Here is a 115,144-nt window from a genome sequence, read left to right on the forward strand (position 1 = left end):
TTAGACAGTTCTGGAAAGATGCATTCAGATGCAAGAACTCTTGCGCATAACTCTTTTCCTGACCCCTCTGCCGCTGCCGCCCAGTACCCGCAGGTGTACTAGAGGTGGCAGGGGCAGAAGGGTGGGGTAAAGGGAAAGCGATCTCCTCACCAGCAGCTTCATGTAATGTAGGCGGCCACGATGCTCCTGTGCTGGTGGATGGGACAGATGGGTCGAATGTGTGGGAAGGCTGGGAAGGTGCAGATGTACCGGGGCGGTCGAAGTGTCCCTCGGTGCCGGTCTCCTCAGGGATCGCCTCAGAAGGGTCCAATCGTGCAGGCTCCCGAGTGCTGCTCACCGTGCTGTGGAATAAAGAGAAAAAAAAACAATTAAAATACTGACATGGTATGGCCCTGGCTGAAAAAAAAAAGTTACATCTAACATTTTTTTTCACATGTGGTGTGTAATATTTACCTTCTGGTGACCATTGTTTCCCGGAGGAACGACAGGGCTTCTGCGTACTTGTACTTGCTCCTGCGTCCTCCAGATCCACTCGGGGCCCGCATCTCTTTATTGAACTCCTTCTTGAAACGATCCCTCACAGACCGCCACCGATTCACAATTCTGTTCCCTGAAACGAGAAAGGAGTGGTTAGTATACAACATCAGTGTTTCCCAAACTCCAGTCCTCATGGTCCCCAGGGGTCATGTTTTCAGGATTTCCATAGTAAATAGAAATCCTGAACACATGATCCGTGGGGACCACGAGGACTGGAGTTCGGGAAACACTGGTTTACATCAACCGGTACTGTATATACTTACGCTCTTTAATCTGGGCCCGAACATCGAGGTCCTCCCAGCGGCCCACAAGGAGCGAACAGATTTCCTCCCAGAGTCGTCGGGTAACGATCAGGTCAGCGTGGCGGCGGTCAGCCATATTCCAGAGCGGCTCCCTTTCTCTGACGAGATCGATGAGGTGGTCCACATCGAGTCCTCCATCCTCACCGTCAGAGTCGGGAGCACGCTGTGAAGGCTGTTAAAGAAAAAGACAAAAATAACATAATTAGCCTCCACAAAAGAAATGAAATAAAAAGTGCAAAAAAACAAACCAAAAATATTTATACTTACACGCTGGTGACCGCCGCGTTGCTGTCGCCGACGACCCTGGGAGGCACTGCGAGGACCTCTTGGCCGAGCACCAGATTGGGAAGACTAGAGAAGAAAACAAAAAAAGTTATGTCTTTGGATGTAGGCATTTGTTTGCTGTGTGTGGTCTGCAGAACATTGTTTTCTATGTGTTGTGTGTAGTGTGATGTTGTGTTTCTGCGTTTGATGCAAAAAACTTACCAATTGTGAGCCCACTCCAGGTGTCTGTCCACCCCTTCCTTCTTCTTCTGGGAGCTCCTCTTCATCTTGTGAATCCTGTTTTGAAATAAAAGGCAATGAATAGACATATATTACAGAGATGATGGATTTTGGAAATAAAAACTTACCGTCAAACGCTGACGATGCGAGGGAGGGCTCCCAGAAGATGATGTGCTGTCTTCCTGGTGGCCACACTCCATGCCTGTGGGTGGTGTTCCAGCTGCTGCCATTGCTGCTGCTGCATCTATTGGGCGGCTGTTGAATAAAGAGAAACAAAGGGCCAATGAATATCTTGATATTCCATGGCCCTAGTTTGGAGGAATGGGGGATTTGATAATTACCGTCTCTCATCTGCTGCTGGCCTCCCCTCCTCAGCATGTTCCATTTGCTGCTCCATTTGGGGTGGTGGTGGTGCTGATGGTGCTGCAGTGGTCTCCTGCCTTCTCCTGCTGCGCTTGGTTGCTTTCTTGGGTGGCATGTTGGGTGTGGCTGTGGGTCCCACTGTCTTGCTTTTATATGTCTTGTGGGCAGAGCTACTGAGCATGCTCAGACCAAAAAACCGGATCCGGCCACCGGATCCGGCTTTCGCCGGATCAGGCGCATTGCGGCGCTCATAGGCTTTCATTGTGTGAAAAAGCCGGACGCGCCGGATCCGGCGTGTCCGGCTTTTTCGCCGGAGACAAAAAACGTTACAGTAGCCGTTTTTTCCAGACGCCGGATCGCGACACATTGCCGGATCCGGCGAAAACCGGATGAAACGCATGGCCATCCGGCGCGATCCGGCGCAAATGCAAGTCAATGGGGGGGAAACCGGATCCGGCATTGCATTTCGCCGGATCCGGTTTCTGTCAAAAGCGCTGGATCGCGCCTGACGGCGAAAACCTGATGTGTGAAAGAGGCCTTATTGGGACCCTTAAGGCCAAAACAAAATGAGGTGTCCATACATCTACAATATCTGGTTCCTCAGATCCCTTCATACACATGCAGACTCAGTTCAGCCAATCATGCATGTGTCTTCAATGAGGAGAGGAGAGCAACCGCTGGAGGTGACTGATCTCCTTTGGGAACAAAAAGATTGGGATTGGAAATTTATCATCTCCAACCCTTTTTTCCACACCTAAATCATCTGTCAATGGAGAGTCAGGACACATCATACGGCATTCCTGGGTTTGGCCAAACTTGCTCTAGTAGGAATGGACACCTTAAGAGCCGCTTCCACGCTGGAGGACTTGGCATGACCAAGAATGAGTCCAAAGGAGTCTCAGCGTGAAGCCTAGAAGGGATGTTCACACTTTTAACATAAAAGTGAAGGGATTATGAGCCTGAGGGTAAGTCTGCTCTCCTATTAAAATATGAAGAAGTTGTGGAGCAGATACTGGGCCTTCATTACATGGGACAAAAGGGCTGGGGATGATATGACCCAGTGCCACAAACGGGTTATTCCCTCTCTTCTATAGATGACCCTGACATATAAAGAAGGGGAAAAAGGGCCTAAGAGTAATTCTGCTCTTCTGTTCTGCAATGATCAAAAAGATGGGAAGCAAGTGCTAGGCCCTCGTCCCCTCGGGTTAAGCGTGGCATGACCAGCACCATAATGGGCTATTATTCCATTTCTTCTACATGCAACCATGACATATATGGGGTGGCACAACAAGCCTGACTATAATTTTGCTCTTCTGTTCTTCAAGGATCAGGAAACTAGAGTTCAAGTGCTGGCGCCTCCTTATCCAGCGTTGAGAGTGACATGACCCAGCTTCACAATGAGGCCTTATTCCATCTCTTCTACATGCAACCATGACATATATGGGGTGGGACAAGGGCTCCGGGGGTTAATTTTGCTATTCTGTTCGTCAAGGATCAAGAAACTAGAGTTCAAGTGCTGGGCCCTCCTTATCCAGCGTTTAGGGTGGCATGACCCAGCACCACAGTGAGGCCTTATTCCATCTCTTCTACATGCAACCATGACATATATGGGGTGGGACAAGGGCCCTGAGGTTAATTTTGCTCTTCCGTTCTTCAAAGGTCAAGAAGATGGGAAACAAGTGCTGGGCCCTCATTACCTGAGGTTGAGGGTGGCATGACCCATTATGGAGCCTCATGTCCTTCCCTTTGACATATAAATCTCATATCTTTACTGCAGCTGAATGTTGACTCCTTACCTATATTTTTATCCGTTTGAGACTATGTAAAGCTTCGCACTTTATCTAACTTCATTAATAAATTGTTCAAGCATTGTCCAGGTTGTGAAGGCATCAGAAGATGACACACAGCAGATTTTTTTCACATCTAGGTTTGCTGAGGACACTTCCCATGTAGGACTACATGTGGTGGATAAGAGGTTCATCCTTTTCTTCAGGATTCTAGAACCTCGGGACCTACAGTATTTGTTTTTTCTTCATCTAGTCAAGGGCGTCTTTCTTTATTTCTGATCCTTTCGGAATTCCCTTACGGAACATTACCTCAAGCCAATAAACCTTTACTTAATCACATTTTCTGCTCGTACTAACTCAGGTTTTTTGATCTTTTCTCACGTGTTGTTTACTTTGGTTTAATGTGGTTTGATCTTACATGGTTTGGCGGCATCTTTTGGATGTAAAATGTAGATGTAAACCCTATTTAGATAGATTTGCTTTATCTAAAGGCCTAGTCCTGATGAAGAGACGTGTAAGTTGTGATGTCCATCATGCCTTGTTCCCGTCATTTGTAAGTTCTTCCTGCGTTGGTCGAGGTTATGAAGACATCAGAAGACATATGGTGGATATCAGTCACATCTAGGTATGCTTAGGGCTCTTTATTTTATGAAGGATTACCTGCGTTTTTGGCTTACGGTGGATAAAAGAGATTTTATAACCTTGGGTCTTATTTGATTTTCGTGCTGTTTTTTATTTTATCTCGTCTTTCTTCGGCTCTGATCCTTTAGGAAATCCCTTACGGTACATTGCCTAAATCCAATAAACCATTGCTTTCTCGAATTGTTCTCTTGGGACTTTGAGACGCAGATATTTTTTTTTTACGACGGTCTAATGTGGTTTTATTTTGTATGGTTTGGCGGTGTGAACCATAAGATGTAAAATCATTTGTTTCCACAAACAAAACTATAATCTGTAGCTGTGGCTCCAAAGTTTGGCCCTACAGCCGAAGAAAAACCACATCAACCAGCATATATTGAAAGTCACAGGCAGAGGACCAGGGGAGGTGGGTGTCATAGAAAATATTAAAAATTTGTGAGGTCCCTCATATCCCCCTTCACTTTTTTCTTTCATCTACCATTTGTGCTGAGGACTTTGGTGCTAATACACCATGCTGCCTTTATGTAAAATGGCAGTGACAGAGATGTGAAGCAGATTAATTAAAAGGCGAAGATTCCTCTTTATGTCCAGGTGACTGAAGAGGAAGTGTATTGTCCACAGAGACAGAGACAGGAAAAGGTAATAGGATCTGAGTGGATCAAAGAAGATCTGACGCCCTTTACAAATAGCCATGGTCACTGCAGTACAGTGAGAGGGCAGACAGTATGTCTCCAGGAGTAGAGGAATTTCTATCCATCCAATATTAATGAGACGCACATTTTCACCACCGGGATAACTAGGAAAAGATACACATATTTTCTCAAAATTATAACCCCCACCAAAAGGCCCCAAATCCGAAGGGGCCATATAATCGCCAGCAGCTAGGTCATGTTTGGTCTCAAAGCGTAGATAAAATCCCGATACAGAAGATGACGTCAGTCTCGAACTTCTGTGATCGCACTATGAAGAGTTATTACATAAATTGGGATTTCCTAAAATCATGAAGGACTGAGACCAGCCCACAACCAGGCCCATGTGAGGTCATCACAGGGGATGTGTGGGTGGGACTCAGGGTCTGATAAAAGATCAATCCCAATTATCATCAGTGTTCATGCAGGGTGGTAGTGGTGGTGACGGCGAGTAGTCTGGGGTTATCTGAGAGTTGACTGTGACCGTACCGGGGTGTATACACATATTCATTGTGTTGGAATCCAGACGTGTACATGCCATACGCTCACCGCTAATTTTCCGGTAGCCGGCCTAGTGGTGAGAACAGGATCCATTGATCATCGGCCAATCGTGTAATTGTCTGGACGATAGGAGGCGGTTTGCTCCAAAGATCACAGCTGGTGGTACTCGTGACCTTCCCGGCCTGTAATATCAGGGATTTGTGAGATTAAGAAAGTCCTGACAAATTAATATATCCCTGACAGTGGGTATATCATACTTGCCAACCTTTCCAGATGATGTTCCGCGAGACATAGGCTTGTGGACATGTGTGCCCACAGCTATGCCATCATAACACTTATTCCCCATCCCCTTCTATGCCACATTCCCCACCCTCCCAAATGGGAAATAGGATGATGTTACCCACAAAGAACCTTTCGAAGCTCCAGTTTCTGGAAGGCTTTGGCTTCTCTCTTATATTTGACAGCTGCTTCTGGTGTTCTGGAGATGTCCATTTTCTTTACCGAGACTGTTCTCATTGCTCTGAAACAATTCTCAAAAATTTCCAGGAACCAAAAAGGGACGGGTTTTAACATATATAAACCGACCCACTAATGGGCAGTTCCGGACAGGACTGAGGCAGATCTAGGACTCAAACCAAAACCTTCCTAAGTGACTGACACGACTATAGGTAACTATGAAGTATGGAACTTAGTGGGTTTTTTTATTTTCTTCTAGACTCCCGTCTCAGTTCTCCAATGAAAATCTGGAAAAAAAAACCTATATGGACCAAAATTTTGCACAATTTGATGTGGATTTATCCTGTGGATTTCAATTTGCTGCTAAAATTTTCAGCATATTTCCTTCTTCAAGGGAAATAATCCTTGAAGACTGAGATGAGCGTGAATATTTTTGTTAGGAAAATTACTGCTGGCCATATGGGCTTCCTGATGATGCTCCTGTTCCAAAGGAAAATTTGTAGTCCAGGGGCATCTCTGGCCTCTGTCCCTCCATCCAATCTTTTGTTTTTGGCAACCCTTCATATTCCGAAACCTAAGACCTGTGTAGTTTCATCTTCATATTAAAAAAGCATCAATGTCCCAGAATAACCTCCTCATCTCCGGACTGGTCTAGGACCATAGACACTCCATCCACCATAAGAGCACTACAATATCAGTCTCAGTAAGGACAATCACCCGATCAAAGAAAACATCTATTAAAGTGTTAATACCTCCAAAGTCGCTTATTTGCGCTCAGTTGAAACTTTACGAGTTAATTAACGTAAGTGACCGTCTCACTCCGGGGAATAGACGAGAGGCTGCCGGCTTAAGCTTGCAAGCTACAGTATATGATCGGCGATGTAATTCTGCTAATTAAATGGTGTCTGTGTGTAAGTAGAAATCCTTGAATTACCCGGATACTGCCGTAATAATCTACTCTATGCAACAGCATGATGTCTCGGGGTAGCGTCGCCTATTTATTTATGTATTTTCCTTATGTCCCACCCATATACACGCAAACAATATTAACATGCATTAGGCACACACCGGAGTAAATTCACTCATACACACTATTGCAGTCTGTGGCTCACTGTTAGAGTTTCTGCCTACCATTCTACTAAGTAAATAGCGTGTTCTATTCTATTATGTATTCTACATAATAATATGTTGCAAACACATCCATTCCAGGGATGTAATTACTCTGGGCTCCACCTCCTTTCTATTATGCCCCACCTACATATATATTATATTTATATATATATATATATATATATATATATATATATATACAATATTTAATTGAATCAACAATATTCACATTAGGTACACAAAATAAGATACATGCATGCATATATATTAATCACGCATTACAAACACCGGAGTAAACTCACATACATAGTAGTATAGCCTGTAGCTCACTGTTAGAGTTTCTGCCTACCATTCTACTAATTAATTAGCGTCTTCCATTCTATTATATATTCTACATAATAATATGTTGCAAGCACATCCATTTCAGGGTTCAATTACTCTGGGCTCCACCTCCTTTCTATTTTGCCCCAGCTATATATATATATATATATACACACACACACACAATATTTAATTGAATTAACAATATTCACATTAGGTACACAAAACAAGTTACATGCATATATATTAATCACGCATTATAACCGCCGGAGTAAACTCTCTCATACATAGTAGTACAGCCTGTAGCTCACTGTTAGGCTGGAGTCACACACAAGGTAAAAAAATACGGACCGTATTGTACGGCCGTAATACGCATAAATGGTCCCTAAATAGTGCTCCGTATGTCATCCGTTGTCAGGGTGTGGCCGCGTATTTTTCTCATGTCAGCATCCGTATGCCGTTTTTTTCTCGCAGGCTTGCAAAACGGACATATAATGGAGCCCAATGACAGGGTTTCAAATCCAAACGAAAAAATAGATATAGACACATAGAATACATATATATACATACATGTCATTGAGACACACACACATATATATATTTATATGTCACAGGGTTCTTTATAGCAGAATAGCTGCTAATTCAATTGCCGGCTTCTGTCAAATCATTCCCCATGGTTACATACAGTAAACCATTTCATTTCATGTTTTTTTATATGTCCCTGACTAATAATTAGATGAGGGTTTGTGTGCAAAATTTGGGAGGTGTAAGTGTCAATTTTAGGGGTTAATTCGTTGTAAAAAAATGCGTGGGCTCCCGCTGTAATTTGTCAACCAGAGAGGTTAAGCAGGTGAGTGAGGGCAGATTTTAATAGCCTTGAGAGGGACCATTGTTTTTGCTCCCCCCCCCCGGCAACAAAAATCTGCCCCCAGACACCCCAGAAATGGCGCATCTGTAAGATGTGTCTATTCTGGCACTTATCCTCTCTATTCCCATTGCCCTGTAGCGGTGGCGAATGGGTTAATATAACAAAGGGTTAATGTCGCCATTCGATTGTAAGGTGACATTAATGGAGAGGTGTCAATAAGACACCGATCCATTATTAACCCTATACTAAGAAAGGGTTAAAAACCACACACAGACATTAATTAAAAAGTCTTTAAATGAAAGAAAGACACCAAGTTTTTGACAAATTTTTATTCCTCTGGTAATCCAAAATAAAACCATGACCTGCAACAAAAATAACATAAAAAATCACCAATATCCTTACCTCTCCGCCGTTCAGTCATGTCCCACGCTGCAATCCATCAGAAGGGGTTAAATAGTTTACAATGAGGAGCGGTGTTAATGCGACCAGCCCCACTGTAATCTACTACAAAATGAATTGATTCAGCTCTGCGCAGCCTCAATGGCTGCCTGTAGATGAACTAATTACCGTGGGAAAGTTTCTGACTTTTTTCCCACGGTCATTAGTTCATTCACAGATCAGCCGGGGGACACCCCACAGCCTCAGTGACGTCAGAGGGAGTCCCCGACTGATCTGTGAATGAACTAATGACCGTGGGAATAAAGAACTCTGTGAAATATAAATATATATATGTGTGTCTCAATGACATGTGTGTATATATATATATATATATATATGTATTCTATGTGTCTAGATCTATTCTTTCGTTCCTTTATTAAACCTGTCAGTGTGAGTTTACTGTATCGCGCACTGAATTGCCGGCTTTGCTAAAAGACACCTGGTGCGCATTTCTTGCAAGTCACATGTGTGGTCCGTGTGTAATCTGTATTTTTAGCGCACCCATAGACTTGCATTGGCGTACCACGGCCGTAGTACGCTGACAATTGCAGCATGCTGCGATTGGCACGGACCGTAAAATATACGCAAGAAAAATACGGCTGACGGGAGCTGCCCCATAGAGAATCATTGGTCCGTGGGTAATGCGTTATTTTATCGCCTCTCACTCGTCCGTATTCCTTTCTAGTGTGACGCCGGCCTTAGAGTTTCTGCCTACCTACCATGATTCTAAGTTTTAATCTTCACATTAGGCGCACAAAATAAAATACAAGTGAGCATATACGTATTACACACACTTGAGTAAACTTGTTAACACATAGCAATGCAGCCTGCGGCTCACTGTAAGAGTTTCCGCCTCCCATGCCAATGTTCTAAATTTTAATCCTGGCAAAGATGACTTCTTATGAAAAGCAAAGATTAATTAATTAATTTAATATATAAAGGCATCCAAATAGTCAGATTCCAAAGAAACGACTTTCTCCAACCACAATTATGTTTAATTGAAATTAGCTTTCCGTAGGGGTTAATGGCGTTTGAAGTTTGTTTCCATACAATCACAAAGGGTCTAGATTTTTTAATTATAGATAGAATTATTGAAGCAGAAATATATTAAAATATATTATTGTCACCAACTAAAATCTAATTAACTTAGAAAAATAGTAATAATAATAATAAAACGGAAAGTAAACAAAATATGTAAATAAAATATTAATTAATGGTGTTTTTCTAAGAATTACAAGCTTGGCGGAGCGAGTCGGACGACTGACGGTTGTGTATTTTCCACCTTCCATTTGCTAATTAATACATCCTTTCATCTAGTAGATCTTTGTGTATGCGATAAATGCATTATTTTCAATGGAAAATGAACAATAAAATGGCAAAAAAATAAAAGGTGTTTAATTAAATTGTACATTTTTTTTCAAATATAACGTGTAAATTAGAGGATATTAGCGGAAAAACAAGCAGCAAAATATAAAGAAATGAGAAAATACATAAAGATATTAATTGTCACTGGTTGTAATGTTTCCAGATACCTTTTTACATAAAAGAAAATTAAATTTAAATTATAGGTTGTGCTCTAGCAAGAGATTACTGGTAAACTGAAGGTTTTTTATGAAATGTCGCACTTCCGTCCTTCTATTTCTATGTTCTCTCCAAAATGGAATAATTAGATAATTATTACTTAACATTTTTATTGGATTAAGGTCAGGACTGTGCAGAGTTTTTCTTTCTCTACACATAAAGCTTTTCAACTAACCCAAAAAAGTTTTATTTGGTGATGTGAAGTGGTGGAATCAACGCCATTATTATTAGTTAATGTGAGAGAGGCCTTTAGTTGCTTAGAGGTGACCTTGAGTCCCTTTGTAACCTGTTGTGAATTCTCTTGCTCGGAGTTCTGAGCCAAAGCTCCCTCTGCTCCCTCTGGTGGCTGCTGAGAGTAGTGGAGCTGGCCAGGTGGATGGAAGTTCTCCACCTGACGACGATAATTGGAAACCTGGGATTACTGGCTGGGAGCATATAATTGAGCTGGCTGCTCTTGGAGGTTGCAGGTGATTTCCTCAGTATGCATTTGGAGCTCTTTTGTCCCCTGCCTGATCTGCATGGTTCAGCTAAGTGATTCTTTTGCTAATCCTTTGCATCTAATCTGGTTGTGTCTTTTTTTTGCTTTCTGTTTTGCTGCTAGGGTTCAGCGTGCTCCCTGCTGGGGGCAGCGCTGGTCCCTGCTTCATATGTTGCAGCTTGTTCAGTCCTCTGTTATGTTAGTATCTTTTTGCTTTGCTGCCAGTTTATATCAGAGTGCTGATCTAGCGGAGGTGAGATTGTGTGATCTCAGGTTTTTTTTGTATATCAGTAGTGTTGGACTTTTTCAGGGTTTTGTGGGTGATTGCAGACAGTATCTTTTCTATCCTGTCCTGTCTAGACAGCTTGGGCCCCACCGTTTGCTCAGTCTTTTCTCTGCCTGTGTTTGAGTCTCATCTTGTCTCACCGACAATATATGTTTGGGGGCTGTCTGTTCCTTTGGGAATCTGCTCCGGGGCACTTTAAATTTCATCTTTCTGTCTTTAGGCTGAGTTAGTCCTCCAGCTGTGACGAAGCGTCTAGGGCATCGTAGGCACGCTCCACGGCTACTGCTAGTTGTGCGGATAGGATCAGGGGTCTGCAATCCGCTTAAGGTACTGTCACACTAAGCAATATTGCTAGCAATATCGCTATAACTTTTGACGTTATAGCGATATTGCTAGCGATATCGCTGTGTGTGATACTTACCTATAACCCGCTCCCCCGCTGGTTATCGCTGATCGTGCGAGAACGTCCAGGACTGTTTCTCGTCGTCAGCTTCCTGTGGAGAGGCGAGCGTGGAGCCGGGCGGGAGGACGCAGGATCGCCTCGTCTGACAGGTAAGTAGCGATCCCCGTCCCCAGCGATGTCGCTGGTGAGATCTGCCTGTGTGGCAGCTCACTAGCGACCACTTAGGGATGTACCAGCGATCCTGACTGTGTCATATCGCTGGTCGGGATCGCTGGTACATCGCTAAGTGTGACAGTACGTTTAGTTACCAACCTCTCTGGTTTCCTGGTGGCTTAACCTGTTCCTGCCATCCTCCTCGGTGACCCATTCATAACAGTAACCTCCTTGACTATTATGCGCCTTGTCCTTGGAGTACTGGATAAAGTAGATGGTTAGCACTCGGCCTGAGAGTTAGAGTTCGCAGGGCCAGTGAAAAGGAACGGATAGTCCCCAAATTGCATAGACAATATAGAGTCACTGCACACGCTGGTTATGCTTAATGTGAAATAAATGTATTGCTTGACGGTGAGGAAGCGACATCTATCGACGTTTCGGCCACATCGGCCTTTATCACAAAAGTCGCTGTAATAAAATACATACGTAAAAATATCAAAAAATGTACACTTTATACAAAATATATACTGTACATATAGTATCGAGAGAGAATGGAATACATGCATTAGAATCACTTGGGAGGATATAGAGACATTAAAAAACGTAAGAGTGAGAGATAATGCGGTAGATAAGACAATGTATGAAACAAGAAGAAGGAACGCGATCATACCCCTTTGAATTGAATGTAGGGTCTATTTTCACCAAAACGATAATGTCACTGCTAGGCATAAATTAATTGATTGCTTATTCTGTAAGTAAGGATAAACGGACATGTTGTTAGGGTGACATATAATAAACAAAGTACTGAACTGGGTGTCTAGAGGCACAACGAATAGATCAGATTAACCAGCGTAAATGATGTAGCCACAGAACTAGTTATGCACACAAAAGATTGTAAAGGACTACAAAGGTCTGCCTAGGCATATAGCCGGGGTATGTCCAGGAAAGAGGTATTTTGGGGAAAAAAGGAGAAAAGGAATATACCAAAATTGCCGATGATCCTATTCCTTGAGGAGGTGGTGGACTGGTAAATATTCCAGAGCTAAATAAAGAAGAAGGGGTACATCAGGTATAGAACAGGATTGGGGGTCCTGAATTGGGACTATATTCTAGTTGGTGGTTCAGCGGTGGTCCCTATATGGGACGGTACTTACAGTTATTGGTGGCGCAGTGGGTGAAGTATGCACAGTGGTGCCAAAGCAGTGAGTGGATGCTGAGTAGCAAGTTGCGCTTTTTACACTGTCCGGTCTGGTCACGTGACCGGAAGTGAGGTCAGACGCCGGCGCGTGCGCATTGGAGCACGGCCGTGTCGTCTCACAGGAGTACCCACCAAAAAGATGGCGCTGGCTGCCGACACATGCGCAGTAAGGCGCAGTCAGGGAAAATCTAATGAAGACACGCAGAGGCTGCTGAGGCTTTGAAGGGAAAGCCTCAGCAGCCTCTGCGTGTCTTCATTAGATTTTCCCTATGATATTCACATTTCATGGCGCTCGGCTGCTCAGTCACCAGCGTCCCTCGCTCTCGATGGCTGATCCTTTGTGTGCAGGACTCTTGCACTGATTTTTGCGAGTGTCACAATGACATTACAGAGGAAAGCGGCAGGAATTCTTAGACTGATGACAACATGACCCAGATTTTCCTCTGCAGCTATATTCTCCAGAATGCTCAAGACCCGTCTCTGCACGACGGTGGAAATGGATAATGTCTCATGGATATTATCTGGTGTGAAAATGGAGCTGTGAGAGCGTCCCGAGACCGTGCTGCTTCCCAGCCTGTGCCACACATTACAGAGAGCGAAATCCACAAGTCTTTCTGTCCTGTGTCTGCAGCAGATGGCAAACTAATAACCAGTCCAGACACATCTATTATCTATCTATCTATCTATCTATCTATCTATCTCTATATCTATCTATCATCTATCTATCTATGATCTATCCATATATTATCTATCTATCTATTATCTATCTATCTATTATCTATCTATCTATTATCTATCTATTCTCTATTGTGAGGCAGTGACAGGTGTCATATGCAAGGATCGCTACGTGTCCCCCAGGATGCACACAGAAGCGTATTGAGGCTGCGGGAGTGCACTGCAGTCACAGGCATAGCTGTGATTGTAATGCAAAATAAAAGTAAGTGTTGGTTTTGGCAAGCTCTTTGTGCAAGGCATATTTAGCGTTAACCTGCTATGGGCTTTTGTTTTTGAAACAGAGGACAGGATGGTAGTGGGGCGGTCCGCTTCCTCCCGGACATGTCTTCCATCAGACCTACAGCCACAAGTTCCTTGTAAAAACCCTGCAGCATAGGTTTGGGCGTGTCAGTTTTGGTTTTGCAAGCATGCAGAGCAGGAGGCTCTGCAGAGCTCAACTTGTGTGAAGCAACACAGAGCCAAGCGGAGCCAAAAGGCCTGGCACCCCTCAGCGTACACGACGTTGCAGTCGCCCAGGGCGAGAAGTCCCGGTTACGGACTATCTTGTTTCCCGGCTGTGATCCGAGGAATACTATTTGCTTTCTGTTTGTGAGTATGCAGACCATTAAAAGAGACTTTGTGTCTGAACTTTCCTGGGTCACCTCTTGTCTGTCACACTGCACCAACCTTGCTGCACTGCACTATCTATCTATCTATCTATCTATCTATCTATCTATCTATCTATCTATCTATCTATCTATTATCTATCTATTAGCTATCATCTATCTATTATATTTCTAGCTATTATCTATCTGTCTATGTCTGTCTCTCTCTATAAAGGATGCAGTAGTTAGTTATCTTCTTCTTTTTCCCCTCGGTGAAGCAGTGAGGACGGGGAAAGGAGCGGAGACCGCAGTAACCGCCACTTATCGGACTGGATAAATGAGTCCTCCTGGGGGCAGAGGAGTCAGTGAAGTGATTGCAGATCTGGAGACTTTACACTGTAAGTTCACCTTCTACTCTTCTACTCTCAAACTAATGTAGTCCCTGCTTCGCATAGGGTACCGTCACATTTAGCGATGCACAAGGCACCAGCGATCCCGACAATGATACGACCCGGTCAGGATCGCGGGTACATCGCTAAATGGTCGCTAGTGAGCTGCCAAACAGGCAGATCTCACCAGCGACATAGCAGCGGTCGGCAGTCGTTACTTACCTGTCAGACGCGACGATGAAGACGTCCTCCCGCGTCCACGCGTCGCTCATCGGCGCCAGCAGGAAGCGGCCGACGAGAAACAGCCCAGGACGTTCTTGCGCGATCAGCAATAGCCAGCGGGGGAGCCAGTGCTGTGCTGCATCACAAAATCGGTGATGCTTTAGCGATATCGCTAGCAATCTCGCTTAGTGTGACGGGCCCTTTACACATGGAGCAGCAGTATAGGGGGTGAATCACAAGTCAGGATCCAGTCGATTGTGTTTAAAACACTTCAAGGAGTGTAAAAAAAACCCTTTCAAATGTTATTAGGAAAATGTAAGTTTATAAAAGGGGGGTGGAGGCCGGAGCAACTAAACAACAGTCTGTGACCCTGGAGGACCTGGTTTAGGATAGTCTATGATGAAATATGTAATACTTCACTTTTCCTGCGGGGTTGCTGTTTCCACAAAGAGCAGAGCACCACTAGAAAGACCGTTGCAGCATTATTTTCTGTGTTATCTATTTTTTATCCACAGATGTTCACCCTTTTTTGCCAGCACCAGTTGCCCCTTTAGTGCCCACCACATATGGGTATGGATACGCATGCTCCAAGTGACCACTTTAGTGATTTCCACGGCTATTCCTCACACCCCTGAGAAAATCTCTTTAAAAAAGGATTGATTTTACTCTAGCATGCTGTGGTCAGCTTGGTATTAATCAAGTCCATAGGCAACTGCCTGAACTGTGCAGCTGGCGGTGGGTATACCTGCCTCCAGCGTCGGACTGGCCCACCGGAGAACCGGTGGATTCTCCGGTGGGCCCTGGCATCTGGTGGGCCCTGGCACCTGCTGGCATACAGGGCCAGCAGTTGCCTAGGGCCCCGCTGCTCCAGGGGCCCCCAGCCAGTGGTGTGTCGCACACCATGCAGCTGCTATGGGGGCCCCTGCCAGCGGAGCAGCAGCGGGTGTCAGGAGGCAGGAGCCCCTGTCCCGCTGCTAAAGAGAAATGAATATTCACTGCGAAGCAGGTCTCCACCCCCAGAGGCCCCGCCCCCAGCCCAGTAAGCCGCTCTGCATCAGGGCCGGCGCCGCCCTCAGTCCCCTCTGCTCCTGGCTCACAGCCAGTGCGCGATGACGTCACTACATCGCGCACCCGCTGTGTGTCTGGCAGAGGGGGCAGCTCCTGACACTGAGGCCGGGATCAGCGTGGGAGCGAGGAGGAGAGGTGAGTATTGTGTTTTGTTTTTTTTTTATATCTCTCTCTCTATCTATCTATCTCTATATCTCTATATATCTCTCTCTATCTCTCTTATATCTATCTTTCTATCTCTATCTATATCTATATCTATCTATTTCTATATCTATCTCTATCGCTCTATCTTTATATCTATCTTTCTATCTCTACATCTATCTATCTATCCATCTCTATATCTATCTATCTTACTCTATCTATCTCTATATCTATTATCTCTATATTTATTATCTATCTAGCTACCATCTATATCTATCTATCTTTATCTATATATATCTCTATCTAATATCTATATCTATCTATCTCTATACCTATCTATCTATTTATCTATCCGTTATCTATCTCTATATCTTTTCTCTGTATCTATCTATCTCTATATCTATTTCTCTCGCTATCTATCGCTCTATCTCTATATCTATCTCTATATCTATCTTTATATATCTATCTCTATATATCTATATCTATTTCTCTCTATATCTATCTCTATAGCTATCTATCTATCTATATATCTCTATCTATCTCTATATCTATCTCTCTGTATATCTATCTATCGCTCTATCTCTATATCTATCTATCTATCTATCTTTCTCTATCTATTTATCTCTATATCTTTTCTCTGTATCTATCTCTCTATATATCTATATCTATCTATCTCTATATATATCTATTATCTCTATATCTATTTCTCTCTATATCTCTCTCTATATCTATCTATCTATTTATCTCTATCTCTATATCTATCTATCTGTATATCTATCTTTCTATCTCTATATCTATCTTTCTCTATCTATCTATATATCTCTATCTATCTCTATATCTATCTCTATCTATCTATTTATCGCTCTATCTCTATATCTATCTTTCTATCTCTACATCTATCTCTATATCTGTCTTTCTATCTATCTCTATATCTATATCTATCTATTATGTCTATCTATCTAGCTATCTCTGTTATCTATATCTACCTATCTCTATATCTTTCTGTTATCTCTATATTTATTATCTATCTTTATCTATCTATCTCTATCTATTATCTATATCTATATCTATCTCTCTATTTATCGATCTCTGTATCTATCTCTCTCTATATCTATCTCTCTCTATATCTACCGCTCTCTCTATCTCTATCTATCTTTATATCTATATCTATCTATCTCTATATCTATCTATTATCTCTATATCTATCTACCTATCTATCTCTATATCTATCTCTATATCTCTCTCTATAGCTATCTATATATTATCTCTATATCTATCTATCTATCTATATATTATCTCTATATCTATCTATCTCTATATCTATCTATCTCTATATCTATCTTTCTATCTAACACCATATCTCTATATCTATCTCTATATCTCATTATCTATCTATCTCTATCTCTCTCTCTTTATCTATCTATCTATTGATCTATCCATCTATCTCTATATCTATCTCTATATCTATCTATTATATCTATCTATTATCTCTATTATCTATATCTATCTATCCATCTATCTATCTAGCTATCTCTATCTCTATATCTCTCTATATCTATCTATCTTTCTAACTACAGTGGGGAAAAAAAGTATTTAGTCAGTCAGCAATAGTGCAAGTTCCACCACTTAAAAAGATGAGAGGCGTCTGTAATTTACATCATAGGTAGACCTCAACTATGGGAGACAAACTGAGAAAAAAAAATCCAGAAAATCACTTTGTCTGTTTTTTTTTCATTTTATTTGCATATTATGGTGGAAAATAAGTATTTGGTCAGAAACAAAATTTCATCTCAATACTTTGTGATATATCCTTTGTTGGCAATGACAGAGGTCAAACGTTTTCTGTAAGTCTTCACAAGGTTGCCACACACTGTTGTTGGTATGTTGGCCCATTCCTCCATGCAGATCTCCTCTAGAGCAGTGATGTTTTTGGCTTTTCGCTTGGCAACACGGACTTTCAACTCCCTCCAAAGGTTTTCTATAGGGTTGAGATCTGGAGACTGGCTAGGCCACTCCAGGACCTTGAAATGCTTCTTACGAAGCCACTCCTTCGTTGCCCTGTCGGTGTGCTTTGGATCATTGTCATGTTGAAAGACCCAGCCACGTTTCATCATCAATGCCCTTGCTGATGGAAGGAGGTTTGCACTCAAAATCTCACGATACATGGCCCCATTCATTCTTTCATGTACCCGGATCAGTCGTCCTGGCCCCTTTGCAGAGAAACAGCCCCAAAGCATGATGTTTCCACCACCATGCTTTACAGTAGGTATGGTGTTTGATGGATGCAACTCAGTATTCTTTTTCCTCCAAACACGACAGGTTGTGTTTCTACCAAACAGTTCCAGTTTGGTTTCATCAGACCATAGGACATTCTCCCAAAACTCCTCTGGATCATCCAAATGCTCTCTAACAAACTTCAGACGGGCCCGGACATGTACAGGCTTAAGCAGTGGGACACGTCTGGCACTGCAGGATCTGAGTCCATGGTGGCGTAGTGTGTTACTTATGGTAGGCCTTGTTACATTGGTCCCAGCTCTCTGCAGTTCATTCACTAGGTCCCCCCGCGTGGTTCTGGGATTTTTGCTCACCGTTCTTGTGATCATTCTGACCCCACGGGGTGGGATTTTGCGTGGAGCACCAGATCGAGGGAGATTATCAGTGGTCTTGTATGTCTTCCACTTTCTAATTATTGCTCCCACAGTTGATTTCTTCACTCCAAGCTGGTTGGCTATTGCAGATTCAGTCTTCCCAGCCTGGTGCAGGGCTACAATTTTGTTTCTGGTGTCCTTTGACAGCTCTTTGGTCTTCACCATAGTGGAGTTTGGAGTCAGACTGTTTGAGGGTGTGCACAGGTGTCTTTTTATACTGATAACAAGTTTAAACAGGTGCCATTACTACAGGTAATGAGTGGAGGAAAGAGGAGACTCTTAAAGAAGAAGTTACAGGTCTGTGAGAGCCAGAAATCTTGATTGCTTGTTTCTGACCAAATACTTATTTTCCACCATAATATGCAAATAAAATGAAAAAAAAACAGACAATGTGATTTTCTGGATTTTTTTTTCTCAGTTTGTCTCCCATAGTTGAGGTCTACCTATGATGTAAATTACAGACGCCTCTCATCTTTTTAAGTGGTGGAACTTGCACTATTGCTGACTGACTAAATACTTTTTTTCCCCACTGTATATCTATCTATCTCTATACATATCTCTATATCTAGCTATTATCTCTATATATATCTCTATATCTATCTTTCTATATCTATCTGTCTCTATATCTATCTATCTATCTCTATATCTATTATCTCTATATCTATCTATCTCTATATATATCTCTATATCTATTTTTATTTATAGCCATCTATCTATATATATTTATCTCTATATCTATCTATATATGTCTATATTATTATTATTATTATTATTATATCTGTATATCTCTGTCTATTATCTATCTCTATCTATTATCTATCTCTATCTATATATCTCTATATCTTTCTATCTATAGCTATCTATCTATCTATCTATCTATCTATCTATCTATCTATCTATCTATCCATTATCTATTTTCTATCTATCTCTATATCTATCTACCTATCTATCTATCTATCTATCTATCTATCTATCTATCTATATTTCTTTCTATATCTATCTTTATATCTATCTCTATCTATCTCTATGAATCTTTCTATCTATATCTATCCATTATCTACTTTCTATCCATTATCTACTATCTATCTCTATATCTATCTATTTCTACATCTATCTTTCTATATCTATCTAACTCTATATATCTATATAGCATTATACCCTATGAGGAGGGCAGCATTATTCCCTATGACGGGGTGCATTATACCCTATGAGGGGGGCAGCATTATTCCCTATGAGGGGGTGCATTATTCCCTATGAGGGGGTGCATAATTCCCTATGAGGGGGGCAGTATTATACCCTATGAGGGGGGCAGTATTATTCCCTATGAGGGGGGCAGTATTATACCCTATGAGGGGGTGCATTATACCTTATGAGGGGGTGCATTATACCCTATCATTATACCCTATGAGGGGGGCAGTATTATACCCTATGAGGGGGTGCATTATACCCTATGAGGGGGTGCATTATACCCTATCATTATACCCTATGAGGGGGGCAGTATTATACCCTATGAGGGGGTGCATTATACCCTATGAGGGGGTGCATTATACCCTATCATTATACCCTATGAGGGGGGCAGTATTATACCCTATGAGGGGGTGCATTATACCCTATGAGGGGGTGCATTATACACTATCATTATACCCTATGTTGGGGGCAGTATTATATTCTATGAGATGGCTGCATTATATTCTATGAGATGGCTGCATTATATTCTATGAGGGGTCTACATTATATTCTATGAGGGGGCTGCTTTATAGTCTATGAGGGGGCTACCCCAACTCCTGCTACATAATTAAGACATGTACAACCTTATATTATACCCGGATATTAGCGTGTTTTACCGCACAATTGGTGGTCTGGTATTTAACTCTATGCAGCTACATAGTGGGCCCCAAGAATGATTTTCTCTGGTGGGCCCAAGGTGTTCCAGTCCGACGCTGCCTGCCTCAGTGGTGGACTTCCAAGGACTTTATGTGTTACCTCCTCCCAATCAGAGGTTTTCTTATCCGAAACATCATAGGAAAACCATCCCCCGCTTTACATGAATCCTTCCATGATAGCCGCACTGCCGTAATGTAATTACTGCCCATTTCATCTTGATAGCATAGATAAAAATGTAAATGTAATTTGGGGAGTGGGACGGGGAGTCGGGGGCGATGTCTCTGATTGCATCTTGTTTATTACTTTCCTATAGAAAACCGAAGAGAAGATTCTCATTTCTGTGAATTGCTATAATCCGCACAGAAACTAGACACCAGGACCGGATCACATCGTGTACCCCCTACATTCACTCCTGCGCAGTTATTTGTGAAGGTAATGGTAGGTGCATCAGACATCTGCTGAGCAGACAGGGTAAACACGGCCGTAGCTGGGGGCTTTTTTTCTTTTACATTATTGTATGGCGGAGGTTTAGATTTTTTTACGAGCAAAATGTATCATAAAAGATGTCATGTGGAAATAAAGAGGAAAAGCTAAAAAGAATGAACTCCTGATACTTTGAGTACTAGGATAATACATACTGAGATGTCACAGTACAGGGATAATGCACACAGTGACGTCACAGTACAGAGATAATACACACAGTGATGTCACAGTACAGGGATAATACACACAGTGATGTAACAGTACAGGGATAATAAACACAGTGATGTCACAGTACAGAGATAATACACATAGTGATGTCACAGTACAGGAATAATACACAAAGTGATATCACAGTACAGGGATAGTACACACAGTGATATCACAGTACAGGTATAATACACACACACAGTGATGTCACAGTACAGGGATAATACACACAGTGATGTCACAGTACAGGGATAATACACACAGTGATATCACAGTACAGGGATAATACACACAGTGATATCACAGTACAGGGATAATACACACAGTGATGTCACAGTACAGGGATAATACACACAATGATGGCATAGTACAGGGATAATACACACGGTGATGTCACAGTACAGGGATAATACACACGGTGATATCACAGTACAGGGATAATACACACAGTGATATCACAGTACAGGGATAATACACACAGCGATATCACAGTACAGGGATAATACACACATTGATATCACAGTACAGGGATAATACACACAGTGATGTCACAGTACAGAGATAATACACACAGTGATGTCACAGTACAGGGATAATACACAGTGATTTCACAGTACAGGGATGATACACACAGTGATGTCACAGTACAGAGATAATACACACAGTGATGTCACAGTACAGAGATATTACGCACAATGATGTCACAGTACAGGGATAATACACGCAGTGATGTCACAGTACAGAGATAATACACAGAGCGATGTCACAGTACAGGGATAATACACGCAGTGATGTCACAGTACAGAGATAATACACACAGTGATATCACAGTACAGGGATAATACACACATGGATGTCACAGTACAGAGGTTATACACAGTGATGTCACAGTACAGAGGTAATACACAATGATGTCACAGTACAGGGATAATACACAGTGATGTCACAGTACAGGGATAATACACACAGTGATGTCACAGTACAGGGATAATACACACAGTGATGTCACAGTACAGAGATAATGCACACAGTGATGTCACAGTACAGGGATAATACTCACAAAGATGTCACAGTACAGGGATCGTACACACAGTGATGTCACAGTACAGGGATAATACACACAGTGATGTCACAGTACAGGGATAATACACACAGTGATGTCACAGTACAGGGATAATGCACACAGTGATGTCACAGTACAGGGAAAATACTCACAAAGATGTCACAGTACGGGGATAGTACACACAGTGATGTCACAGTACAGGGATAATACACACAGTGATATCACAGTACAGGGATAATACACACAGTGAAGTCACAGTACAGGGATAATACACAGTGATGTCACAGTACAGGGATAATGCACAGTGATGTCACAGTACAGAGGTAATACACAGGGATGTCACAGTACAGGGATAATACACAGTGATGTTACAGTACAGAGATGATAAACACAGTGATGTCACAGTACAGGGATAATACACACATGGATGTCACAGTACAGAGGTAATACACAGTGATGTCACAGTACAGAGGTAATACACAATGATGTCTCAGTTCAGGGATGATACACACAGTGATGTCACAGTAGAGGGATGATACACACAGTGATGTCACAGTACAGGAATAATACACAAAGTGATGTCACAGTACAGGAAAAATAAACACAGTGATGTCACAGTACAGAGATAATACACACAGCGATGTCACAGTACAGCGATGATACACACAGCGATGTCACATTACAGGGATGATACACACAGTGATGTCACAGTACAGGGATAATGCACACAGTGATGTCACAGTACAGGGATGATACACACAGTGATGTCACAGTACAGGGATAATACACACAGTGATGTCACAGTACAGGGATAATACACAGTGATGTCACAGTACAGGGATAATACACACAGGGATGTCATAGTACAGGGATAATACACACAGTGATGTCACAGTACAGGAATAATACACACAGGGATGTCACAGTACAGGGATAATACACACAGTGATGTTACTGTACAGGGATAATACACACAGTGATGTCACAGTACAGGGATAATACACACAGTGATGTCACAGTACAGGGATAATACACAGTGATGTCACAGTTCAGAGATAATACACACAGTGATGTCACAGTACAGGGATACTACACACATGGATGTCACAGTACAGAGGTAATACACAGTGATGTCACAGTACAGAGGTAATACACAATGATGTCACAGTACAGGGATAATACACAGTGATGTCACAGTACAGGGATAATACACACAGTGATGTCAAAGTACAGGGATAATACACACAGTGATGTCACAGTACAGAGATAATGCACACAGTGATATCACAGTACAGGGATAAAACTCACAAAGATGTCACAGTACAGGGATATAACACACAGTGATGTCACAGTACAGGGATAATACACACAGTGATGTCACATTACAGGGATGATACACACAGTGATGTCACAGTACAGGGATAATACACACAATGATGTCACAGTACAGAGATAATACACACAGTGATGTCACAGTACAGGGATAATACACACAGTGATGTTACTGTACAGGGATAATACACACAGTGATGTCACAGTACAGGGATAATACACAGTGATGTCACAGTACAGAGATAATACACACAGTGATGTCACAGTACAGGGATAATACACACATGGATATCACAGTACAGAGGTTATACACAGTGATGTCACAGTACAGAGGTAATACAAAATGATGTCACAGTACAGGGATAATACACAGTGATGTCACAGTACAGGGATAATACACACAGTGATGTCACAGTACAGGGATAATACACACAGTGATGTCACAGTACAGAGATAATGCACACAGTGATGTCACAGTACAGGGATAATACTCACAAAGATGTCACAGTATAGGGATCGTACACACAGTGATGTCACAGTACAGGGATAATACACACAGTGATGTCACAGTACAGGGATGATACACACAGTGATGTCACAGTACAGGGATAATACACACAGTGATGTCACAGTACAGGGATAATACACACAGTGATGTCACAGTACAGAGATAATGCACACAGTGATGTCACAGTACAGGGAAAATACTCACAAAGATGTCACAGTACAGGGATAATACACACAGTGATATCACAGTACAGGGATAATACACACAGTGAAGTCACAGTACAGGGATAATACACAGTGATGTCACAGTACAGGGATAATGCGCAGTGATGTCACGGTACAGGGATAATGCACAGTGATGTCACAGTACAGAGGTAATACACAGGGATGTCACAGTACAGGGATAATACACATTGATGTTACAGTACAGAGATAATAAACACAGTGATGTCACAGTACAGAGGTAATACACAATGATGTCACAGTACAGGGATAATACATACAGTGATGTCACAGTACAGGGATAATACACACAGTGATGTCACAGTACAGAGATAATGCACACAGTGATATCACAGTACAGGGATAAAACTCACAAAGATGTCACAGTACAGGGATAGTACACACAGTGATGTCAAAGTACAGGGATAATACACACAGTGATGTCACAGTACAGGGATAATACACACAGTGATGTCACAGTACAGGGATAATACACAGTGATGTCACAGTACAGAGATAATACACACAGTGATGTCACAGTACAGGGATAATACACACATGGATGTCACAGTACAGAGGTTATACACAGTGATGTCACAGTACAGAGGTAATACACAATGATGTCACAGTACAGGGATAATACACAGTGATGTCACAGTACAGGGATAATACACACAGTGATGTCACAGTACAGGGATAATACACACAGTGATGTCACAGTACAGAGATAATGCACACAGTGATGTCACAGTACAGGGATAATACTCACAAAGATGTCACAGTACAGGGATCGTACACACAGTGATGTCACAGTACAGGGATAATACACACAGTGATGTCACAGTACAGGGATGATACACACAGTGATGTCACAGTACAGGGATAATACACACAGTGATGTCACAGTACAGGGATAATACACACAGTGATGTCACAGTACAGAGATAAAGCACACAGTGATGTCACAGTACAGGGAAAATACTCACAAAGATGTCACAGTACGGGGATAGTACACACAGTGATGTCACAGTACAGGGATAATACACACAGTGATATCACAGTACAGGGATAATACACACAGTGAAGTCACAGTACAGGGATAATACACAGTGATGTCACGGTACAGGGATAATGCACAGTGATGTCACAGTACAGAGGTAATACACAGTGATGTTACAGTACAGAGATGATAAACACAGTGATGTCACATTACAGAGATAATACACACATGGATGTCACAGTACAGAGGTAATACACAGTGATGTCACAGTACAGGGATAATACGCAGTGATGTCACAGTACAGGGATAATACACACAGTGATGTCACAGTATAGGGATAATACACACAATGATGTCACAGTACAGAGGTAATACACAGTGATGTCACAGTACAGGGATAATACGCAGTGATGTCACAGTACAGGGATAATACACACAGTGATGTTACTGTACAGGGATAATACACACAGTGATGTCACAGTACAGGAATAATACACACAGGGATGTCACAGTACAGGGATATTACTCACAGTGATAATTATGCAAATTGTCTCTTCAGAGAGGAAGAGGACTAGAGCTCTAGTGCCACCTATTGGAGGTAGCAATCCTAAAAGTCAATGTTGACCCTTTAACGAGCCTAGTTATGTCACAGTACAGAGATAATACACACAGTGATGTCACAGTACAGGGATAATACACACAGGAATGTCACAGTACAGGGATGATACACACAGCGATGTCACAGTACAGGGATGATACACACTGATGTCACAGTACAGGGATAATACACACAGTGATGTTACTGTACAGGGATAATACACACAGTGTTGTTACTCTACAGGGATAATACACAGTGATGTTACTGTACAGGGATAATACACACAGTGATGTTACTGTACAAGGATAATACACACAGTGATGTCCCAGTACAGGGATGATGCACACAGCGATGTCACAGTACAGGGATAATACACACTGATGTCACAGTACAGGGATAATACACACAGTGATGTAACTGTACAGGGATAATACACACAGCGATGTCACAGTACAGGGATAATACACAGAGATGTCACAGTACAGGGATAATACACACAGAGATGTCACAGTACAGGGATAATACACACTGATGTCACAGTACAGGGATAATACACACAGTGATGTTACTGTACAGGGATAATACAGCGATGTCACAGTACAGGGATAATACACACAGAGATGTCACAGTGCAGGGATAATATACACTGATATCACAGTACAGGGATAATACACACAGTGATGTTACTGTACAGGGATAATACACACAGCGATGTCACAGTACAGGGATAATACACACAGAGATGTCACAGTACAGGGATAATACACACAGAGATGTCACAGTACAGGGATAATGCACACTGATGTCACAGTACAGGGATAATACACAAAGTGATGTTACTGTACAGGGATAATACACACAGCGATGTCAGAGTACAGGGATAATACACACAGAGATATCACAGTACAGGGATAATACACACAGAGACGTCACAGTACAGGGATAATACACACTGATGTCACAGTACAGGGATAATACACACAGTGATGTTACTGTACAGGGATAATACACACAGAGATGTCACAGTACAGGGATAATACACACAGTGATGTTACTGTGCAGGGATAATACACACAGTGATGTCACAGTACAGGGATAATACACACGGTGATGTCACAGTACAGGGATAATACACAGTGATGTCACAGTACAGGGATAATACACACAGGGATGTCATAGTACAGGGATAATACACACAGGGATGTCACAGTACAGGAATAATACACACAGGGATGTCACAGTACAGGGATAATACACACAGTGATGTTACTGTACAGGGATAATACACACAGTGATGTCACAGTACAGGGATAATACACACAGTGATGTCACAGTACAGGAATAATACACAGTGATGTCACAGTTCAGAGATAATACACACAGTGATGTCACAGTACAGGGATAATACACACAGTGATGTCACATTACAGGGATGATACACACAGTGATGTCACAGTACAGGGATAATACACACAATGATGTCACAGTACAGAGATAATACACACAGTGATGTCACAGTACAGGGATAATACACACAGTGATGTTACTGTACAGGGATAATACACAAAGTGATGTCACAGTACAGGGATAATACACAGTGATGTCACAGTACAGAGATAATACACACAGTGATGTCACAGTACAGGGATAATACACACATGGATGTCACAGTACAGAGGTTATACACAGTGATGTCACAGTACAGAGGTAATACAAAATGATGTCACAGTACAGGGATAATACACAGTGATGTCACAGTACAGGGATAATACACACAGTGATGTCACAGTACAGGGATAATACACACAGTGATGTCACAGTACAGAGATAATGCACACAGTGATGTCACAGTACAGGGAAAATACTCACAAAGATGTCACAGTATAGGGATCGTACACACAGTGATGTCACAGTACAGGGATAATACACACAGTGATGTCACAGTACAGGGATGATACACACAGTGATGTCACAGTACAGGGATAATACACACAGTGATGTCACAGTACAGGGATAATACACACAGTGATGTCACAGTACAGAGATAATGCACACAGTGATGTCACAGTACAGGGAAAATACTCACAAAGATGTCACAGTACAGGGATAATACACACAGTGATATCACAGTACAGGGATAATACACACAGTGAAGTCACAGTACAGGGATAATACACAGTGATGTCACAGTACAGGGATAATGCGCAGTGATGTCACGGTACAGGGATAATGCACAGTGATGTCACAGTACAGAGGTAATACACAGGGATGTCACAGTACAGGGATAATACACATTGATGTTACAGTACAGAGATAATAAACACAGTGATGTCACAGTACAGAGGTAATACACAATGATGTCACAGTACAGGGATAATACATACAGTGATGTCACAGTACAGGGATAATACACACAGTGATGTCACAGTACAGGGATAATACACACAGTGATGTCACAGTACAGGGATAATACACAGTGATGTCACAGTACAGAGATAATACACACAGTGATGTCACAGTACAGGGATAATACACACATGGATGTCACAGTACAGAGGTTATACACAGTGATGTCACAGTACAGAGGTAATACACAATGATGTCACAGTACAGGGATAATACACAGTGATGTCACAGTACAGGGATAATACACACAGTGATGTCACAGTACAGGGATAATACACAGTGATGTCACAGTACAGGGATAATACACACAGTGATGTCACAGTACAGGGATAATACACACAGTGATGTCACAGTACAGGGATAATACTCACAAAGATGTCACAGTACAGGGATCGTACACACAGTGATGTCACAGTACAGGGATAATACACACAGTGATGTCACAGTACAGGGATGATACACACAGTGATGTCACAGTACAGGGATAATACACACAGTGATGTCACAGTACAGGGATAATACACACAGTGATGTCTCAGTACAGAGATAAAGCACACAGTGATGTCACAGTACAGGGAAAATACTCACAAAGATGTCACAGTACGGGGATAGTACACACAGTGATGTCACAGTACAGGGATAATACACACAGTGATATCACAGTACAGGGATAATACACACAGTGAAGTCACAGTACAGGGATAATACACAGTGATGTCACGGTACAGGGATAATGCACAGTGATGTCACAGTACAGAGGTAATACACAGGGATGTCACAGTACAGGGATAATACACAGTGATGTTACAGTACAGAGATGATAAACACAGTGATGTCACATTACAGAGATAATACACACATGGATGTCACAGTACAGAGGTAATACACAGTGATGTCACAGTACAGGGATAATACGCAGTGATGTCACAGTACAGGGATAATACACACAGTGATGTCACAGTATAGGGATAATACACACAATGATGTCACAGTACAGAGGTAATACACAGTGATGTCACAGTACAGGGATAATACGCAGTGATGTCACAGTACAGGGATAATACACACAGTGATGTCACAGTATAGGGATAATACACACAATGATGTCACAGTACAGGGATAATACACACAGTGATGTTACTGTACAGGGATAATACACACAGTGATGTCACAGTACAGGAATAATACACACAGGGATGTCACAGTACAGGGATATTACTCACAGTGATAATTATGCAAATTGTCTCTTCAGAGAGGAAGAGGACTAGAGCTCTAGTGCCACCTATTGGAGGTAGCAATCCTAAAAGTCAATGTTGACCCTTTAACGAGCCTAGTTATGTCACAGTACAGAGATAATACAGTGATGTCACAGTACAGGGATAATACACACAGCGATGTCACAGTACAGGGATGATACACACTGATGTCACAGTACAGGGATAATACACACAGTGATGTTACTGTACAGGGATAATACACACAGTGTTGTTACTCTACAGGGATAATACACAGTGATGTTACTGTACAGGGATAATACACACAGTGATGTTACTGTACAAGGATAATACACACAGTGATGTCCCAGTACAGGGATGATGCACACAGCGATGTCACAGTACAGGGATAATACACACTGATGTCACAGTACAGGGATAATACACACAGTGATGTAACTGTACAGGGATAATACACACAGCGATGTCACAGTACAGGGATAATACACAGAGATGTCACAGTACAGGGATAATACACACAGAGATGTCACAGTACAGGGATAATACACACTGATGTCACAGTACAGGGATAATACACACAGTGATGTTACTGTACAGGGATAATACAGCAATGTCACAGTACAGGGATAATACACACAGAGATGTCACAGTGCAGGGATAATATACACTGATATCACAGTACAGGGATAATACACACAGTGATGTTACTGTACAGGGATAATACACACAGCGATGTCACAGTACAGGGATAATACACACAGAGATGTCACAGTACAGGGATAATACACACAGAGATGTCACAGTACAGGGATAATGCACACTGATGTCACAGTACAGGGATAATACACAAAGTGATGTTACTGTACAGGGATAATACACACAGCGATGTCACAGTACAGGGATAATACACACAGAGATATCACAGTACAGGGATAATACACACAGAGACGTCACAGTACAGGGATAATACACACTGATGTCACAGTACAGGGATAATACACACAGTGATGTTACTGTACAGGGATAATACACACAGAGATGTCACAGTACAGGGATAATACACACAGTGATGTTACTGTGCAGGGATAATACACACAGTGATGTCACAGTACAGGGATAATACACACGGTGATGTCACAGTACAGGGATAATACACAGTGATGTCACAGTACAGGGATAATACACACAGGGATGTCATAGTACAGGGATAATACACACAGGGATGTCACAGTACAGGAATAATACACACAGGGATGTCACAGTACAGGGATAATACACACAGTGATGTTACTGTACAGGGATAATACACACAGTGATGTCACAGTACAGGGATAATACACACAGTGATGTCACAGTACAGGGATAATACACAGTGATGTCACAGTTCAGAGATAATACACACAGTGATGTCACAGTACAGGGATACTACACACATGGATGTCACAGTACAGAGGTAATACACAGTGATGTCACAGTACAGAGGTAATACACAATGATGTCACAGTACAGGGATAATACACAGTGATGTCACAGTACAGGGATAATACGCACAGTGATGTCAAAGTACAGGGATAATACACACAGTGATGTCACAGTACAGAGATAATGCACACAGTGATATCACAGTACAGGGATAAAACTCACAAAGATGTCACAGTACAGGGATAGTACACACAGTGATGTCACAGTACAGGGATAATACACACAGTGATGTCACATTACAGGGATGATACACACAGGGATGTCACAGTACAGGGATAATACACACAATGATGTCACAGTACAGAGATAATACACACAGTGATGTCACAGTACAGGGATAATACACACAGTGATGTTACTGTACAGGGATAATACACACAGTGATGTCACAGTACAGGGATAATACACAGTGATGTCACAGTACAGAGATAATACACACAGTGATGTCACAGTACAGGGATAATACACACATGGATGTCACAGTACAGAGGTTATACACAGTGATGTCACAGTACAGAGGTAATACACAATGATGTCACAGTACAGGGATAATACACAGTGATGTCACAGTACAGGGATAATACACACAGTGATGTCACAGTACAGGGATAATACACACAGTGATGTCACAGTACAGAGATAATGCACACAGTGATGTCACAGTACAGGGATAATACTCACAAAGATGTCACAGTACAGGGATCGTACACACAGTGATGTCACAGTACAGGGATAATACACACAGTGATGTCACAGTACAGGGATAATACACACAGTGATGTCACAGTACAGGGATAATGCACACAGTGATGTCACAGTACAGGGAAAATACTCACAAAGATGTCACAGTACGGGGATAGTACACACAGTGATGTCACAGTACAGGGATAATACACACAGTGATATCACAGTACAGGGATAATACACACAGTGAAGTCACAGTACAGGGATAATACACAGTGATGTCACAGTACAGGGATAATGCACAGTGATGTCACAGTACAGAGGTAATACACAGGGATGTCACAGTACAGGGATAATACACAGTGATGTTACAGTACAGAGATGATAAACACAGTGATGTCACAGTACAGGGATAATACACACATGGATGTCACAGTACAGAGGTAATACACAGTGATGTCACAGTACAGAGGTAATACACAATGATGTCTCAGTTCAGGGATGATACACACAGTGATGTCACAGTAGAGGGATGATACACACAGTGATGTCACAGTACAGGAATAATACACAAAGTGATGTCACAGTACAGGAAAAATAAACACAGTGATGTCACAGTACAGAGATAATACACACAGCGATGTCACAGTACAGCGATGATACACACAGCGATGTCACATTACAGGGATGATACACACAGTGATGTCACAGTACAGGGATAATGCACACAGTGATGTCACAGTACAGGGATGATACACACAGTGATGTCACAGTACAGGGATAATACACACAGTGATGTCACAGTACAGGGATAATACACAGTGATGTCACAGTACAGGGATAATACACACAGGGATGTCATAGTACAGGGATAATACACACAGTGATGTCACAGTACAGGAATAATACACACAGGGATGTCACAGTACAGGGATAATACACACAGTGATGTTACTGTACAGGGATAATACACACAGTGATGTCACAGTACAGGGATAATACACACAGTGATGTCACAGTACAGGGATAATACACAGTGATGTCACAGTTCAGAGATAATACACACAGTGATGTCACAGTACAGGGATACTACACACATGGATGTCACAGTACAGAGGTAATACACAGTGATGTCACAGTACAGAGGTAATACACAATGATGTCACAGTACAGGGATAATACACAGTGATGTCACAGTACAGGGATAATACACACAGTGATGTCAAAGTACAGGGATAATACACACAGTGATGTCACAGTACAGAGATAATGCACACAGTGATATCACAGTACAGGGATAAAACTCACAAAGATGTCACAGTACAGGGATATAACACACAGTGATGTTACAGTACAGGGATAATACACACAGTGATGTCACATTACAGGGATGATACACACAGTGATGTCACAGTACAGGGATAATACACACAATGATGTCACAGTACAGAGATAATACACACAGTGATGTCACAGTACAGGGATAATACACACAGTGATGTTACTGTACAGGGATAATACACACAGTGATGTCACAGTACAGGGATAATACACAGTGATGTCACAGTACAGAGATAATACACACAGTGATGTCACAGTACAGGGATAATACACACATGGATATCACAGTACAGAGGTTATACACAGTGATGTCACAGTACAGAGGTAATACAAAATGATGTCACAGTACAGGGATAATACACAGTGATGTCACAGTACAGGGATAATACACACAGTGATGTCACAGTACAGGGATAATACACACAGTGATGTCACAGTACAGAGATAATGCACACAGTGATGTCACAGTACAGGGATAATACTCACAAAGATGTCACAGTATAGGGATCGTACACACAGTGATGTCACAGTACAGGGATAATACACACAGTGATGTCACAGTACAGGGATGATACACACAGTGATGTCACAGTACAGGGATAATACACACAGTGATGTCACAGTACAGGGATAATACACACAGTGATGTCACAGTACAGAGATAATGCACACAGTGATGTCACAGTACAGGGAAAATACTCACAAAGATGTCACAGTACAGGGATAATACACACAGTGATATCACAGTACAGGGATAATACACACAGTGAAGTCACAGTACAGGGATAATACACAGTGATGTCACAGTACAGGGATAATGCGCAGTGATGTCACGGTACAGGGATAATGCACAGTGATGTCACAGTACAGAGGTAATACACAGGGATGTCACAGTACAGGGATAATACACATTGATGTTACAGTACAGAGATAATAAACACAGTGATGTCACAGTACAGAGGTAATACACAATGATGTCACAGTACAGGGATAATACATACAGTGATGTCACAGTACAGGGATAATACACACAGTGATGTCACAGTACAGAGATAATGCACACAGTGATATCACAGTACAGGGATAAAACTCACAAAGATGTCACAGTACAGGGATAGTACACACAGTGATGTCAAAGTACAGGGATAATACACACAGTGATGTCACAGTACAGGGATAATACACACAGTGATGTCACAGTACAGGGATAATACACAGTGATGTCACAGTACAGAGATAATACACACAGTGATGTCACAGTACAGGGATAATACACACATGGATGTCACAGTACAGAGGTTATACACAGTGATGTCACAGTACAGAGGTAATACACAATGATGTCACAGTACAGGGATAATACACAGTGATGTCACAGTACAGGGATAATACACACAGTGATGTCACAGTACAGGGATAATACACACAGTGATGTCACAGTACAGAGATAATGCACACAGTGATGTCACAGTACAGGGATAAAACTCACAAAGATGTCACAGTACAGGGATAATACACACAGTGATGTCACATTACAGGGATGATACACACAGGGATGTCACAGTACAGGGATAATACACACAATGATGTCACAGTACAGAGATAATACACACAGTGATGTCACAGTACAGGGATAATACACACAGTGATGTTACTGTACAGGGATAATACACACAGTGATGTCACAGTACAGGGATAATACACAGTGATGTCACAGTACAGAGATAATACACACAGTGATGTCACAGTACAGGGATAATACACACATGGATGTCACAGTACAGAGGTTATACACAGTGATGTCACAGTACAGAGGTAATACACAATGATGTCACAGTACAGGGATAATACACAGTGATGTCACAGTACAGGGATAATACACACAGTGATGTCACAGTACAGGGATAATACACACAGTGATGTCACAGTACAGAGATAATGCACACAGTGATGTCACAGTACAGGGATAATACTCACAAAGATGTCACAGTACAGGGATCGTACACACAGTGATGTCACAGTACAGGGATAATACACACAGTGATGTCACAGTACAGGGATAATACACACAGTGATGTCACAGTACAGGGATAATGCACACAGTGATGTCACAGTACAGGGAAAATACTCACAAAGATGTCACAGTACGGGGATAGTACACACAGTGATGTCACAGTACAGGGATAATACACACAGTGATATCACAGTACAGGGATAATACACACAGTGAAGTCACAGTACAGGGATAATACACAGTGATGTCACAGTACAGGGATAATGCACAGTGATGTCACAGTACAGAGGTAATACACAGGGATGTCACAGTACAGGGATAATACACAGTGATGTTACAGTACAGAGATGATAAACACAGTGATGTCACAGTACAGGGATAATACACACATGGATGTCACAGTACAGAGGTAATACACAGTGATGTCACAGTACAGAGGTAATACACAATGATGTCTCAGTTCAGGGATGATACACACAGTGATGTCACAGTAGAGGGATGATACACACAGTGATGTCACAGTACAGGAATAATACACAAAGTGATGTCACAGTACAGGAAAAATAAACACAGTGATGTCACAGTACAGAGATAATACACACAGCGATGTCACAGTACAGCGATGATACACACAGCGATGTCACATTACAGGGATGATACACACAGTGATGTCACAGTACAGGGATAATGCACACAGTGATGTCACAGTACAGGGATGATACACACAGTGATGTCACAGTACAGGGATAATACACACAGTGATGTCACAGTACAGGGATAATACACAGTGATGTCACAGTACAGGGATAATACACACAGGGATGTCATAGTACAGGGATAATACACACAGTGATGTCACAGTACAGGAATAATACACACAGGGATGTCACAGTACAGGGATAATACACACAGTGATGTTACTGTACAGGGATAATACACACAGTGATGTCACAGTACAGGGATAATACACACAGTGATGTCACAGTACAGGGATAATACACAGTGATGTCACAGTTCAGAGATAATACACACAGTGATGTCACAGTACAGGGATACTACACACATGGATGTCACAGTACAGAGGTAATACACAGTGATGTCACAGTACAGAGGTAATACACAATGATGTCACAGTACAGGGATAATACACAGTGATGTCACAGTACAGGGATAATACACACAGTGATGTCAAAGTACAGGGATAATACACACAGTGATGTCACAGTACAGAGATAATGCACACAGTGATATCACAGTACAGGGATAAAACTCACAAAGATGTCACAGTACAGGGATATAACACACAGTGATGTCACAGTACAGGGATAATACACACAGTGATGTCACATTACAGGGATGATACACACAGTGATGTCACAGTACAGGGATAATACACACAATGATGTCACAGTACAGAGATAATACACACAGTGATGTCACAGTACAGGGATAATACACACAGTGATGTTACTGTACAGGGATAATACACACAGTGATGTCACAGTACAGGGATAATACACAGTGATGTCACAGTACAGAGATAATACACACAGTGATGTCACAGTACAGGGATAATACACACATGGATATCACAGTACAGAGGTTATACACAGTGATGTCACAGTACAGAGGTAATACAAAATGATGTCACAGTACAGGGATAATACACAGTGATGTCACAGTACAGGGATAATACACACAGTGATGTCACAGTACAGGGATAATACACACAGTGATGTCACTGTACAGAGATAATGCACACAGTGATGTCACAGTACAGGGATAATACTCACAAAGATGTCACAGTATAGGGATCGTACACACAGTGATGTCACAGTACAGGGATAATACACACAGTGATGTCACAGTACAGGGATGATACACACAGTGATGTCACAGTACAGGGATAATACACACAGTGATGTCACAGTACAGGGATAATACACACAGTGATGTCACAGTACAGAGATAATGCACACAGTGATGTCACAGTACAGGGAAAATACTCACAAAGATGTCACAGTACAGGGATAATACACACAGTGATATCACAGTACAGGGATAATACACACAGTGAAGTCACAGTACAGGGATAATACACAGTGATGTCACAGTACAGGGATAATGCGCAGTGATGTCACGGTACAGGGATAATGCACAGTGATGTCACAGTACAGAGGTAATACACAGGGATGTCACAGTACAGGGATAATACACATTGATGTTACAGTACAGAGATAATAAACACAGTGATGTCACAGTACAGAGGTAATACACAATGATGTCACAGTACAGGGATAATACATACAGTGATGTCACAGTACAGGGATAATACACACAGTGATGTCACAGTACAGAGATAATGCACACAGTGATATCACAGTACAGGGATAAAACTCACAAAGATGTCACAGTACAGGGATAGTACACACAGTGATGTCAAAGTACAGGGATAATACACACAGTGATGTCACAGTACAGGGATAATACACACAGTGATGTCACAGTACAGGGATAATACACAGTGATGTCACAGTACAGAGATAATACACACAGTGATGTCACAGTACAGGGATAATACACACATGGATGTCACAGTACAGAGGTTATACACAGTGATGTCACAGTACAGAGGTAATACACAATGATGTCACAGTACAGGGATAATACACAGTGATGTCACAGTACAGGGATAATACACACAGTGATGTCACAGTACAGAGATAATGCACACAGTGATGTCACAGTACAGGGATAATACTCACAAAGATGTCACAGTACAGGGATCGTACACACAGTGATGTCACAGTACAGGGATAATACACACAGTGATGTCACAGTACAGGGATGATACACACAGTGATGTCACAGTACAGGGATAATACACACAGTGATGTCACAGTACAGGGATAATACACACAGTGATGTCACAGTACAGAGATAAAGCACACAGTGATGTCACAGTACAGGGAAAATACTCACAAAGATGTCACAGTACGGGGATAGTACACACAGTGATGTCACAGTACAGGGATAATACACACAGTGATATCACAGTACAGGGATAATACACACAGTGAAGTCACAGTACAGGGATAATACACAGTGATGTCACGGTACAGGGATAATGCACAGTGATGTCACAGTACAGAGGTAATACACAGGGATGTCACAGTACAGGGATAATACACAGTGATGTTACAGTACAGAGATGATAAACACAGTGATGTCACATTACAGAGATAATACACACATGGATGTCACAGTACAGAGGTAATACACAGTGATGTCACAGTACAGGGATAATACGCAGTGATGTCACAGTACAGGGATAATACACACAGTGATGTCACAGTATAGGGATAATACACACAATGATGTCACAGTACAGAGGTAATACACAGTGATGTCACAGTACAGGGATAATACGCAGTGATGTCACAGTACAGGGATAATACACACAGTGATGTTACTGTACAGGGATAATACACACAGTGATGTCACAGTACAGGAATAATACACACAGGGATGTCACAGTACAGGGATATTACTCACAGTGATAATTATGCAAATTGTCTCTTCAGAGAGGAAGAGGACTAGAGCTCTAGTGCCACCTATTGGAGGTAGCAATCCTAAAAGTCAATGTTGACCCTTTAACGAGCCTAGTTATGTCACAGTACAGAGATAATACACACAGTGATGTCACAGTACAGGGATAATACACACAGGAATGTCACAGTACAGGGATGATACACACAGCGATGTCACAGTACAGGGATGATACACACTGATGTCACAGTACAGGGATAATACACACAGTGATGTTACTGTACAGGGATAATACACACAGTGTTGTTACTCTACAGGGATAATACACAGTGATGTTACTGTACAGGGATAATACACACAGTGATGTTACTGTACAAGGATAATACACACAGTGATGTCCCAGTACAGGGATGATGCACACAGCGATGTCACAGTACAGGGATAATACACACTGATGTCACAGTACAGGGATAATACACACAGTGATGTAACTGTACAGGGATAATACACACAGCGATGTCACAGTACAGGGATAATACACAGAGATGTCACAGTACAGGGATAATACACACAGAGATGTCACAGTACAGGGATAATACACACTGATGTCACAGTACAGGGATAATACACACAGTGATGTTACTGTACAGGGATAATACAGCAATGTCACAGTACAGGGATAATACACACAGAGATGTCACAGTGCAGGGATAATATACACTGATATCACAGTACAGGGATAATACACACAGTGATGTTACTGTACAGGGATAATACACACAGCGATGTCACAGTACAGGGATAATACACACAGAGATGTCACAGTACAGGGATAATACACACAGAGATGTCACAGTACAGGGATAATGCACACTGATGTCACAGTACAGGGATAATACACAAAGTGATGTTACTGTACAGGGATAATACACACAGCGATGTCACAGTACAGGGATAATACACACAGAGATATCACAGTACAGGGATAATACACACAGAGACGTCACAGTACAGGGATAATACACACTGATGTCACAGTACAGGGATAATACACACAGTGATGTTACTGTACAGGGATAATACACACAGAGATGTCACAGTACAGGGATAATACACACAGTGATGTTACTGTGCAGGGATAATACACACAGTGATGTCACAGTACAGGGATAATACACACGGTGATGTCACAGTACAGGGATAATACACAGTGATGTCACAGTACAGGGATAATACACACAGGGATGTCATAGTACAGGGATAATACACACAGGGATGTCACAGTACAGGAATAATACACACAGGGATGTCACAGTACAGGGATAATACACACAGTGATGTTACTGTACAGGGATAATACACACAGTGATGTCACAGTACAGGGATAATACACACAGTGATGTCACAGTACAGGGATAATACACAGTGATGTCACAGTTCAGAGATAATACACACAGTGATGTCACAGTACAGGGATACTACACACATGGATGTCACAGTACAGAGGTAATACACAGTGATGTCACAGTACAGAGGTAATACACAATGATGTCACAGTACAGGGATAATACACAGTGATGTCACAGTACAGGGATAATACGCACAGTGATGTCAAAGTACAGGGATAATACACACAGTGATGTCACAGTACAGAGATAATGCACACAGTGATATCACAGTACAGGGATAAAACTCACAAAGATGTCACAGTACAGGGATAGTACACACAGTGATGTCACAGTACAGGGATAATACACACAGTGATGTCACATTACAGGGATGATACACACAGGGATGTCACAGTACAGGGATAATACACACAATGATGTCACAGTACAGAGATAATACACACAGTGATGTCACAGTACAGGGATAATACACACAGTGATGTTACTGTACAGGGATAATACACACAGTGATGTCACAGTACAGGGATAATACACAGTGATGTCACAGTACAGAGATAATACACACAGTGATGTCACAGTACAGGGATAATACACACATGGATGTCACAGTACAGAGGTTATACACAGTGATGTCACAGTACAGAGGTAATACACAATGATGTCACAGTACAGGGATAATACACAGTGATGTCACAGTACAGGGATAATACACACAGTGATGTCACAGTACAGGGATAATACACACAGTGATGTCACAGTACAGAGATAATGCACACAGTGATGTCACAGTACAGGGATAATACTCACAAAGATGTCACAGTACAGGGATCGTACACACAGTGATGTCACAGTACAGGGATAATACACACAGTGATGTCACAGTACAGGGATAATACACACAGTGATGTCACAGTACAGGGATAATGCACACAGTGATGTCACAGTACAGGGAAAATACTCACAAAGATGTCACAGTACGGGGATAGTACACACAGTGATGTCACAGTACAGGGATAATACACACAGTGATATCACAGTACAGGGATAATACACACAGTGAAGTCACAGTACAGGGATAATACACAGTGATGTCACAGTACAGGGATAATGCACAGTGATGTCACAGTACAGAGGTAATACACAGGGATGTCACAGTACAGGGATAATACACAGTGATGTTACAGTACAGAGATGATAAACACAGTGATGTCACAGTACAGGGATAATACACACATGGATGTCACAGTACAGAGGTAATACACAGTGATGTCACAGTACAGAGGTAATACACAATGATGTCTCAGTTCAGGGATGATACACACAGTGATGTCACAGTAGAGGGATGATACACACAGTGATGTCACAGTACAGGAATAATACACAAAGTGATGTCACAGTACAGGAAAAATAAACACAGTGATGTCACAGTACAGAGATAATACACACAGCGATGTCACAGTACAGCGATGATACACACAGCGATGTCACATTACAGGGATGATACACACAGTGATGTCACAGTACAGGGATAATGCACACAGTGATGTCACAGTACAGGGATGATACACACAGTGATGTCACAGTACAGGGATAATACACACAGTGATGTCACAGTACAGGGATAATACACAGTGATGTCACAGTACAGGGATAATACACACAGGGATGTCATAGTACAGGGATAATACACACAGTGATGTCACAGTACAGGAATAATACACACAGGGATGTCACAGTACAGGGATAATACACACAGTGATGTTACTGTACAGGGATAATACACACAGTGATGTCACAGTACAGGGATAATACACACAGTGATGTCACAGTACAGGGATAATACACAGTGATGTCACAGTTCAGAGATAATACACACAGTGATGTCACAGTACAGGGATACTACACACATGGATGTCACAGTACAGAGGTAATACACAGTGATGTCACAGTACAGAGGTAATACACAATGATGTCACAGTACAGGGATAATACACAGTGATGTCACAGTACAGGGATAATACACACAGTGATGTCAAAGTACAGGGATAATACACACAGTGATGTCACAGTACAGAGATAATGCACACAGTGATATCACAGTACAGGGATAAAACTCACAAAGATGTCACAGTACAGGGATATAACACACAGTGATGTTACAGTACAGGGATAATACACACAGTGATGTCACATTACAGGGATGATACACACAGTGATGTCACAGTACAGGGATAATACACACAATGATGTCACAGTACAGAGATAATACACACAGTGATGTCACAGTACAGGGATAATACACACAGTGATGTTACTGTACAGGGATAATACACACAGTGATGTCACAGTACAGGGATAATACACAGTGATGTCACAGTACAGAGATAATACACACAGTGATGTCACAGTACAGGGATAATACACACATGGATATCACAGTACAGAGGTTATACACAGTGATGTCACAGTACAGAGGTAATACAAAATGATGTCACAGTACAGGGATAATACACAGTGATGTCACAGTACTGGGATAATACACACAGTGATGTCACAGTACAGGGATAATACACACAGTGATGTCACAGTACAGAGATAATGCACACAGTGATGTCACAGTACAGGGATAATACTCACAAAGATGTCACAGTATAGGGATCGTACACACAGTGATGTCACAGTACAGGGATAATACACACAGTGATGTCACAGTACAGGGATGATACACACAGTGATGTCACAGTACAGGGATAATACACACAGTGATGTCACAGTACAGGGATAATACACACAGTGATGTCACAGTACAGAGATAATGCACACAGTGATGTCACAGTACAGGGAAAATACTCACAAAGATGTCACAGTACAGGGATAATACACACAGTGATATCACAGTACAGGGATAATACACACAGTGAAGTCACAGTACAGGGATAATACACAGTGATGTCACAGTACAGGGATAATGCGCAGTGATGTCACGGTACAGGGATAATGCACAGTGATGTCACAGTACAGAGGTAATACACAGGGATGTCACAGTACAGGGATAATACACATTGATGTTACAGTACAGAGATAATAAACACAGTGATGTCACAGTACAGAGGTAATACACAATGATGTCACAGTACAGGGATAATACATACAGTGATGTCACAGTACAGGGATAATACACACAGTGATGTCACAGTACAGAGATAATGCACACAGTGATATCACAGTACAGGGATAAAACTCACAAAGATGTCACAGTACAGGGATAGTACACACAGTGATGTCAAAGTACAGGGATAATACACACAGTGATGTCACAGTACAGGGATAATACACACAGTGATGTCACAGTACAGGGATAATACACAGTGATGTCACAGTACAGAGATAATACACACAGTGATGTCACAGTACAGGGATAATACACACATGGATGTCACAGTACAGAGGTTATACACAGTGATGTCACAGTACAGAGGTAATACACAATGATGTCACAGTACAGGGATAATACACAGTGATGTCACAGTACAGGGATAATACACACAGTGATGTCACAGTACAGGGATAATACACACAGTGATGTCACAGTACAGAGATAATGCACACAGTGATGTCACAGTACAGGGATAAAACTCACAAAGATGTCACAGTACAGGGATAATACACACAGTGATGTCACATTACAGGGATGATACACACAGGGATGTCACAGTACAGGGATAATACACACAATGATGTCACAGTACAGAGATAATACACACAGTGATGTCACAGTACAGGGATAATACACACAGTGATGTTACTGTACAGGGATAATACACACAGTGATGTCACAGTACAGGGATAATACACAGTGATGTCACAGTACAGAGATAATACACACAGTGATGTCACAGTACAGGGATAATACACACATGGATGTCACAGTACAGAGGTTATACACAGTGATGTCACAGTACAGAGGTAATACACAATGATGTCACAGTACAGGGATAATACACAGTGATGTCACAGTACAGGGATAATACACACAGTGATGTCACAGTACAGGGATAATACACACAGTGATGTCACAGTACAGAGATAATGCACACAGTGATGTCACAGTACAGGGATAATACTCACAAAGATGTCACAGTACAGGGATCGTACACACAGTGATGTCACAGTACAGGGATAATACACACAGTGATGTCACAGTACAGGGATAATACACACAGTGATGTCACAGTACAGGGATAATGCACACAGTGATGTCACAGTACAGGGAAAATACTCACAAAGATGTCACAGTACGGGGATAGTACACACAGTGATGTCACAGTACAGGGATAATACACACAGTGATATCACAGTACAGGGATAATACACACAGTGAAGTCACAGTACAGGGATAATACACAGTGATGTCACAGTACAGGGATAATGCACAGTGATGTCACAGTACAGAGGTAATACACAGGGATGTCACAGTACAGGGATAATACACAGTGATGTTACAGTACAGAGATGATAAACACAGTGATGTCACAGTACAGGGATAATACACACATGGATGTCACAGTACAGAGGTAATACACAGTGATGTCACAGTACAGAGGTAATACACAATGATGTCTCAGTTCAGGGATGATACACACAGTGATGTCACAGTAGAGGGATGATACACACAGTGATGTCACAGTACAGGAATAATACACAAAGTGATGTCACAGTACAGGAAAAATAAACACAGTGATGTCACAGTACAGAGATAATACACACAGCGATGTCACAGTACAGCGATGATACACACAGCGATGTCACATTACAGGGATGATACACACAGTGATGTCACAGTACAGGGATAATGCACACAGTGATGTCACAGTACAGGGATGATACACACAGTGATGTCACAGTACAGGGATAATACACACAGTGATGTCACAGTACAGGGATAATACACAGTGATGTCACAGTACAGGGATAATACACACAGGGATGTCATAGTACAGGGATAATACACACAGTGATGTCACAGTACAGGAATAATACACACAGGGATGTCACAGTACAGGGATAATACACACAGTGATGTTACTGTACAGGGATAATACACACAGTGATGTCACAGTACAGGGATAATACACACAGTGATGTCACAGTACAGGGATAATACACAGTGATGTCACAGTTCAGAGATAATACACACAGTGATGTCACAGTACAGGGATACTACACACATGGATGTCACAGTACAGAGGTAATACACAGTGATGTCACAGTACAGAGGTAATACACAATGATGTCACAGTACAGGGATAATACACAGTGATGTCACAGTACAGGGATAATACACACAGTGATGTCAAAGTACAGGGATAATACACACAGTGATGTCACAGTACAGAGATAATGCACACAGTGATATCACAGTACAGGGATAAAACTCACAAAGATGTCACAGTACAGGGATATAACACACAGTGATGTCACAGTACAGGGATAATACACACAGTGATGTCACATTACAGGGATGATACACACAGTGATGTCACAGTACAGGGATAATACACACAATGATGTCACAGTACAGAGATAATACACACAGTGATGTCACAGTACAGGGATAATACACACAGTGATGTTACTGTACAGGGATAATACACACAGTGATGTCACAGTACAGGGATAATACACACAGAGATATCACAGTACAGGGATAATACACACAGAGACGTCACAGTACAGGGATAATACACACTGATGTCACAGTACAGGGATAATACACAAAGTGATGTTACTGTACAGGGATAATACACACAGCGATGTCACAGTACAGGGATAATACACACAGAGATATCACAGTACAGGGATAATACACACAGAGACGTCACAGTACAGGGATAATACACACTGATGTCACAGTACAGGGATAATACACACAGTGATGTTACTGTACAGGGATAATACACACAGAGATGTCACAGTACAGGGATAATACACACAGTGATGTTACTGTGCAGGGATAATACACACAGTGATGTCACAGTACAGGGATAATACACACGGTGATGTCACAGTACAGGGATAATACACAGTGATGTCACAGTACAGGGATAATACACACAGGGATGTCATAGTACAGGGATAATACACACAGGGATGTCACAGTACAGGAATAATACACACAGGGATGTCACAGTACAGGGATAATACACACAGTGATGTTACTGTACAGGGATAATACACACAGTGATGTCACAGTACAGGGATAATACACACAGTGATGTCACAGTACAGGAATAATACACAGTGATGTCACAGTTCAGAGATAATACACACAGTGATGTCACAGTACAGGGATACTACACACATGGATGTCACAGTACAGAGGTAATACACAGTGATGTCACAGTACAGAGGTAATACACAATGATGTCACAGTACAGGGATAATACACAGTGATGTCACAGTACAGGGATAATACGCACAGTGATGTCAAAGTACAGGGATAATACACACAGTGATGTCACAGTACAGAGATAATGCACACAGTGATATCACAGTACAGGGATAAAACTCACAAAGATGTCACAGTACAGGGATAGTACACACAGTGATGTCACAGTACAGGGATAATACACACAGTGATGTCACATTACAGGGATGGTACACACAGGGATGTCACAGTACAGGGATAATACACACAATGATGTCACAGTACAGAGATAATACACACAGTGATGTCACACTACAGGGATAATACACACAGTGATGTTACTGTACAGGGATAATACACACAGTGATGTCACAGTACAGGGATAATACACAGTGATGTCACAGTACAGAGATAATACACACAGTGATGTCACAGTACAGGGATAATACACACATGGATGTCACAGTACAGAGGTTATACACAGTGGTGTCACAGTACAGAGGTAATACACAATGATGTCACAGTACAGGGATAATACACAGTGATGTCACAGTACAGGGATAATACACACAGTGATGTCACAGTACAGGGATAATACACACAGTGATGTCACAGTACAGAGATAATGCACACAGTGATGTCACAGTACAGGGATAATACTCACAAAGATGTCACAGTACAGGGATCGTACACACAGTGATGTCACAGTACAGGGATAATACACACAGTGATGTCACAGTACAGGGATAATACACACAGTGATGTCACAGTACAGGGATAATGCACACAGTGATGTCACAGTACAGGGAAAATACTCACAAAGATGTCACAGTACGGGGATAGTACACACAGTGATGTCACAGTACAGGGATAATACACACAGTGATATCACAGTACAGGGATAATACACACAGTGAAGTCACAGTACAGGGATAATACACAGTGATGTCACAGTACAGGGATAATGCACAGTGATGTCACAGTACAGAGGTAATACACAGGGATGTCACAGTACAGGGATAATACACAGTGATGTTACAGTACAGAGATGATAAACACAGTGATGTCACAGTACAGGGATAATACACACATGGATGTCACAGTACAGAGGTAATACACAGTGATGTCACAGTACAGAGGTAATACACAATGATGTCACAGTACAGGGATAATACACACAGTGATGTCACAGTACAGGGATAATACACACAGTGATGTCACAGTACAGAGATAATGCACACAGTGATATCACAGTACAGGGATAAAACTCACAAAGATGTCACAGTACAGGGATAGTACACACAGTGATGTCACAGTACAGGGATAATACACACAGTGATGTCACAGTACAGGGATGATACACACAGTGATGTCACGGTACAGGGATAATACACACAATGATGTCACAGTACAGAGATAATACACACAGTGATGTCACAGTACAGGAATAATACACACAGTGATGTTACTGAATACACACAGTGATGTCACAGTACAGGGATAATACACAGTGATGTCACAGTACAGAGATAATACACACAGTGATGTCACAGTACAGGGATAATACACACATGGATGTCACAGTACAGAGGTTATACACAGTGATGTCACAGTACAGAGGTAATACACAATGATGTCACAGTACAGGGATAATACACAGTGATGTCACAGTACAGGGATAATACACACAGTGATGTCACAGTACAGGGATAATACACACAGTGATGTCACAGTACAGAGATAATGCACACAGTGATGTCACAGTACAGGGATAATACTCACAAAGATGTCACAGTACAGGGATCGTACACACAGTGATGTCACAGTACAGGGATAATACACACAGTGATGTCACAGTACAGGGATGATACACACAGTGATGTCACAGTACAGGGATAATACACACAGTGGTGTCACAGTACAGGGATAATACACACAGTGATGTCACAGTACAGAGATAATGCACACAGTGATGTCACAGTACAGGGAAAATACTCACAAAGATGTCACAGTACGGGGATAGTACACACAGTGATGTCACAGTACAGGGATAATACACACAGTGATATCACAGTACAGGGATAATACACTCAGTGAAGTCACAGTACAGGGATAATACACAGTGATGTCACAGTACAGGGATAATGCACAGTGATGTCTCAGTACAGAGGTAATACACAGGGATGTCACAGTACAGGGATAATACACAGTGATGTTACAGTACAGAGATGATAAACACAGTGATGTCACAGTACAGGGATAATACACACATGGATGTCACAGTACAGAGGTAATACACAGTGATGTCACAGTACAGAGGTAATACACAATGATGTCACAGTACAGGGATAATACACACAGTGATGTCACAGTACAGGGATAATACACACAGTGATGTCACAGTACAGAGATAATGCACACAGTGATATCACAGTACAGGGATAAAACTCACAAAGATGTCACAGTACAGGGATAGTACACACAGTGATGTCACAGTACAGGGATAATACACACAGTGATGTCACAGTACAGGGATGATACACACAGTGATGTCACGGTACAGGGATAATACACACAATGATGTCACAGTACAGAGATAATACACACAGTGATGTCACAGTACAGGGATAATACACACAGTGATGTTACTGAATACACACAGTGATGTCACAGTACAGGGATAATACACAGTGATGTCACAGTACAGAGATAATACACACAGTGATGTCACAGTACAGGGATAATACACACATGGATGTCACAGTACAGAGGTTATACACAGTGATGTCACAGTACAGAGGTAATACACAATGATGTCACAGTACAGGGATAATACACAGTGATGTCACAGTACAGGGATAATACACACAGTGATGTCACAGTACAGGGATAATACACACAGTGATGTCACAGTACAGAGATAATGCACACAGTGATGTCACAGTACAGGGATAATACTCACAAAGATGTCACAGTACAGGGATCGTACACACAGTGATGTCACAGTACAGGGATAATACACACAGTGATGTCACAGTACAGGGATGATACACACAGTGATGTCACAGTACAGGGATAATACACACAGTGATGTCACAGTACAGGGATAATACACACAGTGATGTCACAGTACAGAGATAATGCACACAGTGATGTCACAGTACAGGGAAAATACTCACAAAGATGTCACAGTACAGGGATCGTACACACAGTGATGTCACAGTACAGGGATAATGCACACAGTGATGTCACAGTACAGGGATGATACACACAGTGATGTCACAGTACAGGGATAATACACACAGTGATATCACAGTACAGGGATAATACACACAGTGAAGTCACAGTACAGGGATAATACACAGTGATGTCACGGTACAGGGATAATGCACAGTGATGTCACAGTACAGAGGTAATACACAGGGATGTCACAGTACAGGGATAATACACAGTGATGTTACAGTACAGAGATGATAAACACAGTGATGTCACAGTACAGAGATAATACACACATGGATGTCACAGTACAGAGGTAATACACAGTGATGTCACAGTACAGGGATAATACGCAGTGATGTCACAGTACAGGGATAATACACACAGTGATGTCACAGTATAGGGATAATACACACAGTGATGTTACTGTACAGGGATAATACACACAGTGATGTCACAGTACAGGGATAATACACACAGGGATGTCACAGTACAGGGATAATACTCACAGTGATAATTATGCAAATTGTCTCTTCAGAGAGGAAGAGGACTAGAGCTCTAGTGCCACCTATTGGAGGTAGCAATCCTAAAAGTCAATGATGACCCTTTAACGAGCCTAGTTATGTCACAGTACAGAGATAATACACACAGTGATGTCACAGTACAGGGATAATACACACAGGGATGTCACAGTACAGGGATGATACACACAGCGATGTCACAGTACAGGGATAATACACACTGATGTCACAGTACAGGGATAATACTCACAAAGATGTCACAGTAGAGGGATCGTACACACAGTAATGTCACAGTACAGGGATAATACACACAGTGATGTCACAGTACAGGGATAATACACACAGTGATAGCACAGTACAGGGATAATACACACAGTGAAGTCACAGTACAGGGATAATACACAGTGATGTCACAGTACAGGGATAATGCACAGTGATGTCACAGTACAGAGGTAATACACAGGGATGTCACAGTACAGGGATAATACACAGTGAGGTTACAGTACAGAGATGATAAACACAGTGATGTCACAGTACAGGGATAATACACACATGGATGTCACAGTACAGAGGTAATACACAGTGATGTCACAGTACAGAGGTAATACACAATGATGTCACAGTACAGGGATAATACACACAGTGATGTCACAGTACAGGGATAATACACACAGTGATGTCACAGTACAGAGATAATGCACACAGTGATATCACAGTACAGGGATAAAACTCACAAAGATGTCACAGTACAGGGATAGTACACACAGTGATGTCACAGTACAGGGATAATACACACAGTGATGTCACAGTACAGGGATGATACACACAGTGATGTCACGGTACAGGGATAATACACACAATGATGTCACAGTACAGAGATAATACACACAGTGATGTCACAGTACAGGGATAATACACACAGTGATGTCACAGTACAGGGATAATACACACAGTGATGTCACAGTACAGAGATAATGCACACAGTGATGTCACAGTACAGGGATAATACTCACAAAGATGTCACAGTACAGGGATAATACTCACAAAGATGTCACAGTACAGGGATCGTACACACAGTGATGTCACAGTACAGGGATAATACACACAGTGATGTCACAGTACAGGGATGATACACACAGTGATGTCACAGTACAGGGATAATACACACAGTGATGTCACAGTACAGGGATAATACACACAGTGATGTCACAGTACAGAGATAAAGCACACAGTGATGTCACAGTACAGGGAAAATACTCACAAAGATGTCACAGTACGGGGATAGTACACACAGTGATGTCACAGTACAGGGATAATACACACAGTGATATCACAGTACAGGGATAATACACACAGTGAAGTCACAGTACAGGGATAATACACAGTGATGTCACGGTACAGGTATAATGCACAGTGATGTCACAGTACAGAGGTAATACACAGGGATGTCACAGTACAGGGATAATACACAGTGATGTTACAGTACAGAGATGATAAACACAGTGATGTCACATTACAGAGATAATACACACATGGATGTCACAGTACAAAGGTAATACACAGTGATGTCACAGTACAGGGATAATACGCAGTGATGTCACAGTACAGGGATAATACACACAGTGATGTCACAGTATAGGGATAATACACACAATGATGTTACTGTACAGGGATAATACACACAGTGATGTCACAGTACAGGGATAATACACACAGGGATGTCACAGTACAGGGATATTACTCACAGTGATAATTATGCAAATTGTCTCTTCAGAGAGGAAGAGGACTAGAGCTCTAGTGCCACCTATTGGAGGTAGCAATCCTAAAAGTCAATGTTGACCCTTTAACGAGCCTAGTTATGTCACAGTACAGAGATAATACACACAGTGATGTCACAGTACAGGGATAATACACACAGGGATGTCACAGTACAGGGATGATACACACAGCGATGTCACAGTACAGGGATAATACACACAGTGATGTCACAGTACAGGGATAATACTCACAAAGATGTCACAGTACAGGGATCGTACACACAGTGATGTCACAGTACAGGGATAATACACACAGTGATGTCACAGTACAGGGATGATACACACAGTGATGTCACAGTACAGGGATAATACACACAGTGATGTCACAGTACAGGGATAATACACACAGTGATGTCACAGTACAGAGATAATGCACACAGTGATGTCACAGTACAGGGAAAATACTCACAAAGATGTCACAGTACGGGGATAGTACACACAGTGATGTCACAGTACAGGGATAATACACACAGTGATATCACAGTACAGGGATAATACACACAGTGAAGTCACAGTACAGGGATAATACACAGTGATGTCACAGTACAGGGATAATGCACAGTGATGTCTCAGTACAGAGGTAATACACAGGGATGTCACAGTACAGGGATAATACACACAGTGATGTCACAGTACAGGGATAATACACAGTGATGTCACAGTTCAGAGATAATACACACAGTGATGTCACAGTACAGGGATACTACACACATGGATGTCACAGTACAGAGGTAATACACAGTGATGTCACAGTACAGAGGTAATACACAATGATGTCACAGTACAGGGATAATACACAGTGATGTCACAGTACAGGGATAATACGCACTGTGATGTCAAAGTACAGGGATAATACACACAGTGATGTCACAGTACAGAGATAATGCACACAGTGATATCACAGTACAGGGATAAAACTCACAAAGATGTCACAGTACAGGGATAGTACACACAGTGATGTCACAGTACAGGGATAATACACACAGTGATGTCACATTACAGGGATGATACACACAGTGATGTCACAGTACAGGGATAATACACACAATGATGTCACAGTACAGAGATAATACACACAGTGATGTCACAGTACAGGGATAATACACACAGTGATGTTACTGTACAGGGATAATACACACAGTGATGTCACAGTACAGGGATAATACACACAGTGATGTCACAGTACAGGGATAATACACACATGGATGTCACAGTACAGAGGTTATACACAGTGATTTCACAGTACAGAGGTAATACACAATGATGTCACAGTACAGGGATAATACACAGTGATGTCACAGTACAGGGATAATACACACAGTGATGTCACAGTACAGGGATAATACACACAGTGATGTCACAGTACAGAGATAATGCACACAGTGATGTCACAGTACAGGGATAATACTCACAAAGATGTCACAGTACAGGGATCGTACACACAGTGATGTCACAGTACAGGGATAATACACACAGTGATGTCACAGTACAGGGATAATACACACAGTGATGTCACAGTACAGGGATAATGCACACAGTGATGTCACAGTACAGGGAAAATACTCACAAAGATGTCACAGTACGGGGATAGTACACACAGTGATGTCACAGTACAGGGATAATACACACAGTGATATCACAGTACAGGGATAATACACACAGTGAAGTCACAGTACAGGGATAATACACAGTGATGTCACAGTACAGGGATAATGCACAGTGATGTCACAGTACAGAGGTAATACACAGGGATGTCACAGTACAGGGATAATACACAGTGATGTTACAGTACAGAGATGATAAACACAGTGATGTCACAGTACAGGGATAATACACACATGGTTGTCACAGTACAGAGGTAGTACACAGTGATGTCACAGTACAGAGGTAATACACAATGATGTCACAGTACAGGGATAATACACACAGTGATGTCACAGTACAGGGATAGTACACACAGTGATGTCACAGTACAGGGATAGTACACACAGTGATGTCACAGTACAGGGATAATACACACAGTGATGTCACAGTACAGGGATGATACACACAGTGATGTCACGGTACAGGGATAATACACACAATGATGTCACAGTACAGAGATAATACACACAGTGATGTCACAGTACAGGGATAATACACACAGTGATGTTACTGAATACACACAGTGATGTCACAGTACAGGGATAATACACAGTGATGTCACAGTACAGAGATAATACACACAGTGATGTCACAGTACAGGGATAATACACACATGGATGTCACAGTACAGAGGTTATACACAGTGATGTCACAGTACAGAGGTAATACACAATGATGTCACAGTACAGGGATAATACACAGTGATGTCACAGTACAGGGATAATACACACAGTGATGTCACAGTACAGGGATAATACACACAGTGATGTCACAGTACAGAGATAATGCACACAGTGATGTCACAGTACAGGGATAATACTCACAAAGATGTCACAGTACAGGGATCGTACACACAGTGATGTCACAGTACAGGGATAATACACACAGTGATGTCACAGTACAGGGATGATACACACAGTGATGTCACAGTACAGGGATAATACACACAGTGATGTCACAGTACAGGGATAATACACACAGTGATGTCACAGTACAGAGATAATGCACACAGTGATGTCACAGTACAGGGAAAATACTCACAAAGATGTCACAGTACGGGGATAGTACACACAGTGATGTCACAGTACAGGGATAATACACACAGTGATATCACAGTACAGGGATAATACACACAGTCAAGTCACAGTACAGGGATAATACACAGTGATGTCACAGTACAGGGATAATGCACAGTGATGTCTCAGTACAGAGGTAATACACAGGGATGTCACAGTACAGGGATAATACACAGTGATGTTACAGTACAGAGATGATAAACACAGTGATGTCACAGTACAGAGGTAATACACAATGATGTCACAGTACAGGGATAATACACACAGTGATGTCACAGTACAGGGATAATACACACAGTGATGTCACAGTACACAGATAATGCACACAGTGATGTCACAGTATAGGGAAAATACTCACAAAGATGTCACAGTACGGGGATAGTACACACAGTGATGTCACAGTACAGGGATAATACACACAGTGATATCACAGTACAGGGATAATACACACAGTGAAGTCACAGTACAGGGATAATACACAGTGATGTCACAGTACAGGGATAATGCACAGTGATGTCTCAGTACAGAGGTAATACACAGGGATGTCACAGTACAGGGATAATACACAGTGATGTTACAGTACAGAGGTAATACACAGTGATGTCACTGTACAGAGGTAATACACAATGATGTCACAGTACAGGGATAATACACACAGTGATGTCACAGTACAGGGATAATACACACAGTGATGTCACAGTACAGAGATAATGCACACAGTGATATCACAGTACAGGGATAAAACTCACAAAGATGTCACAGTACAGGGATAGTACACACAGTGATGTCACAGTACAGGGATAATACACACAGTGATGTCACAGTACAGGGATGATACACACAGTGATGTCACGGTACAGGGATAATACACACAATGATGTCACAGTACAGAGATAATACACACAGTGATGTCACAGTACAGGGATAATACACACAGTGATGTTACTGAATACACACAGTGATGTCACAGTACAGGGATAATACACAGTGATGTCACAGTACAGAGATAATACACACAGTGATGTCACAGTACAGGGATAATACACACATGGATGTCACAGTACAGAGGTTATACACAGTGATGTCACAGTACAGAGGTAATACACAATGATGTCACAGTACAGGGATAATACACAGTGATGTCACAGTACAGGGATAATACACACAGTGATGTCACAGTACAGGGATAATACACACATTGATGTCACAGTACAGAAATAATGCACACAGTGATGTCACAGTACAGGGATAATACTCACAAAGATGTCACAGTACAGGGATCGTACACACAGTGATGTCACAGTACAGAGATAATACACACAGTGATGTCACAGTACAGGGATGATACACACAGTGATGTCACAGTACAGGGATAATACACACAGTGATGTCACAGTACAGGGATAATACACACAGTGATGTCACAGTACAGAGATAATGCACACAGTGATGTCACAGTACAGGGAAAATACTCACAAAGATGTCACAGTACAGGGATCGTACACACAGTGATGTCACAGTACAGGGATAATACACACAGTGATGTCACAGTACAGGGATGATACACACAGTGATGTCACAGTACAGGGATAATACACACAGTGATATCACAGTACAGGGATAATACACACAGTGAAGTCACAGTACAGGGATAATACACAGTGATGTCACGGTACAGGGATAATGCACAGTGATGTCACAGTACAGAGGTAATACACAGGGATGTCACAGTACAGGGATAATACACAGTGATGTTACAGTACAGAGATGATAAACACAGTGATGTCACAGTACAGAGATAATACACACATGGATGTCACAGTACAGAGGTAATACACAGTGATGTCACAGTACAGGGATAATACGCAGTGATGTCACAGTACAGGGATAATACACACAGTGATGTCACAGTATAGGGATAATACACACAATGATGTCACAGTACAGGGATAATACACACAGTGATGTTACTGTACAGGGATAATACACACAGTGATGTCACAGTACAGGGATAATACACACAGGGATGTCACAGTACAGGGATAATACTCACAGTGATAATTATGCAAATTGTCTCTTCAGAGAGGAAGAGGACTAGAGCTCTAGTGCCACCTGTTGGAGGTAGCAATCCTAAAAGTCAATGTTGACCCTTTAACGAGCCTAGTTATGTCACAGTACAGAGATAATACACACAGTGATGTCACAGTACAGGGATAATACACACAGGGATGTCACAGTACAGGGATGATACACACAGCGATGTCACAGTACAGGGATAATACACACTGATGTCACAGTACAGGGATAATACACACAGTGATGTTACTGTACAGGGATAATACACACAGTGTTGTTACTCTACAGGGATAATACACAGTGATGTTACTGTACAGGGATAATACACACAGTGATGTTACTGTACAAGGATAATACACACAGTGATGTCCCAGTACAGGGATGATGCACACAGCGATGTCACAGTACAGGGATAATACACACTGATGTCACAGTACAGGGATAATACACACAGTGATGTAACTGTACAGGGATAATACACACAGCGATGTCACAGTACAGGGATAATACACACAGAGATGTCACAGTACAGGGATAATACACACAGAGATGTCACAGTACAGGGATAATACACACTGATGTCACAGTACAGGGATAATACACAGTGATGTTACTGTACAGGGATAATACACACAGCGATGTCACAGTACAGGGATAATACACACAGAGATGTCATAGTACAGGGAAAATATACACTGATATCACAGTACAGGGATAATACACACATTCATGTTACTGTACAGGGATAATACACACAGCGATGTCACAGTACAGGGATAATACACACAGAGATGTCACAGTACAGGGATAATACACACAGAGATGTCACAGTACAGGGATAATGCACACTGATGTCACAGTACAGGGATAATACACACATTCATGTTACTGTACAGGGATAATACACACAGCGATGTCACAGTACAGGGATAATACACACAGAGATGTCACAGTACAGGGATAATACACACAGAGATGTCACAGTACAGGGATAATGCACACTGATGTCACAGTACAGGGATAATACACAAAGTGATGTTACTGTACATTGATAATACACACAGCGATGTCACAGTACAGGGATAATACACACAGCGATGTCACAGTACAGGGATAATACACACAGAGATATCACAGTACAGGGATAATACACACAGAGATGTCACAGTACAGGGATAATACACACTGATGTCACAGTACAGGGATAATACACACAGTGATGTTACTGTACAGGGATAATACACACAGAGATGTCACAGTACAGGGATAATACACACAGTGATGTTACTGTGCAGGGATAATACACACAGTGATGTCACAGTACAGGGATAATACACACGGTGATGTTACTGTACAGGGATAATACACACGGTGATGTTACTGTACAGGGATAATACACACGGTGATGTTACTGTACTGGGATAATACACACAGTGATGTCACTGTACAGGGATCATTCATGAATTCAGAGATATTGCTGTATAAATATATATTTTATGTATTCAATAAACTTCAGCTTCTTTTCCTACATCGTTGTCTGTAGATGGGATTTATGTGGTTATAAGATGGTTGAATATAAATCCGCCAACCTCTCACAAATCTAAGGATAATTGAATCAAGAATCCCACTGGTACAGCATGTCCTGGACTGACATGGATCATCATATCCATTGTTGTTTCCATGGGATGCTGTTGAACCTATTGTGATGAAGAGACCCCCTGGTTACCTAAGTGGCCTATTAATTATGGAATCCTCATTCATGCTGATGTTCTGCTATGCTTTGTGCTATTTTATGCCGTGTGCTGCCAGCCGCGCACTATTACCGGGTGGCATTGTGCTTGTTTTAGCTTGGTACTCACTGTTCTATGTAAATATATACATGTCAATGTATATAATATGTTTATTACTGCGTTTGTGGTGTGAGAGCTATTGGAGAAATGCTGCATTAGTGGTGGAAATGAACGACTAAGCAACAGATGTGAGTAGCCTCATCGGAGAAGAAGAGGGCAAGAACTCCAGTGCCGCCTGTGAGAGCGAGCCATCCTACAAGTCAGGATCCACCGTCTCTGAAGAGGCTATTTGCAATAACAAATTAACAGGGATGCTAGTATGGCCGATAACTCCCCTACTCCAACGTGGCCCTCTCCATAAGGAGATGATAATTGGAGAAACACAACCAATGGTAGTTAGGTGACCTGAAGTGCTGGTGACTAAGAGCAAGGATTGAGCTGTATGCATTAAATGTTAATACACTAAGCTCCTGGATACAAGGCTGGGTCAGACGTCAGCATGGGGTTGGAATTAGCATGCATGTCTATTTTCATGGATGTGAACAGAAAGCATAAAAGGTTCCTGTTTACCACCACACAACTGTTATTCTAATACCATCTCTCTAGCTCTGTTCAGGCCATTACCTCTATTGAGAATAGTTGTAACCACCAAGCGTGTTGCCTTTTTAGAGAATGTCTGTAGCCACAAAGCATGTTGCTTGATGTGGGAATGGTTGTAACCACCAAGCACATTGCCTCTTGTAAGAACATTTGTAACCACCAACCAAATTGTTTCTTCAGAGAATGGTTGTAACTACCAAGCACGTTACCTCTTGTGAGAATGGTTATAGCCATCTAGAATGTTGCCCTTTGCAAGAATAATGGTAACTACCAAGCCCATTCTTTTAGGGCTGAGCCCATATCTTATGTGAGAATGATTGTAACCACCAATCCGTTTGCCCCTTGTTAGAATAGTTGTAACTACTAGAGATGAGCGACTTTGCCTTTTTTCGGGTCGAGTCGGGTCGAACGAAACCCGACTTTCGCAAAAGTCGGGTCGAACGAAATCAGCCGATTATTGCGAAAAGTCGAAGGCCGACTGAAACATGAAACCCAATGTAAGTCAATGGGGAAGAATAGTCGGCAGTAAGTGGAGGACAGGAAACACACCTACAGTGCCCATTTTAATGCCAAAAACATCAATTCGTATTCCTTAAGCTTGTCAACCATAATTTACTTTATAATAATAGTTAAGCATTGAAAACTGGGCGTTATTTGGCTAAAGTTGTTGGGGGGGGTAGTGCTGGCTCCAGACTTTCGTGGGCCCAGGGCCAAAGAGTGTTAATGGGCTCCTTTAACACATGCCACAATTCATGATCCTCTGACACGGCAGAGAAATAGTGGTACAGTAAAATGAAAAATACTTCACTTCTTACATCACATGACTGATATCCATTTTAAATTCTGCAATAGCTCCAAAAACAGACAGTATATTCCTTCATACAGTATTATGGCCACTGCATAGTGCGCCATACAGAGTAATGAGGCCCATATATTTCTCCATACAGAATCATTGGTCCCATATAATATTCCATACAGTATATGATGAGCTCCACATAATGCTACAGTATATGTTGTTCACCATGGATGAAGCTCCAGTGTCTTATGGGCCCAAATAATGCTCCATATATAATGGACCCCATTTCTAATGCTCCAGTGTATAATGGGCCCTGTAAATGCTGCTCCAGTGTCTGATGTCCACCTTTGGAATGCTCCAGTGTATGGTGGGCCCCAGATATCATTCTCCAGAGTATCGTACTCCCCAAAAATTGCTCCCAACCTTTAAAACAATTAAATAAGTCTCCTCACTAGGGAATCTCTGTACTAGTCTGGACTCCTCGTCGTCCCCACCTTCCATCTCTCTGCACTTGGACTGTTTAGGCAGAGGGCGTACAGACGTGATGTCATCGCGCTCTTTGACCAGAATGTCACTGTCAGGAAAAGTGTTTGGTTTCCGGGGGCAGTATGATTGCAACGCTGAACCTTAAAGGAATGTCCAGAAGGGCACCACCAGGAGTGGAGCCTGCGGCTTAATTGGACTCAACACGGGCAACCTCAACCATGCCATCCACAAAAAAGCTGCACAGATTGCAAGCTTAATTCCGTTAACGAACGAGACTCAGGCATGCCCCCATGGTCCGCGTCCAGCTTACTAGAGGGACACGCGAGGCTCTGGCACGCGAGATCGGCCAATAACAGGTCTGTCATGCCCATACATGTCCGGGGCTGCACGCGTGTTACAATGAAAGGACCAGCGAGTATCGCTTACAGGTGCGGATAACACACTGAACCCCGTTAGTGATGGGGATCTGGGATTACAATTCTTCCCCGCGAACGAGGATTTCCCAGTAAGTGCAGGTCAACCGTAATTCCGGAATTAGGCATAACCGGCATTCCAGAAAGAGTGTGAAAAAATTAAGTGTCCAAACCACAGGTGCTATAGCTTGCTTAACAGCTGGGCTCTTCTGCTGAGTAGCACACAGTTCTTACATAAACAGGCGGCATAGCTTGGTTCACGGGTGGCCAACTCTGCTGAGTAGCATACACAGTTACTAGGCCCAAAGTATTAAGTGGTGTAAATGCAGTCAAAAACTGGTTCTTTCATAAACAGGCGGCATAGCTCGGATCACGGGTGGGCTCCTCTTCTGAGTAGCAGACACAGTTACTAGGCCCAAAAGGATTTTCAGGACAATATGGGGTAAAAAATTATTAGAAACACACACGGTGTTGCTCCTTCACAGGTGTACTACACCGCTGGCTACCAGACACCGATACTATGCCCTAAAACTGTCTATTATCATTGAAAACTATTATTAATGTGAAAAAAAAGATACGCTTTTGTTTAATGAAATGTTCTCGAACGGAAACTCGAACAGCCGAATTTTAATCAAAGTGTTGTAGTTCGATGAACGGATAAAACACCGCCCAAAACAGCTAGAATTTGAACTTGGCCAACAGTTCCACTCAAGCACCACTCATCTGTAATCAGGAGGCAGACTCAGACGGTCTCAGGCACAGTATGGATTCGACAAGATTGCAGAAAGTTGAGAAAGGGTACAGTATCACCGGATAACAGGTATATATAGCATAGTTTAGACATTTAAAATCTCTGTGTTTATTTCCGGAGTCCGACAAAGACACTCACAGCCTCAGTATGGATAAGACAACAATCTAAAAAGTAGAAAAAAGAAAATGTTTTTGAAGCGTACACCAGTATACACTGTTGGAGTATTTTTATATCTTCATATATATTTCTGTCTCAGTAAGACAGTCCAGACTCTCCGCAAGAGGAAACGAGATGGATAAAAGTACAGACATAAAGTCAAGTGATTTCAGAAATTTAGGAATTACTAATCACGGGAAAAACTCCCGGGAGAATTCTCAGAGGCGATGCTGACCCTCAATTACTTTGTGTGTGGAGACAGCGAAAACAGTTCTTTGTGAAGAAAGTGTTGCTGTATCGAAGTACCGTTGATCCCATTACCTTTACTCATCTCCATCAAATTTTGATCACAGGGAGCGATGTAAACATGGTGCTCACTGGCTATCATGATCTGTCACGTAACTTTGGAGTGCAAAAGACAGAAGCCACAGGCTGTAGGCGATTCTATTGGATTGGCATGAGAGGGCACATTTAAAAATGAGGGCAGAAATGTCACACGTCTGTGAGTAGGAAAACTGTGAAAGCTGATGATAAACCACCACTGCTTCTCATTGTGAGTCGACGTCCATAAGAAATGGAAGCCATTGATCATCTGAAGCTTGATCCCGGCCAGCAGGACAGGGCATAGCTATGTCTTAACCATCATCTTTCAGTTCACCAAATTTGTAGTGGCAGTCCCAGGGAAGGATTTGACAGCCCAGACTACACAGCGGAAGAGCAGGGAGAGGTAAATATTGCAAATGCTGGGGCCCTGCCCAAGCAAGGGGGGCCCACTCGTGGGCGTCGGTAGTGGCACTGGTCCCCTCATAGTACGCCGGTGTGTCTGACGGCGGGTGTGCACCCCCACCGTCAGAGACACTTGATTGCAGTATGAGGGACCCTGTGCCAGTGCCAGCGCCCAAGAGTTGGCCCACCCACCTGTCCAGGGCAATGGCACTCGCACGGTTGCGTGCGCTAGGTGGTGACCCCGGCCATGGGGGGGAGGCAGCCCAGTTAGGGAGGTTTTAAAAGATGGCATATGTTGATGTTGGACATTCAGCAGCTGCAAATGGAGGAATTGGAGAAGTCCAAGGAAGAGGAGGACAAAAGCGAACCATTTTTCTGGCAACCTATGTGTCATCAGGGGAAGGTGGGAAAAAATCCTTTGAAACCCATGCATGGTTCATTTTAATGAAGGTTAGATCATCCACATTTTGGGTCTATAGACGGGTCCTTTTTTCTGTCAGGATTTAGCCAGCAGCACTGAAGACTCTTTCCGATAGCACACTTGCAGCTGGGCAAGCGAGCTCCTGTAAGGCATATTGTGCCAATTCAGGCCAGGCGTCCAGTTTAGAGGCCCAGTAGTACAAGGGGAATGACCTGTGAGGGAGAACATCGATATGGGATGAGAAGTAGTTTGTAACCATAGTTGACAACTGCTGTCTCCTGTCACTTTCAATCGATGCAGTATTACCAGTCGTGTGAGCGGGACTTGAAGAATCAGTCCACAACATGGTCATGAAACACCTGTCTCCAACGCCACTTCTGATATGTGCACCACGAACACCTCTTCCATGTTGCCCCCTATGGCTTATTGGAGAACCATCACCGCTGCTGTGTGCTGGGAATGCCTCAAACAAACGGCTTACCAGAGTTGCTTGTTTGTTAGCCAATATTAGGTCAAGGTTCTCCTGTGGCATGATGTTTTGGAATGTGCCTTTATAGCGTGGATCCAGGATGCTGGCCAACCAGTAGTCGTCATCGTTCATCATTTTGGCAATGCAGGGGTCCCTTTTTAGGATCTGCAAGGCATAATCTGACATGTGGGCCAATGTTCCAGGTGTCAATGATGCACTGCGAGTGCTGGGTGGAGGAGCACTTTCTGGTAAATCCACATCCCTCCAGTCACGCACAAACCCTGTACCAGACCTTGCCACGCCAACATTTTCTCTTGCCCCACGAGATGCATCCTCCTCCCCTAAATAATCATCCCCATCATCATCCTCCTCCTCCTCCTCTTCCTCTTCTTCCTCCACCTCGTCCAGGAGAGGTCCCGGAGCAGACAATGGCTGACTGTCATCAAGGCTTCCCTCTTCCTCTTCCTCATCCTCCTCGGCTGCAGACGCCTGCTCCTTAATGTGCGTCAAAGTTTGCATGAGCAGACGCATAAGTGGGATGCTCATGCTTATGATGGCGTTGTCTGCGCTTACCAGTCGTGTGAAGTCCTCAAAACACTGAAGGACTTTACAGAGGTCTTTCAGCTTCGACCACTGCACACCTGTCAACTCCATGTCTGCTCTCAAAGTGCCTGGCTGTGTATCCTCCCACAAATGCATTACAGCTTGCCTCTGTTCGCACAGCCTCTCAACCATGTGCAGGGTGGAGTTCCACCTTGTTGCAAAGTCGATAATTAGGCGGTGCTTGGGAAGTTGGAGCAATCGCTGCAGCTTCTGCATACGACTGGAGTGTACGGGCGACCGGCCGATGTGCAAGGACAGTCTTCGGACCTTCTGGAGCAGGCCTGTTAACTCCGGATAATTATTGAAGAAGCACTGCACCACCAGGTTCAAGGTGTGAGCCAGGCAAGGTATGTGTTGGAGTTTTGAAAGGGCTATGGCTGCCACAAAATTCCTGCCGTTATCACTAACTAACTTGCCTGCCTCAAGATGTAGACTGCCCAGCCATGACTCAGTTTGTCGCTGCAAGTAGTCAGCCAGTACCTCCGTGGTGTGTCTGTTGTCGCCCAAACACATCATCTTCAACACAGCCTGCTGATGCTTTCCACTAGCTGATCGATAGGGGGACACATCGTGTGCAACACTGGCAGCTGCGGATGGAGTGCTCGTGCGACTGCGCTCTGTGGATGAGCTTTCGCTTCTGGAGGAGGAGGAGGAGGTGGGTCGAACGCCTACAGCCAACTGTTTCCTACACCGTGGGCTAGGCAGCAATGTCCCACCGCCGCTGTCCCATGTGGACCCTGCATCCACCACATTAACCCAGTGCGCAGTGATGGGCACGTAATGGCCCTGGCCATGCCTACTGGACCATGCATCAGTTGTGAGGTGCACCTTTCCACTCACTGATTGCTTGAGTGCATGGACAATGCGGTCTTTCACATGAAGGTAGCGGGCTGGGATGGCTTTGCGAGAAAAGAAGTGCCGACTGGGTAGGTCATAGAGTGGTACTGCGTAGGCCATAAGTTCGCGGAAAGCTTCGCTTTCAACCAACCGGTAGGGCATCATCTCTAACGAAATTAGTTTGGCAATGTGGGCGTTCAAACCCAGGGTACGCGGATGAGAGGATGAGTACTTTCTTGTCCTACTCATAGTCTCTGGTAGGGTGAGCTGGACTTGAGAGCTGCATATGGTGGAACTAGCGGTGGACATGGCGGACTGAGAGAGAGTTGATGATGGTGATGGAGTTGGTGTTCTTTCTGATGGCCTTGATTCAGTCTTTCGTTGCAATAACAGTGTGATTCCCTGACTGCTTTGGCCTTGCAACGACACCTCAACATTTGCTGCTGGTGGTGTGCTACCCCGTGGGCTTACAGTTGGGGAAACGATGTAGCGTTGCTGACTACCTTCATTGGGAGCAGTTGCACATGTGGTACGTGAGGTTTGGTAGTCCGTCCACGCTTGCAAGTGCATGGTGGTTAAATGTCTAAGCATGCAACTGGTATTCAAATTTCTCAGATTTTTCCCTCCGGCTAAAGGTCTTTGCGCACTTCTTACAGATAACCTTTGCCTGATCATTAGGATTTTGTTCAAAAAAGTGCCACACTGCACTCTTCCTACTATGGAAGACATTTTGAGGCCTTGCACGCTGTGCTAATTTGACCGTCTGGCCTAGCTGTCCTGCAACTCTTTTTGTTTTTGTAACCCGTTTTTGGACTGCTCCGGGCCTGCCAGATAACAGCTGTTGCGATGTCGATGCCTGCTGCAGATGCTCCTCCTCCTCTTCTGAGCTATTGGCAACGGCACCTTCTTCCCCCAATGGATGCCAATCTGGGTCAACAACTGGGTCATCCATCACCTCCTCTTCAATGTCATATGCGCCTTCCTCTGTGTCACCATGTAAGGTGGTATAGTATGCGGGAAGGGCACCTGAGTTTCATCAGGGTCTGATTCTGCCTCAGTACACTGCAAGGACAATGTAGTGCTCTGAGTGAATGTACCAGCAGAAAAATCTAGCAGTGGCTGTGCATCAGTGCACTCTATGTCAGATTCTTCTTGGACTGGGTAATTCACGATTTGACTTGATAACCCAGGCATGGTATGTGAAAAGAGCTCCATGGAGTAATCTGTAGTGTGGCCTGCCACATCCTTTACTTTTGGTAGTGGTGAAGGACACAAGGAAAGGTGTGGTTCCTGACCATGAGCCTCCAATGACGACTCAGTGCTTTCATTTTTTGAAAGTTCAGAAGAGGAGGCGATAGAGCTGGAGGCTGTGTCAGCAATGTAAGCCAAAACTTGTTCCTGAAGCTCCAGCTTTATAAGCGGTTTACCTGCTCCCAGAAAAGAGAGCCTTTGAGGCCTTGTGGAGCCAGACGATGACACAGGCTCAACACCTCCTGCATTAGGTGCTATTGTGCTTTTGCCACTATCAGCAGATCCACCACCACTACCAACACCATCATTACCAGCTGGCAACCCCCGCCCACTTCCACAGCCTCTTCCAACACACTTCCTCATTTTTGGGAAAATGTCCCCAAAATACCACCAGCAATATGGTACAGTAAAACAAGGTACAAGGTGTATATAGTATTGGGGAGAATTTGAATCTCCCTACAGACTTGAGGACACTGAACTATTATCTCAGGCCCAGTGTAGATTACACCTCAATATAACAGGCTGAAATTGGATGGTGTATAAAATGTCTATATAGAACTGGGGAGAATTTGAATCTCTCTAGAGATTTTAGCAAGCTGACAATGATGCTCTCAGTCCCAAGTATGGCAGCAGGTAGCCTAATAAGCAGGACTGCTGCAAACAAAAGTGTGGAAAAATGAACGCTTGGTAACTGGGCAAATAAGAGGATGAAAAGTATTTTTGCTTTTAAAAAAGCAGTTTGCACAGCAGTGTGAAAACAGCAATGCAGCTATCAGGGAGCCTTATAAGGCAGCCTAATAACCAGCAGAGCTGATGCACCAAATATAGCCTCCCCTTGCACTGCACACTAACTGGTGTGTTGTACAGGCAAAATCGCTAGCAGCAGAAGCAGTTTTTTGTATCTTCTTCCCTGCCTAACGCTTTCCCTACAGAATCAGCAGCAGCAGCAGCTCTCCCTATTCTGAGATCAGCAGAAGTAAGATGGCAGTCGGCGTGCACACCCTTTTATAGCCCCTGTGACGCCACACAAAGCCAGCCAATCACTTGCATGCCCTTCTCAAAGATGGTGGTGACCGCTGCCTATGTCATCGCGTTGCCCACAGTGTGCGTCCTCCATCATTGGCTGAAAAAGGGCGCTGAAGCATCATTTGAAACGCGACTTTGGTGCCATGGTCGCCGACCTCCTGGCCGACGTCACGCTATGGTCGGGTTTCGTTTCATGAAACCTGACTTTTGCGAAAGTCGGCGACTTTTGAAATTGACTGACCCGTTTCGCTCAACTCTAGTAACTACCAAACCCATTGCCTACTGTGTGAATAGTTGTAACCACCAATTACATCACATCTTGTGAGATTAGTTGTAGCCACCAATCATGTTGCCCTTTGTATGAATATTTGTAATCACCCAGCACAGTCTTTCAGGTATGAGCCTATATCTCTTGTCTTCTGTGAGAATGGTTGTAACCACCAATCGCTTTACCTCTTGTGAGAATGGTTGTAACTGCCAAGAACATTGTATCTTCTGAGAATGGTTGCATCTGCCATTCACGCTGTTTATTGTGAGAATAGCTTTAACTGCCAAGCGTGTTGCCTCCTGTAAGAATACCTTCAACTGTCAAGCACTTTGCCTCTTGAGAGAATAGTTGTAACTACCAAGCAGAATGCCTCTTGTGAGAATGGGAGTAACCACCAAGCACATCACATCTTCTGAAATTTTCACATTACATCTTGTAAAAATGGTTGTAGCCACCAATAATGTTGCCCTTTGTAAGAATAGTTGTAACCACCCAGCACATTCTCTCAGGGCTGAGTCTATAGATCCCATCATTTGTGAGAATGATTGTAATCTCCAATCATTTTACCCCTTGTGAGAGTAGTAACTACCAAGCACATTGCATCTTGTGAAAATGGTTGCACCCACCATTCAGACAGCCGGTTGTGAGAATAGTTATAACTGCCTAGCATGTTGCCTCTTGTGAGAATAGTTGTAAATGTCAAGCATGTTGACTCTTATGAGAACAGTTGTAACAGTCAAGCACATTGCATATTGTGAGAGTAGTTGCACCCACCATTCACGCTGCATATTGTGAGAATAGTTGTAACCAGCAAGTATGATGCCTCTTTGAGAATAGCTGTAACTACCAAGCATGTTGCCTCTTGTCATGGTTATAACCACTAAGCATGTTGCCTCTTTGGAGACTCTGTAACACTCTTCATTGCCTGTTTGTGATTATTGCTGCTCCTAAACTGTTTCATAGGGTATATGATATTTAAAGGGTACCATCACTACTCAACCCCTTCCCTTTACATGGTGATGCTGGTATTGTGCTCTTTGTTTTGTGTCATATTAGTTGGTACTGGGGTAGTCATATTTACCTTATAAAATCAAGAGCATGTTGACATTTTTTTAATTTTAGGATGTAATATGGTTATTATTTTTGTGTTGTTGTTTTCTTGCTTTTCTCTTTTTTTTGTGGCCAAGGTGTTGTGTTGGGGAAGATTTACGATATGATCAAGGGTATGGAGGAGAAGTTTTGTGAGCCTTTTGTAATTCAGAATAGAGGAAATGTTTCTTCAGGCTCCAAAAGTCATAGTGAGCACCTAGTATTAACCACAATAACAACAAACATAAAATGTCTTTTTCATGCGGGAGCGGAGAGAGAAGCTCGGAGCACATTTTATACATCTGCTTCTAATGTGTGGGATTGTCAGAGAACCAGACTGTGTTATATATGCTTGCTGCGTTTTCTACAGAAAAAAAACAGACAAAGCAAAGCCAGATGGTGCAAACATCTATATAACAGCTTCTCCGCACTCTCAGCTATTAAACTAAGGATCCAGCCTGCAGCTCGGAGCTCAGCCCATGTCTACTGTCAAGCAGAGAGAAACACCAGGTACTTACACTTAAAAGGAAATGTACAACAAAAAATTGGACTTAAAGGGCTATTCCCATCTACAAGATCCTATCCCAATCTGTAGTAGGTGGAATAATAATAATAATATTAGCAAACACCTCCAATTAGAAATGTAGTATAGTTTTTCTGATTAGCTACTGTATGTCACATAGTTTTTCTGATTAGCTATGTCACTTACCCCACACAGGGCATTGCAGTAGCTTAGATATCCATGGATACGACCACTAAGAACTAACTCACTATATGAGTGGTCAAACCAAAGGATACCTAAGCTACTGCAATGCCCTGCACTATTCTACATTTCTGTATGTAGGTCACTCCTCAATACTCAGCTGATAACCATGATCCTCCAGCCATAAAGGTTCCCAGGCTATTAATATAATCTCACAGCTGTTTGCTCAGCCTTTACTGGTTATTGTAAAGGAGACCCCCCAAAAAATGATGTAGGGTCACCCCTATATTTACTAACCAGCAAAGGCTAAACAGACAGCTGTGGACTGATATTAATAGCCTAGGAAAGGGTCAGGGATATTGGCCCCCTCCCATATTAAGAACAGCAGCTCTCAGCTGCACTAGAAATGGTGCAACCATAAGATGCGCCAATTCTGGCACTTAACCAGATTCTTCTCTGTTGTGAGTTCATTTTCCCCTCTGTCACTGAGGCCTGGTGAACTCCCTATTCTAGTGAAGCAAGGTAGTGAGCCTGATTATCAGGCACCTGGGACTAATGAAGACGATTGGCTGAGTGGAGTCACTGACTGGATTTAAGGCAGCCTACGCCCTTTCTGCCCTGCGGGTGATTTCTCTGTGGACTCTTGGACACCAGTCTGATTCCTGCTCTGCTAAAGCTAAGTTTTCTGTTTTGCCTTTTTGCATTTAAGATTTGTTTTTGTTTTTCTTGCTTTTTGGATTCTGCCACTCCCTGCTGGAGTGTGCAGTGTTCCGTTAGCTCTGTCTTCTGAAAGTTCCTGAGTGCTGATTTAGTTTTTGAAGCTTAGTTGCTTCAGGGCCATTTTTATATCAGCTTGTTGGCTTTTGTCTCTGATAGGGTTTTGGCAGATTGCAGACAGCAGCCTTCCTGTCCGTTCCTATCTAGGTAGTTTTTGGCCCCGTCTTTGCTCAGCCTGTCTTTCTGTCTGTGTAAGTGTTTTCATCTTGCTTCACCGTCATTATATGTGGGGGGCTGCCTATTGCTTTGGGGTCTGCTCTGGGGCAGTTAGATTTCCCCTTTCCTTCTTTAGGCCTATGTATCTCTCTGGCCGTGATCGAGGGGTCTAGGTCATCGTAGGAACCCCCCACGGCCACTGCTAGTTGTGTTGATAGGTTCAGGGGTCTGCAATCTGATAGTTGCCAACTTCTCTGGTTTTCTGGACTTAGCTAGCATTTCTGTTTTTGCCTCCTACGGTGACTCAATCATAACACTTCTCACTTGCTCTGGTGAAGTAGCAAGTGGGGTAATACTTGTGGGGTTGATGTAAGCTTTGTAATGTCAGCTGACATCAAGCCCAGGGATTAGTAATGGAAAGGCATCCATAAGACGCCCCCATTACTAACCCCGTATTGAAAATTAAATAAAGACACACCCAGAAAAATCCTTTACTTGAATGAAACACTCCCCACCCTCTTAACCTATTCCTCACCTGCCTGCCGATTATCCATTTATCCCAAGAAGAGCCCACCTCTGCTCCATCTGGATTGCATGCATGAGTGATGGCATAATTCAACTGCTCAGTCGTGAATCCAGGAGATACTGAGCTGAGCCTGATGCGACCGCTCAGTCGTGAGTCCAGGAGACACTGAGCTGAGCCTGAGACCCGCTTAATGTGACAGGTGGTAACTTCAATGACGTCACCGCAGGTCACTGAAGCTGCGCTCCCAGGCTCAGCTCAGTGTGCTCAGTTGGGACCCCTCTGTTTTTGATAACCAGCCGAGATAAAGCTGCTGGTTTTGCCTGTGCTGGTTAGGAAAAATAGAGGGGACCCCACAACATTTTTTTATTTTACTTATTGCACAGGAACGGGCTTGTGAATACTCTCAGCATCGTACACCTACTCTCACTGCTATCAGGGAGACCAGGTATACGATGATTAGAGTAGTACTCTCATCAGCCTATGCCGGTGACCGGCAGTAACTTTTTTTACCGCCGATCACAGCTGCTGGCTCACACACTGTCACTGTATGACAGTGTGGGAACAGCAGTGCTCTGACCGGTGGTAACTAACTTACCTCTGATCAGAGCAGGTTTCTCGCACTGTCACAGAGATTACAGCGTAGGAAACAGACAATGTTCGAGCTGCCGAACCCGAACAGTAACACAGACTTCAGGGACATCGTGCACGGACACTAGATGTTCGGTATGGACTTTACCATTTGGGTTCGCCCATCCCTCCTTAAGAACCTAGAATAGCCCCAGTGGCCACTGTGAAAACTGCAATATGTATTTTTTTTTTATTTTTAGCACAGATTGTGAAATAGAAGGAAAAAAAAAGATTGCCAAAAAGTTTTAAAAATATATATTTAATGCAAAAACCTGATTTAAATAGTAGGTACTTTACTGATTATAGAATCTCTTTAAAATGTAGTTTCATGTTATAAAAATCCATGTTGATAAGACCTAATAGTATAAAATGGGTGGAAGCATAGTTGCCAACATTTCTGGAGGTTTTTAAGTCCCTCTCCGAACCCTAACCCTGGCACTTTTGGTAATGTCCCAATCTCTTGCGGAACCTCTGAACACTTTTACACAGAGGTTACATAATCCCAACTTCTTCCAGTCCAGGAGTGTGAAAAAATCCAGGACAGTTGGAACTATGGTCCCGACCCACCTAGACCTCTCCTATATCAGTCAGAGCGAAAAGCTGCATGTATTATCTATAGTTCATCACCGGCTGAAAAACAGACCACCATAAATTAGCCAGTACCATATTACGTATTCCTCACCATTTTACATTTCAGCATTGTCCGAATTATATATTGATTTATCTTCCACCATTCCAGCAGCCCCATGTAAATATTAGCCTGAAAGCACGTTCTGGTCGCTGTTTTGTTGTTTGATGATGACATCTTGATCTTGGCTTTATGCATGGTATCTTTGTTTTTGCAGGTCAGCGCTGCAGTGCTTTTATCTTTGCTTGTGTACAAGGAGCAGGAGCCATGTCATTGTTTACTCTTCCCGCCGCTATAGGAAGCCATCACTCAAATCTTATATAACAGAGGGGATCCAACCTGTAATCTCTAGGAATGAAAGATGAGCAAAGGTAATAAGATTTATTCCATTCCCTCCGTCTATCCCACTGTGACTATACTGAATCATTGAAGGGGCCCATTCCTATATTTATGTGGCAATTTTGTCATCTTTCATCCCCAGAACCATTTTTCTTTATATTTATTAACTATGTAATATCAAACATTAAAACCTGAGCTGTGTCATCATTTTATTTGCAAGAGATCATAAAATTACATCTCATATATTTGTTTCAGATACAATTGTTACCATTTGGATTGAAGGGGTAAGTATAGTCCCCATTGCTGTACCCTGTACCTCGGACCAATATCTATGAACATTTTCTATTTATAAGTACACCATATGGAGAAAAGTATTGGGACTCATGTCTTAATTATTGACTTCCAGTTTCTCATTCAGTCTCATTGCCTTCAGGGTATAACCATCTGACCAATTGGCCCCAGTGTATAACTCCTGCCCCATTTCCCCTGTTGTATAATATTCAGCCCCATTGCCCCCAGTGTAATACAGCCAAACCTATTGCCCCTCTGCATATCAACCGGCCCCTCCACCTAGTGTATAACACCCAGCCACCTGCCATGCTGCCTGCCTTTACTTCCATGTCACAGAGCAACCAGTTGTGCAGAGCTCACTGATACCAGCATGGTCCTGTAATAGGAGCCACAGGGGTAACAAGTTTGTCCATGACATTTCCTCCTCCTAAATCTTCCCCATCACCTGTGAGTGATATTATTGAGAAGTGGATGGAACCGCAACAACTCAGCCACGAAGTGGAGACCCCATAACATTACAGAGTGGGGTCACAAAGTGCTGAGGAGCAGAGGGCAGAACATTCACCAAAGCTCTACTGACTCCATAACTGCAGAATCCAGACGCCTTCTGATATAACATCAGCACAAACACTGCACCCCCCGCCGGGAGCTTCATGACCGAGCAGCTGCATGCAGCCGTACATCACCAAGCACAATGCCGAGTGTCGGATGGAGTGGTGTAAAGGCACCAAAACTGGACTCTGGAGGAGAAGTGTTCTGTGCAGTGATGGCTCACACTTCTCTATCTGCGTCTGATGGAGGAGTCTGGGTTTGGTGATTCCAGGAGAACGCTACCCCCTGACTGCATTGTGCTCCCTGTATACATGGTGGAGGAGGATAATGATATGGGATGTTATCAGGGGGCGGCCTTGGTCTCTTAGTTCCAGTGACGGGAAACCTTAATCCTTCAGCTCAAGACATTGAGGACAAATGCTCTATAACAGAGAGGAAGCCGTTATATCTGCAAAGGGGCCGACTCCATATTGATGTCTATGGATGTAGGATGGGATGTCATAAAAGCTCCGGGAGGTGGTGGACGGGGGCGGGGAGGGGGTCACATACTTTTTCCATCTAATCTCATAACTATCTATTTTTCCACAATCAGACACACGATGACTGGATCGAGTGTTGACTCCTAACCCTTCAAGAAGCTTTTCATTTTAGGAGGACAAGGCAGCTTTTTGTGGTGGACTCTGTATCTGTTACAACATCGTATTGTGAAGCAATCTCCAGCCAGACGATGAGAGGCGCTTTAGATAGAATAAATTGAAAATCGCATTTTCCTTTCAGACGGAATGAAAGACTTGATTTAAGATTCTTTTTATAGCATAAATGTTTTCTGGTGCGGAGATGGATGAGGTTTACGTGGGACTCGCACAGATAATCGTGACGGGCTCCATCTCACCAGCTCAAGGCTGTAGGGCTACTCACTGCGCAGCGGCCGTGCGCTTTATTCTTATTTATATTGTTAGTATTCCGGCCCTGATATAGGAAAATAGAGGTGATAGAAAAAACATGTAATGTGTGTGATAGGACCATGTGTGTACTCTGTGCTCATAGTCTGCCAAGAAGTGCATGACTTAAAGGGTTTTCCCATGAAGAAAGTTAATTTTAAGGTTGATTTAAATCAATATATCTGGGTAATAATAATAATTTCCACAATTGGATGCGTTTAAAAAAAATGTTCCTGTGCTGAGATAATCTTATAAATGTCCCGCTGTATGTACTGTGTAATGGCTGTGTCTGACCGTGCAGGAACATGGTCTGATCATACCACAGCTCCTGGGCAGGGGAGGAAGCAAAAGAGAGAGTACAGACAGGACAGCATAGGGTCACAGCTGATTCTTTTTGTGAGATAAAGCATTTCCCCTGCCTGTTTATAAAAAATGTTTTATCTCGAGGACAGAATTTGCAAACTTGTGCTGTAATGTCTGTATACTTTTTTTCTCTACCCCCCCCTTGCCCAGGAGCTGTGGTATGATCAGACAAGGATCCTGTATGATCAGACACAGCCATTACACAGTTCATAGCAGGGGCACATTTATAAGATTATCTCAGCACAGGAACATTTTATTTACAGACATCCAATTTCGGAAATTATTATTCCAAGATCTGCTGATTAAACTGAACTTTGTTCATGGGAAAAACCCATTTAAAGGAACCCTCCGAGTAAAGCGTGTACTGCGTTATTGGATTGCCCGCCAGGGCAGTGGGGTACTCGGTACCGGGTCGGTATCTCAGAGGGTAGTGTCACAGTAGCGGTGACCTGGTCCGTGGCCCTGGGCGTCCATGTAAAAGGGGTAAGAGTGGCTGGTTAAAGTTCATAAGTGGATGATACGTGACGCCACCTGTGGGGCTTGGCAATGAAGGGGTTAAGCCGACGCTGCAGGCAGATCCTCTGGGACAGATGGTATAAAGCAGCAAGATGTAATAGCTCCCCACAGGTAGAGCTGTAGTCCCAGGGCAGTGGTAATAGGTGTTGAGGAAGAGGGTGTAGTGTCTGGCACAGAGATGTAGCAGTGCTGGAGGGTTTGCAGGAAGAATGCAATGACACAACAGGGTGCAGTTTCTGTTACCTTTACCTTTAAGTGCAGTCCAGGGTCCAGATTACAGATGGCACAGAGGCTGGCCAGCTTGGAAGCAACTTAGGAATCTCTCTATGCAGATGGGTTGTGCAGTCTCCTTTCTAGCGCTTATCTGTGGTATTTACAGTACTGTGTTACACTGAAGTTCCACTTGCTTGTTCTCTTTTAGAACTCCCTCGTATGGCAGACAGCTGTAGCCTCCTTTTCTGGCTCACACGTCGCTGTTGTGCCTCCGAGTCTTATGTGGGAACAGAGCATTTACAGCATCCTATTCCTCCGGTTTCTGCTGCAGGAACATAAGTATCCGTACAACCTTGGAGACCGGACTCCAGACCATGCGCTACAGCTAGAAGTGGGCCTGAACTCTGCTCAATCCTCCAGCTCATCTCCTCACGTCCACACACGTTCCCTCCTCACACAAACTAACTAATTTCCCCTTCCTGGCCCCCAGAGAGCAGCTCCTCCCCCAGTTTTGGTTCAGAGCTCCCTCTGCTGGCCTGGAGTGGGAACTGTGCTGTGTGTGTTGTGTTTAACTGATAGAGAGACCCTTTATTGCTTCCAGGCATGACATCACACTTCCTAGGAGGAAGGTAATGCCACTGTGGCGACCATACTCCTGGGGGCGCCACATTATCTTATGTGCTACGTCTTGGGCAAGTTATTGATTGAATCACTTGTTCTGCTCCATCCCCTTTTACTACGTGAAAAGGTGTAATTTTATAAAATATCTTCTTTCTTTCTTTTTTCTTTCTCCTCCTTTCTCCCTTTCTTCTTTACTCTGTCCCTACTCCTTTGTATCTTTCTTTCTTTCTTTGTCCCTTTCCTTCATTCTTTCCTTCCTTTCTTCTTGATTCCCTCTTTCTTTCTTTTTCACTCTCTTTCTCCCTAATTCCTTTCTTTTTCTTTCTCCCTTCTTTTCTTCTTGACTCTCTCCCTACTCCTCTGCCTCTCTCTCTTTCTTTCTCCCTTTCCTTCATTCTTTCCTTCCTTTCTTCTTGACTCCCTCCTTCATTACTTTCTTTATTTCCTGTCTTTCATTTTCTTTCTTTTTTCCTAATTTCGCTCTTTTTCCTCCTTCCTGCCTTCCGTCATTTTGCCATTTCATTCCTTCCCACCTTCCCTTCCGCTCTTGCCTTTCTTACCTCCTTCCTTCCGTTCCTTTTTTTCCTTCCTTGCTACCCTTCTTCCTTCCTTTCTCCCATCCATCCTTCCTTCTCTCTTTCCTTCTTTCTTTCATTCATTCCTTCAATCCTTCCCTTCTACCTTCCTTTTTTACTTTTCGCCTTACTTCCTCCTTTCTTTCCCTTCTTCATTCCTTCCTTTCCTTCCTTCCATCTTTCTTTCCTTCTTTTCATTCTTCTTTCCTTACGTCAATCCTTCTTTCCTTCATTCCTTTTCTCCTTTGTTTTTTCCTTTTCTTCCTTCCCGCCTTCCTTTCTCCCCTCCTTCCTTCCTTTCTTTTTCTTCCTTCCTTCCATCATTTTTTTCCTTTCATTCCTTCCCACCTTCCTTTCCCTTTTTTCCTTTCTTACCTCCTTCCTTCCGTTCCTTTCTTTCCTTCCTTGCTACCCTTCTACCTTGCTTTCTCCCCTCCATCCTTCCTTCTCTCCTTCCTTCTTTCTTTCATTAATTTCTTCCATTCTTCCCTTCTACCTTCCTTTTTTCCTTTCCTCCTTTTATTCCATTCTTCCTTTCTTCCTTCCATCCTTCCTTCCTTCCTTTTTTTCATTCTTCGTTTCTTCCATCCTTATTTCCTTCATTCCTTTCTCCCCTCCTTCCTTCCTGCCTTCCTCTCTCCCCTCCTTCCTTCCTTTTTGTTTTTTCCTTCCTTTCTTCCCTTCTTCTTTCCCTTCTTCCTTCCCTTCTTCCTTCCTTCCCTTCTTCCTTCCATTCTAAATAACAGGGTACCTAATGACACATAGGCATTGACCCATTATAGAGCCTTCCCTTATGATTGAAGATATTAGAACCCCACTAATAACATCGTAATAGTGACGCTAGGGATAACTTGTTCTTGTGTAACATGGGGTTCGGGGGTCAATTATTTCACAATTTCAGAGTCGGCACCGTATATATCATTCACAAGTGATGTGGTGTACGAGGGACGGCCATAACAAAAAATTTGAGCAATCTCCTTGGTTCAGGTGGCCAATCCACCCCAACACCCCACAGAAAGAACATCTCTATAGAGTCCAATCATGCTCGAGGCACAGAAAGCTCTCCTTCTCCTGACCTACCATGACGCCAACAAGAATGTGTGAGACAAGGAACACAGACGACACCAAAGTAGGAGTCAATCTGAGAAGATAGCAGCCATGACGTGTCTGTAGGTCATCTCAGGACCACACAATCAATGCTTATACCTGGCACCAAGAGTAAATTATACAGTGCGCTGTCCCTTTCTGTATCCGAATCATCAACGCTAATTAAGTCATTAATTCTAGCAGCATATGAATAGAATCATCACATCAGAGCTTCATTAGTATTGATTGCCAATTACAATGCATAGCGGCAGCAGCGGAATTCCTGTCGTTATTGGTGCACGTTCTGTACATCCATCTCCTCCCCATATACATCCACATTGTGGTCGGATACGTGACTTTCCATGACTCATTTTGTCTCTTACATTTTGCATTTCTTGACAACTAATGTAAAATCATCCTTGGATTCTCGAGTGTTCTTTAGAGGTACTTGAGCTAATAAATTGATATTCTTATTGATGTATCTCCCTTCCATCTTTACAAGAAAGTTGACGTTATTTCTGATCGTGGTGCTATGGAGAACATTTCTCTGGTGTTTTTAGAATTTTTGGAAGAAAACATTGCTCCCATTGGAGTGGGCACCATCTATGAGGAATAGGTAATATTCAACGTAAGACCGAACCAGTAGAGTCCCAGAAGATCCTCTAGTGTGCTCTGATCCATAGTCCTCCAAAAAGGTCACAAAGAAAACCCAATGAAACAAGCTCTAGTTTCTGATCTTTAATAATTGACGTTTACCAATGAAATCAGATGATTACTTATAAACACTGGTTGATGTTAAGAAGTCAGGTATCACCTATGAGGATCCAACATGACTACTGAGAATTGATCACTACATATGAGGTTTGGATATGATTAATGAGGATTGAGCACCGCCTATGAGGATTGGTCATTTCTAATAAGGATTGGGCACCATTTATAAAGATGAGACATGACTAATGAGGACTGGTTACCACCTATAAGGACTGGACAAGACTAATGTCGATTGGGCATCGCCTATGAGCATTGGACATGAATAATTAGGATTGAGCACCACCTATGAGGATTGGACATGAATAATTAGGATTGAGCACCACCTATGAGGATTGGACATGAATAATTAGGATTGAGCACCACCTATGAGGTTTGGAGGTGATTAATGAGGATTGGACAACACCTATGAATATCAAACATAACTAATTAGAATTGAGCACCACCTATGAGTTTTGGAGATGATTAATGGGGATCAGACACCACCTATAAGGATTGGACATGACTAATGAAGATTGTGCAGCACCTATCAGGATTAGAGATAATTAATGAGGATTGGACATCACCTATGAAGATCAGACATAGCTAATTAGAATTGAGCACCACCTATGAGGTTTAGAGATGATTAATGAGGATCGTACACCACCTATGAGGATTGTAGGTGATTAATGGGGATTGGGCACCACTTATGAGGATTGGACTTGATTAACCAGGACAGGGAACCACCTATAAGGATTGGACATGACTATTGAGGATTGTGCACCACCTATTAGGATTTGAGATAATGATGACTGGGCATCACATGTGAAGATTAGACATGAATAATAAGGGTTGGGCATCATCTATGAGGATTGGAGATAATTAGTGAGGATTTGGCACCACCTATGAAAATTATAAATGCTAAAAAGGATTGTGCACCATCTATGAGGATTAGAGTTGATTAATGAGGATTGAGCACCACCTATGAGGATTGGGCATGGCTAATGAGTATTTGGTACCACCTATGAGGATTGGGCATGGCTAATGAGTATTAGGTACCACCTATGAGGATTGGGCATGACTAATGAGTATTTGGTGCCACATATGAGGATTGGGCATGGCTAAGGAGGATTGGGTAAAACCTATAAGGATTGGGCATGACTAATGAGTATTTGGTACCACCTATGAGGATTGGGCATGACTAATGAGTATTTGGTACCACCTATGAGGATTGGGCATGGCTAATGAGGATTGGGTACCACCTATGAGGACTGGGCATGGCTAATGAGGATTGGGTACCACCTATGAGGATTGGGTATGACGTATAAGGATTGGGCACCACCTATGAGGATTGGGCATGACTAATGAGTATTTGCTACCACCTATGAGGATTGGGCATGACTAATGAGGATTGGGTACCACCTATGAGGATTGGGCATGGCTAATGAGGATTGGGTACCACCTATGAGGACTGGGCATGGCTAATGAGGATTGGGTACCACCTGTGAGGATTGGGTATGACTTATAAGGATTGGGCACCACCTATGAGGATTGGGCATGACTAATGAGTATTTGGTACCACCTATGAGGATTGGGCATGACTAATGAGGATTGGGTACCACCTATGAGGATTCGGCATGACCAATGAGAATTGGGTACCACCTATAAGGATTGAACAAGACTCATGAGGACTTGGCACCACCTATGAAGATCAGACATGACTTATGAGGATTGAATACCACCTATGAGAGTTGGACATGACTAATGAGGATTGCAGAGAAACAATGCAGCGAAAATACAAACCTATACTGATTAGGATGTCTGCAAATCAAAATGCAACTTGTGAAAACATATCCTATGGGCTTATGATTGTGTTTTTTTAATGGGTTGACATAATAACTAGGTGTATTGTAGGACATTGGAAAGCAATTTATTTGTGCCCCTGAGCACAGCTGTCTTCCTGTCTGGTTCAATACAGTGAATGATGAATGATAAAATGGGGAAAGAACAGAAGGAAACTCACTCCTCAAAATTGAAGATTTATAATTTGAATAATAATAACAATAATGATGATAAAAATAAAATGTTACAAGAATGTAAAAAAAAAATTGAAAAGGCAAATAAATAAAAGAAATGTAGAAATATATATATATAGAAAGGAAATCTTAGAAAACTAAAAATAAACCTCAAAAATAATAAAATTAACAAAAAATAAAAATGTTAAATAAATGTAAAAAAAGTTGAAAAATAAACAAACAAAAGAAATGTGAAATAATAATAATAATAATAATTACAACTATAAATTACAAATCAACAAATATTAAGAAAATAAATAAAAGAAAAGGAAATCTATATATAAATAACAGTACTAAATAAGCTAAAAATACTCCAATACCCCCAACATAATGGAAATAATAATAATAACAAATACAAATTTTATATAAATGTGAACAAATATTGGTAAATCCATGAAAGAAATGTAAAAAAAAACAAAGAATTAATAGAACTTAAATGAACTAAATAAGCTAAACTACCCCATACATCTCTCAAAAAAATAAAAATAAAAAAAAAATGTAAACAAATATTGAGAAATTAAATAAATAAAATAAATGTTAAAAAATATTTTAAAAAATAATAAAACTAAGCACGGTAAGTCATAAATAAACCACAAAATATACCGTAATACAATTATAAAAAAAGGCAAAATATAATTCATTGTAGAAGAATAGCTTGGTAACTTGTCAAAACATTATCCTATTGGTTTCTGACTAAATCATTTTCTAATTGGGTCGACATTATGCCTAGTTGTATTATAGGAAAGTCAATTATTCGCACTCCTTATTTGCATTATTTGTAGAGAGTGACGAACAGGAAAAAAAATAGATATAAACCTCTCCTAAAAGATGCTGACTTGTAATTTAAAACATGTTAATGAAACTGGAACAATATATATAATAATGCAAATAAAAAAAAAAAAACACAGCAAAAATGTAAAAGTAAATGAAAAAATATTAATCAAAAAAATAATTATACAGCAGAAATGTAAAATAAAAATATAAAATAAAACAAATTAAGGAAAAAATAATTCACAAAAAAACAATAAAGAGAAAAATTAACAATAATTGGGCGGATTAGATGGATTTTCTATTTTTGTTTTCTGTCGTCACTAATCATTGTTTCTGTATAATCCATTATAGAAATAGCAATTACTCAAGAAGTTGCCTTCCCTTGTAGCACCTACGACTTCCATTAATGATGTTTACTATGGTGACAAATCGCCCGATCTCCTCCATTAGATACTCAGGGCTGATTATGATGTAGAACGTCACAACTTCTCCGGTAGGTGAAAGAACTCCAATACACTGTTATCAGCCCCGGTGCTGCGCTCGCTGAAGCTTACACATCGCAGGCGGTGATTAATTCCGGTTGCCATAGAGAAGTAAATTGTGTTTTCTCAAATAAATTGTCTACAAAGAAAAGACTGAATGCTCTTAAAATTCACAGTGAATATGGATGGGGCCCCTGGGCAGAGGGGGCCCATATTAGGTTGGTTTTCTACACCTGTAATAGGCCCAAAAAACGTGCACAAGGTTGTGGTCTCCATAATATTAGCAAACATGAAGTGGACCTCTTAGATTAGTGCTGGTGCCAGTGTCAGGCAGCTGCTGTAAAGGGCTTTAATTATATCGTTGCTATAGAGGCCTTTTTTTTTTCTACTGATCTGTGATCTTGTTGCTACCAAAATGTATGCCGGATTGGGATTTTGTGAGTGCGTAGATCAAGTCAGGACTTCCGAGGTTTCAAGTGAATTCATCTCATTAATGTGTTTTTGGTACTAGAACAGAGGTCTCGGCACCAGAGATCTTCGCTGATCCAGTGTCCAAAGCGGAAAATTGTAGAAGATTCAACAGCAAATTATAATTCTGAGCGACCTGACTAATCTCCAGGAGATCACATTATTATCTATTTTTCTATCATATTTTTTATGACGTATAATAAAGCCAAGTGCAATTAATCCAACAGGATTGAAAGGGATTTTTTTTTTGGCTTTGAACAGCTGCATAAGATTGAAAAACATGGCAGATCAGGAAATTTGTTGTCAAAAAATGACTTAGTGTTAAATTCAGGTTTTTTTCATGTCATTATTTTTATTAAAAATCAAAGTTGTAATGTAATTTTCACACTGGCCACTGGGGGTTTTTAGGTTCACACTTCCTGTGTTTTTAGGAAGAGTTTTCAGCAGGCGCCTTATCATCAGAGGCAGGATTACATTGATAATGCCTGATAACACAGGATCCACCAATCACAATATGTGATGTCACAGGCTCAACCCCCCACACACAATGACCCTTGATCATTAGAGATGCTTACTACAAAAGATAGAGTAAGAGTCTGATAATTGCTACTAATGATCATGTACGGTTTACTGACACTCCATGAAATAACAGTCTAAAATAATCTTAGTGTCAGTCTGAAAATTGCACAATTTCTAATTTTTATTATTAATAAAAATTGTGATATAGAAAAAAATGCCAGAATTTTTTAAAAATACATATAAAACTATTTAAACAATAGGTTATTTTCTCATGACGCATTCCCTTTAATCATAGTTGCCTACCTTTCTCAGAATGGCAGTCAAAGCACCATCAAAATCTAGATTGAAGACCTGTCATATTATGTGTTATGGCACTCTATGACACTTTAACGCAGGGGTCCTCAAACTACGGCCCGCGGGCCGCATGCGGCCCTCCAAAGACTTTTATCCGGCCCCCCGCCAGGCCGACTTTGAGCTCTTGAACTGCACTGCAGTTCAGTGCCGGCGGGCCGTGTAATTCCGGGCGGGACGAGGCGCCGAGGAAAGGCGTTGCGCAGCCCTCCCGCAGCACAGTGCACAGAGACGACGTGACGCCTGCGCGGTCTGATGATGTCACGCCGCCTGGGCCTGCGCTGGAAGAAGACGGAGGCGGGCGGGCGCCTCTTCAGAGCAGCGCGGGGACATAGGTGAGTACTTTTTTTTTTTTTTTAATGCCCTATTGGGGACATTTTTCTGCCTAGTGGGGACATTTTCCTGCCTAGTGGGGACCTGTGCTACCTATTGGGGACATTTTTCTGCCTAGTGGGGACATTGTTCTGCCTAGTGGGGACCTGTGCTGCCTATTGGGGACATTGTTCTGCCTAGTGGGGACCTGTGCTACCTATTGGGGACATTTTTCTGCCTAGTGGGGACATTGTTCTGCCTAGTGGGGACCTGTGCTGCCTATTGGGGACATTGTTCTGCCTAGTGGGGACCTGTGCTACCTATTGGGGACATTTTTCTGCCTAGTGGGGACATTGTTCTGCCTAGTGGGGACCTGTGCTGCCTATTGGGGACATTGTTCTGCCTAGTGGGGACCTGTGCTACCTATTGGGGACATTTTTCTGCCTATTGGGGACATTGTTCTGCCTAGTGGGGACCTGTGCTACCTATTGGGGACATTTTTCTGCCTAGTGGGGACATTGTTCTGCCTAGTGGGGACCTGTGCTGCCTATTGGGGACATTGTTCTGCCTAGTGGGGACCTGTGCTACCTATTGGGGACATTTTTCTGCCTAGTGGGGACATTTACCTGCCTAGTGGGGACCTGTGCTACCTACTGGGGACATTTACCTGCCTAGTGGGGACATTTACCCGCCTAGTGGGGACCTGTGCTACCTATTGGGGACATTTTTCTGCCTAGTGGGGACATTTTCCTGCCTAGTGGAGACCTGTGCTACCTACTGGGGACATTTACCTGCCTAGTGGGGACATTTACCCGCCTAGTGGGGACCTGTGCTACCTATTGGGGACATTTTTCTGCCTAGTGGGGACATTTACCTGCCTAGTGGGGACCTGTGCTACCTACTGGGGACATTTACCTGCCTAGTGGGGACATTTACCCGCCTAGTGGGGACCTGTGCTACCTATTGGGGACATTTTTCTGCCTAGTGGGGACATTTTCCTGCCTAGTGGGGACCTGTGCTACCTACTGGGGACATTTACCTGCCTAGTGGGGACATTTACCTGCCTAGTGGAGACCTGTGCTACCTACTGGGGACATTTACCTGCCTAGTGGGGACATTTACCTGCCTAGTGGGGACCTGTGCTACCTATTGGGGACATTTTTCTGCCTAGTGGGGACATTTTCCTGCCTAGTGGGGACATTTTCCTGCCTAGTGGAGACCTGTGCTACCTACTGGGGACATTTACCTGCCTAGTGGGGACATTTACCTGCCTAGTGGAGAGCTGTGCTACCTACTGGGGACATTTTTCTGCCTAGTGGGGACATTGTTCTGCCTAGTGGGGACCAGTGCTACCTACTGGGGACATTTACCTGCCTAGTGGGGACATTTACCTGCCTAGTGGGGACCTGTGCTACCTATTGGGGACATTTACCTGCCTAGTGGGGACATTTACCTGCCTAGTGGGGACCTGTGCTACCTATTGGGGACATTTTTCTGCCTAGTGGGGACATTTACCTGCCTAGTGGGGACCTGTGCTACCTACTGGGGACATTTACCTGCCTAGTGGGGACATTTTCCTGCCTAGTGGGGACCTGTGCTACCTACTGGGGACATTTACCTGCCTAGTGGGGACATTTTCCTGCCTAGTGGGGACCTGTGCTACCTATTGGGGACATTTTTCTGCCTAGTGGGGACATTGTTCTGCCTAGTGGGGACCTGTGCTACCTATTGGGGACATTTTTCTTCCTAGTGGGGACATTGTTCTGCCTAGTGGGGACCTGTGCTACCTATTGGGGACATTTTTCTTCCTAGTGGGGACATTGTTCTGCCTAGTGGGGACCTGTGCTACCTATTGGGGATATTTTTCTGCCTAGTGGGGACATTTTCCTGCCTAGTGGGGACCTGTGCTACCTATTGGGGACATTTTTCTGCCTAGTGGGGACATTGTTCTGCCTAGTGGGGGCCTGTGCTACCTACTGGGGACATTTTTCTGCCTAGTGGGGACCTGTGCTACCTATTGGGGACATTTACCTGCCTATTGGGGACATTTATCTGCCTAATGGGGACATTTACCTTCCTATTGGGGACCTGTGCTACCTATTGGGGACATTTACCTGCCTATTGGGGACATTTATCTGCCTAATGGGGACATTTACCTTCCTATTGGGGACCTGTGCTACCTATTGGGGACATTTACCTGCCTATTGGGGACCTGTGCTACCTATTGGGGACATTTACCTGCCTATTGGGGACATTTACCTGCCTATTGGGGACATTTATCTGCCTAATGGGGACATCTACCTGCCTATTGGGGACCTGTGCTGCCTAATGGGGACCTGTGCTGCCTAATGGGGACATTTAGCTGCCTAATGGGGACCTGTGCTGCCTAATGGGGACCTGTGCTGCCTAATGGGGACCTGTGCTGCCTAATGGGGACATTTACCTGCCTATTGGGGACCTGTGCTGCCTATTGGGGACATTTACCTGCCTATTGGGGACATTTACCTGCCTAATGGGGACATTTGCCTGCCTAATGGAGACCTGTGCTGCCTAGTGGGGACATTTTCCTGCCTAGTGGGGACCTGTGCTACCTATTGGGGACATTTTTCTGCCTAGTGGGGACATTTACCTGCCTAGTGGGGACCTGTGCTACCTACTGGGGACATTTACCTGCCTAGTGGGGACATTTACCCGCCTAGTGGGGACCTGTGCTACCTATTGGGGACATTTTTCTGCCTAGTGGGGACATTTTCCTGCCTAGTGGGGACCTGTGCTACCTACTGGGGACATTTACCTGCCTAGTGGGGACATTTACCTGCCTAGTGGAGACCTGTGCTACCTACTGGGGACATTTACCTGCCTAGTGGGGACATTTACCTGCCTAGTGGGGACCTGTGCTACCTATTGGGGACATTTTTCTGCCTAGTGGGGACATTTTCCTGCCTAGTGGGGACATTTTCCTGCCTAGTGGAGACCTGTGCTACCTACTGGGGACATTTACCTGCCTAGTGGGGACATTTACCTGCCTAGTGGAGAGCTGTGCTACCTACTGGGGACATTTTTCTGCCTAGTGGGGACATTGTTCTGCCTAGTGGGGACCAGTGCTACCTACTGGGGACATTTACCTGCCTAGTGGGGACATTTACCTGCCTAGTGGGGACCTGTGCTACCTATTGGGGACATTTACCTGCCTAGTGGGGACATTTACCTGCCTAGTGGGGACCTGTGCTACCTATTGGGGACATTTTTCTGCCTAGTGGGGACATTTACCTGCCTAGTGGGGACCTGTGCTACCTACTGGGGACATTTACCTGCCTAGTGGGGACATTTTCCTGCCTAGTGGGGACCTGTGCTACCTACTGGGGACATTTACCTGCCTAGTGGGGACATTTTCCTGCCTAGTGGGGACCTGTGCTACCTATTGGGGACATTTTTCTGCCTAGTGGGGACATTGTTCTGCCTAGTGGGGACCTGTGCTACCTATTGGGGACATTTTTCTTCCTAGTGGGGACATTGTTCTGCCTAGTGGGGACCTGTGCTACCTATTGGGGACATTTTTCTTCCTAGTGGGGACATTGTTCTGCCTAGTGGGGACCTGTGCTACCTATTGGGGATATTTTTCTGCCTAGTGGGGACATTTTCCTGCCTAGTGGGGACCTGTGCTACCTATTGGGGACATTTTTCTGCCTAGTGGGGACATTGTTCTGCCTAGTGGGGGCCTGTGCTACCTACTGGGGACATTTTTCTGCCTAGTGGGGACCTGTGCTACCTATTGGGGACATTTACCTGCCTATTGGGGACATTTATCTGCCTAATGGGGACATTTACCTTCCTATTGGGGACCTGTGCTACCTATTGGGGACATTTACCTGCCTATTGGGGACATTTATCTGCCTAATGGGGACATTTACCTTCCTATTGGGGACCTGTGCTACCTATTGGGGACATTTACCTGCCTATTGGGGACCTGTGCTACCTATTGGGGACATTTACCTGCCTATTGGGGACATTTACCTGCCTATTGGGGACATTTATCTGCCTAATGGGGACATCTACCTGCCTATTGGGGACCTGTGCTGCCTAATGGGGACCTGTGCTGCCTAATGGGGACATTTAGCTGCCTAATGGGGACCTGTGCTGCCTAATGGGGACCTGTGCTGCCTAATGGGGACCTGTGCTGCCTAATGGGGACATTTACCTGCCTATTGGGGACCTGTGCTGCCTATTGGGGACATTTACCTGCCTATTGGGGACATTTACCTGCCTAATGGGGACATTTGCCTGCCTAATGGAGACCTGTGCTGCCTATTGGGGACATTTACCTGCCTATTGGGGACCTGTGCTGCCTATTGGGTCCATTTACCTGCCTATTGGGGACCTGTGCTGCCTATTGGGGACATTTACCTGCCTATTGGGGACCTGTGCTGCCTATTGGGGACATTTACCTGCCTTTTGGGGACCTGTGCTGCCTATTGGGGACATTTACCTGCCTATTGGGGACATTTACCTGCCTATTGGGGACATTTATCTGCCTAATGGGGACATCTACCTGCCTATTGGGAACCTGTGCTGCCTAATGGGGACCTGTGCTGCCTAATGGGGACATTTAGCTGTCTAATGGGGACCTGTGCTGCCTATTGGGGACCTGTGCTGCCTATTGGGGACATTTACCTGCCTAATGGGGACCTGTGCTGCCTAATGGGGACCTGTGCTGCCTAATGGGGACATTTGCCTGCCTATTGGGGACCTGTGCTGCCTATTGGGGACATTTACCTGCCTATTGGGGACATTTACCTGCCTAATGGGGACATTTGCCTGCCTAATGGAGACCTGTGCTGCCTATTGGGGACATTTACCTGCCTATTGGGGACCTGTGCTGCCTATTGGGGACATTTACCTGCCTATTGGGGACCTGTGCTGCCTATTGGGGACATTTACCTGCCTATTGGGGACCGGTGCTGCCTATTGGGGACATTTACCTGCCTTTTGGGGACCTGTGCTGCCTATTGGGGACATTTACCTGCCTATTGGGGACCTGTGCTGCCTATTGGGGACATTTACCTGCCTTTTGGGGACCTGTGCTGCCTATTGGGGACATTTACCTGCCTATTGGGGACATTTACCTGCCTATTGGGGACATTTATCTGCCTAATGGGGACATCTACCTGCCTATTGGGAACCTGTGCTGCCTAATGGGGACCTGTGCTGCCTAATGGGGACATTTAGCTGTCTAATGGGGACCTGTGCTGCCTATTGGGGACCTGTGCTGCCTATTGGGGACATTTACCTGCCTAATGGGGACCTGTGCTGCCTATTGGGGACCTGTGCTGCCTATTGGGGACATTTGCCTGCCTATTGGGGACCTGTGCTGCCTATTGGGGACATTTACCTGCCTATTGGGGACATTTACCTGCCTAATGGGGACATTTGCCTGCCTAATGGAGACCTGTGCTGCCTATTGGGGACATTTACCTGCCTATTGGGGACCTGTGCTGCCTATTGGGGACATTTACCTGCCTATTGGGGACCTGTGCTGCCTATTGGGGACATTTACCTGCCTTTTGGGGACCTGTGCTGCCTATTGGGGACATTTACCTGCCTATTGGGGACCTATGCTGCCTATTGGGGACATTTACCTGCCTTTTAGGGACCTATGCTGCCTATTGGGGATTCTTGCACCACACCAGTCTGAGCCTGAGGTAAAAGTGGAGTTCCTCCAATATGGGCACTGGTGAGGCTGCATTGATAGGCACTGATCAGGCTGCGCTGATGGGCACTGATCAGGCTGCATTGATGGGCACTGATCAGGCTGCATTGATGGGCACTGATCAGGCTGCATTGATGGGCACTGATCAGGCTGCATTGATGGGCACTGATCAGGCTGCATTGATAGGCACTAATCAGGCTGCATTGATAGGCACTGATCAGGCTGCATTGATGGGCACTGATCAGGCTGCATTGATGGGCACTAATCAGGCTGCATTGATGGGCACTGATCAGGCTGCATTGATGGGCACTAATCAGGCTGCATTGATGGGCACTGGTCAGGCTGCATTGATGGGCACTGATCAGGCTGCATTGATAGGCACTGATCAGGCTGCATTGATAGGCACTGATCAGGCTGCATTGATGGGCACTGGTCAGGCTGCATTGATGGGCACTGGTCAGGCTGCATTGATGGGCACTGGTCAGGCTGCATTGATGGGCACTGATCAGGCTGCATTGATGGGCACTGATCAGGCTGCATTGATGGGCACTGATCAGGCTGCATTGATGGGCACTGATCAGGCTGCATTGATAGGCACTGATCAGGCTGCATTGATGGGCACTGATCAGGCTGCATTGATAGGCACTGATCAGGCTGCATTGATGGGCACTGATCAGGCTGCATTGATGGGCACTGATCAGGCTGCATTGATGGGCACTGATCAGGCTGCATTGATGGGCAGTGCAGTCTGTATGTCTCTGTGTGGGCAGTTTTATTGCTGGTATATTGTTTTTGTAGCGCTATATATATGTTGGTATTTTACTAATAGCAATTTTGAATCCCTAGGAAACAATGATATCAAGAAAGAGAAAAAATTGACTCGAAGTGTAGGATATTCGAAGAACCCAAAAAATCGGTAAGTTTGATGATTTAACTTCATTTTTAATATTGTATTTGTTCCTATTTTTGTTTTATTACTTCGAAATAAGATATGTGCAGTTTGCACAGGAATTTATTCATAATTTTTTTTGAACTATATTCCGGCCCTCCAACGGTCCGAGGGACCGTAATCTGGCCCCCTGTTTAAAAAGTTTGAAGACCCCTGCTTTAACGTATGCTCCTGTGGTTGGTGGCACTCTATAGTAAGCTCCTGTGTATGGTGGTACTCTATAGTAAGCTCCTGTGCATGGTGGCACTCTATAGTAAGCTCCTGTGCATGGTGGCACTCTATAGTAAGCTCCTGTGCATGGTGGCACTCTATAGTAAGCTCCTGTGCATGGTGGCACTCTATAGTAAGCTCCTGTGCATGGTGGTACTCTATAGCAGAGCTTCTGTGCATGGCGGCACTCTATAGTACACACTTGTGCATGGTGGTACTCTATAGTAAGCTCCTGTGCATGGTGGCACTCTATAATAAGCTCCTGTGCATGGTGACACTCTATAGTAAGCTCCTGTGCATGGTGGTACTCTATAGTAAGCTCCTGTGCATGGTGGTACTCTATAGCAGAGCTTCTGTGCATGGTGGCACTCTATAGCAGAGCTCCTGTGCATGGTGGCACTCTATAGTAAGCTCCTGTGCATGGTGGCACTCTATAGTAAGCTCCTGTGCATGGTGGCACTCTATAGTAAGCTCCTGTGCATGGTGGCACTCTATAGCAGAGCTCCTGTGCATAGTGACTCTCTATAGTAAGCTCCTGTGCATAGTGACTCTCTATAGTAAGCTCCTGAGCATGGTGGCACTCTATAGTATGCTCCTGTGTGTGGTGGCACTCTATAGCAGAGCCCCTGTGCATGGTGGCACTCTGTAGCAGAGCTCCTGTGAATGGTGGCACTCTATAGTAAGCTCCAGTGTGTGGTGGCACTCTATAGTTAGCTCCTGTGCATGGTGGTACTCTATAGCAGAGCTCCAGTGCATGGTGGCACTCTATAGCAGTGATCCTGTGCATGATGGCACTCTATAGCAGAGCTTATGTGCATAGTGTTACTCTATGGCAGAGAACCTGTACATAGTTGCACTCTATATTGAGCTCTTGTGTATGGTGGCACTCTATAGTTAGCTCCTGTGCATGGTACATGGTGGCACTCTATAGTAAGCTCATGTGCATGGTGGCACTCTATAGTAAACTCCTGTGCATGGTGGCACTCTAGTAAGCTCCTATTCATGGTGGCACTCTATAGTAAGCTCCTGTGTGTGGTGGCACTCTACAGTATAGTAAGCTCCTGTGCATGTTGACATTCTATAGTAAACTCCTGTGCATGGTGGCACTCTATAGTAAGCTCCTGTGCATGGTGGGACTCTATGGTAAGCTCCTGTGCATGGTGGCACTCTATAGTAAGCTCCTGTGCATGGTGGTACTCTATAGCAGAGCTTCTGTGCATGGTGGCACTCTATAGCAGAGCTCCTGTGCATGGTGGCACTCTATAGTAAGGTCCTGTGCATGGTGGCACTCTATAGTAAGCTCCTGTGCATGGTGGCACTCTATAGTAAGCTCCAGTGCATGGTGGCACTCTATAGCAGAGCTTCTGTGCATGGCGGCACTCTATAGTACACACTTGTGCATGGTGGTACTCTATAGTAAGCTCCTGTGCATGGTGGCACTCTATAATAAGCTCCTGTGCATGGTGACACTCTATAGTAAGCTCCTATGCATGGTGGTACTCTATAGCAGAGCTTCTGTGCATGGCGGCACTCTATAGTACACACTTGTGCATGGTGGTACTCTATAGTAAGCTCCTGTGCATGGTGGCACTCTATAATAAGCTCCTGTGCATGGTGACACTCTATAGTAAGCTCCTGTGCATGGTGGTACTCTATAGTAAGCTCCTGTGCATGGTGGTACTCTATAGCAGAGCTTCTGTGCATGGTGGCACTCTATAGCAGAGCTCCTGTGCATGGTGGCACTCTATAGTAAGCTCCTGTGCATGGTGGCACTCTATAGTAAGCTCCTGTGCATGGTGGCACTCTATAGTAAGCTCCTGTGCATGGTGGCACTCTATAGCAGAGCTCCTGTGCATAGTGACTCTCTATAGTAAGCTCCTGTGCATAGTGACTCTCTATAGTAAGCTCCTGAGCATGGTGGCACTCTATAGTATGCTCCTGTGTGTGGTGGCACTCTATAGCAGAGCCCCTGTGCACGGTGGCACTCTGTAGCAGAGCTCCTGTGAATGGTGGCACTCTATAGTAAGCTCCAGTGTGTGGTGGCACTCTATAGTTAGCTCCTGTGCATGGTGGTACTCTATAGCAGAGCTCCAGTGCATGGTGGCACTCTATAGCAGTGATCCTGTGCATGATGGCACTCTATAGCAGAGCTTATGTGCATAGTGTTACTCTATGGCAGAGAACCTGTACATAGTTGCACTCTATATCAAGCTCTTGTGTATGGTGGCACTCTATAGTTAGCTCCTGTGCATGGTACATGGTGACACTCTATAGTAAGCTCATGTGCATGGTGGCACTCTATAGTAAACTCCTGTGCATGGTGGCACTCTAGTAAGCTCCTATTCATGGTGGCACTCTATAGTAAGCTCCTGTGTGTGGTGGCACTCTACAGTATAGTAAGCTCCTGTGCATGTTGGCATTCTATAGTAAACTCCTGTGCATGGTGGCACTCTATAGTAAGCTCCTGTGCATGGTGGGACTCTATGGTAAGCTCCTGTGCATGGTGGCACTCTATAGTAAGCTCCTGTGCATGGTGGTACTCTATAGCAGAGCTTCTGTGCATGGTGGCACTCTATAGCAGAGCTCCTGTGCATGGTGGCACTCTATAGTAAGCTCCTGTGCATGGTGGCACTCTATAGTAAGCTCCTGTGCATGGTGGCACTCTATAGTAAGCTCCTGTGCATGGTGGCACTCTATAGCAGAGCTCATGTGCATAGTGACTCTCTATAGTAAGCTCCTGTGCATAGTGACTCTCTATAGTAAGCTCCTGAGCATGGTGACACTCTATAGTAAGCTCCTGTGCATGGTGGTACTCTATAGTAAGCTCCTGTGCATGGTGGTACTCTATAGCAGAGCTTCTGTGCATGGTGGCACTCTATAGCAGAGCTCCTGTGCATGGTGGCACTCTATAGTAAGCTCCTGTGCATGGTGGCACTCTATAGTAAGCTCCTGTGCATGGTGGCACTCTATAGTAAGCTCCTGTGCATGGTGGCACTCTATAGCAGAGCTCCTGTGCATAGTGACTCTCTATAGTAAGCTCCTGTGCATAGTGACTCTCTATAGTAAGCTCCTGAGCATGGTGGCACTCTATAGTATGCTCCTGTGTGTGGTGGCACTCTATAGCAGAGCCCCTGTGCATGGTGGCACTCTGTAGCAGAGCTCCTGTGAATGGTGGCACTCTATAGTAAGCTCCAGTGTGTGGTGGCGCTCTATAGTTAGCTCCTGTGCATGGTGGTACTCTATAGTAGAGCTCCAGTGCATGGTGGCACTCTATAGCAGTGATCCTGTGCATGATGGCACTCTATAGCAGAGCTTATGTGCATAGTGTTACTCTATGGCAGAGAACCTGTACATAGTTGCACTCTATATCGAGCTCTTGTGTATGGTGGCACTCTATAGTTAGCTCCTGTGCATGGTACATGGTGACACTCTATAGTAAGCTCATGTGCATGGTGGCACTCTATAGTAAACTCCTGTGCATGGTGGCACTCTAGTAAGCTCCTATTCATGGTGGCACTCTATAGTAAGCTCCTGTGTGTGGTGGCACTCTACAGTATAGTAAGCTCCTGTGCATGTTGGCATTCTATAGTAAACTCCTGTGCATGGTGGCACTCTATAGTAAGCTCCTGTGCATGGTGGGACTCTATGGTAAGCTCCTGTGCATGGTGGCACTCTATAGTAAGCTCCTATACATGCTGGCACTTTACAGTAAGCTCCTGTGCATGGTGGCACTCTAGAGTAGGCTTCTGTGCATGGTGGCACGCTATAGTAAGCTCCTGTGCATGGTGGAACTCTATAGTAAGCTCCTGTGCATGGTGGCACTCTATAGTAAGCTCCTGTGCATGTTGGAACTCTATAGTAAGCTCCTGTGCGTGGTGGCACTCTATAGTAAGCTCCTGTGCATGTTGGCACTCTATAGTAAGCTCATGTGCATGGTGGCACTCTATTGCAGAGCTCATGTGCATGGTGGCACTCTATATGGAGCTCTTGTGTACGGCGGCACTCTATAGTAAGCTCCTGTGTGTGGTGGCACTCTATAGTAAGCTCCTGTGCATGCTGGCACTCTATAGCAGAGCTCTTGTGCATGGTGGCACTCTATATGGAGCTCTTGTGTACGGTGGAACTCTATAGTAAGCTCCTGAGCATGGTGGCACTCTATAGTAAGCTCCTGTGCATGCTGGCACTCTATAGCAAACTCCTGTGCATGGTGGCACTCTATATGGAGCTCTTGTGTACGGTGGCACTCTATAGTAAGCTCCTGTGCGTGGTGGCACTCTATAGTAAGCTCCTGTGCATGCTGGCACTCTATAGCAAACTCCTGTGCATGGTGGCACTCTATATGGAGCTCTTGTGTACGGTGGCACTCTATAGTAAGCTCCTGTGCGTGGTGGCACTCTATAGTAAGCTCATGTGCATGCTGGCACTCTATAGCAAGCTCCTGTGCATGGTGGCACTCTATAGTACACTCCTGTACATGGTAGCATTCTACAGTGAGCTCTTGTACATGGTGGCACTCTATAGTAAGCTCCTGTGCATGGTGGCACTCTATAGTAAGCTCCTGTACATGGTGGCACTCTACAGTAAGCTCCTGTGCATGGTAGCATTCTATAGTAAGCTACTGTGCATGTTGGCACTCTATAGTTAGCTCCTGTACATGGTGACAATCTAGAGTAAGTGGGTCGCCCCTCACACCCAGGGCAGCGGGGTACTCGGTACCGGGCCGGTGTCAGGGGGAATGTGTGTCACAGCAGTGGTGACCCGGTCCGTGGCCCTGGGCGCCCAATATCAATGGCGGTGATTTTAATGGTGTAATAGTTTATTTGGATAGTTCGTGACACCACCCGTGGTGTTTGGCAAGTAAGATGTTGAGCCAACCCTGCATGCAGATCCACTGGGACTGATGGTGTGGTGCAGCAAAGATGGTGTAGCTCCCCACAGGTGGAGCTGTAGTCCCAGGGCTGTGTAGGTGCAATGGATGAGGAGAGGCGCAGAATGGTACCCAGGTGTAGCAGTGCTGAAATAACTGGAGGACACCAGAGTATGCAGTTCCAAAGCTTTACTCACTGTCTGCAGTTCACACAACTGCCTGCCTCCGCACTGTGTTCTTCAGGTCAGGGCCCCAGCCAACCTCCAGGCAGGATTCTCCCCTCCACACTCCTCCAATATGTACCTTACTGAATGACTCCTCCAATGCGCCTTTAGGTGCGAAGCACTCCGGTACTTAGTTACCCTGGAATGTCTCTCTCTGGGTGTTTCTAGTCTCTACTTGTATGACAGACAGCTAAGACACAAAAACAGAACACAGTATGACAAACGTGCATAAATACTCTGCTGTAAAACATATGTAACTGTAAGTAGCAAGTGCTAGTAAAAGATGTTAACAAAACCAGGATATTTTGTTGATACGTTTTTTTGCAAAAAAATGTACGCTAAGCCACTCCGCCGCGTCAAGGCATACCCTTCTCGGAGCAGTCCTATCTAATATATTTAAAAACCTGAACATGTGAATAATACCTTCATGAGCAGGGTTCAGAAAGGTGCTGCCCGGTATGGGCTCGCTGGGCAAAATGGCTTTTTATGCATGTCCCAAAGGAGAGAGGCGGGGATCTCCCAAAGCTTGCATAAGCAAGAAATCAATGGATTCAAAACACATGACACATGCACAAAAACTGAACGGGTCATAAGACCCTGTTCACACCACCCAAGAACTAAGACACAAAAACAGAACACATGTTCAGGTTTTTAAATATATTAGGTAGGACTGTTCCAAGAAGGGTATGCCTTGACGCGGCAGAGTGGCTTGGCGTACATTTTTTTGCAAAAAAACGTATCAACAAAATACCCTGGTTTTGTTAACATCTTTTACTAGCACTTGCTACTTACAGTTACATATGTTTTACAGCAGAGTATTTATGCACGTTTGTCATACTGTGTTCTGTTTTTGTGTCTTAGTTCTTGGGTGGTGTGAACAGGGTCTTATGACCCGTTCAGTTTTTGTGCATGTGTCATGTGTTTTGAATCCATTGTATGACAGACAGCTGTAGCCTGCTTCGGGGACTCCTCTCTGCGTCCCGGCTCTCTATTCAGTTGCTGTTGTGTCCCAAGTCTATGATGGGAGTAAGGCGTTAGTGGCTCACTACTCCTCCGGTGTCTGTTGCCGAACATAAAGATCGAATCAACCTCGGGGACCGGGCCCCGGCCTTTGCGCTCTGGACTGGAAGGGTTCTCTCTCTTTCTCAACCTGCTTCCCACTGTCCTTCTATTCTCCTTCGTTCCGATCTGTTCTATCTCTCTTATGGAATCTGTAGTCTCCAGTCTACGTCTCCTTCCTTCTGTTCCTTTCCCGTGACAGCTGGCTCAGGTCACTGAGGCAGCTGCAGCACTCTTTCCTCCATCCCTCTTCCAGGGATCCTCACTCCTGTCTCAGTGACCTCCTTCTCTGGGACTCACCCCAGACTGATCTGAAATCCTACAGCTTCCCTCTCTTTTATAGCTAACTCCACCCGTCTCCCCAGCACCTCTCGTGTTACGAAGCCAGGGACCACAAAAGGCACCCTATGACCTTTCCAGCATAAAGCATGGATTGGTCCCTGCTGAACTATCCTGTGTGTGGGGTGCAGGTGTTGGAATGTGAAAGGGAGGCCCCACCCTACCTGGATGGTGGGGTACCACACCTTAGGAGAAGGTGCAGTACCTCTGTGGCGACTGAAGCCTCAGGGGCGCCACATACCCCCCGTTAAACACAGCATGTCCGCGGGCTGCAAGACAACAAAAGATACAATACAGGAACACACAAAAATTTTAAATGCTGCTTAACAATACTTATCTAATCTTCCTAATGTAGGAGGCACATTTCTTAAATGTTACAAACAGGCTAACTTCCTATCTTAGTATAAAAAATTTCTTTAAGTGCAATTCCTAGCTCAAAGTACAATTATTCTTTCATTTTTCTCTCTCTAGTACACATTTATTTTTTCTACTTTCACTGTCTCTTCTAGACGCAAGACACTGACCGCAAATACCTGGTCTGTCACCTGTCTACTTTCAGTTCTTTACTCTTTATTCAATTCTCACATTCTATCTCAAAACTTTTCTAATTTTCTGTATCAAACATGCTATAAAAGACATTTACTTTTCATAAGACACAACATTATCAAATACGTCATCATAAAACATTCAAAGATTCTTGCAAAGTGCTGAACACTGCTCCCAGCCGGGATTTCTTGCAGTGTCCCTTGAGGTAGACATCATTCTTCAAAAAGTGTCCATTCAAAAACATCATCTTCGCAAAGTGTCTTTGTGTAACCATTATCTTCACAAAAGGGTCCTATATGTAAAACCAAGAAAGGGCACCTAAAGAGGTGCAAACTATTTACAATAAAAGTTTTGGACCAATCAGCGTCTATGATCTCTACAGTTCCATTTCAAAAACAACGCTGCCAATCAAAAACTGTGCAACATGATGAACAAAAAGACAAAGGCACAACTGGTGCAAACAAAACCCTCCTGGGTAACGAGATTTGGAAAAGTATTTTTCTTCTACTGGTGATCCCCTCCTGTGGTTCTGGAAGCTGAACTGGAACTGTTCTCAGAGGTGGTATCATCGTCCCGCTGACTACTTGCTAGCCGCATATACTCAATCTCCCATAGAGAGGGCTAGGGACTGGTGGGGCCCAGGGAAAGGGCCATGGAGATTTCTACTGTCTTCGGGGATATGGGTCCCTCCAGTTCCATAGGAAGTTCAGGAGATGGTGCCGCAGTCCGAGGCCGCCAGCCAGGAACAACTTGATCATCCCCCCCATAGGTACTGCAGCCGGGGATCGTGGGGCGAAGGTCAGAGGGCCCGTTCCTATCTGTGGGTTCCGCTCCCAAAACCAGGGTCAGACCGGGGGTAGCGATCATACCTGGCGTTTCCAGCCGCAGTTCCGACTCCGGTTCCTGGTGGTAGATGGCAGCAGCCGCAACTCCCAGAGTGACTGGTGGAATAGGTCGCAGTTGGATCCATGCTGGGACCAGGCCGGTCTCAGCTGGGGTTGTCGGCGGAGGCCGGTGCCACCGCGCCCGGTCCAGGCGGAGACGCGGTCCCGGTCCTCCATTCTGTTCCAGAGCCCTCATGTATCTCCTCCGGACGGGGCTCACCCAATGACAGTATGTCACCCAATGACAGAATCTGTTGTGAGGCGGTGGCGGACGCAGCTGAGGATGAATCAGCGGTCGCAGCCTCCGCGGGGGCGGCCTAGAGGTGAGTGGCCTCTCCTCCCCCTGTTCTTCTGTATTCTCAGCTTGTTTCATCATGGTGCTCTGGCGTTCTTCCTGCCTTGGCCCCTTTCCCGCCACTGGCTTCTTCTGCCCCTCCTTCCGGGGGGCGGCGTCTTCTTCCAGCGCCTCCATACCAAGCCAGGATGTGTACCCCTCGGTGGGTGGGCCATGTATCTGTCACATAGTAATTCAGGCAGGGAAGGCCCAATACTCTTCGCTGTCTTTTCTTACGACCTCCCATCTCTTCACGCCCTTCTTCTCCGTGCCAGCGGCCATTTCTAATGTCCATTTAACAGTCTATTAAATTTGGTCTTCTGCACATTTTCAAAAGCACAAAGTCTCACAAATCTCCGGCGCACAGAACACGATGGCTTTGGGTCTCATCATCCTGTTCGTGACGCCAAATTGGGTCGCCCCTCACACCCAGGGCAGCGGGGTACTCGGTACCGGGCCGGTGTCAGGGGGAATGTGTGTCACAGCAGCGGTGACCCGGTCCGTGGCCCTGGGCGCCCAATATCAATGGCGGTGATGTTAATGGTGTAATAGTTTATTTGGATAGTTCGTGACACCACCCGTTGTGTTTGGCAAGTAAGATGTTGAGCCAATGCTGCATGCAGATCCACTGAGACTGATGGTGTGGTGCAGCAAAGATGGTGTAGCTCCCCTCAGGTGGAGCTGTAGTCCCAGGGCAGTGTAGGTGCAATGGATGAGGAGAGGCGCAGAATGGTATAGAGGCTGGTACCCAGGTGTAGCGGTGCTGGAATAACTGGAGGACACCAGAGTGTGCAGTTCCAAAGCTTTACTCACTGTCTGCAATTCACACAACTGCCTGCCTCCGCACTGTGTTCTTCAAGTCAGGGCCCCAGCCAACCTCCAGGCAGGATAGGATTTTCCCCTCCACACTCCGCCAATATGTACCTTACTGAACGACTCCTCCAATGCGCCTTTAGGTGCGAAGCACTCAAGTATTTAGTTACCCTGGAATGTCTCTCTCTAGGTGTTCCTAGTCTCTACTTGTATGACAGACAGCTGTAGCCTGCTTCGAGGACTCCTCTTTGCGTCCCGGGTCTCTATTCAGTTGCTGTTGTGTCCCAAGTCTATGATGGGAGTAAGGCATTTGTGACAATGACGGCCGTGGCCGCCGCCGTCCCACGGGCACCGGCTCCCTCCGCAGCTCTCACTCACCCGGCGGTGCGTGCTCTCCCTCCTTCCTCCTGCTCATGTGCTTCTCTTCCTGGCCGCCGGGCAGCTCCCCGCCTTCACATGCACACTAGGGCGCGGGCGCACGCCCGTCCTGATGGTTAGCCCTGCGGTGTGTGGCGTCCGATTAGCGGTTAGCCAATCACCTGCCAGCAGGGGATATATCAGGCGTCTCCCATAAGGGGATGACGCCTGGTTATTGTGTGAAGTCCATACATTGATTTGGCCGCCTATAGGGTTTCTATAGGTTTTCCTCCTGTTCTATACTCTTCCTAGTCTTTTCGTCTCTCCCTCTCCTGGTTGCCCGGTCCGCCCTCCGCCCTGCTGGTCTGTGTCTCCTAGTCATCAGTTCTGACCCACTCCCTGTGTCTGGTTCCCTTCCTGTCCAGTTTCCTAGCCTGTGGTCCTCCTGTCTTCCCTATCTTCCCGGTTTCTGTTGCTGTGTACGTCTCCTCGTCTCGCACCTTGGTCTCGGTGCGGTCTCCCAGTCCTGCCTGTGGTCACTCCGGTCCTTTGAGCCGCCCCTCTTGGTTTCAGCTGTCGTGGTGTCTGATCCCCCACGGGCCTGCACCAAATGGTCCCTGTATAGGGGTCGGTTCCACCTGGTGCGCTCGCCCCGGGGGCCTCAGTTCCGCGACCCAGAGGGTCCACTCTCGGACGCTGCCAAAACCCCCGAAGCGTCACAGTATAACCAGGCCATGGACCCCGCTGGAGCCGCGGCTGCTACGCAAAAAGAGTTACTATTCCTGCGGGAGAACCAGACCCGGATAATGTCCTTTATGAAGTCCATGGACACCCGGCTATCCGCCCTTCAAACCACCGATCCAGGGCACGCTCCCATGTTAGCCGGCATCCAGCAGGAGCTCGCGCAGCAGCGCAACGCCCAGTCCAACATCCTAAATTACATGGCGTCCGTCGATGACCGTTTACTTTCTCTACAGTCCTCGGCGGCCGCCCCTGTCCAACCCCGGGATCTGGCATCTCACCCGCCACCTTGCCTGGGAAAGCCCCCCAGGTATAGCAGAGATCCAAAGCTATGCCGGGGCTTCTTGAACCAGTGCAGACTGCACTTTGAGCTGTTACCCCAGCAATACCCCTCCGACCGTGCCAAGGTGGTGTTCATCGTGTCCCACCTTGAGGGAGAGGCTTTGGTCTGGGTGAATCCTTTGTGGGAGAGGGATGATCCTGTGGTTGCTAGTATTCAGAGTTTCCTTGACATGTTTCGCAAGGTATTTGACGAGCCCGGGCGCTTGGCTTCTACTACGGAGGCTCTGTTTAACCTCCGTCAGGGTTCGTTCACTGTGGGGCAGTACGCCATCCGCTTCCGGACACTGTCTTTGGAGCTTGGGTGGAATAATGAGGCCCTGGTGGGAGCCTTTTGGAGGGGTCTTTCTGGCAAGATAAAAGACGAGCTTGCCGGACGGGATACGCCTACCACCCTGGAAGATCTCATATCCCTGGCCACTCGTATAGATCTCCGGTTTCTCGAACGTTCTCGGGAGGCCGCCAGAGAGAGGAGACCCATTAGGCTCTATCAAGCCCCCATTCCACGTTCCTCCGTACCCTCTGCCAGTCCTGCCCCCGAGCCCATGCAAATAGACCGTGTTGGGTTGTCTGAACAAAAGCGCAGGGAGAGAATGACGGAGGGCCTTTGTCTGTATTGCAGCGGTGCCAATCATTTTTTGCGCACCTGTCCTGTGAGACCGGGAAACGCCTCCACCTAGGCAAGGTAAGAGAGGCTTCCCTAGGTGACTCTAATTCCTCTCTACCCATTACCATTTCGGCTTTAATTCTTCTAGGTCGGGAGCATAGATCTGTGGAGCCGTATGTGGACTCGGGTGCGGCTGGCAATTTAATTCGGCTAGAGGAGGTTAACAAGTTCCAGATTCCTGTGGTTACCTTGGAGAACCCACGTGCGATTGCGTCTCTGGATGGCAGACCACTTCCTGAGCTCACCACCATGGTTACTGCCGAAGTTGAGTTTCAAGTGGGAGCTCTTCATCTTGAGAAGATAGCTTTCTACGTGCTGCCCAATTTGTCCCACGCTGTCCTCCTTGGATTACCCTGGCTCAGATTGCATGAACCGGCCATGGATTGGCGCTCTGGGGAGATTTTGCGCTGGGGCCATAATTGCCAGGAACGCTGTCTGTTGTCAGTGGCCCGTTCTCATCTGCCACAGGAACCAGACGATCTTCCGGGACTCCCGGCACCATATCACGCATATGCCGACGTCTTCAGTAAGAAGGAGGTGGAGTCTTTGCCACCACACCGGTTCTTTGACTGTCCCATCGAGTTGATTCCGGGAGCCACCCCCCCCCCCAGGGGGAGAATGTACCCTTTGTCTGCAGTAGAAACCTCGGCCATGTCAGAGTATATACACGAAAACTTGGCCAAGGGTTTTATTCGGAAATCTTCATCTCCTGCAGGCGCGTGTTTTTTCTTTGTTAGGAAGAAAAACAGATCCCTCAGGCCATGCATTGACTATCGAGGCCTGAATAATATTACCGTTAAAAATCGGTATCCTCTTCCGCTGATCCCAGATCTCTTCGACCGGCTGAGAGGGGCCCGGGTCTTTACCAAACTGGACCTACGAGGAGCCTATAATTTGATCCGAATCCGCGCTGGGGACGAGTGGAAGACAGCTTTCAATACTCGGGATGGCCATTATGAATATTTGGTCATGCCGGTCGGACTCTGCAACGCCCCGGCAGTGTTCCAGGAATTCGTTAACGAGGTTTTTCGGGATTTATTATACTCCTGCGTGGTGGTATACTTAGATGACATTCTCGTCTTTTCACCCGATCTTTCCTCGCATAGAAGAAGCGTTCGCCTGGTCCTGCAACGTCTTCGGGAGAACCGGCTCTATGCAAAATTGGAGAAATGCCTGTTTGAATAAACCTCGTTGCCTTTCCTGGGTTACATCATCACGGATTCTGGGCTGAAGATGGATCCTGAGAAACTCTCTGCTGTCCTCAAGTGGCCTCGTCATGCCGGCTTGAAGGCCATTCAGCGCTTCCTGGGATTTGCGAATTATTACCGACAGTTCGTTCCTCATTTCTCCTCGGTGACTAAACCCCTCACGTTCTTGACCCGAAAAGGAACCAAATCAAACACCTGGCTTCCCGAGGCTGAAGAGGCCTTTCTTGCCCTGAAGCGCTGCTTTGCTTCAGCACCAATCTTACATCGCCCTGTAGCCAGTAGGCCCTTCATTCTTGAGGTCGATGCCTCCTCCTCAGGGGCTGAGGCAGTACTTTGAAAGCGAGCCTCATCCGGACATCTGGTACCCTGTGGGTTTCTTTCATAATCCTTTTCCTCTGCCGAATGCAACTACTCTATTGGAGACCGGGAGTTGCTCGCTATAAAGATGGCTCTGGAGGAATGGCGGTACCTGCTTGAGGGGGCAGTTCACCCCTTTACTATATTCACGGACCACAAAAACTTAGCCTATCTTCAGTCTGCCCAAAGACTCAATGCCCGGCAAGCCCGGTGGTCCCTATACTTCTCGCGCTTTGATTTTAAGCTCCATTTTCGACCCGGGAACAAGAACACCAAGGCAGATGCTCTCTCTAGGTCGTTGCAGACACCAGAAACAGAGGAGGTTGCATCTTATATCATCGAGCCTGCGAAAGTTATTACCGTGGCTCCTGTGAGCCTCTCTACCCTTCCGCCAGGCAGGACCTTCGTTCCACATGGCAAAAGACTGGAGGTGCTACGCTGGGGGCACTCGTCCAAAATCGCAGGACACGTCAGGACCAAGAAGACCCGCTTGCTTCTCTCCCGCTACTATTGGTGGCCCTCTCTTCGCCAGGACGTGTTGGATTTTGTAGCATCCTGTACTACCTGTGCACACAACAAGGTGCCTAGGGATCTGCCCTCCGGCCTCCTTCATCTGCTACCTGTTCCAGAGGCCCCCTGGCAGCAAATTGCCATGGATTTTGTGACAGATTTGCCTTCCTCTTCTGGGTGCACTATTATCCTTGTGGTAATAGATCGCTTCTCCAAAATGGCCCATTTCATCCCATTACCCGGCTTGCCTTCGGCCCCTAAGTTGGCCGAAATCTTTATCCATCAGATCTTCAAACTACATGGACTCCCTCAACGGATCGTGTCTGATCGGGGAGTTCAATTTACCTCCCGATTCTGGAGAGCTCTCTGTCGGCACATGGGTACATCTTTGGATTTCTCCTCCGCCTACCACCCACAGACCAACGGGCAAGTGGAACGAGTCAATCAAGTTCTGACGACCTTCCTGCGCCACTTTTCCAATGCCCACCAGGACAATTGGGTCTCGCTCCTCCCTTGGGCGGAATTTGCCCACAATAATCATCCTAATGAGTCCTCCTCCAAATCACCATTTTTTGTGGTCTCAGGCCAAAACCCTGGCATCCCGCTGCCCATCTCCACGTCTTCGGGCGTGCCCGCGGCAGATGCTCTCGCCGCTGACTTCGCGCAAATTTGGAAGGAGACCAAAGAAGCCCTCGTGAAGTCCAGTACCCGGATGAAAAAACATGCGGACAAAAGACGAAGGGATCTTCCACCATACCATCCTGGTGACAAAGTCTGGCTTTCGACTAAACACATCCGTCTAAAAGTTCCCGCATACAAGTTGAGTCCCCGTTATATTGGACCTTTTGAGGTACTTGGACGCATTAACAACGCTGCTTATAAATTGAGATTGCTGGCTTCACTCCGAGTTCCTAACGCCTTCCATGTCTCGCTCCTTAAACCTGTCATCCTTAACCAGTTCTGTCCTGCTCCTATCTCGTCCCCTCAGCCAATTGGGGATGATAACGTCTTTGAAGTTAAGGACATTCTGGCCATGAAAAAGGTCAGAGGAAGGACCCTCTTTCTTATCGATTGGAAGGGATTTGGTCCCGAGGAGAGGTCCTGGGAGCCCCGGGAGAATATAAATGCCCCACAAATTCTGAAAAAGTTTTTTGCCGACTTCAGAAGGGGGAGATGTAAGGAGGGGGGTACTGTGACAACGACGGCCGTGGCCGCCGCCGTCCCACGAGTACCGGCTCCCTCCGCAGCTCTCACTCACCCGGCGGCGCGCGCGCTCCCTCCTTCCTCCTGCTCACATGCTTCTCCTCTCCCTGGCCGCCGGGTAGCTCCCCGCCTTCACATGCACACTAGGGCGCGGGCGCGCGCCCATCCTGATGGTTAACCCTGCGGTTGGTGGCGTCCGATTAGCGGTTAGCCAATCACCTGCCAGCAGGGGATATATCAGGCGTCTCCCATAAGGGGATGACGCCTGGTTATTGTGTGAAGTCCATACATTGATTTGGCCGCCTATAGGGTTTCTATAGGTTTTCCTCCTGTCCTATACTCTTCCTAGTCTTTTCGTCTCTCCCTCTCCTGGTTGCCCTGTCTGCCCTCTGCCCTGCCGGTCTGTGTCTCCTAGTCATCAGTTCTGACCCACTCCCTGTGTCTGGTTCCCTTCCTGTCCAGTTTCCTAGCCTGTGGTCCTCCTGTCTTCCCTATCTTCCCGGTTTCTGTTGCTGTGTACGTCTCCTCGTCTCGCACCTTGGTCTCGGTGCGTTCTTCCAGTCCTGCCTGTGGTCACTCCGGTCCTTTGAGCCGCCCCTCTTGGATTCAGCTGTCGCGGTGTCTGATCCCCCACGGGCCTGCCCCAAACGGTCCCTGTATAGGGGCCTCAGTTCCACGACCCAGAGGGTCCACTCTCAGACGCTGCCAAAACCCCCGAAGCGTCACAGCGTTAGTGGCTCACTACTACTCCGGTGTCTGTTGCCGAACATAAAGATCCAATCAACCTCGGCGACCGGGCCCCGGCCTTTGCGCTCTGGACTGGAAGGGTTCTCTCTCTTTCTCAACCTGCTTCCCACCGTCCTTCTATTCTCCTTCGTTCCGATCTGTTCTAGCTCTCTTATGGAATCTGTAGTCTCCAGTCTACATCTCCTTCCTTCTGTTCCTTTCCCGTGACAGCTGGCTCAGGTCACTGAGGCAGCTGCAGCACTCCTTCCTCCATCCCTCTTCCAGGGATCCTCACTCCTGTCTCAGCGACCTCCTTCTCTGGGATTCACCCCAGACTGATCTGAAATCCTACACCTTCCCTCTCTTTTATAGCTAACTCCACCCGCCTCCCCAGCACCTCTCGTGTTACGAAGCCAGGGACCACAAAAGGCACCCTATGAGCTTTCCAGCATAAAGCATGGATGGGTCCCTGCTGAACTATCCTGTGTGTGGGGTGCAGGTGTTGGAATGTGAAAGGGAGTTCCCACCCTACCTGGATGGTGGAGTACCACACCTTAGGAGAAGGTGCAGTACCTCTGTGGCGACTGAAGCCTCAGGGGCACCACATAAGCTTATGTATATGGTGTCACTCTATAGTAAGCTCCTGTGCATGCTGGCACTCTACAGTAACCTCCTGTGCATGGTGGCACTCTATAGCAGAGCTCCTGTGCATGATGGCACTCTATAGTAAGCTCCTGTACATGGTGGCCCTCTGTAGTGAGCTCTTGTACATGGTGGCACTCTATAGTAAGCTCCTGTACATGATGGCATTCTATAGTAAGCTCCTGTACATGATGGCACTCTATAGTAAGCTCCTGTACATGGTGACACTCTATAGTGAGCTCTTGTACATGGTGACACTCTATTTGGTTAGCGCTGCAGCCTTGCAGCGCTGGGGTCCTGGGTTCGAATCCCACCAAGGACAACATCTGCAAGGAGTTTGTATGTTCTCCCCGTGTTTGCGTGGGTTTCCTCCGGGTACTCCGGTTTCCTCCCACATTCTAAAGACATACTAATAGGGAATTTAGATTGTGAGCCCCATCGGGGACAGTGATGATAATGTGTGCAAACTGTAAAGCGCTGCGGAATATGTTAGCGCTATATAAAAATAAAGATTATTATTATTATTATTATTGTAAGCTCCTGTGCATGATGGCACTCTATAGTAAGCTCCTGTACATGATGGCATTCTATAGTAAGCTCCTGTACATGGTGACACTCTACAGTGAGCTCTTGTACATGGTGACACTCTATTGTAAGCTCCTGTGCATGGTGGCACTCTATAGTGAGCTCCTGTACATGGTGACACTCTATAGTGAGCTCTTGTACATGGTGACACTCTATTGTAAGCTCCTGTGCATGGTGGCACTCTATAGTGAGTTCCTGTACATGGTGGCACTCTATAGTAAGCTCCTGTACATGGTGACAATCTAGAGTAAGCTTATGTGCATGGTGGCACTCTATAGTGAGCTCCTGTACATGGGGGCACTCTATAGTAAGCTCCTGTACATGGTGACAATCTAGAGTAAGCTCCTGTACATGGTGGCCCTCTGTAGTGAGCTCTTGTACATGGTGGCACTCTATAGTAAGCTCCTGTACATGATGGCATTCTATAGTAAGCTCCTGTACATGATGGCACTCTATAGTAAGCTTCTTTACATGCTGACACTCTATAGTGAGCTCTTGTACATGGTGACACTCTATTGTAAGCTCCTGTGCATGGTGGCACTCTATAGTGAGCTCCTGTACATGGTGACACTCTATAATAAGCTCCTGTACATGGTGACAATCTAGAGTAAGCTTATGTGCATGTTGACACTCTATAGTGAGCTCCTGTACATGCTGGCACTCTACAGTAAGCTCCTGTGCATGGTGGCTCTCTAGAGTAAGCTCATGTGCATGGTGGCACTCTATAGCAGAGCTCCTGTGCATGGTGGCACTCTATAGTAAGCTCCTGTACATGGTGGCCCTCTGTAGTGAGCTCTTGTACATGGTGACACTCTATAGTAAGCACCTATGCATGGTGGCACTCTATAGTAAGCTCCTCTACATGATGGCACTCTATAGTAAGCTCCTGTACATGATGGCACTCTATAGTAAGCTCCTGTACATGCTGACACTCTATAGTGAGCTCTTGTACATGGTGACACTCTATAGTAAGCTCCTGTGCATGATGAAACTCTATTGTAAGCGCCTGTACATGGTGGCACTCTATAGTAAGCTCCTGTACATGGTGACACTCTATAGTGAGCTCTTGTGCATGGTGACACTCTATAGTGAGCTCCTGTACATGCTGGCACTCTAGAGTAAGCTCCTGTGCATGGTGGCTCTCTAGAGTAAGCTCCTGTGCATGGTGGCACTCTATAGCAGAGCTCCTGTGCATGGTGGCACTCTATAGTAAGCTCCTGTACATGGTGGCCTTCTGTAGTGAGCTCTTGTACATGGTGACACTCTATAGTAAGCTCCTATGCATGGTGGCACTCTATAGTAAGCTCCTGTGCATGATGAAACTCTATTGTAAGCGCCTGTACATGGTGGCACTCTATAGTAAGCTCCTGTACATGGTGACACTCTATAGTGAGCTCTTGTGCATGGTGACACTCTATAGTGAGCTCCTGTACATGCTGGCACTCTAGAGTAAGCTCCTGTGCATGATGGCTCTCTAGAGTAAGCTCCTGTGCATGGTGGCACTCTATAGCAGAGCTCCTGTGCATGGTGGCACTCTATAGTAAGCTCCTGTACATGGTGGCCTTCTGTAGTGAGCTCTTGTACATGGTGACACTCTATAGTAAGCTCCTGTGCATGATGAAACTCTATAGTAAGCTCCTGTACATGGTGGCACTCTATAGTAAGCTCCTGTACATGGTGACACTCTATAGTGAGCTCTTGTGCATGGTGACAATCTATAGTAAGCCCCATGCATGGTGGCACCCTATAGTGAACTGTGCATTCTTTATGAGTTTTTATACCTAGGAGGACAACTGTGAGGACAATATTTGGTCAGAGAACTCTGTATAGTGGCACTTTCTGGCTGGGTCACCTGTGAATGGAGTCACTTTTTGGTATGAGTACTATTAATGGGGTAATATCGCAATGGTTTTCTGGATATGGGGGCCCTCTTTAGCTGATGTATTTTTTTTAAGGGCACTTTTTTATCTCTGGCATTTATTTTGTTGGGTTTATCTTTCTGGAACACCATATATGAGGTCACTCTTTACCCAGATCACTGTTTGGGGGGCATTCTTCTTAAGGTACTATTTACAAAGACAACCTCTGGTTTGGACATTGTTTATTCTCTTGACCAAGGTATTATTAATTGGGGGGATTCTCTGGGGGTAAGCATTTTCTATGAGGACTTTTTCTAGCTAGGACTCTACTTTGAGGACAGTCTCTGACTAGGGCACTGTATGGGTGCACTCTCTGACCATTGCACTCTGCATGGGAGAACTGTTTGTCAGGCATTTATGCATGGAGGCTCTTTTTGGTCTGGGTTCTATACAGTGTCCCATTAAGTAAGGAGTAACTCCTGGCTTGAGCATTCTATACGGGATGCTCGTAAATATTATTATCCAGGACCAGGACTTCTAGAAGAGATGCTCCATCTCTCAGGTTGTTTAATGGGATTTGGAGCTCCTAAAAATACTCCTGTAGACTTTAAATCCAGGACATGTTGGGAAATGTTGTTTTCCAATAGCCGGAGATATATGGTTTATCTCTTTTGAAGTCATCTGTAGAACTCTCTTCCAGATATCAGCCCGCCATCTGGTCCAATGACAATACCTGTCTGAATTCACCGTGCATCCTTTATGGTAGGAGAAAAGCTTTTGTCCACACGAGACTGATGGAAACTTGGAAGGGGCTTTTGCGCCTATTGATTCTCCACTCTGTTTGACCTGCGTTCATTGCTTTTTGTCACTGTATGACAAGCTCATAATACACCCGAGGACTCAATGCTGTGTTCTTGAAGTATTTTATGACGGTACCATTGAAACCACTCTTTGTTTTTTGTACAAATGTAATCCGCAAACACCGGTATGACCTTATGCCTACAAAGGAGCTGCTTTTTTTGCCTTCTGTTAGATGATACCAATTTACAATGGAAGATCAAGTTCTATCATCTTCATGTAATTGCTCTCAAGTCATCTGATGAGCACGGCTTGTGATACTTTGGGAGCATAATATAAGTTACAGAAGAATAAAAAAAGTTTACAGGAGAGTAGATAATGGTGTAATAATCCATAAAGGGTCAACATTCATGGTAGATTTCCCTGAAGATCTTCCAGAATCCATACCCTAGGCAGAAGACCCTCCTAATTCGATATTGGACCTAGTGATGAGCGAACGTGCTCATATAAGGTGTTATCTGAGCATGATCGTGACCTTACCAAGTGTCTTTTGCATGTTTGATCTCCTGGTAAGTATCCAGCTTGACAACTCTTCTTTCTGCCAGCTTGCTGCACCAGCCACCAGTCAGCAGCCTCTCACTGCGGAAGTCCAGATAGAGGATAAAGGAGGAAGGCCAAGATTCCCCAGGGAGTGGCTTGTGCAAAGCTTGACCATGTAAGTCCTATTAAGTGCTGCCAGGCTGCCATGAACAATTTCTAACCCCTCTATGGAAACGGTGTGCTGTCATCACCATCCGAGAAGGTTTCAGGTGGTTAATAATTTGGTTCTTTCCCATTTTCTGTAAGTCTTCAATATGCAATAATCTCTAAATGACCAAGAAAAATCAAAAGGTAGAAGACTTCAAAATGTGACCCCTTGTTTTCTTCGTGGGAAAGGTCTTTTTTCTCATTTAGTAGGAGGTTCCTGACAACTTATCATCTGCTTTCTAAGTCTTGGCACACACCATTGAGCACCATTTTTACATCATCTTCCCACGTGAAGTCATAGCATGAAACGCCTAAGCCTAAACATATTAAATTGGCCTCCACCATCAAAATACCAATGAAGCCACAGACAATTAAAAATGATGATATAACATAACATTTGAGAGGGATCTCCAAATTGTAACTTTCCTAGGATATCTCGTCAGCAGTCGTAGTTTTTACCATTATTGGAGAGTCACAAACTGGATACCACCACCATGTAAAATGAGAAAATTTAAATATTTGCTTGCACAGTAGTATTCAGTGGCTCCAGTTTATCAAAAATGGCATTCTATATACCAGTCTTGATGAGTGCTCTGTCGTAAGAGGCACCAAATTCACGGGAGTATGATACAGACATCTTTCAGTTCCCATGCGCCACCACATGAAATGTTCTCGAGTCAGGGACTGGAATACATTTTTGCCATAATTTACACCACTTTTGTAGCATACATTATGATTAATTTGTCGGCCTCTCTCGGCCTTATCCCCTATGGTTCAGCTCTGCCCACTTTTCAAACAGTTGACGTCAAAATGGAAAAAAATTGCAAAATGTTGGGACAACTATGAGCTCCTCAAAAATTTGTTGCATTTTTAAGAAGCTTTATGTCAGAACTTGGATCAAAACTGTTTGATGAATCGAGGTGATGCGTCCCAAAAATGATTACATTAGGATCAATGTTCTCAAAAAGGTCAGGAGAACACAAAGGGCCTCAGATCTAGGGGCCAAATTACAGGTCATGGGTCATGAACTCCATTTTTGCTACATTTCTGACGAACCGTAGAAAGAAGATGGAAAATTGCTCTAAAATAATGTGTTGTAGCAACGTGCCGAAATATAAGATAGGATGTGCATCAAGGACTATGTTAATACTTTTGCTAATACCTACATCTCACTGACTATTTTCCATTTTAAACTACATCAGTGGTGGCTGACACATCCCTCTGCCAATCTCCCGGCTGCTAAGCAATCTTGAGTCTAGCACGTTGATAGTGCTTGAGTTCATTTCAATGTTTGCTAACTGAATCAAGTCAATCCCTTAGATCGATGGAACACAAGTCAAAGGTTCTTGAAACTTCATGAAAGTTTGGAAACTTTGCAGGTAGTTGGAGTTTTGGGCTCAGAGTTTCTCCTCCGGGTCTTCTGTGTTTTCAATGATAGCTCCATAAAACATCTAAAGTGTTCTCAGCAACTCGCTGTATTATTAACATGAATATGATGTGATGGAGAGAGAAGCGGACCATCAATGATTTATGTGGAGGTCGATTGAGTCAAGAAGTTGATAAATCGCAGCGGGGAGGCGCAGAACAATGTTTTATTCTCCTTCTAATTGACTCTTAGTGTTAGAAGAGTCAGGAAACATTTATAAATATGGATCGATCTGACTTATTATAAAGATATTTCTAGTTTTACTTCTGAGATTTCTTTTAGAAGGAGGAAGGAGAGGAGACTTAGTGGTAGAAACAATGAGTAGAGTCTTTGGAATCGATGTCTATGTTCTGGGATTTTAATTATAAGTTATAACCCTACTAGTCAACATCTGAGGAACCAGTAAATCACAAAATCATTTGTGACCTGTATTTTGTAGCTTGACGTGATGCGCCTCACCCTCAATAACCCGTAAATTTCTCATGAATATTACTTAAATTGTGAACCAATATATCTTCATGCAGACTACGGTACTTTTCAAACAAAAAAGACCCCAACAGAGCCCAGAAACATCTAAAAAAAATCCTAATGTACCACATAACTGTTCAACGTATGCAGACAAAACTCAGTCCAATTTACAGTCCTCTTAAAGACCCCAAGACCATTCAAAAGACCCAAGCCGATCAAAAACTCCTTAAGTGACCTTAACAAGCATCACCACTCTCCAATAGAAGATAACAGACCAGAACATTGTTCAAAAGACCCCAGAAGTCTTCAACGTACCCCAACAGACCTCACAACTCATAAAAGTTCTCCAGAAGATTCCAGAAGCCTTAAAACAACATTGTAGTGCAAAACCTTTGAACATACTTCAACAGAACACAGAAAACTTAATTGGACCTTAAAACTTTTTAGCAGACCTCAAAATACACAATTACTCTAACAGATCCCAACAGAAAGCAGAAGTGTTCAAGAGACAAAATTACCTCCAACAAACCTCAAAAAGACCACAACAAACCCCAACACACTTCAAACGGCCTGAATTAATCTCAAAACCTTTTAGTAGACCCAAAACTCTTCAACAGGCCCTAAACAAACACCAGAAGCATTATTTTTTAAAGACCATAGGGTCTTCCATCAGGATGATTATATCATTAGACAAAAGGAATGTGATGGTGTGATATGTTATGTGGGTATCATTTCGTGTCTATTTATATTTTACGGATTTCCATAGTGTTCTCTTGTTGCCCTGTATCATTCCGTGTATTCCCCATATTGTCTAGAGTCTCAATTACCTTCCAAAAGTCTGATAATTGAATTAGCTCACTTGCTGTCTGCAGCCTGACTGTATCTATGCCTCTTGATGAACCCTCTGTAGTTCGTTAATTCCCAAGGCTCCTTTGTCAGGTCTGGGAGGCCTGAAAACCGCCCCAACCTGTCTGACTACCCCTGGACATAAGGAGAGGGCTGGGAGAGGACAGGGGCTGGACAAGTCAGACGCTGTGTGGTGATGATCGTGTGAGGATGGCACGTCAGGGAGAAGGGGAAGCATTTGGACCCATTTTTATCCTCTGTCTGCTGGATTATTGAACTCTCATCTCCTTGGACATTCACCCTGTTACTGAACTGCATTTGTGTTCTGGACTATTGTATCCTCAGTGTGGTGGATTGTTTATGGACCTTTTAGTTTCGCCTATAATAAAGGTCTTGGGATTGTTCACACTTCCCTCGCTCTGTTGATTGTGTGGTATCGGAGAAGGACCCGTGACAAGGAGTTTTATGATATTCAAGTGATGAACTAATGTGCCAAAATTTGATTTCAGCATCTCGCTTGAATTTGGACAGGAAATTCGATTTGCATTAAATTTATTTAGCTTGACTCCAATGTTTAATAATGCACTGTAGGGTTTCTCCAAACCCAGAGCATGATAAACATGGAAAAATAAAATCTCTCTTCTCCCAGTACTTCACCTTGTACGCCCAACTCCCCACTTGGTTGTTCGAAACCGTGCTTCATGTTACGAGTTGCATAGGGCAGGGACGGACATATCATTGATGCAACTTGTACAGCTGCACAGGGGTCCAAGAGGTAAGGAGGCCCACATTTAGCTCCAAAGCAGGAGGAATTTTGCATTTTGATCAATTATTGGGCTGTAAGGGACCCATATACTGTTCTTACATAAGGACCGTCTTCTGTCTGTGTCCACCAGTGGTGTAGGACCTGTGCCACCTAGGACGCTAGCTAGACTTTCTGACATCGTGACCTCGCCAGACTTGACCTCACGCGACACCATGACATACATTGGGATGCAATATCATAATGTTGCGAGGCTAAAGAGGAGTGGAGCGAAGAATTTGCCGTGCCATTTTGTTGGATTAACGTAAATCGAATCAGATATTTTTGTGATTTCCTTGGCAATGTCAATTTGCCTCAAAGCTCATCTCTACTATTTTTACATCCACCGGGCTAATGAGTAAGTAAAATAAAAGAAGAGGTCAGTTGTATTCAACTTGTTCTGTGGGGGAGGAGCATGACAAAGCACTTTCCTTTTTTTTTTAGGAAGGCACCGCCCAATGATTTGTGTCAAGTTTGTCCACTGTTTTCCCTTTGTTATGAAGACAGAATTCTTTATATTTGGGCAGGTAGATTAGCAATATCATTAGGGTTAGCTCCAGGATTTAATATAGTACAGGTCCGGTCTGCCCTACTCTCTAACACTCATCAAACTGACCCATGTTTTAATCTTCAATTTTTACCCAGCTTCTTTCAATGCTTCCTCCCTATTCCCTGAAAGAGTGTTTTACTTGCAGCTATCAACTGTATGGTATGGTGTCTGGTGATATATCCTCCAAGTATGTTCTTCATGGGGTTTGGCAACCTTTTCTGGACAGATTGGCCAACAGCGCCATCCAATAATTGGTCCTTCTGGCATCTACCCATGCTTCCCTAATCCTTAATTTTTTTTTAGACGGCTTATCCACACCCTCCCACCACACCCATTAACAATAGATATCTGTCAAACAAATGATTGCTCGGCCAACAGCAATCTTTCTCGATGCGGTTCGGTCAGGCACGCATGTGTTTTCTACGGCAGATTCCTTTGGTGCCGAATTATTTCCCAAAGATCAAAAGGATGGGGAATCACAAACTGGACATGTTTGGTCCTTCTCTCTCCCGATATCATCTCTCAGGGGAAAAGACAGTTGTACTATCGTCTTTGGTATTTCGGATGAGAATCACCTACTCAAGTCTATGGGTGTGCAAAAAATATGGGATGCCTTATGGGTGACAATAAAGAAGAAAAATATTTTTTTTCCGGATGAATTTTTTTTTATACGGTCTCGTGAACTTAGACTAAAGGTCTCGAGCTTTTCTAACATCAAAGCTGAAGTAGATATTCCAGGAAAGGTGAAATGTATGTGCCAGATGGACGTGATATGGTGAAAGGATCGATGGTGGCCTAGATCATTTCTCGATTCCATTTCGTTTCTTGAGTAGATAAGTCTTTAATATTCTCATCATTGTCTGTGGATGTTGTCGCCCGTAGTAAGTTGTTTCTTCTACTTTCTTCAATGTACAATTACATTTAAGGCCATTTGCAATGAGAAGTAGTCGCTCTATACAAGCTAACATTGTACGGTGGAATAATGTGATCAGTTGTCCCAATGTCTGGGAGAAACTACTACGGCTTCTTAGAACAATCCACGTCCTCAGACTTCTTATAAAATCATTTCAATATTTTATTCTGTATTATATTAATAAACACAGGCTGTGAAAATAGCCTTGTCCATAGCGTGAAGGGACCCTGACTTATACCCTTTCCTAGAAGCAGTTTTCCCAGTGTAGACACATAAGGCATCTCCATAGCTCTGATGCATAGGTGTGCCACCTTCCAGATTCTTCATCTACAATCATCTCTGGAATTTCTGTGCTGCTATAACTTGCATCTACAGCATCTCAGACCTGCTGTGTAATCCATCGTCTGATGTAAGCAAGACACAGAGTTGTCTAAAGGCTGTTCACATTACACTGCAATCACCTCTGCCAACCCCTGAATTTTATACAAGCTTCATCTACAGCATCTACAAGCATTACGAACAGTTATCTAAAGATGGTTTACTTTACACTCCA

At 44.1% G+C, this 115,144-nt stretch overlaps 1 long non-coding RNA gene across 2 annotated transcripts; it reads left to right on the top strand.

The window, feature by feature from the left end:
* Positions 1 to 14,216: 14,216 nt before the first annotated feature.
* On the top strand, positions 14,217 to 73,997 carry LOC141069304 (uncharacterized). Of its 2 annotated transcripts, none has more exons than XR_012226533.1 (4): positions 14,217 to 14,331; positions 20,599 to 20,723; positions 71,911 to 72,064; positions 72,288 to 73,997. It is a non-coding gene; the product is annotated as an uncharacterized lncRNA (long non-coding RNA). The 2 variants fall into 2 exon arrangements; XR_012226534.1 differs by having other exon boundaries at positions 20,599 to 20,717.
* Positions 73,998 to 115,144: the final 41,147 nt, after the last annotated feature.

The sequence above is a fragment of the Dendrobates tinctorius genome, unplaced genomic scaffold (genome assembly GCF_039654945.1).
Source record: "Dendrobates tinctorius isolate UK_male_01 unplaced genomic scaffold, ASM3965494v1 ptg000257l, whole genome shotgun sequence".
Lineage (NCBI taxonomy): Eukaryota > Metazoa > Chordata > Amphibia > Anura > Dendrobatidae > Dendrobates > Dendrobates tinctorius.